Source organism: Taudactylus pleione, unplaced genomic scaffold (assembly GCF_031769625.1).
Source record: "Taudactylus pleione unplaced genomic scaffold, aTauple2 ptg000114l, whole genome shotgun sequence".
NCBI classification, from domain to species: domain Eukaryota; kingdom Metazoa; phylum Chordata; class Amphibia; order Anura; family Myobatrachidae; genus Taudactylus; species Taudactylus pleione.
Genome location: NW_028284516.1, coordinates 4,618,855 through 4,754,731, shown reverse-complemented (window position 1 = coordinate 4,754,731; position 135,877 = coordinate 4,618,855). Strand labels below are relative to the sequence as shown.

The 135,877-nt window shown below is 45.4% G+C and overlaps 1 protein-coding gene across 1 annotated transcript; it reads left to right on the top strand.

Annotated features, from left to right (window-relative positions):
* Window positions 1-36,407: 36,407 nt before the first annotated feature.
* SLC26A7 (solute carrier family 26 member 7) lies at window positions 36,408-133,545 on the top strand. Its single transcript, XM_088471505.1, has 18 exons — window positions 36,408-36,603; window positions 40,074-40,184; window positions 45,023-45,192; window positions 74,642-74,806; window positions 76,967-77,119; window positions 94,274-94,356; window positions 96,044-96,191; window positions 98,468-98,581; window positions 103,160-103,237; window positions 109,767-109,862; window positions 113,930-114,036; window positions 117,236-117,302; window positions 119,475-119,600; window positions 127,352-127,400; window positions 128,629-128,726; window positions 131,910-131,964; window positions 132,041-132,141; window positions 133,484-133,545. Exons 1-18 carry the CDS (start codon window positions 36,408-36,410, stop codon window positions 133,526-133,528), a joined length of 1,962 nt encoding a protein of 653 aa, XP_088327631.1. The 3' UTR covers window positions 133,529-133,545.
* The last annotated feature ends 2,332 nt before the right edge of the window (window positions 133,546-135,877 follow it).

Sequence of the window (135,877 nt, the reverse complement as noted above, 5' to 3'; positions counted from 1 at the left end):
CGGGCCTGCCGGACCTATCATGCTGCCTGCCACTGCCGCAGTGTCCTGCACGCCCAAGTTCCAACTTCCAACAAACAGCTTCTCTTGGAACAGTGGGAGCTGAGGAGAGACGTCATGACATCTCTCCTGTCAGTGCAGACGGGTCAGGAGGCGGAGCAACCTGAGAGGGACAGGCAGGGCTGTAGCTATAGTAAAATATTCAGGTGCACCACTACTAATACATAGCAGTGGGCGCCCAGGGGCATATAGAGATTGCGTCGGGCAGCTGGTTCCACCCTCAGGACATGTTACACCCTAGTTACGGCCCTATTATGGTACATTTAAATAGAACTAGCTAAATATATTTCATAATAATCTATTCTTATCTATGACTAACACTATTTTTCATTATGTTACATTTTTTATCCATAATTCCCATTGTAACATATTATTCATGCGATATCAGCACAAAGTACGTACGTGCATCTCATAAGAACAATGTCCCTGGAACTGAGCCTGTTGTCCTTCCAGTCCGGCCCTATGGAAAAGAATACAGAAATAGTACAGTTACTATTGTGTCTGGTATATGTTGTGCATCAGTTATTCAATGGGTTATAGTTTGTAAGTATAAACCTCTATTTGTTCCTATTATTCCCAGGTCAGTCGCTTCCTTTGCCTAATCTGCATTCCAGTCCTATGTAATATACACCCCTCCATTACAGCATACCCCAATGCAGTCTTTTTTTTTTTTTTGAATATTGCACAACTGTAAAGACCAGCATATGTACACAAGTCCCAGCATGGTAACTTGCAGGGTAACTATAATTTGTATTGATGTGATGCAGAATGTTAGTCCACAACTATGATAAACAGACCCCTTAAACTTTTAATTACATGGTACAATAATACCTGGAGGACGAGTCTCAGCTGAACATTGATTGCTCTGGCGCCTTCAGGGATCTTGTGTGCCAGACTCAGATGGTGCGCCTTCACCTGCAGGAGGAAGGGTGACAGCAGAGAGTTAGTTACTGGGCACCGGCACACTCAGAAAACAGGGAGACAGGAGATTATGGATGGGTAACCTACGTGTCCTCACACAGACATGTAATACCACAGAAGTAGCTTTTTGACTGATTGAGCCTGTAGTAGATATTTTTAACATATTTTAATTGGCAGCTGAATTTCTAATAGAATTTCAGTATTTATTTATATAATACTACAATGTATGACTAGATATCTGATATATTATATATATTTGGAATATATTTGTTTTACTAGTTTTATCTTGAGGTTTTTCATGCCTCTGTTCACAATTCTTAGTTTTATATATTTAGCTTATCTTATTATCGGTGATTCAGTTCAGCGCACTGTTAAGTCGGAGAATGACGACCCCCAGGAAGGTGCGAGAAGAAATCCTTTGGTCGGGCCAAACATCAGGCTGAGTTTATTAGCTCTGGTTGCTCCCTCCCAAGGCTATTCATCATCGCTTTGATTTGAATCATGGCCACGGACTTGTTCACTACCAATTATTTTTATTTCATTTACAACATATAAGATGTAAATGTCAGTGTAATAAGCATTACATTGTATGACAAAGAGATATATAAATACTAGGACATAAAGGAAAAGGTAAGTAACCACAATGACACTGAAAGCACTTACCTCAGGTATTGCCAGGTGTTTTCTTGGCATAGGGATCACGGCCTCAGGTACTGCCAGGTGTTTTCTTGGCATAGGGATCACAGGGGACAGTTTATGCAGCAAAGCCCTAAAAAGAGAAAACAGACACATTGGCACCTATAGGACTCCATGAGAACGTAACAATAGCTAAGATTAGTACAATATAATAATGTACCCATAGCTACATATTATGGTGTATTATGATTAGCATTTATAAAGTTAATAGCTAAAAAAATATTTCATCACAATCTATTCTTATGTATAAATTACAGTAATTTTCATCATTTTACATTTCTATCCATAAATCATATCGTTACTTATTGTTCATGTAATATCTGCACAAAGTACTTACTCAGAGCGTCTCTTAAGACCAGTGTTACTGGAACTGGAGGCTTTGTCCTTATGGGCTGGCTCTATAGAAAAGAATATTGAAATAGTACAGTTACTACTATGTCTGGTATATGTTTTGCTTCAGTTAGACAATGGATTATAGTTTGGAAGTGTAAACCTCTATTTGTTGCTATTGAAACTGGGTCAGTCGCTTCCTTTGCCTAACCTGCAACTGTAAAGACCAACATATGTACATATCTCCCAACCATCCCAACACTGTAACGTGTGACACAACTACAATATGTATTGCTAAGATAAGAGGCGATGCAGATTGTTACCGCACAACTATGATAAATAGACCCCTTGATCTTTTAATGAAAAAAAAAAGAATACCTGGAGGACGAGGGTCCTTCAGCTGCACTTTGTCTTCTCTTGCAGCCTCAGGGATTTTATAGGGCGCACAAACACGGTTCCTCTCCACCTGCAGGAGGAAGGGTAAACAGCAGAGAGTTAGTTACTGGGCACCGGCACACTCAGAGAAAACAGGTAGACAAGAGATTATGGATGGGTAACCTACGTGTCCTCACACTGGGGCCTATTCATCAACCGATAAATGGCCCGGTAACCATGCGGATATGTTAGTTTCTATATATTTAAGTTACCGGGCTATTCATCATCAGGGGTCTTAAATGGACCACCTGATATTCAGCAAACTCTGGAAACTAAAAGTTTTTAGAGTTTGCTTTCGAGAACAAGTGCCGTCTTTCAGTTTTCAGAGTTTGCTGAATACCAAAGGGGTCCTATCAGACCCCTGATGATGAGTGGCCTGGTAGCTTAAATATGCAAAAACTAGCATTTAAGCATGGTTACTGGGACATGTATTGTTTGATGAATAGATCCCTTAAACTTTTAATTATATGGTACAAGATTACCTGGGATACGAGTCTCAGCTGAACATTGATTTTTCTGGCACCCTCAGGGATCTTGTGGGCCAGACTCAGATGGTGCGCCTTCACCTGCAGGAGGAAGGGTGACAGCAGAGAGTTAGTTACTGGGCACCTGCATACTCAGAGAAAACGGAGAAAGGAGCATCGCTTTGAATTGAATCGCAGCCATGGAATTGTCCACTACCAATTATTTTTATTTAATTTACAATTATAATGGACTAGATTTTTGTAAAATCATTTGTATTACAAGAAATCTATTTTTCCTTTCTCATACTGTGTATAAATTATGACACTTGTGGAATAATATAAGATGTAAATGTCAGTGTAATAAGCATTACATTGTATAACAAAGATATACAAATACTAGGACATAAAGGAAAAGGTAAGTAACCACAATGACACTGAAAGCCCTTACCTCAGGTATTGCCAGGTGTTTTCTTGGCATAGGGACCACGGGTTCAGGTACTGCCAGGTGTTTTATTGGCATGGGATCCACGGCCTCAGGTACTACCAGGTGTTTTCTTGGCATAGGGACAACAGCCTCAAGTACTGCCAGGTTTTTTTTGGGCATAGGGACCACAGCCTCAGGTACTGCCAGGTGTTTTATTGACATAGGGACCACGGCCTCAGTTATTGCCAGGTGTGTTTTTGGCATGAGGACCACGGCCTCAGTTATTGCCAGGTGTTTTTTTGACATAGGGACCACGGCCTCAGGTACTGCCAGGTCTTTTCTTGGCATAGGGACCACGGATGACAATTTAGGCAGCAAAGCCCTAAAAAGAGAAAACAGACACATTTGCACCTAAAGTACTCCAAGAGAATGTAACAATAGCTAAGGTTAGTATAATATAATAATGTACCCATAGCTACATATTATGGTGTATTATGATTAACATTTATATAGTAATAGCTTAAAAAATACTTCATAACAATTTATTCTTATTTATAAATGACACTGATTTTCATAATTTTATATTTCTATACATAAATCACATTGTTACTTATTGTTCATGTGATATCTGCACAAAGTACTTACTCGGAGTGTCTCATAGGACCAGTGTTTCTGGAACTGGGGGCTTTGTCCTTATGGGCTGGTTCTATGGAAAAGAATACAGAAATAGTACAGTTACTAAAATGTCTGGTATATGTTTTGCTTCAGTTAGTCAATGGATTATACTTTGGAAGTGTAAACCCCTATTTGTTCCTATTGTTTCTGGGTCAGTTGCTTCCTTTGCCTAATTTGTAACTGTAAAGACCAGCATATGTACATACCTCCCAACCACCCAGCATGGTAACTTGTGGGGTAACTACAATATGTATTGCTGTGATAAGTGGTGATGCAGATAGTGAATGCACAACTATGATAACCCAACGCCCCAATCTTTTCATTATAAGATACAAAAATACCTGGAGGATGAGGGTCTTTCTGCTGCACTTTGTCTTCTCTTGCAGCCTCAGGGATTTTGTGGGGGGCACAAACATGGTTCCTCTCCACCTGCAGGAGGAAGGTAAACAGCAGAGAGTTAGTTACTGGGCACTGTCACACTCAGAGAAAACAGGTAGACAAGAGATTATGGATGGGTAACCTACGTGTCCTCACACTGGGGCCTATTCATCAACCGATAAATGGCCCGGTAACCATGCGGATATGCTAGTTTCTATATATTTAAGTTACCGGGCTATTCATCATCAGGGGTCCTAAAATGGACCACCTGATATTCAGCAAACTCTGAAAACTGAAAGTTTTTAGAGTTTGCTTTCGAGAACAAGTGCCGTCTTTCAGTTTTCAGAGTTTGCTGAATACCAAAGGGGTCCTATCAGACCCCTGATGATGAGTGGCCTGGTAGCTTAAATATGCAAAAACTAGCATTTAAGCATGGTTACTGGGACATGTATCGTTTGATGAATAGGTCCCTTAAACTTTTAATTATATGGTACAAGATTACCTGGGATACGAGTCTCAGCTGAACATTGATTTTTCTGGCACCCTCAGGGATCTTGTGGGCCAGACTCAGATGGTGCGCCTTCACCTGCAGGAGGAAGGGTGACAGCAGAGAGTTAGTTACTGGGCACCTGCATACTCAGAGAAAACAGAGAAAGGAGCATCGCTTTGAATTGAATCGCAGCCATGGAATTGTCCACTAGCAATTATTTTTACTTAATTTACAATTATAATGGACTAGATTTTTGTAAAATCATTTGTATTACAAGAAATCTATTTTTCCTTTCTCATACTGTGTATAAATTATGACACTTGTGGAATAATATAAGATGTAAATGTCAGTGTAATAAGCATTACATTGTATAACAAAGATATACAAATACTAGGACATAAAGGAAAAGGTAAGTAACCACAATGACACTGAAAGCCCTTACCTCAGGTATTGCCAGGTGTTTTCTTGGCATAGGGACCACGGGTTCAGGTACTGCCAGGTGTTTTATTGGCATGGGATCCACGGCCTCAGGTACTACCAGGTGTTTTCTTGGCATAGGGACAACAGCCTCAAGTACTGCCAGGTTTTTTTTGGGCATAGGGACCACAGCCTCAGGTACTGCCAGGTGTTTTATTGACATAGGGACCACGGCCTCAGTTATTGCCAGGTGTGTTTTTGGCATGAGGACCACGGCCTCAGTTATTGCCAGGTGTTTTTTTGACATAGGGACCACGGCCTCAGGTACTGCCAGGTCTTTTCTTGGCATAGGGACCACGGATGACAATTTAGGCAGCAAAGCCCTAAAAAGAGAAAACAGACACATTTGCACCTAAAGTACTCCAAGAGTATGTAACAATAGCTAAGGTTAGTATAATATAATAATGTACCCATAGCTACATATTATGGTGTATTATGATTAACATTTATATAGTAATAGCTTAAAAAATACTTCATAACAATTTATTCTTATTTATAAATGACACTGATTTTCATAATTTTATATTTCTATACATAAATCACATTGTTACTTATTGTTCATGTGATATCTGCACAAAGTACTTACTCGGAGTGTCTCATAGGACCAGTGTTTCTGGAACTGGGGGCTTTGTCCTTATGGGCTGGTTCTATGGAAAAGAATACAGAAATAGTACAGTTACTAAAATGTCTGGTATATGTTTTGCTTCAGTTAGTCAATGGATTATACTTTGGAAGTGTAAACCCCTATTTGTTCCTATTGTTTCTGGGTCAGTTGCTTCCTTTGCCTAATTTGTAACTGTAAAGACCAGCATATGTACATACCTCCCAACCACCCAGCATGGTAACTTGTGGGGTAACTACAATATGTATTGCTGTGATAAGTGGTGATGCAGATAGTGAATGCACAACTATGATAACCCAACGCCCCAATCTTTTCATTATAAGATACAAAAATACCTGGAGGATGAGGGTCTTTCTGCTGCACTTTGTCTTCTCTTGCAGCCTCAGGGATTTTGTGGGGGGCACAAACATGGTTCCTCTCCACCTGCAGGAGGAAGGTAAACAGCAGAGAGTTAGTTACTGGGCACTGTCACACTCAGAGAAAACAGGTAGACAAGAGATTATGGATGGGTAACCTACGTGTCCTCACACTGGGGCCTATTCATCAACCGATAAATGGCCCGGTAACCATGCGGATATGCTAGTTTCTATATATTTAAGTTACCGGGCTATTCATCATCAGGGGTCCTAAAATGGACCACCTGATATTCAGCAAACTCTGAAAACTGAAAGTTTTTAGAGTTTGCTTTCGAGAACAAGTGCCGTCTTTCAGTTTTCAGAGTTTGCTGAATACCAAAGGGGTCCTATCAGACCCCTGATGATGAGTGGCCTGGTAGCTTAAATATGCAAAAACTAGCATTTAAGCATGGTTACTGGGACATGTATCGTTTGATGAATAGGTCCCTTAAACTTTTAATTATATGGTACAAGATTACCTGGGATACGAGTCTCAGCTGAACATTGATTTTTCTGGCACCCTCAGGGATCTTGTGGGCCAGACTCAGATGGTGCGCCTTCACCTGCAGGAGGAAGGGTGACAGCAGAGAGTTAGTTACTGGGCACCTGCATACTCAGAGAAAACAGAGAAAGGAGCATCGCTTTGAATTGAATCGCAGCCATGGAATTGTCCACTAGCAATTATTTTTACTTAATTTACAATTATAATGGACTAGATTTTTGTAAAATCATTTGTATTACAAGAAATCTATTTTTCCTTTCTCATACTGTGTATAAATTATGACACTTGTGGAGTAATATAAGATGTAAATGTCAGTGTAATAAGCATTACATTGTATAACAAAAAATACTAGGACATAAAGGAAAAGGTAAGTAACCACAATGACACTGAAAGCCCTTACCTCAGGTATTGCCAGGTGTTTTCTTGGCATAGGGACCACCGGTTCAGGTACTGCCAGGTGTTTTTTTGGCATGGGATCCACAGCCTCAGGTACTGCCAGGTGTTTTCTTGGCATAGGGACAACAGCCTCAAGTACTGCCAAGTTTTTTTTTGGCATAGGGACCACAGCCTCAGGTACTGCCAGTTGTTTTATTGACATAGGGACTATGGCCTCAGTTATTGCCAGGTGTGTTTTTGGCATGAGGACCACGGCCTCAGTTATTGCCAGGTGTTTTTTTGGCATAGGGACCATGGCCTCAGGTACTGCCAGGTCTTTTCTTGGCATAGGGGCCACGGATGACAATTTAGGCAGCAAAGCCCTAAAAAGAGAAAACAGACACATTTGCACCTAAAGTACTCCAAGAGAATATAACAATAGCTAAGGTTAGTATAATATAATAATGTACCCATAGCTACATATTATGGTGTATTATGATTAACATTTATATAGTAATAGCTTAAAAAATACTTCATAACAATTTATTCTTATTTATAAATGACACTAATTTTCATAATTTTACATTTCTATACATAAATCACATTGTTACTTATTGTTCATGTGATATCTGCACAAAGTACTTACTCGGAGCTTCTCATAGGACCAGTGTTACTGGAACTGGGGGCTTTGTCCTTATGGGCTGGTTCTATGGAAAAGAATACAGAAATAGTACAGTTACTAAATTGTCTGGTATATGTTTGCTTCAGTTAGTCAATGGATTATACTTTGGAAGTGTAAACCCCTATTTGTTCCTATTGTTTCTGGGTCAGTTGCTTCCTTTGCCTAATTTGTAACTGTAAAGACCAGCATATGTACATACCTCCCAACCACCCAACATGGTAACTTGTGGGGTAACTACAATATGTATTGCTGTGATAAGTGGTGATGCAGATAGTGAATGCACAACTATGATAACCCAACGCCCCAATATTTTCATTATAAGATACAAAAATACCTGGAGGATGAGGGTCTTTCTGCTGTACTTTGTCTTCTCTTGCAGCCTCAGGGATTTTGTGGAAGGGGCACAAACATGGTTCCTCTCCACCTGCAGGAGGAAGGTAAACAGCAGAGAGTTAGTTACTGGGCACTGTCACACTCAGAGAAAACAGGTAGACAAGAGATTATGGATGGGTAACCTACGTGTCCTCACACTGGGGCCTATTCATCAACCGATAAATGGCCCGGTAACCATGCGGATATGCTAGTTTCGATATATTTAAGTTACCGGGCTATTTATCATCAGGGGTCCTAAATGGACCACCTGATATTAAGCAAACTCAGAAAACTGAAAGTTTTTAGAATTTGCTTTCGAGAACAAGTGCCGTCTTTCAGTTTTCAGAGTTTGCTGAATACCAAAGGGGTCCTATCAGACCCCTGATGATGAGTGGCCTGGTAGCTTAAATATGCAAAAACTAGCATTTAAGCATGGTTACGAGGACATGTATTGTTTGATGAATAGGTCCCTTAAACTTTTAATTATATGGTACAAGAATACCTGGGGTACGAGTCTCAGCTGAACATTGATTTTTCTGGCATCCTCAGGGATCTTGTGGGCCAGACTCAGATGGTGCACCTTCACCTGCAGGAGGAAGGGTGACAGCAGAGAGTTAGTTACTGGGCACCTGCATACTCAGAGAAAACGGAGAAAGGAGCATCACTTTGAATTGAATCGCGGCCATGGAATTGTCCACTACCAATTATTTATAATAAGCATTACATTGTATAACAAAGATATATAAATACTAGGACATAAAGGAAAAAGGTAAATAACCACAATGACACTGAAAGCCCTTACCTCAGGTATTGCCAGGTGTTTTCTTGGCATAGGGACCACGGGTTCAGGTACTGCCAGGTGTTTTTTTGGCATGGGATCCACAGCCTCAAGTACTGCCAGGTGTTTTCTTGGCATAGGGACCACGGCCTCAAGTACTGCCAGGTGTTTTCTTTGCATAGCGGCCACGGCCTCAGGTACTGCCAGGTGTTTTATTGACATAGGGACCACGGCTTCAGTTATTGCCAGTTGTGTTTTGGGCATGAGGACCACGGCCTCTGTTATTGCCAGGTGTTTTTTTGGCATAGGGTCCACGGCCTTAGGTACTGCCAGGTCTTTTCTTGGCATAGGGACCATGGATGACAATTTAGGCAGCAAAGCCCTAAAAAGAGAAAACAGACACATTTGCACCTAAAGTACTCCAAGAGAATGTAACAATAACTAAGGTTAGTATAATATAATAATGTACCCATGCCTACATATTACGGTGTATTATGATTAACATTTATATAGTAGTAGCTTAAAAAATGCTTCATAACAATTTATTCTTATCTATAAATGACATTCATTTTCATAATTTTACATTTCTATACATAAATCACATTGTTACTTATTGTTCATGTGATATCTGCACAAAGTACTTACTCAGAGCGTCCCATAGGACCAGTGTTACTGGAACTGGGCGCTTTGTCCTTATGGTTCTTATGGGCTGGTTCTATGGAAAAGACTACAGAAATAGTACAGTTACTAAAATGTCTGGTATATGGTTTGCTTCAGTTAGTCAATGAAGTGTAAACCCCTATTTGTTCCTATTGTTTCTGGGTCAGTTGCTTCCTTTGCCTAATTTGTAACTGTAAAGACCAGCATATGTACATACCTCCCAACCACCCAGCATGGTAACTTGTGGTGTAACTACAATTTGTATTGTTGCGAAAAGTGGTGATGCAGATTGTTAGTGCACAACTATGATATACAGACCTCTCAATCTTTTCATTACAAGAAAAAAGAATACCTGGTGGCTGAGGGTCTTCCAGCTGCACTTTGCTTTCTCTTGCAGCCTCAGAGATTTTGTGGGGGGCACAAACACGGTTCCTCTCCACCTGCAGGAGGAAGGGTAAACAGCTGAGAGTTATGCTGGGTACACACTAGCCGATCAATTGATCGACCAATATATCTGCTGGCCATTGGCCAGTATGTACAGATGATATGTCTGTGAACTGTGTCGTTCACAGACATATTGCATTGGTTGTGCTGCACATCCGATGGATAGATATTTCTGCAGACATATCTGTCCATCGGCAAGCGTCTACAGACCGCTTGTACACACACAGCAGCAGCCATGGGGAGGGGGGCGGCCCCGATCCACCTCCCTGCCAGCGGGACCAGCGGCTGCCAGATAGATGATGGCTGTTTAGTGTGGATGAATGACCATCATCTAAATATATATTTGCAGATAACTCGATCTGCAGATATATCTTTTAGGTGTGTACCCACCTTTAGTTACTGGGCACCGCCACACTCAGAGAAAACAGGGAGACAGGAGATTATGGATGGGTAACCTACGTGTCCTCACACAGACATGTAATACCACAGATGTAGCTTTTATCACTGATTGAGCCTGTAGTAGATATTTTTAACATATTTTATTTGGCAGCTGAATTTTCAATAGAAAGTAAAAGGACACATTCCAACAAATCTTCTAATAAAACTGATTTTGAATGTTCCTAATGTTGTTTTATTTAATAAAAAATCCCTTGTTCCACCACAGTTATACCCAGTAACATAGATAAATATGCCGTTACCCCTTGGCGGCTGCTCACCAGTGTTTTGATGTGCTTGGCCTTGCTCCCGTAGGTGAGTGTGCTGCGAGAGTCTTCATAGGCAGCATCCGCAGGGCTGATGTGTGTGATCATCACCATTCTGCTCCTGCCACTCAGTGCTCCCTGTGATAGATAAAGCTCTGGTTATAGGGGAGATCACTGAGGAATCCTTACACAGTGTAATGAGGAGTTTAAAGCTCTACTACTATTGTTTTATACTATGTTTGTGAGAAACAAATGATTGCACAAATTACTAATATCATGGTTCATTGCAGCTGAGATAACAATAGAACATTGTGATAGGAACAAAATTCCTGATGATTGGGGTTCAGGCATAGATGCTGTGGCCACATCCCCTGTACACAGGACCTCAGCATTTGCAATGGGGGTTGGCCATACCCCCATACACTAGAACACACACCCCTTTAGTACCAGGGCATAATAAAGTCTCTTAATGGCCCTGTTTGATAACTCACATTCATATTCCTACATGCTTATATCCCAAAAAGCTATCTAAGAAGTGACTAATGCTACTTATACATCAGCCATGGGGAGAGAGGAGGGTGAGTGAACATGAGCCCCATCCTCTCTCCCCGGCCCCCTCCTCTCTCCCAGGCTGCCGTCAGCGAACTGACAGCAGCAGTAGACTCTGGGCACTAGAGTGTGCCCGGAGTCTACTGCGCATGCGTAAATCACCAGGAAAATGGTGCGTTAGCCATTTTCCTGGTGACTTCCTACTGCACATGTGCAAAACACCGGGAAAATGGCGCTACTCCATGGGACTTAGGAGTGGTGAGTATGAAAAAAAAAAAAGGGTGCATGGTGTTCGGTGCATGCCCCCCTACACCGCACCCTGCACCCATTATAAATAAGCCCCTGGGTGTATCTATAATGGGTGCAGGGTATATGGGTTACATGTCCAGTGGTCTCACACTGCACCCTGCACCCATAACTTATACTTAACACTCTGCCAATGCTGCTGTAATCACCAATGTAGTCACTGGGAAAATGACATGGGTGCCATTCTTCCGAAGTCCTGCACATGCCCAGTAGAGAAAGTGCAGTGTCAGAGTATAATTAGTGCATGTGCCTGTAAGAGAAGGGGGAGGTCTGCATGGAGACTGCACACGGGGCCCTTCTCTCTTATTACTGTCCCTGACATCAGGTACAGTTGTATGGTCATATGTGTGTAGGAAATCTCATAGTAATAACATACCTTTAGCAGCCAGGTCAATTTGCTATCCCGATAATTGATATGGCTGCCTGGTCTCTTGCGTAGCGCCGTAATGCAGTTCCTTAGGGCCAGAAGGGAGCGGTTTATGTAGCCACTTTCTCTCAGGGTTTGGCCAGTGTTTTTAGTCTGATATAGAAACAGAAAAGATACTGAAGACACATCTGACTTCAGTCACAGTGTGGTTGTGGTACAAACACATAAACTATGATTAAACTAATTACACAATTTACTCCATTTGTGTCCTAAGACAGTGACTCCCATTCTCCTTAGATTTAGGGAATCGGTATGAAATCCCGCCGGCCGCATGGCCGGCAGTTCAATTCCCGGCAGCGGCAGCCGACAGATGAACAGATCCCAGCAGCGGCAGCCCGACAGCGCTGGAAACCCAATCGTCCTCAGGTAAGTAATAACTAACCTAACCTAACCCCCCTAACCCTAACCCTCCTTAGGGGTGCCTAACCCTAGCCTCCCCCCCAAGTGCCTAACCCTAATCCCCCCTGTAAGTGCCTTACCCTAACCCCCCTTCCTGCTGCCTAAACCTAAGTCCCCTGGGGGTGCCTAACCCTAAGTCCCCCCTTGGGGTGCCTAACCCTAACGCTCCCTCCCCCTAGCCTAACCCTAACACTCCCGAGGGGGTGACTAACCCTAAGTCCCACCCAGGTGCGCTAAACCTAACCCTCCCCACCGCAGCTATCCGCTCGCGGCGCCCGGCATCCCTTCGATAGGGAAGCCGGGCACCTGTCTCCCGGCGTAGAGAAAATGACAGGCGTCTAGAAATAGACGCCTGTCATTTAACCCATGCCGGGATAAAGCAGTCGGGAAGCCGGCTGTCGGGATCACGTCAGCCGGTTTCCCGATTGCATCCCAGTTTTAGTTAGTGATATTGGTAGAAATGCTTTTCTTACTACATGTAATTTAACCTAAGCTACTAAAGAAAACAAAATGTAATTCAATTATTAGTATCATTAAATTTATACTGGGTTATGTTATTATATAAAAAATAACTTTAATCTAAATTTTATATAATTTGTTATGAGTGAGGTCTCAGTGGGTGGGGGGGGTCCACAGAAATAAATATATGTAACCAAGGGGGAGATGGGAATCACAGCTCTAAGGGGAGAAAGGCCACGCTTAGGGAATACTACAAACACAAGAAAAAAGAGCTATAAACATGAAAGGCTCTGCTATAGCCCTCTAAAAAGAGCTATTTTTACTACAAAAAGATCCAAAAGCAAACTACAATGTTCTTAAGAGCTTTAATCAAAGAAAAGAGCTTACATTACATGCCACCTCAGAAAACAGAATAATGACTACCCTAGGACTACTTAGCTCTCTTATAATTATACATATAATGGATGACATTTATGTTACACAGTGCAAGAACAGGTTTGGTCTCGCCATACACCTCAAGTTGTGCGAGCAGGGCCGTAACTAGCTATGGGCCACCGGTGCCGCGTGGACTATGTGCTCACTGGTGCAAAACCAAAGCATTTAGCATAGTGCAGTTTTAGTAACCTGCTACATATGTGTCCTCATACCTCTAGCCTGCTTGCGCGTTTAACAGCCCTTATAGTCGCGCCATGCCATGGAGTGTCTCGGTAGTGCCAAGCATCTTTTTGTGCGACTTTGTACCTTCATAGTGATGTGAATAGGAGGCACAAGCAGCCTCTGCCAGATTAAAATGCTATGCAGCATGCCTATATTCTGTGTGCGACTGCGGGTGTATCTGCATGTGAAACGCTATGTTACAGTGGGTCTATTTACTAAGCAGTGTTAGGAGACAGAGTGAAAAGTGATAAGAAAGTGATAAGGTGCCAGCCAATCAGCACCCAACTGTCATTTTTCAAACACAGCCTGGGAGATGACAGTTGGGAGCTGATTGGCTGGTACCTTATCACTTTCTTATTACTTTTCACTCTGTCTCCTAACACTGCTTAGTAAATAGACCCCAGTGTCACAGCCGCTGACACTGTAACGTAGCATTTTGCATGCAGATACACCCACAGTCACACACAGAATATAGGCATGCTGCATATAATTTTAATTGGAAGAAGCTGCTTGTGCCTCCTATTCGTATCACTGAAGGTAAAAAGTCGCATGAAAAGATGCTTAGAGCTACCGAGTCACATGGAGCTCCCGTGTTATGTGTAGCGCACAGAGGATAGATGTATGTGGACACATCTGTATATTCTTGAAAATACATTGTTTGTTCCTCTTTGTGATTGCCTGGGTTCTTTCTAGGTGCTCTGGTTTCCTGCAATATCATAGTGGCAGGTGAATTGGCTGCTGGCCCAAAAAAATTGACCCCTGTATGTGAGTGTGATAGTGTGTGTGTATGTGAGTATGCTAGTGTGTGTATGTGAGTGTGCTAGTGTGTGTATGTGAGTATGCTAGTGTGTGTATGTGAGTATGCTAGTGTGTGTATGTGAGTGTGCTAGTGTGTGTATGTGAGTGTGCTAGTATGTGTGTATGTGAGTGTGCTAGTGTGTGTACTGTATGTGAGTGTGTGTATGTGTATATGTTTGTTTAGACTGTAAGGGGTAAATATACTAATGTGAGAGTTTTTAGAAGTGGAGATGTTGCCCATAGCAACCAATCAGATTCTACTTAACATTTAACTAGCACCTTCTAGAAGATATTAGCTAGAATCTGATTGGTTGCTATGGGCAACATCTCCACTTCTAAAAACTCTCACTTAAGTAAATTTACCCCTAAGCTACAATAGGACTGATGTGATTGACAAATATTCTCTCTATAGAGTAGACAGCGGGCCTGATTCAGCAAGGATCACAATTACGAATGTAATAGCGATTAGGCACGCAGTCTGACTGTGAAGATGTGCTAATCCTCTGCGATCGCTATGCTGTCGCAGCACAACATAAGAATGCCCACTTTACCTTACACACATCCATAATACTTAGCAAGACTGCGAACCCAGCGGTAACATCCAGTACCATTGCAGCCTCACGCACACTTGCACAAGCTCTGACCTTACTCAGGAATTGCTAACCTCATGGCATGCCTAGTCACTGAGATCGCAGTCCCGATCGCAGTATAGTGTTTGCTCCCTCACACTACGATGCATACGCATGCGCAGAACGCAACAATCGGCCGATTGTGTGCGTAGTCATAGTTGTGAACCTTGCTGAATCAGGTCCAGTGACAACTAGTGGTGAAGCATGAACACTGCAGAAGGATAGCAAACTCTTACGATATTTACCTCTTTGGCATTGCAGGGGAAATACAAAGAAATGATAATGATATATAAAACACAAGTGATACCTGGCATGCTCGCTCTGATCCTGCCAGGTCTACCATGTACAGCCGGCCAGTGCACACTCCATCCGTGCTCATCTGCTTTACGGTGACTTGTAACACAGCATGGGAGCGGGATGAGTTCTTATTGGCAGCTGTGGCTGCCTTAGAGCGGCGCTTGTTCCCTTTAGTCAGTAATGCGATGGCCTGAAAAAGAAAGTAATATAGATGCAGCAACACTCTTGTGGTTACACAAAACAACTCATAAAGTTACACCCATGTGTTATAGCTACAGCAGGGTCACTACACCAGCGATCACACAGTCATGGGCTCTGCTTATTCATTCACAGATTAATAGGTTCTTTTCAGACAGCAAAACTGTTTATATTAGTCTGTACTTATATAACTTATTATCATTTGTATCCCCCTTGTTCAGTGCTGCAGAACCCTTGTGGTGCCTTGTGTTGCCTTATAAACAAAAGATAACTATAATAATAATAATAATACAGATAGGGATGACTAGTGGTGAAGCATGGACGCTGCATAAGGGTAGCACAGACTAATGATAGTCACCTCTTCAGGACTGCTGGGGAAGAACTCAGCGATCCCTTCTATCCTGGTGTTTCCGTAGGGATCCTCTCTAAGTTTCAAACATCCAGAGGACGGTCTTAGTAGATCCCGAACAGATTCATTGTAGACCTACAAATGTAATGAAGGAATAATCACTCTCTGCAATACAAGTACGACAAGTGTGTAATCCACATTTACCCTCTGGAAAGGGCTTGTGTCACTTGTGGTTCTCCAGATGCTGTTTTTTCGGGGCCAATAAATACATGGCAGGGGCTCATCTTCGCTTTCAGTTCTGCATCAGTCCCCATACATTCTCAAAAAAGCAGATTAGGGGGTCTCAGTTGCCCCCTGAAACTTGTTACGGGGCCTGGTGATTGCTAGTTATGACCAATTGCATGTAATTATATGTAGGGGGATTATTTACAGTTGGCTGCATATGTGCGTAGAATGTACATAAGGAGGACACATAAAAAACTTATTTCATGCATTTGTTGGGCAGACTCATCTCAAGATGCATCCAGCTGAAATACAGCATTTGCTGCAGGTGTATGTCAGGTGTAATAAGTGTGTATAGCGCACAATAACACAGAGATGGTGTAGAGATGTGGATTGATAGTATTATTAGTATATTATAAAGTTGCATTACCCTATTTTTTACACAATTAAAAAATGCTTAAGTGGCATGTCCCATATAGTGTACACAGATACAGTGATTGCAGATAAAATTATTTTAAATACTCTCTCCTTCTGCCTGTTCCCATCTTGCCCACTCCTCAATCTCTCCCTCTCATCTGGCACTGTCCACTCTACACTCAAGCATGCCCTTATTACCCCCATTATTAAACAACCTACCTTTGATCCTAGCACTCTCTTCAACCACCGACCCATCTATCTCCTCCCTTTTTGCCCACAGAATCCTTGAGTGTATTGTTTACAACCATATTACCGGCTTCATTTCCTCCCACTCCCTGCGTGACCCATTTCAGTCTGGCTTCCATACTTTCCCGTCCACTGAAACTGCCCTGACAAAAATCAGTAATGACCTCCTTGCTGCCAAGTCCACGGGCCATTACTCTCTGCTCATGCTCCTCGACTTCTCTGCTGCTTTTGACAAATCCTCAATTCCCCTCAATTCCACTAACAGTAGGTGTCCCCAAGGTTCTGTTCTTGGACCTCTCCTATTCTCCCTCTATAAATTATCTTTAGGTGATCTCATCAGCTCTTTTGGCCTCCAATATAGGCTCTATGCTGATGATACTCAGATCTACCTCTCCCCCTCTCTTCTCACTCGTATCTGTAACTGTCTCTATGCTATTTGTCCATAAAATGCTAAATCCATACAAATAAAGGTTAATAATACAGTAATAATGTTAATACGGTAATAATAATAACATATGTCACATATTCCTCACATGTTTACCTCAGCATAGGACAATGAAACAAAGAATTTATTCTGCCCTCTCTGCACCTCGATGGTCTTATATAGATCTTTCAGAGAGCGAAATATCACTCCGGGCTCATGACCATTGCCCATCATAGTAAAGGTCTTCCCGGTGCCTGTGATAAATATAAAGGTATTAAGCATACACTCACTGACGTTACAGGAAAGAATGGCAGATATGTAATTATACAATGTGTCATGTCAGTAATGAACAGTGACAGACATCATATGACTAAACCAATATTCATCAGGATGCTGCTCATCAGTTCACTCTCTCAGGGATGTCACCGCTTGTTAGTGAATGGGTAGACTGTGCACTATTGTATGTTTGTACAGCCCATACAACACTGCCTCCACTTTTGGTGATGGGTGCACCTATTCCCTGATCAGTGAGAGTTAGAAGCAGCGGTAACCACAGCCTATCACAAGCTGACAATGTAACTATTAAAATGTAAACATCAATTAAGATGCTATATATAAATCTAATATATGCACATTTGGGAGCTTTTTATTCAACACAAAACAACATTGTGACATAGTTATGTGATCCAATGCAATTTTACCAGCACTACCACACTTGTTACCTCATGCTATTACCATGCCCCAAATAGAAGAGTTATCCTTAAGAACTATGAGTTCTGCCCTTATTGGATGTTTTCAGTTCAAATGTTCATCTATTATCCTGTATCTGTCATCACTAGACTGGGGATTCAGGGCCTGATTCAGAGCCGGACGCTATTTGCGGACGCTCGTTCAGAAAAAGGGGCTGGCTATTTAAATTGAGCGCTCACTCTTTGCGGTCTGTTGACGCCTCTATGTCTGAGCGAGCGAACGAAACATGCGCTCGCTATTTTGTAAAGACGCCCCTTGGCCGCTCGCATCATACGTCATCTCCGCTATTTATTAGATTAATCGAGTACATCGAAAGGCGTATGAACTGCTCGCTATTCTTGTGGTAGCATTTTCCTACCGCAATCATGCGAGCAGTTCAGGCTAAGAGACAACCAAGTGACGTGGTCACTGACGCTGCTTTGTTAATTATGCACACCCTTAAAACGCCCGTTTTGACCGTTTGGCACGCCTGCGTTCGGATCTCCACTCCCCATTTTCAAGCACCTTCCCCTGTTACCACCCACAAACGCCTCATCCTGTCACTCAAATTAGCAGGCATTCGTTATTTTGCGAGCACACGATTTCCGACCGCACTGACTGGTTGGCGCATGCGCATTATGACCCATACGCATGCGCAGATGTGCGAACATCGCTCGGAGCGAACGAGCGGCCGCTTACGAGCGGCTTTGAATCAGGCCCTCAGTGCTCAGACCCGGATTGTGCAATGTACCTAACACCTCACTTTCTGGAACCACCTGGATAATTGCACAGCCCATAATTATTGCCGCCATCAGGGGGGGACTGCTGGGACTGGAGTCCTGGGCCCAGCCTCTGGCTGAATGTGTGGGGGGGGGCCCACCTGCTACTACCACCTCTGCAGAGCCTGCAGCCTGCTGAACTACACCCTTGTAGAGAGGATAGGGGGCCCGGCCGCTGCTGTTGCCGCCCGCCGTCCCGGTCCCTGCGGCTGCCGTTAGTAAATCATAGAGCTGGAGGAGGCAGCCAGCCTCCTCCACCAGCTGGGACGAGGGGGGTTTACACGTGCGCTCCTATATGTGAATATATGCTGCGAGGAAAAAAATTGGTTATTTGGAGAAAATGTATGTATATATGATGGTGGGGTGAGGGTTGAGGGGAACGGGGTGGGGGGAGGTGCGAGGGGAGGGGAGGTGGGAAAGCGGAATTGGGGTGGTTATGTAGTAGCAATGGATGGCGTGTATTGGTGTTTGTTTGCTGTGTAGGTGTTTGCGGTGTGTAATGAAAAGCCAGACACTTGAGATCGAATCCACCCCATTTCCGCTTTCCCACCTCCCCTCCCCTGCCACCTCCCTCCCCCCCCTTTTTCTTTTCACCCCCCCACCCCGTTCCCCTCACCCCTCACCCCACCATCATATATACATACATTTTCTCCAAATAACCCATTGTTTTCCTCGCAGCATATATTCACATACAGGAGCGCACGTGTAAACCCCCATCGTCCAACTTGCAACTAACAGGATCCGGTACTCCTGTTCCACGTGCAGCACCACCATAGCCCCACCTTTTCTTGTTTCCCCCTATCTTGCTCCCCAATCTCCCTTCCTCATACATCTTTATAGAAATACCCTCTAAGACCTGGAGCGCGGACCACTCTTCATGAAATTACAATCCTCCACCAGCTTACAGTGACAGTCTTATGGAGTCAACGCGCATGACATCACAGCGTGCCACTGTAGGGCGAGGTCGACATCTGAGGAGTCACGGATGAAGAGGAGCGTGTCTGCAGTGCTGGCCTGGCTGGACCATGGAGGAAGTAGCCACCGCATAATGTAAGTGGGAAAATGGCTGGTCAGCAGGGGAGGGGGAGGGGGGGGATGGTTGGAGGTAATAAAAATGCAGGGCCTGGCTCAGGCTGCACAGACTACATTCAATAATGGGGGTGGGGGGGAGTGAGGTAATAACAATGCAGGGCCTGACTGCACAGACTACATTTAATAACGGGGGGGGGGGGGTTGTTGGGTAATAACAATGCAGGGCCTGGCTGCACAGACTACATTCAATAACGGGGGGGGGGATGTGAGGTAATAAAAATGCAGGGCCTGGCTGCACAGACTACATTCAATAACAAGGCGAGGGTGTGTGGGGGGGGTGAGGTAATAAAAATGCAGGGCCAGCATCCTGTTAGGATCTGATCCTTGAACACCATGAACACTTTGTTTAAAGGGTTAATTTAATGAGGATGGTTAGGGACCTGCCTAAAGAGTCTACCTTGATGTGGGGACAGGCTTAATCATTTTTGCACAAAATATTTGACAACATTTTTTCGTGTGTGTATCAATAAGGTAGCGGGGGGGTTCCAGGCCCCACAATTTCTGATAGCAGCCCTGCCCGTAAGGGAACTACTAGCTCACAATTACTAACAGTACAGATGGTCAGATGTTTTACCGCCACTCATTTCACCAGCTCACTACTTTTACATATACAATATAAACAATTAGACTTATGTATTAATAACATTAATATTACCTGTAGGGCCGTATGCAAATATAGCAGCACTGTACCCCGAGATGATATCATCCACTAGGTTCTTCATTGTGGACTGATAGACATGCTCCTGAAATGAGATATACTTATTGATGATACAGAAGCAATCATGAAAATGTTGTAAAAAATATGCCCTATACTGAATAAGGAGAAATGACAGCTGTACAAGCATTAATGGTTGATGCTACAGTCACATATGATGATAAATTGTTCTTATGCGCTATTTTACACCCTTACAAGATGCAGTATGAGCAGCGCTGCCATATGTATAATGGGTGTAGGTTATGTGGTGCACATGGGCACCTGAGTCCAGGGGGGACCACACTGCACTCCATACACCCATTGTATGTACTTACCATGCAGCTGCCTCAAAAAAAATCTACATTGTTGAACCATTTTCCCAGAGGTATACAGTATGTCTGCACAATAGGCTCTGGCACAGTACCAGAGACTACACCTTGCGTACAATGATTTGGAGGGGACCCGTTCAGAGACTGCACACAGGAACCATCAATTGTCCCTGAGTACTGTATTATATAATATATAATATTAACTTTTGTTATTCTTTGTAAATATCTCAGGATTATAATCACCTGGGTAGCTGCTTGATCAAACACCTCATTAAAGGTGAACGTCCTCTCCCTGGTCCTGCAGCAGCGCAGGACGTCATTAGGATCCTCGCCAGGGTCCTGTAGTAGTACTGTCTGTAAGGAAAGAGAGGACACATGTTCAGTAGATGTCACCAGGTTCTACAAGCATCTCTGCAGCTGGAGCAGAAGATCTTAAGTCCCGTTTATATAGTAATGGATAAAAGCAAAGTCACACATGGGAACGTGATCTGGGAGTATAGAGCCATATTTATCAGCATCTCAGCACAGTTTCCAGGAACATTTTGCTGATATCTTTATAAACTCTTCTAGTCACTGGTACTTAGGCCCTTAAGACACAGAATGGTCTAACAAACTCATAAGCCTGGGGTCTGACCAACTGTGAGACATATTATAATTATAATAACTTATTGGATTGTGCCTCAAGTAGGTTGCCGCCTATCAGGGGCTGGCTGGCAACTTTTAGCCTGGGGGGCAAATACATGCAGGTGGCCCTGGCAGAGGAGTAGCGTGTAGCCAGGGTGCCCGGAGCACGTGCGTGCTATTCCCCACCCCCCTCAAGTGTTCCAGGGAGGAGGCGGCTCCATATGGAATTAATGTAAAATAAAAATAAAGATATGCAGTAGCCCCCTGTAGTGGTGCCCATATGCAGTGCCCCCTGTGACCCAGGAGAGGACCTCCTTATGCAGGCCACCAGTAGTGCCCCTAGTAGTGATCCTCCTATGCAGTGCCCCCAGTAGTGGTCCCCCCTGTGCAATGCCCCTTGTGCCCCCAGTAGTAAGCCCCTTATATAGTGCCCCCAATAGTGGTCCCCCCTGTGCAGTGCCCCCAGTAGCAGTCCCCCCCTTGTAGCTTGTAGTGCCCCCAGTAGTAGTCCCCCCCTTGTAGTGCCCCCAGTAGTAGTCCCCCCCTTGTAGTGCCCCCAGTAGTAGCCCCCCCTTGTAGTGCCCCCAGTAGTAGTCCTGCCTTGTAGTTCCCCCAGTAGTAGCCCCCATTGTTGTGCCACCAGTAGTAGTCCCCCCTTGCAGTGCCCCCAGTAGTGCTCTCCCCCTTGTAGTCCCCCCCTTGTAGTGCCCCCAGTAGTGCTCTCCCCCTTGTAGTACCCCCAGTAGCAGTCCCCCCCTTGTAATGCCCCAGTAGTAGTCCCCCTCTTGTAATGCCCCCAGTAGTAAACCCCCCCTTGTTGTGCCCCCAGTAGTAAACCCCCCTTGTTGTGCCCCCAGTAGTAGTCCTCCCCCTTGTAATGCCCCCAGTAGTAATCCCCCCTTGTAATGCCCCCAGTAGTAATCCCCCTTGTAGTGCCCCCAGTAGTAGTCACTCCCTTGTAATGCCCCCAGTAGTAGTCCTCCCCCTTGTAATGCCCCCAGTAGTAATCCCCCCTTGTAATGCCCAAGTAGTCCTCCCCCTTTGTAATGCCCCAGTAGTAGTCTTCCCCCTTGTAATGCTCCCAGTGGTTATCCCCCCTTGTAATGCCCCCAGTAGTCCTCCCCCTTGTAATGCCCCAGTAGTAGCCCCCCTTGTAATGCCCCCAGTAGTAGTCCCCCTCTTGTAATGCCCCCAGTAGTAGCCCCCCTTGTAGTGCCCCCAGTAGTAGTCCCCCCCTTGTAATAATCCCCCTTGTTGTGCCCCCAGTAGTAATCCCCCTTGTAGTGCCCCCAGTAGTAATCCAACTTGTAGTGCCCCCAGTAGTAGCACCCCCCCCCCAGTAGAGAGACAAGTAATAAAAAAAAAAATAAAAAAAAAATAAAAAACACTTACCTGAAATCCCGCTCCTGGTCCCGCCGCTGCTATCAGCTCCTCTGTCCGTCCTCCCGGGCCGCTTTGCATTATGGGAGAAACGTCATGACGTCATGTCGTCTCTCCCATTACCCACTGCGGGAGCCGGAAGATGGCTCCCGCAGTGGGAGCAGCAGCGGCCGATGAGAGTCTGACAGACTTTCAGCAGCTGCTGAAACAAACACACAGCTGCTGGAAGCGGCGTGTGTTTGTCACTATGTAGCGCTGACCGAACTCCGACACAGACTGCCCGCGGCCTGCGGGGCACATGGCACCCTGCCCCCCGGCCCAGCCCGCCACTGCCCCCTATTGTGTAACTACAAGTCTCAGCATACCATCTTTATTAAAGGGAAATGCCATAAGTTACTGTCTATAAAATATGTGCATGACAAATATCCCTACTGAACCGAGAGCCCTGGATTGGGCAGATAGGGTGAGATGGAAGATGTTATCCGGCCTCTCTGCAGTATACACATAGACACATCTTCTCCTCACACTAGCTTCATAGGATATAGCAAAAAAGCAGGTGCTGCATGACCACGCAGACCAATAGGAAGCCATAATGAAAGTATCACCACTTCCTACTGGTCTGTGGGGTCACATCCCTATATGACAAACATATTCAACTGGTAAGTAAGAGGGAGGAGCAGTAGGGATGGCCATCTATATGATTACCATCGATGACAAATTATAAAGTGGCCATCGATGGTAATCAACTATGCAATGGATGACCATCAATTGCTTCACCAAATGATGGTCATCCCTATTCCATGACTGACTGGACCGTGGGCCAATCAGAACCGGGGGGCATGGCTTTGTGGGTGTCAGGGGGCGGAGCTATGCTCAGTGTCCAGTCACCTTGAAAAAAAAAAAATGATGACTATTCGGTTATATTCTTCCATCAGTGGAGAGAGACCATCTGGTTCTCCCCCTTCGATGGGAAAAACATTCAACATCGGCCATAAACCATCGATGATTATGAATCTTGAATGGTCGATGGCCATCAATAAAGATTGCACAGTCCATGATTTCCCCATTTCTTGTGCACACAGAAGTAACACCTGGCATTGGTTATTATTCTAAACTGCTTATGGGTATATGGGGACTATGGATAGCGTTCCACCTCTGATTCACAAAGCAAAACATATACTTTTTTATCATATTTCTAAACATAGATATATATACAAACTACAAAGTGAAAAATTAATTAAACAAAATAAATTTAAGAATAATGTATTGGTAATAAAATCTATTTTATAATTAACTGTGTTAAATGATAAACTAATTCAGTTGTTTAAACTAAAATAATGTTATTAGCATTTTCTTACCTGCGGCCCGAGCTGGTGTATAATGCATCGGGCGCTGCTCTTAGCCTCTGTCCTATTAAATGGACGGATGCGCAGAGCGACCTGTGAAATAATGAAACAGACATAAGAACAATGAAGGATTTTTAATGCGAAGGTAATCTCCCAAACCAGCCTATTCTGTTCCGAAAGAAAAGACAATTGTCTTGGTCTGACTTGGTTATGTGTAATAAATAAAGGAGTATTTTACCGTTGGAGCCAGTTGTACAATTCCAAACAGTGAAGGAGGGTGTCCCAGTGGTACTGAACCAAGGGCCTGATTCAGACCCGCTCGCGAGCACTGAGCACTTGCAAGCGGGTCGATGGTGGCCCAGTGTGCATGCGCACGATGGAGACTGCTCCGTCGTGCGCATGCGTGAGACCCGGATAGCGACAGGCAAGTCGTCGCTCCGGGTCTCGTACCAAAGGGGGCGTGCTGTCGATGTTGAGTGACAGGACGTCCCCTTTGGTGTGCGGGCCGGGGGCGTGGCTGGCCAGACGGATGCATTCCCACCGGTCCCGCCTACCGTCTGCGGCCGGCCCCACTGGTAGAGCCGAAAGCACTCTAGGGCTTGTGGCAACGAGACCCTACCACAAGGGTCTCGTCGCAAGCCCGATGGTCGCGATGGTCTTGACCACCGCGAACATCTTCCTGGCCACTCACTATAGCTGTGGGTGGTCACCCACAGCTTTGCGAGTGGCCAGGAGGCCGCTCTAATAAAACAGAAGACTGGCCCTGATTCAGAGCGAGCGCTCTATCAGAGCGTCCGGCTCTGAATCAGGGCCCAAGTCCCAACATTTTAACCTTAAATTATGGGTGTTTTCCCCAACTTTTCACCTACTCAAGGGGTCCCGAAAAAATGCTTGCGTTAACACCTATACAGAATTAGTGATCAATAACTGGATGGCTAATCAATAGGCCATTTTTTTTTTTAACACTCAAATTTGACTTTTACGCTCGAAAATGGGTTTTCAGACCTAATGGAATTTTCCCCATAGTGGCAAAAACAAAAACCACTAATATAAAGCAAAGCAAAACAGTGATATAGATGTACTTCCCCTTGTATAACAGCATTTCACAATATTTTTGCTTTTATTTTACATAATTTTAAATCAGAACCTTAACATTAATATTAGAAAGTCTGGAAAGCTACTAAGCAAAACACATTAATACTCCATAGTAAATAGTATAAATACAGAGAAAATTGATTTATAAGTAATGTATCTATCTCTACCCTGACTTATATTAAATCATATAACAGTGACCTATTATCATTACCCATCAGTAATACAGCGAGCCCATGGCTCTATAAGAGATACTTACAGTCATATGATGGTCCTTAGGATGGTTATTTCCTGTCTTCTTCATCATAAAATCATTTTATCCACTCAGAAATGAGAAGAAAAATATCTGTACTGTCACTGGTCCAGCAATATCAGATATGACACAGGAAGCATCCAGCTGCCTTATTATACCCATCACACCTCCAATAGTGACATCATCAGCTGCCACTATGACATCACTAAGTGCCCTGGCAGGGGGCCACTGCTATGTATCTCAGGCAGGGCATTGGGGGTTAATAGTAAATACAATGTGATGACTACATGTCAGTATATGAAAACACCTTATTGGGATGAGCAGAAATGTAATCATTACACACAGCAGTGATGTGTATTATCTGTACGCTGTGTGTGTCTGTGATACATTTAGGCCCATACTATGCATCTGCATACCTCCCAACATGACCCTCTCCAGGAGGGACACAATGCTCTGGTCCCGGACTTCCCTGGTAATGTATGATTGGTGGAGGCTCCAGAGGTGGGGCTGCAGCACAGTCCAAAATTCAAATAGGGGAGTCACACCAACTGCCAGTGAGTCCCAGCCAGTGATGTTTGGCAGCGTGTGAAATGACAGTTGGTGTGACTCCCCTATTTGACTTTTGAACTGCGCTGCAGCACAACCTCTTACCAGGGAAGTCCAGGACCAGAGCATTGTGTCCCTCCTGGAGAGGGTCATGTTGGGAGGTATGCATTTACCATGCTTTAAGAATACACGTTGAACATCTGACATTAATGCCTGTGTGCATGAGCCAGATGTGTCTGTGAAGCCTGTCCTGACATACTGTTGTTTTACAAATAGGACTGTGACCTAATGTTCTGCTCACGATGGCTTTTGTAACACCGTAAAGGTGTCCGCTTTTCTGTACAAAAATGTGGTGTTGTTCTGTCTCTTACCCACTTGTATACGTGTCTCATGACGAAGCACCATGGTTTTGGGTGAGATGTTACTTAATAGGCCACAGTTGGATTCTCATGTGAGTACCGAAGCAAGCGTCCAGCCTTGTGATGTAACTGTTCTACTTCACTGAAATCACAAAGGATCCTTGATTTCTGTAGTTATCTCAGGTAACCCTGTGTTTATATCCTGGTGTTTTCCTTAAGGGACCTATCCATTAGCAGATGTATTTCTGAGCGATGAAAGACAAAAGATATCCCTTGAAAATTCCGGTGGCTGTGCTGAACGATATCTGTCATGTACATGACGAACGATCACTGATATCGCATGACATCATTCAGGGAGTGGATTTTTTTCCTCTGCAGCGCTCTGTAGCTGCTGCTAATATCTTTCGTCGTTCGTTATTTACCGCATATAAACTGCATGATATTGCTAATATCGTACAGCTATATGCGATACTTGACCAACATGTTGGAGAGATGATAGATGCGATATATCGGGCCGCATCTGTCATCGTTCAGGGCCTATCCATTAGCAGATATAATGAACGATTGAATGATATATCATTCAATCATTCATTTTATCTGCTAATGGATAGGCCCCTTTAGAGTGCACGCGTTTTGTGGGTGGAGCCAGTGTCCATGAGAATGCAGCCTGCCTACCTAATCAGAGCATAATGACATCATAAAAGTACTTCCTGACCAGATAATCAGTCACTTTTTCTAAGTAAATTGAGGCAGTCTCATGAATATTTGTTCAGCCACTAAAAGGTCGCTTCCATTAGATGTAGGCGGTTTGAGCACTTTATACTGGTAAGTTAATTTCTAATATCAAGTTCTTATACCTTTGTAAGAAAGGTTACATATAATACAATGGGTGTTAGTCATTGCAGATATGTGCTATAGGGACACGAGTCCCCAGTGTTTTATTTCTGTAATGTGCATGAAGGAAAATGGGAAAGTATTGTCAGTTTTTAATCTTTGGGATACAGATCAGGGCAGTAACTACCAGTAGCCCAGGGTGGCACTCACCATGTGCGTTGGTCAACGAGAGGGTGACTCCCAGCTCAGCCACCCACAAATTTTAACCCATGGGGGGGCTGTGGCAATCCGTCGCAGGGGGGAGCTCTCCACTAATTACCCCAATCTTGCCTTTTGGTCTGAGCTCCTGGCTCTGGCTCCATCACTGATCTGCCATTATATTGTAGTCCAGAACTGCAGCGATATCATGATGACATAAGGCAGCTGAGCAGTCCTTCACTTTGCCAGGGGCACCTGGAACCCTAGATACCGCCTACTAATACACATAGGGCCCGATCCAGAGATGGACGTAATGCAATTTTCACGCAGATCGAGCGATTATTTGCCTATTGCGCATGCGTATAAGGTGCACTGCGATCACAAACACACAGAGGATACCATGGCAAAGTGAGTGACAGATTGTCAGCATTTGGGGGCGGTCTGAGAAACGCAGGCGTGTCTGTCCGTTTAAACGCCGTTACATGGGTGTGCATAAATTAGCTACTGCCAGTGCTTACGCAGCTCTGCGTGTCTGAAGAACTTCCTAGGCTGACCTGCCGCTAAGCCAAGATGGCCGCTGATGCTAAGGCGATGTTACCGATATGCATCATTGCACGCAGGGAAGAAGGCAGCAGTGGACGTCCTTATGCTCAGGTGATCTTTGCAGACAGCATATTTTCGCTGTTGCATTGCGTATGAAATCGCAGCTATGATCGCTTTTGCGTCCAATCTCAATAAGGTCCGTAGCCATTATTGCTCAGAGGTCCCAACTGTCATATAGCAGGGAGAGGTCATATAGCAGGGAGAGGTCCCATCTGTCATATAGCAGGGAGAGGTCCCAACTGTCATATAGCAGGGAGAGGTCCCATCTGTCATATAGCAGGCACTATCACCAAATATATAGAGAAGTATTCAGTGCAAATGTTTACATAAATGTGTCTTTGTATGGGAAATCTTTAATGTGCTTTGAAATTAGTTTGTAATCTTGTAATGCAAACGTGGAGTGAAAGCAGATACTGATGGTAAGGTGCAGGGTCGCACAAGCTCAGATTTCCCAGGTCGATTTGAACGATAATGATATCGATCATATAGTTATCGTTCAAATCAACCAGATTGTGGCCGCTTCAATGCACGGGCACGGATGGTCGATATCGATGTCGACCATCGCCCATGCATGCAGGCCAACCTGGTCGATATGGGGACCCGCGATCGTTAATCGCGGGTTGTTATAGTCGATGGGGGGTTGGTGCATGTGCTGGATGTTATATATCGAACATCCAGCACATGCAAATTGATTAGACAATGATCGTTATCGTTATCTGATCGACCAGAATTCTGACCGTGTGTATGCTCCTTAAGAGTGCAGGACATCTTGTAAGTCATCATCTGGTGGGAAAACACACATTAGTACAGATTACATTAATTAGTACACTAGTAGCATCTACCAGATCAGGGGTAGGCATCCTGTGGCACTCCAGCTGCTGTGGAACCACACATCCCAGCATGCCATGTCACATTTTTGCAGATACTGTAAGGCCTCCTGAGATGTGTTATTCCACAGCAGCTGTAGTGCCACACGTTGCCTTCCCCTGTACCAGATGCTGTTACCATTTGATTTTAGTACTTATTTACAACAATCAAACACTTATGTTTTCAAAGCTAAATCATGACATGCTGGGCGATGTACACTCCTTCCATTTTACAACAATTCAGCACACAAGTAAGTAAGATAAGTTGGAACTAAAAACAACTGTAGAACTACAGGTCTCAGCATGGTAGCACCTATTATCATGTTTAATATTAGGATGTGCAGCCCAGCCCCTCCTTTTTCCTGTGTGTGTATTTAATGCTGGGCATACACTATACAATTATCTGTAAAGGCCCCCATACATCAGACATTGATTGCAGCAATCGTGCAATTTGCAATCGATTGTGTATAAAAATCTTTCCCTTTTTCAATCGATTGTGGCAATTCTGCAATCTGCAATCGATTGTAAAAGGAAAAGATTTTTATACACAATCGATTGCAAATTGCACGATTGCTGCAATCAATCTCTGATGTATGGGGGCCTTCAGATATCTGTCCAATCTGGCTGGTTGGAATGAAAATCTGGTAATGTATGGGAGCAAATCATTTGCTCACAAACACTGGAAAACAGACAGAAATGGTTGTTCTGACAAATTGGTTAAAACACACAGATTTAACCAATTTGAACAATTGTTTTCCAGTGTTTAAGACCATATGATCGACTGTCATTTGCTCCCATACCAGGTTTTGATTCCAACCAGCCAGATTGGACAGATATCTGACAGATAATTGTGTAGTGTATGCCCAGCAGAAGGTAAATTTTGAAGGTGAGACCCCTTCTCCTGGACTAGCACACCTCCTACTTTCCCCAGGTGATTTTAATTGGTATGGGTCCTTGTATTGCAGTACACACATCTAAAGGCCCCCATACATCAGAGATTGATTGCAGCAATCATGCAATTTGCAATCGATTGTGTATAAAAATCTTTCCCTTTTTCAATCGATTGTGGCAATTCTGCAATCTGCAAATTGCACGATTGCTGCAATCAATCTCTGATGTATGGGGGCCTTTAGATGTGTGTACTGCAATACAAGGACCCATACCAATTAAAATACATCAGCAATTGATTGTGGCAATTCTGCAATTTGCAATCGATTGTGTATAAAAATCTGCAATGTATCGGCTTGACAGATTGCAATTTCAATCACTTTTTGGTTGCAATCTGCGATCTGTCAAGCCGATACATTGCAGATTTTTAAACACAATCGATTGCAAATGGCAGAATTGCCACAATCGATTGCTGATGTATGGGGGCCTCAATGGGCGCTATGATAGGTAAGTCCTAGATAAATTAATTAGTGTGTCAGTATTAGAGATGTTAGGGACCCACCTTTATAAGGTTCGCCGTGACGTGGTAGGTGGGCAAACATCTTTGGCCAAACATGTACTAAGAAACCTTACATTTAAAACCATGTTAATTATAGCAGTTCATTATAGATTTTTTGATCATTGGAACTCTTGGGGGCCTATTCATTAAACATAAAAATTCAATGGAGATAATTAGCTTTAGAACTCTCATGGAGTTCTAGCTAATTATAGGTGGAATTCATCATTCCACCTCTCCATAAGTATCTATTCCGAAAAGCTGTCATTTTTGCGATGACAGCTTTTCGGGAAATAGATACTTTTCCCTCTCTACACTACCTTATCGCGTCTGGAAACAGTGCTGCGCATGCGCTGTTACATCTGTAAAACCAGCGCATGCGCAGCACTGCCTACAGATGCGGTAAGTTTCGTACCCCCCTCCGCTCACCTTCCCCCCCCCGACTTACCTGTCCGCGCAGCAGCCTCCGGCTCCGTCCTGCTGGTCTATCATGTGGTTTCCCAGCAGACCACATGACAGATTAGAAAAAAAAATTTTTTTTTTTCTTTTTCTAAACTTTCTTGTGCTCTGCTGGGGAGCACACATGAGAGACCAGCCTCCGGAGCCTGAGGACGGAGCAGAGCGCCGGAGGGACTCGTTGGGGGACCTGCACACGCTGATACAGGTAAGTGGATTCTGCTATTCGCCACCTCACAGTGGCGAATAGTAACTGCATCAAATTCCGAAAATTGATAATTTTCGGAATTTGATGAATACCATAATTTCCACATCCCCATACTAATGTATTGGGAGTGGGGAAATTAACGCAGGGGAACTTAGCAAGGAGATATCTGTGATATCTCCTGTGTTAAATCTGTTCATGAATACCAAAATAACGTTATTTAAGGAAAATGTCCTTAAAAACTTTATTTTAGTGTTGATGAATAGGCCCCTTAGTGCTTATAGTGAACACTGTTCCTCCGCCCTTCTTTTTTGCTGTAGAACTAAAAACTAAAAAGGATTTGCAACAAATTATTAAAAAGTGAAAGTTAGATTTAGGATTGTTTAGTTTGTCCCATTACTTTTGGCCCCTTAAAAAGTGGGAGGCACATATAGAAACCGTTGTAATTCCTACACCGTTCACCTGATTTGGATGTAATTACCCTCAAATTAAATCTGAAAGTCTGCAGTTAAAGCACTTCTTGTTTGTTTCATTTCAAAGCCATTGTGGTGGTGAATAGAGGCCAAAATATGAAAATTCTGTCAATGTCCCAATATTTATGCACCTGACTGTATATCACACACACACATACATATGTCACATACATTACAAAAAACTTTCCTTGCAGCAGGTCTGATAGGGACAGGATCTAGCAGTCTGGCACCATGTTCTTAAGCCCCGCCCCCTCACGGCAATTTGCCGCGATTCGTGGGTCAATCGGGAGGGGGGCTGGGCCAAATGACTTGAATCTAATAAAATCGCGTCATATTGGCTCCACCTCCATCATATCGACCCACGGGTGGCGCGGCTTAAGAACACGTTGCCTGCACTCCAGTCTGTCAGGGGGGTTTCCGGAAACCCCCCTGCATGCGCTACTGGTATTTGAAATTTTAGATTCTGAGAAACATCTGCATGCACATCCCATACAATGTAATTTTGCTTTTTATACACTTGATTGCCCTGTCTAAATTTACTTCTTACCAGTTTATTATTTACTACTCTTCATTTGACTTTTATTCTTTTAACACTATTTACCTACTCTCTTCCACTACTTCATCGCCGTATTACACTGCCTCATTGTCTGCCTCCCCTTTAAATATTTGCATCCTCTGCCGTGCTCTCCTGCCCACCTCCTATTTGCTCACTTGTCATCCTTTGCTCTCGCCTTTCTACACCCTCTCTCACTGCCCCGTGTCGTCCACTATGCCTCCGCGACCCTGTCCCATACCAACTATTTCCACCAGCTAACACCTTTCCCTTAGATCTAGCCCACCCCTACCTCACCCAAAACCCAGCCAATCTCATCCACATATCCCGCGTCCCCTCCCATTATCCTGTGCCCTCTGGAATACCAGATACGTCTGCAAAAAACTGCCTGCTATCCAAGACCTCTTTATTTCCCACTCCCTAAATCTTCTCGCCATCACCAAAACCTGGCTCTCCTCCTCTGACACCGACTCCCCTGCTGCCCTCTCGAATAGGGGCCTCTCCACCCACTCTGTCAGACCTGACAACCGCCAAGATGGCGGCGTGGGCATCCTCTTATCCCCCAACTGCACCTCAGACACATTATCCCTCCTGAACCCTCCCTTTCTTTCTCCACCATTGAGGTCCACTCTATGCGTCTCTTCTAAACCATTCATATCTGGGTTGCAGTCATCTACCGTCCCCCAGGCTCCCCCACCCAATTCCTTGACAACTTGCTGCCTGGCTTCCCCACTTCCTCTCTGCTGACCTCCCCTCTATAATCCTTGGTGACTTTAACATTCCTATTAACATCACGAATCCTGCATCCACCAATCTTCTTGCCCCCTCCTCCTCCTTTGGACTTTCTCATTGGACCTTCACGGCCACCCTCTGTCTTGGCCACTCCCTTGACCTTGTCTTCACCCATCTGTGTGCTTTCTCTGACTACCATCTACTCTCTCAACTCCTCCACTCCTCTCCTCATCCAAAGTGTTATGCCACGGGGGTGACTTTGAGGGTGTAATCTGACTACCGCCTTGAGGGTGGGTAACTTTTGGCTGGATGCGGCCATGCTTCAGCTTTGAGAGCTGGAAGATGTCCTGGCAGGATGGGCCTGTAGGCCGTGAAGAGGAGGCGGCCTTTGTGCCGTGCAGCAGCCTTGGGGGCTGTGATAACCTTGGTTTGTGGCGACCTGAGGGCCGGAGGTGAGATGCAGTCTTTGGGCTGAGGAAGCAGCCTTGAGGGCTGGTCGGCTTTGGCTAGTTGCAGCCTGAGGGCCGGAGGTGAGATGCAGCCTTTGGGCTGTGGAGGCAACCTTGAGGGCTGGTAAGTCTCTGACCAGGTGAGTACAAGGAGGTAACGTGTCGCCGGGTTGACACTGGCACAGGCACGCTGAATTGCGCAACAAGGACGCTGGAGTGCGGCCAATATCGCCGGGTTGACACTGGTGTAACAATACTGGATTGCACCCTTGGGACGCTAAACTGCAGCCAATGTCACCGTGTTGACACTGGCGTTGGTTATTAAATAACGTTCTGAGAACGCTGGAGTGCAACCAACGTCGCTGGGTTGACACTGGCGAAGATGTGCAGTATAGCGCTCTGAGGACGATAAAGTGTGGCTAATGTCGCCTGGTTGACACAAGCCGATGGATGCTAACATGCGCCCAGGGGTGCCCTCTGTACCGCTAGGATGACACATGCGGCTGAGCGCAGAGATGCACGCTGTGCTGCCTGGATGACTCGTGCAGCACACAGCAGGTGGAATGCAGATCGTGCCGCCTGGATGGAACACAGCGGCAGGAGAAATATCAAACAACTGGAACAATGGAGAGACTGGAACAATGGAACTCTACTGGTGTACAGGAGACACAGTTACAAACTGGAAACACGAAACTCTATCACTGGCATGGAGTGCATGGCTGGCTGGAATTTAACAAAGACAGAGCCCAATCAGAGCAAGTCTCCCTTGATGACAGACTACTGTGCACCTGGGCTTTGCACAGACTGGAGAATCAATGTGTGCACCTGATACTGTACACAGCAGGTAGTAATTAGTGCAGAGCCTCAGCAGCAATCAAGACTGGAACTGCAAACAATATGCTGCTACCACAGATCCTAACAGGAGGGAGGAGACTTCAGCGAACGTTTGTCCGGCATTCACCCCGCACAGCATTGGCAGCGCGGCGACTTGTGACACAAAGCCAACCTCACCAGGCACAATCTTGTGACTCTCGACCCTGCTGTCCTGTCCTCTTCACTTGACACTCTCCTCTATCAACCCTGGCCCACCTCAACCAGGCGGCCTCCTTTCTACAACATCACCCTCACTTTTGCACTTGACTCTGTGGCTCCCATCTCCACTGTCCCCCACCCTCTGTTAGGTATCCAGCTGACTCTCCACCATCTCTTCCTGGATGTCCGAGCGCTCTCTGAAGCTCAACATGGACAAAACCGAACTCCTCATCTTTCCCCCTAACAACAGAGTCTTCACTCCAACCAATCTCGCTATCACTGTTGACAACACCATCATCGCCTCTGTCACCCAACTTCGCTGCTTGGGTGTCACCCTTCACTCCACTCTCTCCTTCGCCCCACATTCAATCTCTGGTTCGATCCTGTAGGTTCCAGCTATGCAACATAGCTCGCATTAGGCCTTTCCTCTATCAGAATGCTACCAAACTGATTATTCATTCACTAATCATTTCTCGGCTTGACTACTGCAAATTTCTCCTTACATTGCCATCTTGCTCCCCTCCAGTCTGTTCTCAATGCTGCAGCTAGACTTATCTTCCTCTCTCGCCGTTCCACTTCCACCGCTCCCCTCTGCCAAAACCTGCACTGGCTCCCATTCCCCTACAGAATCCTCTTCAAACTGCTCACCTACACAGGCCCTCTCTAACTCTACTGCTCCCTACATCTCCAACCTCATCTCCTTACATATTCCCTCCTGCTCACTCTGGTCTGCCAATGACTGTTACCTCTCCTCCACCCTGGTTACTTCATCTCATGCTCGTATCTAAGATTTTGCCCAGGCAGCGCCCCTTCACTGGAATGAGCTCCCTCACTCCATCAGGCTCTCTCCAACCATGCAGAGATTCAAACGTGCACTGAAAGCTCACCTGTTCATCAAAGCATACCCCTCCACCCCATAACCGTCACCAGGTCGCTCTCCCTCCTGCCTCAGCCATCTCCACCTTGCCTACTTTCTGCACTCAGGTCCCCATCTACACACTCATGCCTCATGTCATCTGTCTGTCTCCCCTCTCCTCTAGGAGCAAGGACCTCCTCCCCAGGGGCGTTTCTAGAGAGTAGGGGGCCGGTGTGCAGTCTCCGTCACAGGCCCCCTCTTCTCTGTCCGGCAGCGCACTGAGCGATGCGCGGCCAGCACCGCACTAATAGACTCTGGGCACTAGAGTGTGCTCAGAGTCTATAGCGATGCGCAGGTCACTGGGAAAATGGACGTGGCGGCCATTTTCCCTGTACTGCACACGGACATTTTCCAGCTGGTTTTTATAGCGCTGACACCTGCGCCGAAGTGGGACTCCTGAGAGGCAAGTATAATATGGGTGCAGGGTGTGCGGTGTGGGCCCCCCTGGACCCAACCACCCATTATAAATATGCCCCTGCTCCTCCCTACAGTCTCACAGCCCTCTTCTCTAGCACTTCAATGACAGCCTTCACCTTCCCAGCTGTATTGTGTATGGAGAATTGTGGTGCTAACTGTTACTTGTGCTCTGTATATTTTGGTTACTGTATTGTAATATAATGTTTTGTGTACCCTGTACTGTCCTACTGTTGATGTATGTACGGCGCTGCGGACCACTTGTGGCGCCCTATAAATAAAATGTAATAATAATAATAATACTGTATATGGCAGTGATTCCTGGATAACATTGGTACAAAGAGATAGGTAACCCTTCATCATCATATGTGACAAATCAGATTTGTCATGGCCCTTACCCATGAAGCCACGCCCTTTTTCAGATGTGCCTCTTATGTCCCTATTTGAAACTGGTGGGAGGGGGAGCCAATGCTCTTTCTGGCCCAGGGCACCAAAAAGTCTAGTTACGGCTCTGGTGCTGTGTTCCAGTTATTACACAACTCGTCCTGCCTACTTCTCACTGAGCACAGAATACAGGTAAGCCACTTGTACAATACAGGGGAGAGAGCCAAGTGAAGTCAGAAGTAACACACTCGCTGTACTGCAAAGAGTTCAGCAGCAAGGTGCCTCCAGAAGCAGGATGTAATCTGTCTTACACCAGCAGCAGTTCCACAGTCGATATATTTCCCTTTATCAATCTTTGTAAAGAGAACAAATGTCTGGATCCTGCAAAAAAACTTATTTTAGTTTGGCTTGGGAGCGGATCTCCAGTATTGGCTGCTTAGAGGTGAGAGGATGGTGGCTGAGAAGAGTACCCCTATTGGACTGGGCTCCCAGATACAGCATCCGAGAGAACCTGATTCCAGATAGTATTTCGGGGATGATGCTGACAGTCCAGCAGGTGGCACAAGGTACTGTAACTAACACATGTCTAATGGATATGTTTATTTTATGCTTTTACTGAGTAGAGAGAGACCTGTTAGAAATAATTGTAGTCTGTGGCCGGTGCTGCTTCTGTGACTGCAAATACCACTACTAGCCCTACGCTGGTGTACAGCCAGCCGTGCCTCTGAATGTGCAAGGACTAAAACACTCACTGTGAACAGCTTTAGACGTTCAAATACCACTTGGTGCATCTTTAGATACAACCACCGGTCGCACTATTGAAAATGAACACGCCCATAAGATGGACCATCTCAGTGCCATAGCCATCTCCCAGTCACCGACCAGGGGCGCACAATATGTTTTCAATACACTTCTGAGACCGCGCGTCACTCTCAACTGCGCACGGACTCTGGGCCTAGACGTATCCGCAGTAGAAAAAGAATCGCTCAACTGCATCTGACATCGACATTTCATCCACCACTCAATCGGGCTCTTAGTGAGGTTGCAACCGATTGGAATCCAAATGGCTTCTAATAAAATATTGTCATTGTTTTACATTAGTCTTATTGTTTTTAGTGTATGCCAGGTGCCTCTTTATCCAGTCATATCTATTAGTTATGGACTGTTGATCAGTACAGCATGGGTTCTGTGCAGTTATTAAAGTATATGTATTCCCTTGTTTCTGTGTCAGCATAAGCATTAAATACTCCCTGACTGCGTGTATCTGAAAATGATGTATAGTTTGAAAAAAAAATGTTGTTATAATTATTTTTTTAAATTATTATAGTCAATTATTTATAAGGAGCCTCAGGAATGTGCAGCGCCTTGGGGCATATATAACAAAGACATACCAACAGGCAAAGTGATGGCCATCCAGGAAGCATGATAATTTGCATAAGAAGCCTACAGAGGGGTATATTTACTAAGCGTCTGAAAGCGGCTGATCTACATCTCCAGCGTTTTTTCTGGTCGTTTTGGCAGATTTACTAAAGCCCAAACCAACGGGAAGTGTTAAAACACTTTTAGAATAAAATTGAATGGACATAATTTCTATTACAGCAATTTACTTAGTGGCAGATTTTGTCTCCGCCGTCAAACCCGCCCAAACAAATGACCTGCTTCTGGCAGGCAAGTTTGTAGAAGGCACTGCACAGATCACTAAGATCTGTGCAGGCTATTATGTTAAAAAAATTTTAAATCAATATTTTTTTAAATGTTGAGGCACCCCACCTGCAAATTGATAACCAACCATAGGCCTCTTAGCCTAGGCTGGTAGGGAAAAACCAGGGTTGGTGACACTATAGCAGTGAGACTCGCAGTATGGGGTCCCCCTGCCACAATGTCAACCAGCCCTAGACTGTTCAGCCCAGGGCTAGAATCTATAGGGAAGTGGGGAACCCCCTCAATAAGGACAACCACCCCTGTTGCGTTGGGTGTATACTGTAGGTAATTAGGGGGAGATTTAATAAAGCTTGGAGAGAGATAAAATTGTGAGTGATAAACTACCAACCAATCAGTTCCTAACTAATTTTTCAAACACAGCCTGTAAAGTGACAGTTAAGGTGCCCATACACGGTGCTATTGGCACCTTGCGCTGCGTCGGCCGATCAGACGGCCGACATATCGGGCGGTCCCCACACACGGACAATCCGCTGCCTGACCGGCCGATATGCCGGCACCCCCTCCCCCACTCGCATAGCGCTGCATGGGTTTGTACATTGCATCCCCAGATCAAGTGAACATGCAGTAAAACCTGGAGGTACGATGTACGACCCCACGGGAGCGCAAATTGTCCGATACCATGCCCACACATGGTACGATATAGCAGCGATATCGTACCAATGCATCGGATCAGCTGCTATATCGCACCGTGTATGGGCACCTTTAGGAGCTGTTGGTGCTTTATCTCCCCCTTGTAAATGTAATAATAATAATATTGTTCTTTACAGGTGGACTAGTGGCACCAGCAAGGCTGCCAGGGCATGATGGCACCTGGAGAACCACAAAAGCCAGCATGCTTGGGCATCAACGGCCCGCTGGCACCTGTAGTCCACCTGTAAAAAAATAAATATTAAACCAACACAAACACATTGAGGACCTCATTCAGAGTCGGTCGTTGCGGCCGCACGGTCGTACGGAAAAAGGGGCCAGGTATGCAAATGATTCCCTCGCATGTTGCGTCTCTAAGATCGGATCGGCACCTGGCCGACCAAGGGGAGGAAGCGGCCGGAAGACAAAAAAATACGCCCCCTTCTCGTACGCATTACACGTCAGTGGGGCCGGACCCAGACGGTAGGCGTTCCCATGGGAACGCCTCCGTCTGGGCAGCCACGCCCCCGGCACGCCCACCAAAGGGGGCGTGCTGTCAATCACCATCGACAGCACACCCCTTTTGGTGCGAGACCCATAACGACGGCTACCCCGTCGTTATTCGGGTCTCGCGGATGCGCACGGCGGGGGCGCCTCCGTCGTGCGCATGCGCATTTGGGAAACATCGACCCGCTTGTGAGCGCTCAGCGCTTGCGAGCAGGTCTGAATGTGACCCTGATTCCCACTTGTGGATCCTGCGAGTTTCACTAAATTGCCCAACCCATGCCCCAGTAATCTGTCCTTCCCAGTCTGCTGTAATGTTAATGTTTGGCACTTATGCTGTAGCATTCTTTTGTGTATTGTATTTACGATCTAGGACCTGATTCAGATCCGCTCGCTAGGATGCGATCGCTCGTAACTGCGATTTTCGCATTCTGCGCATGCGTATCCATCGCAGTGCGCGAACCAGTGCGAGAGATCGGGAAGCGATCGCTCGCTGTGCATAGACAGCCCAGCAGAGTGAGTGACAGGAGAAGCCGTTTGTGGGTGGTAACAGGGGCTATCCATTAAAAACGGGGGAGAGGAGGTGCGAACGCAGGTGTGCCTGAGTGTCTCAACGCTGTTTCAGAGGCGTGCATAATTAAGAGACAGCGTCATTGTACACGTCACCTGGCTGGATTTTACACTGAAGTGCTTGCGGTAGGGTATGGTCTGCCTCAAGCGCTGCGATCGCATCGATGGTACCCGATGTACCGATGGTTGCATACACTTCTTGGAGATGACGTGCGCAAGTGGGCGTCTTAAGACAGACTGGTGGGCGTCTGCATGCACAAAGCAATCACACGCCAAGACATAGTGGGCATGCTAATGCCTTGCTATGCGATCGCCTGCCTTGCTGTGGGTTGGCCGGATTTGCATACGCTGGGTTCGTGCGAACGCATCTAGCAAGCAGGTCTGAATCGAGCCCCTAATGCCCTGTTAGTGTGAAATGTTTTGTAAGTAAACTCTGTAGAGCCCTTTGATACATTTTGTGTCACCTTATAAATAAAATATAAATATAATAATACACGCATAAGAGTCACATCAATTTTATTTTAGGTTGTGGGGTTATCAGTTAGGTTGGTATAGTATTATCAAACACAATTGTTGCTACAGTACTTATTGCATGGTTTGTATTTGCTTGCAGGTCTAGCATTTGCTGTGATGTCTTCAGTCCACCCAGTGTTCGGGTTATATGGATCTGTGTTTCCCACATTGATTTATGCCATATTTGGAATGAGCCGTCATGTAGCAACAGGTGAGAATGGAATTTTGTTATAAATATGTATTCTAAAAAGTGGGTGAATCAAGATTTTTAATACATTAGAATGTACATTCACTAATGATTTTCCTGTAATTTTTACATATCTTTTTGCAGTTTTATGGTTGCAATTAATCATTTAAATTTAGTAGTTTGCTGAAAATAGGCAAACAGCTCTGGCAAAAGTCCCATTGTCAGGATCTATAATGGAGTTTGTCCGAAAGTACTGCAGTGATTGCCCAACTACTTTTCAAACTCATTTGATAAAAGTTCACTGGATTCTCCTGCAGACATAGCTGTGTTATAAGTAAGTTATTTTTCCATCACAAAGTAGCAAAAACAGCAACTTCAACTAGTAACATGGCGCATAATAGTATTATCAAGTAATGGAGCATACACACGGTCAGATTTGTCAGACTTGTCAGATTTGTCAGATGAATGATTGAACGATTAAACGATTTGACCGATTTGAACGATTTTACCAAAGTTTTGAACGATTTGAACGATTGAACGATTTTTGACTGCATTAAAATGAATGGAATCGTCCAAGTCTGACTGCAAACACATCAGATGTCAGAAATCGTTATCTGACCATCGGGAACGCGCATCGTTGATCGTCCATCGTTCAGGCATGTCAGATATGAACGATTTTCCTTCAGATATGAACGACTGAACGATTTTTAAATCGTTATCGTTCATATCTGGAGGAAAAATCTGACCGTGTGTATGCACCATAAGTGTGAGAATAGATATATAGGGCCTGATTCAGAGCCACTCGTAAGCGGCAGCTCGTTCGCTCTGAGCGATGTTTGCCCAACTGCGCATGCGTACGGATCGTTATACGCATGCGCGAACCAGTCAGTGCGGCCGAAATTCATGTGCTCGCAAAATAGCGAATGCCTGCTAATTTGAGTGACAGAAAGAGGCGTATGTGGGTGGTAACAGGGGAAGGTGCTTGAAAACGGGGAGTGGAGATCCGATCGCAGGCGTGCTTAAAGGTCAAAACGGGCGTTTTATGGGTGTGCATATTTAAAACAGCAGCGTCATTGACCACGTCACTGGGTTATTTTATAGCGAGAACTGCTCGCAAAATTGTGGTAGCAAAAACCAACCACAAGAATAGCGAGCAGTTCATACGCTGGTCGATGTACTCGATTAATCTAATAAATAGCGGACATGACGTAGGATGCGAGCGGCCAGGGGGCGTAGTTTCCCAAAAAACGACCGCAAGTTTTGTACGCTCGTTCAGACCTAGAGGCGTGAACAGACCGCAAACAGCGAACGGTTCATTTGAATAGCCACCCCTATTTTCTGGACGAACGAGCGCTAATTGCGTCCGGCTCTTATTGCAAATAATATAAAAGCAAAGGTGCCTATATCTGGTCATATTCATTTGTTTTGCCTAGCATCTAGATCAGGGGTGGCCAGACTTTTAAAACTAAAAACCTACTGAGCTCAAAAAAGGGGGCGTGACCTTGCAGCAAGGGACGAGGGGTCTGTCCTGCCAAAAATCACACATATCCCCAATTCAAATTACTACACACAGCAGCACAATTCACATTACACCATATAGTAGTGTCCCTTATTCACGATACGACACACAGTAGTGCCCCTTATATACAATGCCTACATTAGTGCCCCTTATACAATGACCACTGTAGTAGTGCCCCTTATGCAATGCCTCTCTAGTAGTGCCCCTTATGCAATGCCCCCAGTAGTAGTGCCCCCTGTAGTTGTGCCCATTATGCAATGCCCCTGTACTAGCACCCATTGTGCAATGCCCCCTGTATAAGAGCCCATTATGCAATGCCCCCTGTATTAGAGCCCATTATACAATGCCCCCTGTTTTAGACCCCCTATGCAATGCCCCTAGTAGTAGTGCCCCCTGTAATTGTGCCCATTATGCAGGTCCCCCTGTAGTTGTGCCCATTATGCAATGCCTCCTGTATTAGAGCCCATTATGCAATGCCCCTTGTATTAGAGCCCCTTATGCAATGCCCCCAGTAGTGCCCCTTATACAGTGCCCCCAGTAGTACCCCATATGCAATGTCCCCAGTTGTAGTGCCCCCTGTAGTTGTACCCATTATGCAATGCCCACAGTAGTGCCCCTTATACAGTGCCCCCAGTAGTGCCCCTTTCTACAGTGCCCCCGGTAATGCCCCTTATGCTGTGCCCCTGGTAATGCCCTTTATACTGAGCCCCTTGTAATGCCTCCTCTGCCGAGGCCCTGGTAACGCCCCCCTTATGCTGTGTCTCCAGTAATGCTCCTTTTGCTGTGCCCCCCGGTAATGCCCCTTATGCTGAGCCTGCGCGCCTGCTGTCAGCGGCAGGCAGAGGCAGCGTCTATGCCAGATTGAAGCTGGAGTGCTGACCAGCGTGAAGACAAGTAAATACTGCTCAGGGGAGGGGGCCTCTGAGCAGTATTAACCTGTCTTCACACTGGTCAGCGCACCAGCTTCAATCCGGTGTAGACTCTGCCTCTGCCTGCCGCTGACAGCAGGCGTGCAGGCTCCTCACATGTCGGGTGACGCGGGTGACATCATGACGTCACCCGCACACTGCATCACTGGAAACGCTGGCCTCTGCAGCGATCAGAGGCTTCATTAGTCTCTGATCGGTTCCGAGACCAATGTTCCCAGTTACTGCAGCAAGTTGGTCGCGACCTACCGGCAGGAGCTCCGGGAGCTACCGGTAGATCGCGATCGACCTTTTGGCTGGCCCTGATCTAGATGCATGGCATAATAGGGAAAAATTAAATTAGGGGTGGTCTATAACACCAAATTATTTTGTCACACTAAAAAATTGTCCAAACTTGCCACTTGCTGTATAATAACCGTATCGGTAAAGGTCGGTTAACCTATGACGCTCCCCATTGTTATGTTTAGCAGTAATTGTAGGAGTTGACACTCGGTTATAAAGTCTGTAATCACAGGGCAACAGCAATAATGGTCTTTTTTATTTTTTTCTCAACGTATTCCTGAGAAAAGATCCCATACCTATATACTGTTGTGTGATGCCAACACCAGGTGCTGGTGCTCTAATGGTAGCGTTGGCCCTGAATGAGACCTGTCCATGCTGAATGTCATAGACCCTAGGGGCGAGATTACTAAAGGGTGAAATTTGGACAAAACTCAGAAAAAACCTGTTTTCTGAGTTTTGGCTGCAATTTTTATATGTACCAAGCTCCAGAATGTGATACATTCCGGAGCTTAAACCCATGGGTAACGCCATCTTCAGTTGGCGTTACCCAATAGAAGCCTATGAGCTACTTTCTGCTATTCCTCCTGAGAAGGATCCAATCAGATCCCTCGCAACACCCGCAGCGGTGTGCGCGCGGTCTCCTGTGCATGTGCAGAGGGACGACTGGGTCATAAACCCGAAAGTCCGTCTATCACAAAGGACAGCTCTAATTGGGAGAGCTGTCCCGTGCGATTTTCTATGTACATACCGGTATATACCCAATAGTTGGCAGAATGCATGATATCGCGATGTGATGCTTAGTATATCCCGCCTGAGTTGTTTTGGGTAGCTGGGTAGCTGGGGACTGTTCTACCAATACTCAAAAATATATAAAAAATAGTATAAAAGCAGGGTTAGAAACTGGATAAACTGCTATTTTCAGTAGCAGTTTACCACAGCAGCCAGATCGGCATGCATACCGATCTGGCTGCATTTGAAAAAGCTCCTATGAAAGAAATGTGAGCTATTCCGCTTGCCAATGAAGGATACCGGCGGTGGCAATGGTTTCTTACCTACTAATGCGGTCTCTACATTGGTATGCAGTTGGTGCTGACAGTCAGTGGCTTGGCTAAGTGCCACCAGTAGGAACAGTCAAAGACTAGTTTCTAAAAACCAAAGAAACCCCAATAAAGGGTTGGATGGTGAGCCCATTTCAGCACAATTTGGTAATGTGGTCATTTAATTGATCATACAATGTTGGACTAATTTGGTATCTACATCAGCCAACATGGAATACAAAGTTTGGTTTGGGGGCTAATTCTTGATTATATCAACAATCTACTAATATATTTTATTTCTTTCAATGATGAACAATGAGCCAACAAAAAACGTTTCACTTTCAATTTAGAGAATTCTAATCAGATGTTGATCGGGATCTGTGGTCTTTTTGTCCTGTAAACACTGCAGTAGATTGGATGCTAAAATTGGAGCATGTGTAATTCAGGTATGCAATCGGGAAGCTGACTGCCTAAATACCGGCAGCCGGCTTCCCGACTGTCATATCCCGGCAAGGGTGAAATGCCGGGCGTCTAGATGTAGACGCCCGGCATTTCCCCGACGCCGGGAGACCGGCACCCGGCATCCTGATCGTAGTGATGCCGGGCGCCGGGAGCGGACAGCCGCGCGGGGGGGGAGGGTTAGGTTTAGGGCTCCCGGGGGGGACTTAGGGTTAGGCACCCCCCCGGGAGGGTTAGGGTTAGGCTAGGGGGAGGGAGGGTTAGGGTTAGGCACCCCGGGGGGGGACTTAGGGTTAGGCACCCCCCCGGGGGACTTAGGTTTAGGCAGCGGGGAAGGGGGTGGTTAGGGTTAGGCACTAAGAGGGGGGATTAGGGTTAGGCACTTGGGGGGGAGGTTAGGGTTAGGCACCCCTAAGGAGGGTTAGGGTTAGGGGGGTTAGGTTAGACAATACTTACCTATCCACGATCGGGATTTCCAGCGCTGTCGGGCTTCCGCTGCTCGGAACTCTGCTGATGTCGGGCTGCCGCGTGTGGCCGGTGGTATTTCATACCGATTCCGTAATTCATACGGCCCTTCTCAAGGTGAAAATGATCTGTAACAAACTGCAGCCAATTCAGTCTGTTCTGTTTGCATTGCAGGGACCTTTGCTATCACATCCCTGATATCTGCTGGTGCAGTTGAGCGGCTTGTTCCTTCACACGATGGCAATGTCACACATGGCTCACCGGGTGATCTCGGTTTGTCCGATTTTGAAATGCAAAGAATAGGAGTTGCTGCAGCTGTGACATTTTTAGGGGGAGTCATTCAAGTAAGTGTCTCTTTTGTTACATTATTGTTCTGTGGGATTACTATTTAGTATTAATGATAATTTATTCATTTAATTTTCCCTTAACTACAAGTGAAATACAATGGCAAGTAGAAGTGAGTTATACAGGTGACTATCTTTTACACAGTACAGTTTCACACTATAGATCCATGATGCAGAGTAGACTGATGAACTCTGCTCCTGCTGTGAACTTCCTACAGCAAGTGGGCAGACCGGGCTAATCAATTTGTCACTTTTTGAGCAAAATATCAACTTTTTTTTTTTTTTTAAATGCATTTGATCCGATACAGTGGAAAATCTAGCCAGGGAGAACCCCCAAGAGTTTTGTCATCAGGGGGTGAATTTACTAAACATCTGTTTTTCAGCACTGGGTTTGAGCACTGGTTTTAAAAGGACAACAGTAAGACGTGCAAACAAGCCTCAGTTGCTGACTTTGAGAGACCCATGTTTCACCCCTAAGTGCGATATGGCCCCCTGGTCCAGCTGGATATGAGCAAATTGGCAACCGATATAAAAAAAGTTAATAAGCAAATATGGTTATTCACTAATCAGGCCACACAACCATATCTGCTTGTCTGAGCAGCTCTACCCCTTATTAGTACTGCTGGCATTAGTGCTTAGCGATTTACAGCATGCAAAAACATAAGTGCCACATATACAAAATCGTGGCCTGTACACAGGGCTGTTGAGACATCCACTGGGTCTGGGTACTGGAGAGGGGGCATGGGCAAATGTAAAATGCTACACGCGTCGAGCTGCATATGCAGATATTTTTCCCCCTCAGCAGCTGGTCCGGGCCCCAGCCAGGCCCCTCCTACAGGCTTGGGCCCAGGTAATTTGTACTCGCTCTCCACCCTCCCCTCTCAGTGCCCCTGCTTGTACAAGGCCGGTATGCATTCTATGGATAATACACATAATACTTTTACTGTACCAAATGCAAGTTACACAGTAATACAATTTGTACTAGGGACAGCTTATCCTGCTCTATCTTTTCCTATGCTGAGATACCAAGGAGTATATTTAGCAAAGTGCTGTTTTTTAGAAGTGGAGATGTTGCCCATAGCAACCAATCAGATTCTAGCTATTGTCTTCTAGAAGGTGCTAGATAAATGTTAAGTAGAATCTGATTGGTTGCTATGGGCAACAACCCGCACTTTACTAAATATACTCCAACTATCAATAATAACCAACAAGCTTGCAAAAAGAAAGAATGAACAGTACCAAAAGAGATGTTCTCTTTACTGATATGTAATGTGTAAAATATCTCCTGTTCAGTGGCACCCGGCTCCTGTCAGTGAGGGGGAGTCTGCACCTTGGTGTCACACCTCAGCGCAGGGCCGGCTTCAGGGGTCGGACCGCTCCGTGCCGACTCTATTAATAGTGCCCAATAGTTGCGCCCGAATGAAAATGGGGGTGTGGCCTAATTACCATAGACCATGCTTCCTAAGTGAAATCATTTGGAGGCATGCCCGCATGGCACACCTCCAAATAACGTCAGGCTATGGGAGAGCCCAGCACTCTGTCATTAGCTGGACCTTCCCCAGCCCTCTCCCGGCACTGAATGGATGCCGTGCGCATGCGTGCAGCATCCATTCAGCTACTCCGGGGTCCGGCACCGCCGCACAGCTGCGGTGGTGGGGGGTCCCCAACCTCCCGATTTGACCACCCACGGGCCACTTCAGGCCATGGGTGGAACAGTGGAAAATGGAGATGTTGGGGAGGGGTGCGCCCTGTTGGAATGCACTGGCTGAACACCCCAAGAGCCAGCCCTGCCTCAGTGGTTGACACCCGGGTGCGGACAGCACCAGCCACACCCTCCTTGTGACACTACTACTCCTGTTGCACTCAGATGTGCTGGAGTTCTTGTAAGTAAAAAGTTGCAAGAATGTTTTTTTTTTTTTTTATCACTACAGACATTCAGGCAGGAGCATAGCCTTGCAGTTAACTCTGTAGAACTTTGCTATAGTCTGTCTTTTACCCGAAAATTAAAGCACTAGCGAGGACATAAGAAAAAAAAGACGAAGTTTGCTCTTCCACTTTCTCCACAACACAGTATCCAGGGAGGACAATGAAGGTGGCCAATTAGTGGAGGGGAAGCTCACTGGGTCGGGTATTGTTATGTTTGAGACTTTGGGGTAAATCATACTTGCCTACCCTCCCGGTTCGGCCGAGAGCCTCCCAAAATCGGGTGCCGCTCCCGGTCACCCGGAAGGGCAGGCAAGCCACCCGGCAGCTGCCGACCCCTCCGGCCACCCCAGTGGTAACGAGAAACTCCCGCAGCGGGGGGAGCCGGTGATGCAATTCACGCAGAATTGCATCATTTTGGCCCTGCCCCCTGCTTTACAATGCCAGTAATATTGGTATTGTGTAGTGGGGGAAGCCAAAAGGATGTGATCACTTGGCCACACCCCCGCTCCCTTTTACCGGTCACGCCCCCTGCTATGCCGATCTGGCTGCTCCCTCTCGGAAAGGGGCAGCCAGAATGTCGGCAACCCTGGGGTAAATGTACTAAGCCCTTGGATAGAGATAAAGTGGAGAGCGATAAAGTACCAACCAATCAGCTCCTAACTGTCAATTTTCAAAAACAGCCTGTAACATGTCAGTTATGACTAGGATGTGATTGGTTGGTACTTTATTTCTATCCACTTTATCTCTTTCCAAGGCATAGTACATCTACCCCTTTGTAAGGAAGAAATGGAACATGGTGGTGATGTGGAACTGGGACTTGGGGCACCTCTTTTTTCAACTTTACGCCTCAAAAGCTTGCTATGTATCTGCATTCAGGTGGTAAATTAGTACCGCAACAGGGCTTCCGATGTCGTGCAGAAGGGGCTGGGGCGCAAGCCAGGGACGTACAGTCAGGGTAGGCAGATCCTCCCCTGTCATACTGCTGAGATTGATGTAAAAATTATTAGAATAATACAGGGAATATATTTATAACTTATAAACATCTTTGCTTATTGTAATCATTTTTATGGTCAACACTCACCAGCTTTGTGGAGCTCCCTGGGACTGCAGGGAGATGAGAGATGAGGCAGCAACTGCTCAGCCTCGCTTCTGAATAGTCAGACACTGCTTGCAGAGCTGGGGGTGGGGCCACACCACGGGCAGTACGCTCCACAGTAAGAGAGCTAATAGAGGCATGCCTCTAATTATGGGGGGCGTGCCTTGAGCACTGATGGACACCTTGGATGTGTCATGTGACCAGAACTCAGACCCATCTCCATGTGTTCCTCGCCAGCCATTGACCTCACTGCACGTCACTGGCGCAAGCACTGGGAAAGATGTACTTACAAGCGGCAGGGTGCATGGCATTGCCACAGTGATACTGGCTGCAGGGTGTCGTTCCAAGCACTCTGCTAGCCGAAAGTCAGTGCCACGGGGCAGCAACAGTACCACCCACACAGCCCTAAATCTAGTGTGAGAACCATTCCTGGTTTTATACATAATATACAATATGTAATAAAGTTTTTTTGTTTTGCTGTGGGAACTGGCATTGACGCGTTCCACCCTGGTTGCACACCTGTAACTGTAGCTGCATCTCTGTAGGACAAGCAAATAACAATGTGACAGTTCATTGTCAATTAACTGATCTAACAGTGGACTGGTGATAAAAGGCTGATGCAGTAGTGTGCCCTGTTGCTCGCAGTTGTTCCCTCTATGTGTAGCATACAAGGCGGCCATGTGGGGTAAATCGCATCTTCGTGACTCTTCTCCCCATGACATAATAGCACTAATCACTGCATCCCACAAAGGGGGCTGGGCCACAATAACTCAATATGCTGAGAGTTTCATCATCCCAATCCCCCACCCCCTGTTCCATCCTGCCCATGTCATGCAGGAGGGTGACCTGCTTTTCTGGGAGTCCAAAGGCAATTATGCAGTGTAGCCATAGGGAACAGAGGACTGTAATACAAATATTTACACTGTGTGAGAAACGTGTTTTACAATGTTTAAACACATGATCCAATGAACAGAACGTGACTCTTTATTGAGTCTTCTGAATGTACTTAACAATTAATACGGTAATATAAGTGCCAAATGCAAACATGTTCATCTTTGCTATTGCACAATGCAGAAGTAGCAGTGTTAGGTGTGTTTGTTAAATATCGCCAGCGCATGTATCCTGTTTGAATATCAATGTCTACTTTGTGTGTTTATGTTTTTACACTGTCAGTGCTTATTTGTAATATAATTCTACTACTTACTAACTATACTGTGACTGATAGTAGTTTATTATAATATTTGCATATTCTATATTAACCGCTATTTGCAATCCACCAGCACAGGCACCTTGTACACAGAGCGCATGATTCAGACTTGCGCGTACAGCGATCACAGCTGAGATAAGTGCAGCTCTCCGCCTGTATGCAAAGGCACCGCCCCATTCATCTGCTTGTTAAACTAACCGACATCGGAAAACAGCGCGTATTTGCATCTGCTCTATCCTTAGTGCAAGGTCAGACGGATAGCGAATACGCCAGTCCAGAGGATTTATTCACAAATGATTGACAGACAGAAGCCATATTGTGGGAGGTAGCAGTGAGTGGGGAAAAAAACGCTGGGGTGTCGCAACCGTTTTTTGTGCGTGTACCAGCCGCCGACTGCGATCCTGTACACAAGAAATTGGGCTCCGGCCTCTCCGTTACGGCGGCCATTCTGAGTGACTATAGACTCACTCAGGGAGTCGATGTTTTCCTTACCTGCATCCGATGCTGCGTAGGTGTACACAGTTGCAGACAGCTGCGATGGCTCCAGTGGGTGCCTCAGTACAAGGCCTGGACGCTGGGGCATTAGCACATTTTTTTGCACATTCACAGCTGTGGCAGAATTAGCGCACAACTATGAATCAGGTACTTTATATGCTCCCCTCTGAGTAGCTGGCAGCTCCGTCTTCACGCCCATAGAACTTAGCCTACGTGCAAATGCCCATTTGTTGCCCAGTTACACCTACTGGGTGTACGACTCTGAGTTTGCCCATAATTACTCTTAGGGGTAAATTTACTAAGATGGGAGTTCTGTTAAGAAGTGATGTTGCCCATAGCAACCCATCAGATTCTACTTCTCATTTATCTAGCACCTTCTAGAAGATAATACCTGGAATCTGATTGGTTGCTATGGGCAACATCACTTCATAATAGAACTCCCATCTTAGTAAATTTACCCCAGGACTGGCTCTAGTAGTGTTCGACCTGAGTGGTCGAACAGGGCGCCACCCAGAGAGGGCGCACCCTTCCCCAGCATCCTGATTTCAGCGAGACAGTACTGTCCAGCTGTTCCACCCATGGGCTGGATTGGCCTGCAGGTGGTCAAATCTGGGGGTTGGGGACCCTGGAGTCTGATGGATGCTGCGCGCTGCATCCATTCAGTGACGTGAGAGGGCAGGGGGAAGCCTAGCTAGTGAGGCTCCCCCCAGCCTGATGTTATTTGGAGGCGTGCCATGTGGGCACGCCCCTCAGATAACGTCACGTAAGGAGGCATGGCCTATGGTAGTGAGGCCACACCCCCAATTTCGGTCACGCGTAAGGAGCGCACAGCACTCGGCCGGCAGAGGGCGCTATTAGCCCTGGAGTCGGCCCTCATTTACCCCCTAGTTGTGTATGCAGGCTCCGACACATGCTCAGTCTGCTAAAAATCTGAGATCTGTCCGCAGACTTAATTATATGCGACTCTGAAACAGCCCCACATTGTTCTTTACACATAAATGTTACTGAATATTAGCAGCAGAAATACAAAGCACTGTTTGTCTCCCTACAAAAATGTTCAGGGAAGTTTGTATAGGCAGAGTTTGATTAGATAACAGGGAATAGGGTCAGACCTGCAGTCTCAAATGAAGGGCAAACAGGCTTACAGGTGTGAGACCTGGAGGCAGTGTCGGACTGGGGCATGAAGGGCCCACCAGGGAATGCAATACTAGGGGCCCAAGCTTAAGGGGTGTGACTATCTACCAGAAGGGGTGTGGCCAGCCAAAACAGATGGACTTGGCCAACCATTAGAGAGGACATGCAAAGAACAGAGCCCATTTATAAAAGAGGGGACGTGTGGGTGTGTCAGCAACACTCACTTTGATTGGCAGGAGGGCTAATCTTAATGTAGTTTCCATAGAAACAAATCAAGCACCCAAATTCATCCATGACCCTGCTCCACCCCTAGAGGAGAGGGTGGGCCCCTCAGGCTATGGGGCCCCGGCGGATTTCCCATGTACCCTTCTGGGCCAGTCTGACCCTGCCTGGAGGGAATATACAGTATACTGTTACATAAGTAAACCTGATCAGGTAAAGGAGGGAATTCTCAGAGAATTATAACATCTCAGCAAGAGGAAGACAAATAAACTCTGATTTCTTACACAAACACATCGGGCCTTCTGTACAGTTAGAAGTGAATAGAATTAGAAGGTGAGTTTTTCAGGTTTGGTATGTAATGTCGACATTCATTATGTCGACACCATAATATTGACATAGGGCCTGATTCAGAGATTCCGATGTTTTCACAGTTGAGCGATAATCGCCAATCTGCGTGTGTCTGAGTCATACAGCGCATGCCTCAAGGTGCATTACTTTATTTACGTACAGTGTCATTGACAGTCAGGGCGTGTTTGTGCGAGGTAACGGGGGAGTGGCGGCAAGGAACGCAGGCGTGTTCTGACCATTTCGGGGGCGTGTCACATCCTGCATCTGCAATCTCGTACATGAGAAAAATGTCTCCGACATCTCAGTTCCCACGACCATCTGCATAATCCTAGGATTACTCAGGACAGGATATAGTTATGAGACCGGCGGGCTAAATACCGACTCCTATATTAATCCCGACGCCAGAATACAAGAGGGAGCCAGCTCCAACGATGTGAGTCCGGGGCATCCTTACTGTTAGCCTGTTATGGGGAAAAGGGGGGAGGGTAAGTATACTTAACCGACCCCTATCGGGATACCAATCATTGGGATGCTGCTGTCTAATACAGACAGGAGACATCTCGACAAAACCGGCATTACATACCCATTCCCTCTGGACACCGATGCTGGAAAGCTGCAGGTGGGCGTCTCAATACATTCCTCTGTGCCGGTGACATTTGTATATTTACGTACAGCAGCTGCGTACGGGATAGCAGCTGCAAGTGGCATTAGTGTACAACATGGACCAGGCCATAGTCAGAATATCAACATTCGACATGTCAACATTCAGAATGTGGACACTGACAAAATGTCTGCCTGTATGTTGTCACTTATGTTTTAGTCTAACCCTATCCCAGAGGTTCCCAAACTCAGTCCTCAAGGCACCTTAACGGTCCAGGTTTAAAGGATGACCATGCTTGGGCACAGGTGACTTAATTAGTACCTCAGTCTTATGAAATAATCATCTGTGGATATCCTTAAAACCTGGACTGCTAGGGTGCCTTGCGGACCAGTTCCTAACTGCAGCCTAACTCTAACCACAATTGCAGCTTAACCCTAACAGTAACCAGGTAATCCCATTTGCTGCCTAACACTAGTCCCAATTGCAGCCTAAACCTAACTTTAGGTGTCAATTCATAATTTGAGTGTCGCCATATTAAATGTTGACATTGTGAAAATATCGATATTGTGGTGTCGACATTTTGAATATTAACATTCTGGCTATATCCCAAATTTTGTACTTTGGCAAACGATATAGGAGGGCACATATTAATTGTGAAGATAGCTTACGAGTTGGGAGCAGGAACATCATGGTTCAATTTTAAATTGTAGTGTAAAAATAATCTGCCTAATATATATGTGACATGACATTTTTAGCAATAATTCCTATTGCCATTTTAAAACCATTGGTCAAACCTGCCAATGATCAGAGGATTTGACAAACTGGCAGAAAGTAAATATACCCCCAACCCTCATGAGATGTTATTTAGACTCCCAAATAAAGGGGGAAATATTCAGGACTTCTGAGAAAGGAGGCATTTCACCAGATGTGCTCGTCTGATATCATCAGTCACATCCACCTCTCTATAAACTTCCTAACAGTTGAAGTCTGTAGTTTGGCCTTGTTTAATAAATCTATATATAAAATAAAAGTGCCTGGTTTAGGGGTCTGTGTTCATTTGGGCTAATCTCTTGAACCACTGGATGGATTTTGATGGGGTTTCAATAGTCTATACAGATATGGTCAAAGTAGGTTTAGGTGTAGGAACCATTCATCTGTGAAAAAAGAGAGCTGAGCAGTGACTACTTTTGTGAAGCAAGTGACAGAAAAAAAAATCTTGCATCAAGCTGCTGTATAGGAACTGGCCAGGGTGCTGAAACAGCATGACAGCATCTGAAACTGAGGCTTGGAATGAAGCAAGTCACAGAAAAACTGTTGTGCTATATGAGTGACTGCTGCTAATTCTGCAGGGCTGAGGTCTGCACTCTGATTGGCTCAGTGCAACAGTGAGAGCCAATCAGAGACAGCGGTTTGCCCTGTTGCTTAGCAGCAGCCTAGAGAGGGGAGGGAGTCAGGGACTGAGCAGGGTCACGTCTGAGGCAGACAGAAAGTGAGAAACGGCTTCCAATGAACCATTGAAGATGCCCTGATGCAGACACTGTAGCCCGGAAGGAGCCAGCTGAGACATACAGTAGCTATCAGGAATTTAAAAAACAAAACAAAAAAAAACTACTATCAAAACATCATCAAATGATTTGGTGGCAAACATCGGACTGCCACTATCAAATGGTTAAAAACACTACCATCGGAATAAAAACATCGATAGTTAGTAAACATCGAATTGTGATATCCATCCCTACGCTGAACCTGCAGGCGGACTCTGGCGACCACTCCTCCACAGTGATGTGTGTCCTCTTCAGCATGATGTTCCTGCTCAGTCACACGCCCTCGGTGAACAGGAGGCACCACCCATGTAAGTCAGCGCTGTTCTCGGACAGTGAAAGCTCAACAGGAAGCCCAGGAAATTCAGGGTACATTGTGCAAAGAGGAAATTGCTCATCATCATGTTCGGGAGCCAGGAAGGAGTGCGCATGGAGGCTGTGGAAATATGCACAGGTGCCCCAGCCCTGGGGACATGCTGGTAATGATTATGGTAGCTGCAATACAAATCTCTCCTCCATGATCCTCCTGTTCTTCCCAGCACATCCCAGTGGCTGCGCCCCAGCCAGCTGTAGGGCATCAGCAGGGGAGGTTGTGGTAACACTTGTGAGATGTTAGAAGCAGGTAGTTGTGGTGAGATGCAGAGGCCTGTGGTGAGATACAGGGGGCTGTGGTAAGAACCAGTGGCAGGAGTGAGAAGCAGGGTCCTGTTGTGAGATGCAGAGGTCTGTGGTGAATTATAGAATGCTGTGGTGAAATGCAGGAGGCAATAGTGAGAAGCAGGAGGCTGTGGTGAGATGTAGGGGACTGTGTTGACATGGCATAGGTTGTTATGAGATGCAGGGGGCTATGGCGAGATGAAATTGCTCCCGTGCGAAGCTGGGGTGGGTCCAGGGCCAGTGCAACCATTAGGCAGCCGCATAAGGGCACTAGCCACTGGACGGTGCAGTCGAGTCCACAAAAAAGAAAAAATAATGGCATAATTCACAGCTGAATGGCGTATAATGAATTTGTGGCTCAGCTGTGTGGCATATTATAAATTTGCACCAGAGTTATGAGGTACATTAAGGGCCTCATTCAGACCTGCTCGCAAGCGCTGAGCGCTCGCAAGCGGGTCGATGTTGAGGCCCTGTGCGTGCGCAGCGGCCGCACAAGCCCCGGAGCGAGAGAGAAATTTTCTCGCTTCGGGGCTCACTACAAAAGGGGCGTCTGTCGATGGTGATCGACAGCTCGCACCATTTTGTAGGCGGGGTGGGGGGGGTGGCTGGCCAAACGGAGGAGCTCCCGAAGGAACGCCTGTCGTTTAGGGGTGGCCCCACAGACAATACTTGTGATGTAAGTGGTGAGCTTCCGGCTCTATTAGAGCCGAAAGCTCACTGGGGCTTGCGGCAGACGAGACCCTACCACAAGGGTTTTGTCGCAAGCCCCAATGGTCGCGATGGTCATTAACCTGGCCGCTCGCTAAAGCTGTGGGAATAAGGCATCAGCCATCTAAGCATATAAATGGACTGCACCATCCTCTCAGTCCACACTGCTTTCAGGTTCTGATATATCATCTGAGGAGACTGAGGATACACAGGTTTCTCACTCTGGGCCTATCTTGGAGAGGAGGAGCGTCATTCATCAGTGGATGTTCCTCTCTAGCAGGGGCGGTTAATTCAATCCTCATTATAGAAGATGAAGTACCGGCTCCTAAAGCCTAATAAACCTGGTGTTCAGACACCAGAAGGTGATTTAGGCTGGATTACCTCAAGCTGAACAGCTCACTGAGTTTATGGGGGGAAGCATGGACCACTCCAGATAAACTGTTCCAGATTCCAAATGACTGCTGTCTTTTTACCCTCTCCCACAGGGAGAGTGCATTAGGTGGGAAATCTCCCTCCCTACTGGGGATTCTTACGGGACCCCTTCCTAAAGGGTTACTCCCCAGAAGGTTGTTTGCACTCCCCCATCAGATTCTATCTAGGCCCTTGCCCTCTAGTAGACCATTCATGCCCTGCTAAATTCACGGGTGATAATCCTGGTTCATTTGGCTAACAAGGAAGGCGTTATTACTCATTATTCATCCATGCGGCAAGTTCTGTATGGAGACCCTACGGTCAAATATGCTGGCAATGGAACCTGGGGATTTTATGGTTACTTGTACCTATTGCACTATTCCACCAAGGGTTTCTGAGTTTTGCTGTTCGTCAGCAACATTTCCATTGCCCTTCAGTCTGTCCACAGCCCCTTGCGTGTTTACCAAGATAATGGCAGTCATGACTGCTCATCTCAGACGACAAGGATTCAGGATACTGCCATACTTGGATGACCTCCTGATATTGGTGCGGTCTCCAGAGATTTTACAACGTCATCTGTAGCTGACCATTGTCTGTCTACAAGAGCACGGCTGTATAGTCAATTGGAAAAAGTATTTTTTTTCTCCAACACAACAGATGGTACATATGGGGGAGCTACTGGATTCTCTGGCACAAATGATTTTTGTGCCGGGGGACAGGATTTCTGCTCTACAGTTATGGGTGTGCAAGTTTCTCCACAATCAAAGAGTATCAGTTCACTTAGAAATGAAAGTCCTGGGGTCCATGGTATCCACCTTCGACATGGTGGCATATGCCCAGTTCCATTTCAGGCTCCTGCAGCGATGGATTCTGTCTCAGTGGGATGGTCAGTATCATCTGATAAGGTCTCAAACGATCCTCATCTCGCTGGAGGTTAGGTTCACCCTCTCATGGTGGCTGCAGACGCCCATTATGGATCCCAGATTGGGTTCTCCTCACCACAGATGCAAGTCTTCAAGGATGGGGTGCGATGACAGGTCATCACACCTTTCAGGGAAGATGTACAGCTCAGGAAAGTCACCTGGCCATAAACATTTTGGAGCTTCGTGCAGTGCACAAGGTGCTCATTCTGGCACAGGACCCCTTTCAGGGCAGGCCTGTCCATATTCAGTCCAACAATGCGACCACAGTGGCCTACATCAACCCATTACGGAGGCACACAAAGTCCAGTAGCCATGAGGGAAGTCGCGAACATTCTGGTTTGGGCAGAACGCCATCTTCCAGCAACCTCTGCAATATTCATCTCAGGAGTCCTCAAATGGGAAGCGGACTTCCTAAATCATCAGGACATACATGACGGAGAATGGGCTCTCCACTTGGATGTCTTTCAGCTCCTGGTGGACAAGTGGGGACTACCGGACATAGACCTCATGGCATCACATCACAATCACAAGGTCCCCAGGACGGGTCCAGGACAAGAGACCCCTCAGCCGCCTTTGTGGATGCTCTGGCAGTGAGGTGGGAATTCAAGTTCTGTTTCCTCCAATCTCACTCCTACCAAGGGTCCTCAGAAGATTCAAGCAAGAAGGCGGCAGGGTGATAATAATAGCTCCGGATTGGCCCAGGCGACATTGGTTTGCCGATCTGACATGTCTATCTATAGACAATCCACTTTGACTTCCTCTATGGCCGGATTTGTTAGAGCAGGGTCCCTGCCTACATCTGAACATGCCTCGTCTGGCTTTGACGACATGGCTCTTGAGTCTTCTGTCTTAAAAGCAAAAGGTTTTTCTGCTTCTGTGATTCAGACGATGCTCAGAGCAAGAAAGCCCTCCTCTACCCGCTTCTATTACAGGATTTGGCATTCTTTTTTCAACGGTGTTCCCACAGAGAGTATGACCTAAAGTTTTCCGAGTCTCCTGAATTCTTGCTCTTCTCCAGGCTGGACTAGACCTTGGTCTTTGCCTGGCTACCTTGAGAGTTCAGGTTTCTGCATTGTCAGTTTGATTCCAATGCAGAATCGCTCCCCTGATGAATATTAGAACATTTTTGCAGGGTGTTCTCCACCTTCAACCACCTTTTGTTCCTCCGGGGGCACCATGGGTTTTATCCTTGGTTCTCGGGGTGCTGCACCCTTTGAGCTCTTGGACACAGTGGACCTCAAATGTTTGACAGCAAAGACACTTTTCTTCCGCGATATCTCATCAGCTTACAGAGTTTCTGATTTGGCAGCACTTTCGTGTCGATCCCCATTTTTGTGGCATCCTGTTTTCATATGAATGAAGAAATCGTAGTTCCGGCCTTTCAGTCTTCAGACCTTTCTGTAGGTGAAGCTTCCATGGATGTGGTTCGAGCCCTTCGTATCTACGTCGATCGTACCAACTCCATCAGGAAATCAGATGTGCTTTTTGTGTTATATGGTTTTCACAAGCGAGGCTGGCCAGCTAACAAGCAGACTCTGGCTCGGTATATCTCAGGGTTATGCACAGGCTGATATACCTGTGCCTTACAGCACATTCGACTCGGTCTGTGGGACCATCGTGGGCGTTTAGACATGGTGCCTCTGCGGAACAGTTGTGCAAGATGGCCACCTGGTCTTCTGTCTACACTTTCATCAAGTTTTATGCATTTGATACGTTTTGCTCCCAGGATGCTTCCATTGTGTGGCGGATTCTCCTCTATGCTCAGTAGCATCCCCACCCTTAAGGGAACTGCTTTAGGACATCCAAAAGCTAGTTCCTGAGGGCCATATGGAACCTGAATAAAAAAATAAGAGTTATGGTAAACTTACCTTTGTTAACTCTTTTTCTTTGAACTCCATAGGGTCCACAGGATGCCCACCCTGATGCACCTGGCCTCGGTTGGGATCTGTTCCTTCTTGTCACTGATTCCCACATCTTTGTGAGAGTATTTCTAATGTAATTTGTACTTCCTTCTCCACTTTACTTCTCCTGCCATTAAGCTTGTTTACAAACTGAATGCCTGTGGCTGGGTATATATGGAGGAGGACCGGGGCATTCTGGAAGCTAAAGCTTTGACTTTTTGGTGCCTGGATCACTCCAACCACATACCCCAAGGTAGTTCCTGTGGACCCTATGGACCTCAAATAAAAAGAGTTAACAAAGGATAGTCTATTATAACTCATATTTTTTGGTGCTCTGTTGTTTGGCATATTCTGTATAGTATATTATGAATTTAGGTCACTGCTGTGTGGCATATTATAAACTGGGGAGACTGATGCGTGGCATATTATGAATTGGAGGGAGCAGGGGCGGTTGGTGATATGTTGACTAGGGCGCTCGGAAACCCTGGGCTGGTCTCTAATTTATAACATTTAGGGCCTGATTCAGACCCACTCGCGAGCGGCTGTCCGCTCGCAAGTGGGTCGATGGTCTGCACTGAGCATGCGCACGACGGAGGGAGCTCCGTCGTGCGCATGCGCCAGACACGACGAGCGAAGGACTTTCCTTCGCTCGTTGTGTCCGATCAAAGGGGGCGTGCTGTCAATGTTGATTGACAGCACGCCCCCTTTGGTGGGCGTGCCGGGGGCGTGCCTCCCTGACGGGGGCGTTCCCACGGGAACGCCTCCCGTCAGAAGCCGGCCCACTGACATCACTACTGATGTCAGTGGGAGTGATTTTGGCTCTGATAGAGCCAAAATCACTCCGGAGCTTGCGGTTGAAAACCTCAACCGCAGGCTCCGGCTCGCAATTTCGATGGTCGCGATGGTCACGACCATCGCGGCCATCAAAATGCACGCTCGTATAGCCTGTGGGTGGTGACCCACAGCTATACGAGCGTCCAGGAGGACGCTCCATGAAAATGGAGCCCGGCCCTCATTCAGAGCGTGCGCTCTGCTCAGAGCGTACGGCTCTGAATGAGGGCCTTAGATCCTTAACATAATATATAAACACCTGTAAGGTAAGTGTGCCTAAGCAGGGAGGGGGGGAGGTCGCGGTATCTGGCGACGGGTGCATGCGCAGACACATGCTCCCTGAATTTTTTGGAAAAAAAGAAGAGTGCGGATGGGATTCGCAGGGACAGAGTTTTATTGCAAGCTCTATCCCTGCAAGGAAATTTTGATACTGTAAATCCCTGTGATATTTCAGTGTTGGCAATAAATCGTCTGTCTTTACCAGCAAAATTAGCCGATTTTTGCCAAAAAACAGGCAAATATGGGAGATGCGAAAACAAAACCAGAAAAATATGCGAAAAAGTCAGGAAATTGTGTTTGTACCCCAAAAAATGGGTACATCAGAAAATAATTTCTAGTGTATTATTGGCCGTAATAAAAGTATTTACGGTACTTAAATTGCGTCGTTGGTGGTATTTTGCGTATATGACATAACTTTAAATGATAGCTATTTTTTTTCCAGGAAATTACTGTTCAACGTAAATTTGGGTACGTTAAAATGGCTGCAAGTATATTTATGTGTCGTAAGAGCGCACTTTTAAAAACTGTTAAAAAAGTGCCTGCTGCAACTACGTGCGATGTTTAAAACACTTGACGCATCCATACCGCGCCACAAAATACCAGACCCAATACGTTAAACCCATTTTCAACGGTTTTCTTTTTTCTCAAAAAATTTGACCAGTCTTTTTTTGGAAAATTACGCAACTTTCAAATAAATTTAAGGGTAATTATCATTATCGGGTGTCTACAGGGTTCTGAAAGATAGGGATTTTGCTTTTTTTTTCCTCCTCGTCTGAGATGGTGGCCTGTTTTTTGGCTAAAACCGTTTTTGCCGGGGGGTTTTTGGCGAAAATCAGACGGTTTCGCTGGTGAAATCGCTGCTAATCGAATCCTGCCCTTAGTTGGAAATATCACACTACAACCCCATTTTAATGTAGTAAATGGGGCCCTTAGAAAGAAAAAATTATAATATTAATAATTAATAAAAACATACAGCGTTCCTTAACACTATCTTGGAGGTGCCATCCTCAGATTTTATCCTCCTTTGGGCAGAATTTGCCCTTTGTCTTTATAAAAATAAGTGGGACTGTGAGTCACTGTTAGCTTTGGGTCTTTCTTTTATCAATCAAAGTGAATAGAATACATGTGACCAATGGAGTGAATACAAATCAACTTTATTATAAGATACAACCAACAAATAAAGTATATACTCAACTTTTTTCTATGTATTTAGACAACACAGGTTAATCATCTTCCTGTCATAAGATGTAGTTCATCCAGGGACATGCTTCATCTGTTGATACCTGGATCAAGTCAATTTACAAGCAGGCGTCATGTACTGCAGTTCCCAGTTCTTGACACAAGGCTGAGGGCTATTGTGTAGGGACCCTGTATCTGGAATCTGGGCGTTGCAGACTCTCCAGCATGACTACTTCCAACAGGTACAAAATGCTCCTGGACTTCTCACCTAATTTAGGATTGCAGTCACCTGTGTTGAAGAGGTATCTGATGAGAAAGGTGTTTCTACACAGGTGGCTGCAATCATAAATTAGGTGGGAAGCACAGGAGCGGAGCTTTTGTACCTGATGGATCGGGTCATGTTGGAGGGTCTGGCGTTGCCTGCCGGATTTGAATTCCATATTAGTTACTGTACATTCTGGGTACCAGTGCTCGGCTGGTACAACACAACATGAACCATTGTTCTCTTCTCTCAAGAGGAACATTATTGTATTATAAATTATAATTAGGCCATGATGCTTAGCTTCTCTACACATCTTACAATGCTCATTATTATGGAATCACAGGATAGTAGGACTCTCAACTAATGTCCTGTTTGACCCTAAAGGTTATGTTGACCATTCCCTGAAAATATGTATAGTAGAACTGCTTGCATACAATTTAGTTTTCATTCCTCAATGGGGACCAACACAGGTTCTAAACTTGTATGTTATGCAGAAGTGAAATCATTAACCTATGGTGAAAGTCTTAAAATCCCTTCACCCTGTGATACCCCTTTCACACTTGCAGTAATAACCTGGGTGACTGTGCAGTGTGAAAGGGCCAGGTTGAAATAAGCGAAGTCGAGTGACCCGGCATTTCAACCCTGCTAATGAGCAGGGTTGAACACGGATTGAACTCGGCTCGCGATGCAGTGTGAATGGGTAATTCGGGTCGATGCGACCCAGGTCCCGTTCACAGCATAGGAAGAGCCGGAGTTTGGAGATAATCTCATCTACAAAGAACAGGCCCAGCACGTGATGGAGGTGACGTCATCGACCCGGCAATAAGCTGGATCGGGCCACCAGTCAGAAAGGGGTCTCAGCGGTGTTGCACCCGAGATGGACACGTAAACCAAATCCCGGGTGCAACCCGGCATTCTGATGTGAAAGAGGTATCAGCAATTTCTCACAATCCCTCTGCACTGTAGTCCTTTTTTTGCACCGTATTTCATTTCCCCAACATACCTGCAAATCATTTCTAATGCTCTGTCTGGCTGCGGGCCAAAGCCTCTTTGTTCCAGCCTTCCTGCCCTCCCTCCCTTTATAGTTTTCTTGGTCGGTGATTGATTGTTGGCTTTTCTGCGGTGGGAAAGACTGGCATCTCAACAGTCCGGCCGCAATCATTTATCTTGGGTGCGCTCCCTTCGTTGACTAATTATTGGCTGTACCACCCTAACAGGGGGAAGTGTCATCACCCAAATGGGTGGGTAGTGAAGTTAGAAGGTGGAGAGGATACTCTCTGAAGTGTTATACAGTAGTTGTGCAACTTGGATGGTATCCGCCTACAATGCAGGTTGTTGGTTGTTATTGTGCATTGTGGATAACACTATATTTTTATTCCTGATTTATACTCCTTACATTATTTGTCATTTTTCCTCCTTATGTTCAACTTTTTAAGACTTTAAATATTACTGTCATTACAAGCATTAAAAAAGAATATAAAAAGGCAGTGTAAATACAAAATAATTTATTAAATCTGTAGGTCACACACAAATAAAGGAAGGCATTTTCCCAAATGACCAAGCCCTAGCTTAGCAGTTGTAAAGGATTAGATAGTGATTAGGACAGGGGTGGAGGACACATCTAACACACCAAAGCAGAGCCATAGCTACACATTTTGATGCCCTGTGTACATAAAGAGCATTGGTGCTCCTATCCAGCAGGGAGAGCGTGGGCCAAAAAAAACAGGTGTGGTCTCGCTGGGAAAGGGTGTGACCACACAATAGTACCCCCAATTCAAATTATGCCACACAGTAGTGCCCCTTAGCCACATTATACAGCACAGTAGTGCCCCTGCAACACATTACACCACACAGTAGTGTCCCTTAGTCACATTACACTACTCAGTAGTACTCCTTATTGATGTTACACCACACAGTAGTGCCCATTCAGGTAATGCCACACAGTAGTGCCCATTCAGGGTACACCACACAGTAGTGCCCATTCAGATTATGTCACACAGAGTCCATTCAAGTTGAGCCACACAGTAGTGCTCCTAATGCACATTATGCTATGCAGCAGTAGTACCCCTTTTACATAATGCCACACAATAATGCCCTTTACACATTATACCACACAGTAATGCCCCTTTACACATTATGCCACACAGTAATGCCCTTACACATTATGCAACACTCAGTAATGTCCCTTATAGCATTGTGCCACACAGTAATGTCCCTTACACATTATGCTCTACCCCCAGCAACACAACTCCCCTACCCTCGCCTCTCACCCTGCTACTCGTGTGCCTCCAGCAGCCACTCGCCTGGATTTGATGACGCTCCAGCAGGCAGCGCAGCCCTTGAGTTTATGAGAAGCGGATGTCGGTCCTCACACTGTGAATCCTTGATCCTTAAAGGCACATTTATAAGTTGGAATGGAGTGCAGCTCCTTCACATTTGTTCATTGCTATTTATATAGTGCACACTTTACATCACCCCCCCAAATACACACTGAAGCCGTCCATAGCCGGTGTGTGCTGGTAACACAAAACACCCCCCCTCCTATGGCCAGATCTGCTACCTAATGATCCCCCTAGAAAGAAACTATTCCCCCCCCCCCTGCGGCCTGCACCTCTCCCAGGGACTACAGAAGAAAGTGTGCTGCTGAAAACAACCAAACCCTCCCCCCACATCCCCCCCCCCTTCCCCCTCAGTAAGTGAAACAGGTGAGTGCTGCTGAAAACAACCACTACATCCCTCCCCCCCGCGGCCACCGTACCCCTCTCACTTTAGCTACTGAGGCAGGTGAAAATCAGTGCTGGCGCGACACTCACCTTCTTTTCTTATTGTAGTACTCTCCCTGGATGGCATTGCAGCTGTGAAATCTGCTACTGCCTCATCCGGTAGAATGTTGAGTACACTTCTTGAGATGTGTCTGGATTTGCATCGGAGGCATATGCACCTAGTTTAGGACAAGTCATCATCAGTGTGTACTTCCTTTTTTCCCTGTAGCAGATGCAAAAGATACAACACCTAATTGCTTAGCCACGTTTACCTTGCCCTTACTGGACTTTGCCTAAGTGAGAAAGCCCCTTATCATTTCCATCCCCTTATCAGCCCCATTTCCCTTACCATCTCCACCCCCCTTATCACGCCCATCCCAGTGACATCACAAGGGGGGTGCAGGCTGCATCCGGGTGTCACCCGCCGAGGGGTGACACCAAGGTGCAGGCTCCCCTTCAGTGACATGAGCCGGGTGCTGCACTGTAGCATTAAGTGCAGCACTCTGCTCCTGTCACTGTGAGGGAGTCTGCACTGCCCACACACCCCAACATCCCATAGATAACCACGGCCAGGGACCGGGTTCGGGCCGCGAGGCCACGCCTCTTTCCCAGAGACCACAGCCCTTTTTGGCGGTGCGCGCGGCTCCGCCGTGCACAAGGCTTCCCTCCCCGCATTGGGTGTCACTGCGGGGAGGGACGCCACTGCCCCATCCCTCTTAAGGTGCCTACACAGTAGGCGATGTGGTTATGATGCGATATCGTGTCCAATTTCTCCCTCGGCAGCTCCCCGGCAGTCGTGGGCACGATTTGGTATTAAAAACTGTCCAAATTGGCCCACGATCTATCGTGCATCCTAACTATTCCAGTGCATCGTGACTGAGATTGTCAGATCTTGCCTGCTGTAGGCAAAATATGAAGATGCGTTGTACGACCAGCGGGTACGAGCATCGGCATCGTGATCGCGAGCGGACACTCATGATTTGGACATATTTTACACGATCTCTCGTTCCGATGCGTCGGAATCGGGCAGATTATGTAAAATATCGCCTAGTGTGTAGGCACCTTTAGCAGCCTTGTTATGCCAATCCAGTCGTACCTTTCAATATGTGCAAATTAGGCGAACTTGCACATGCGTGCACTCACTCTGAGCATGTTCAGAACATTCCGCAAGATACGAAACACACATTGGCGTCATGCTCACTCTGCATCAACCCCTGTACAGTAAGTGGTTTTAGATTTGAGAGTTGTGAGCTGTGCAAATAGGATATGTTTTTGTTTAAAAAATTATATTGGTTATAAACGTTCATGAAATGAGACATTTGTTTCTTCTATAGAAAAGTGTACAAAGTGGACAGAAAAGGTATTTGTCAGCACCAGCAGTCTGTTCTCAGCGAGCAGGGTGCTACTCCCGGACACTGCATTCACGTTTTGCTGCCGCTGGTGCACTTCTGATTAATAAAGGTTGGGCGCCTGCGCATGGTTTACAGCTGTTAAAATGCATTAGCCGGAAATGTGGGTGCCTGCACAGTAGAGGACGCGCAGGCCTGTGCCTAGATTTAAGCTGCCGGTCAGTGTTTAAGGCTATCTCACCTAACAGTAATTGTTAGATTATAGTCTTCTCACGGACGCTTGTCTCCAACGCCTTGCATATTACGATACTCTATTACCACACCTTGGACTTGACCAGTCTTTGCCTTTGCCCTGCATTCTTGATTTCCCCGTTACAAGACCTTGGACCTACCTCTGCCTCTGCCCTGCACACTTGGATATTCTGTTACCAAACCTCGGTCTGGACCTGATCTGCCTCTGCCTTTATCCCTAACACTAATGCCGGGTAGGTACACACTAGACGATATGTCGCCCCATCCGGAAGATTGGACGACATATTGGCACATCGGCCAGTGTGTTGCCGCTATGTCGCTGACGATGCGCGCTCCCACGCGTCATCAGCGACATCGCCTGTTGGACCTGAATGCAATTATTCAGATATCCACTGGTCACGCAGTTGATCTGGTTCTGTCCTTGGTCCAATTCTAAGTCTCTGTAATAGGCCCAGAGGGGTATATTTACTAAAGTGCAGGTTTTTAGAAGTGGACTTGTTGCCCATACCAATCAGATTCTAGCTATTATCTTGTAGAAGGTGATTGGTTGCTATGGGCAACAATTCCACTTCTAAAAACTCTCACTTTAGTAAATATACCCCCGGGTCTCTCTACATCATACTTGCCCTCTTTCAGGGAGATTGTGAAAGCAGCACCTATGAGCGCGGCGGTAAAGTGGGCGTGTACTGCTACATCTGAGAGGCATGTCATAACATTGATTTACATCCACATGTAAATAAGTCCCAAAGCAGTTAGTAAGATCTACTTGTTGATGAAAACACACTGATACTTCTCAGAAAATACATGTATCCATAGGGATCATTGTGTGTTATAATAAATGCAGGGAAACGATACTAATGATCCCATTTGAATGTATATATCTCTGTTTTTTCTTTTATATAACAGTGTCATAATGGGGGTAAGGTGAAATGAGGGAGATTGGTAGACTTTTCAGGGAGACAGGGAGATTGCTGCTATTTCAGGGAGTCTCCCTGACATTGAGGGAGAGTTGGTAAGTATGCTCTACATGCTTCTGTAGATCAGCTTATCCTAAAAATTATAGGCCTGATTCAGATGTGGACGCAATTGCCGATGTTGTTTACGCAGATTGAGCGATTGTTAGCCATTGCGCATACACAATAGGCGCACGGAGCAATGCAACGATTGAATTGCGATTACGCATGCACAGAGGATTCACTCGCAAAGTGAGTGACAGACAGTCAGCATTTGGGAAGGTAATGGGCATGACTAGAGAAATGCAGGCGTGTCAGGACCGTTTAAACACTGTTTTCTGGGCGTCCATAAGTTAGTCACAGCATCCTTGCTCGCAGCAGAAAAGAGCCCTCTGCGTGTCTGGAGACCCGCTATATTTCTCAGAAGCCTGATGGTCGCCTGGTCTGCGTTCGATGTTTTCGGTTTTGTGCGTGAGCGGCAGATGTGAGACGCTTTCCGTGGAGGTCTCTAAGCATTGGATGGCGAGTGAGTTAGCAGCATATCTTTGCAACTGAGATCCGTGAAAGATCGCAGCTGCGATGGCATGTGTGTGCGGATCATAATCAGGCCCTATGTGAGCAGGTGAGAGAATTGTTTACTTGCATGAATACTTGAGTATTTAGGCTTTAACCGTATTAAGGAATCCTGTGCTTGTACAAAATAATTATTTCTAGTATGCAGGTGACCGTAGTTGCATAACTGTTATCAGACTACAGCCCTGAGGCTTTCTCCTTGGCAGAAGGGAGGGGCTGGCTGCAGCGAGCGGTCACGGTTTTCTCAATTTCCAAGAAGTATATATCAGTAAAACTACCTGTGAGATTACCTTCAGCTCTGCCAGTTTCTCTGTTTTCCTTTCGACCTGCAAATACTTGATGAACTTGTTTCGGTCTGTTAAAAATCATTGAGACTCGAGTAAGGGAATTAGGTGTCTACTTAAGAACGAAAATGCAGAAAAGCAGCAATACATTTTTTTTTTACGGCACGCTATAACTTTGCTGCTGCTGTATTTATATATAATTTGTCATGCCAGGACAGAAGTCACGGTAAAGGTCTTTACTTCCCATAGCTATGTAGGCGTGGCGTGGGGGTGGCTTCACAAACGGAGGAGTTCCCATGTGAACGCCTGCCGTTTGTGGGCGGCCCCACTGACATCACCAGGGGGTTCTGGCTCTATTAGAGCCGGAAGCTCTCTGGGGCTTGCGGCCACGAGACCCTACCACAAGGGTCTCGTCGCAAGCCCCGATGGTTGCAATGGTCTTGACCATTGCGACCATCATCCTGGCCGCTCGCAATAGCTGTGGGTGGTCACCCACAGCTATGTGAGCGGCCAGAAGGCCGCACAAAAAAAACCAAAACGCCCTGATTCAGAGCGAGCGCTCTTTCAGAGCGTCCATCTCAGAATCAGGCCCTGTGTGTGCATAGGCCCCATTGAACCCTACATGGGCTGCGGGACTGTACCCAGACGAATAAAAAGCCGGAGAAATCAGTGATTTTGCTGCGCTTTTCACTTTACTAAGTAAAGAGAAATTATATATTTTATGCTTTCTTCAGCTAAAATGCTGGAAAAGAGAATTTTTTTTATTAAATAGACCCCATAATTAATCACATCACTCCATATACTTGTTTAATTTATTTAATCTCCCCTCTAGGAGAACCTGGAAGGGAAATCCAAGAGGCCTGGTGCTACGAAAATGCATTGTCATCAGTGGTGGGCTGGGCCGGGGGGCAGGGTGCCATGTGCCCCGTGGACCGCAGCGCCTAGCGGGCCGCGGGCAGTCTGTGTCTCTGTGACACAAGCTGCACTGCGTGTGTAGCGCTGACTAACACACAGCCGCCGGCTCCGGCAGCTGTGTGTTTTGTTATGATCAGCAGCCAATGAGAGTCTGACAGACTCTCATCAGCTGCTGCTGCGCCCACTGCAGGAGCCGCTCCATCTTCCAGCTCCTGCAGTGGGCAATGGGAGAGGCGTCATGACGTCATATGACTTCTCTCCCATAATGCAGAGTGGCCCGGCCCGGGAGGACAGACGGAGGAGCGGATGGCGGCGGCGGGAGTGGGGATTTATGTAAGTGTTTTTTTTATCTTTTTTATTACGTGTGTCTACTGGGGGGGGGGTTGCTGGCACTACAAGGGAGAGACCACTACTGCGGGCACTACAAAGGGGGGGACTACTACTACTGGGGACACTACAAGGGGGGGGACTACTACTACTGGGGACTACTGCTACTGGGGGCACTACAAGGGGGGGACTACTGCTACTGGGGGCACTACAAGGGGGGGACTACTACTACTGGGGGCACTACAAGGGGGGGACTACTACTACTGGGGACACTACAAGGGGGGACTACTACTACTGGGGGCACTACAAGGGGGGGACTACTACTAGGGGCACTACAAGGGGGGACTACTACTACTGGGGACTACTATTGGGGGCACTACAAGGGGGGGACTACTAGGGGCACTACAAGGGGAGGACTACTACTAGGGGCACTACAAGGGGGGGACTACTACTGGGGGCACTACAAGGGGAGCTACTACTACTAGGGGCACTACAAGGGGGGACTACTACTAGGGGCACTAAAAGGGGAGGGGACTACTACTAGGGGGGAGGGGACTACCACTTGGGGCACTGCATCGAGGGACCACTGCTGGGGGCTCTATATAAAGGGCAATACTGGGGGTACTGCATAGGGGGGAGACTACAACTGGGGCCATTATTTAAGGGGCACTGCATAAGGGTTACCACTATTGGGGACACTGCATGGGGGGTGGACTGCTACTGGGGGCACTATATAAGGGGCATTGCATAGGGGGTATCACTATTGGGGGCACTATATAAGGGGCTTAATACTGGGGCAAAAAGGGGCACTGCACAGGGGGGACCACTACTGGGGGCACTATACAAGGGGCTTTCTACTCGGGGCACTGCACAGGGGGGACCACTACTGGGGGCACTGTATAAGGGGCACTGCATAGGCGGATCACTACTGGGGGCACTACTGGAGGCCTGCATAAGGGGGTCCTCTCCTGGGGCACAGGGGGGCACTGCATATGGGAACTACGACAGGGGGCTGCCCCTAATCTTTATTTTTACTTTACATTAATCTCATATGGACCCGCCTCCTCCCTGGAACACTTGAGGAAGGGGGGAAGTGCCGTAGCACGAACGTTCTCCGGGCACCCTGGCTACACGCTACTCCTCTGCCAGGGCCGCCTGCATGCATTTGCCCCCCAGGATAAAAGTTGCCAGACAGCCCCTGATCATCATGGTCTCACCCTTTGTAAGTTCTGCCATGATGCAGAACGATTAGAGACAGTAGGCTCGTGTCACTCCATACAGCATGGAAACTGCTTCTACAACAAGGCTGGAGAGTTAATATTGACTGAACAATGCTGAGCAGTGAATGAGCCAAGCATACATCATATTGGAAAAGACCACAGCTCCTCACCCAGCCAAAGCTTGTTCCGACAGTGTAAAGTACAATGGTGTAGCTGTAATAGTTACACCCTGCACCCAAGAAAGATTCAGCACTATGTCCATCTGGCGGCCCACCTATACTTACTGCTAGCGTCACCAACTTTCCAATGACATTACTAGAAACTTAAGTTGGCATTGCCGCCAAAATGTATGGGTGAGCCCATGTGCAATGGACCCCAATCCTTTAAAATGTTTGTGGTAAGTGGTCAGTGCATCCATGGCAGCCATTCTGCTCATGAGATCTCTCGATAAGAGAGGAAGCAGGAAGATAGTGTAATATAGTGTCACTCTAAGTGCCACTATATTACATTTCCCGGACTGAAACATCTGCCCATAGTGTAGTAGACCTCACTAAAAGCAGTGGGACATAATAATGTCCCTTTCTTATGGTGCATACACACGGTCAGATTTGTTGTCAGATATGAACGATAACGATTGTAAAAATCGTTCATTCGTTCATATCTGAAAGAAAATCTGACATGTGGGCCTTCTGCTCCACGGGAGGTTTCTGTCCTCCCTGAGCTCGCCTTAGGACACCTGCGTTATGGTTTGACAGGTGTACCGCCCCAGTCAAACTCCCAACGATGAACGGTGCGCATTCCCGCATGTCAGATAACGATATCTGACATCGTCTGTGTTTTCAGTCAGATCTCTCTCTCTCTCTCTCTCTCTCTCTCTTTCGCTTTGAATGGTGTATTTTTACACACTACACATCCACATTTACGCATTAAGATACTTTGTTGCTGTAGAGGTGTTAGCAACTTTGTTACATATAGTTTGTTGAATAACAATCAACTGTATCCAGTTCAAAGTCCTCACTTTATAATTTAAGCAAACCGGTTAGTGTTCAGTGGTCTTTAAATGTGCTGGCATAAATAAGCAGGCAGTGCAGTTCATGAACACTGGTGTGTATACAAATGCAGGGTATTTATCAAAGCTGGGAGAGAGATAAAATTGTGAAAAATGAATCACCAACCAATCGGCTCCTAATTATAATTTTTTAAACACAGTCTCCAAAATGTAAATTAGAAGCTGATTGGTTAGTGCTTTATCTCTCACAATTTTATCTCTCTCCCAGCTTTGATAAATAGCCCCCCAAGTGTGATTGCGCAGCTGTTATTAAAATTCGTAAACACTGGCGTCCCAGTGTTATTATTATTTTAATAAAGTTACCTCGGTCTCTTCTGTCAAATGTCCCGCTGCACCCAGGTCACAATGTGGTCGGACCCCTTATCAGCGTGGTCACACCAGGGTCCGTTTCAATGGGCGCTTCTCTCACCACGGCTGGAGGTGTGAAACAAGCCCGCCGAGCACTGTAGTGTTGGGATGTGACGGCTGATGTCAGCAGCATATACTGTACTGTACTGTTCCTAAGGAAACGCCTGCATTTGTGCAGCCACCCCCTTTCCCGCCTACAAAACGGGGCGAGCTGTCAATCAACATCAACAGCCGCCCTGACTTGTAGTGAGCGACGGAGCTGCCGTCGCTTGCTGGGGCTCGCACATGCGCACGCCGGAGGCGGTGCATGCGCAGTGAGGAAATATTGACCCGCTTGCGAGCGATGTACGCTCGCGAGTGGGTCTGAATCAGGCCCTAGGTCACACCTGTCCCTGCTGTGCAGGTGTTACGTCAGTTCTGTTGAATTTGTTAATAAACCTTTTAATACATTCCTGCCTATAAACCTCTAAGATTCACCTGCCTAGAACCTCTAAGATTCACCTGCCTAGAACCTCTAAGACAAAACCTGCCTATACCTTCTGAAACCACAAGATGTCGCTAATTAGCGCTGTGTTTGATTATACCATTAATGGAATACTGAGACAGTTGAATAGCGGTCCAAAGCGCTAAAGATTATTATTCAGGTAAAAGTACAGATGTTACAACGCTATGATCTAATAATGAGCACAAATAAATTGTACAAACATTTGGTCATAAGGTACAGTTAAAATACATGAAACGGTTATTAAAGATCAAAATACAATGAGCAATATGAGACAGAGAGACAGAGAGAGAGAGAGAGAGAGAGAGAGAGAGAGAGAGAGAAAAAGAGACACATCAAAATACAATAAGAGAGATATCAATGTCTGCTGGGAGCACATGTTCAAGATGGCTGGTGATGGTGTGTGTGTGTGTGTTTGTGTTTGTGTGTGAGGGGGGGTTTAGGAATGCTTCCTGCCCTATTGTCCAAACCGCATGGTCTACAAACAAACTCCATTATGAAGCTACCTCATTGAAATCTCCCATAATGCCATAGTTAATTAAATATGCAAGCTGGATATCATATGCCAACACATCAGGCAAACACTGCACCATTTAATATTCCAACATGTACAACACAAGCTGATTCCAATATACAACAATACCATCCTAGAACAGACCTCATCCAGTACCCACTAGACCGTGGGGAGGGGGAAGGGCTGAAACACATGCTCTTCCTTTGTTTGCAAGCCTCATGATCCCTAGGCAAACTCCAATTTGAAAACTCACATTAAGTTGTAACTCTGTAAATCATCCATCCATCAATGATCACAATTATAATAAAGACAATATACCTATCTGACCCATACAACACCATAACTGGGTAGAATTATAATTTCCTTTGTTCACCCCACATGGAAGTAGCCATCTCTAATAAACTGCAGACAATATACCTATCTGACCCACACGGCAATTACTTATGACCATTCAAAGCTGTTATTAATTCAACTTCCATAATATATAACTGATACCACCCTATGATTACATTCATGAGTATACAACATATACCAAGCCTATCTCTCCCAAGCAGAGATATTGTTCAAGCACATGGGAAGGCCCTAACACAGAACACATGGGAAGGCCCTAACACAGAACACATGGGAAGGCCCTAACACAGAACACATGGGAAGGCCCTAACACAGAACACATGGGAAGGCCCTAACACAGAACACATGGGAAGGCCCTAACACAGAGCACATGGGATCTCAATCAACCAGCATCAATCATTTACAAATATTACAAAAACTCCATAATCAATCCCTTTCCTGCATGCTGATAACAGACTATTGTACCCTACAGTGTAGATGAAGAGTACAGATTAGATAACATATCATCCACTGTATGCTAACACAGACTCATGAATATCCTTAGAAAACTACAAACCACACACCATGCTAAGCTAATAACAGATTAACACCAAACATAGCTACAGACACCCAAATAGGCTAAATATTGCACATTTTATACTTAGCTATAACCCAGAGGAACTGAGACCCATTTTTCCGTTGTCTTGTGAGAGAGGGAACCTCTCTTCCTTCCAAAATCTGCAAGTGTGTCTGCTGGCTGTGTGTTCTCAGGATGTGCATTCTATGTTCCCGCCCACTTTTACCTGTGAGGTCATCAGAAAGGGAGTATCCTTTTGGTTACCTGAACTACTGCTAATTAAATCCTAGTCCCAGTTATTAGACTGGAATAACCAGTCCTTTGGACAAAAATGTAAACAAGCCTACACCATGTTATTGTCTTTTGGTAAAGGTTAGAAATCTGTTACAGGGCATTTATTGGACAATTCCAAATGGATACAAAAGGTCTCCAACCTCCTTTTGTATCCCCCACATGCAAATCTAAGCTGCTATGGCAAACAACATTTCAAATAGTTATTCTCTCTAACATTCATATTTCATAGCCGCATGTGCTGATCTTCATATTGATGTCACCGTAACGCTGTGGAAATAGAGTAGATTAGTACGGCTCCACACACAGTCCAATTGTCATTTACTAAGCCATAGTTACAGAAAACATTAATTTCTTTATATACTGACATTGCGTTTAAACCAAGTAATAATTATCCTTTTTGCGTTACGGGACCATTGCTTTTAAATGTATGTATGCGGGGAAAACAGCTCTGAATTGCGTTGTGCGTCTGAGGGTCGGTGGGGCACTCAGCGAGCAGCACTAAGCTGGAAGGGCATCTATGTGTGTGTGTGGCCATGCCAGTATGATTTTGGGAAGGATCACTAAAAAACTGACTGTGTCCTGTTTAACATTGTGTGTATGAGTTGCAGGGAATTTTGCTACTATTCAAATATAAGTCTGTGTGTGATATTATACACATAAGTCCATGCATGATGGGCCACATGTATACATATATATATATATATATATATATATATACACACATATACACACATATACACACACACATATTTATATATATATATATATATATATATATATATATATACACACATATACACACATATACACACACACATATTTATATATATATATATATATATACACACATATACACACATATACACACACACAAGCAAACATGTATTTTTCTGATGTTTTTAAACTGCAATTGCAAAATGTGTTTATACAGTGAATTTAATCCTCATACAGGAAGGAGGCTTCCAGCTGTGCTGTCGGAGCCTCCCTGTTTATTCTGCCTGTTTTGGGTTGAAGATGGGCTTTGTATAGGGTTCCAAATGCTAATAAGTTAGTGTTTGTGTTAAACACTGTCTGTCTGTGTTTGAGGAAGGCTGACTATGTACCTTTTTTTTACAAAATAGTGCTGTGAGATTTTATTTCTAAGATGGAGTCTTGACGCCCTTTACAAGATAGCATTGCGCAGATTCCAATTGCAAACAGATTCTGTCTTCGCCAATTATCCGGTTTTGACAGTTCATTTGTGACTGCAGTGCAAGTAAAAATGGCTGCCCCACTCATGATTTGCACGAAAGAAGAGCAACGTGCAGTGATTTGTTTTTTGTGGTCTGATTGTTATTGCAGGATAAAGCTTGCAATGTATTGTGAATATGTGTAACATTTATGTAAAGAAATGTTCTTTTTCTGTATACACATACACAATGTTGTTCTAATATCTTTGTTCTCTTTCTTTCTTTACTAGATGTCCATGTTTATGTTGCACTTGGGTTGCACAACCGTCCTATTATCAGAACCTGTAGTCAGCGCGATGACAACCGGGGCAGCTACTCATGTGGTGACATCACAAGTAAAGTTCCTCATAGGAATGCAGATGCCTTATGTATCAGGACCATTAGGGATGTTTTATGTAAGTTTACATTCTGCAATGTGTTTTAGGTCCATTTATGTGATTCTTGCTGCAGGTAGTTTGACCATGTAACTTACATAGATGGAACCATCTCTGGCCCTCTTCCTGATGCAAAAGTTAAGTCTTAAAACAGATGTAATTATGCATACGCAGAACTCGGCATACATTGCAAGTCCATCTACATGCCCCAATAAGCTTTTGCCAATCTTGCCTACAAAACCCATCTACCCTTAATTAGCCACAATCAGAGATGCATATGACTTGGTATTGCTCATTATTGCTTACACTCGCCTCCAAAGCCTGCACAGTGTGAAAACACGCAAAATATGTCTATAACTTTGACTTACGTTCAACTTAACAGTGGCCCCTGTATATGTACATGGAATTAATAAGGTGGGCGATAGAGCCTGTAATGTCATAGTATTGTTAGGGGAAAATGGGTATGAAGTCCCGGCGGCTGAATATCCCGACGCCAGAAGCCCGAAGGGAGAAGATGCTGACAGGGTAGGTAAGTAGTACCCTATCCCTACCACTCTCCCCCCCCAACCATAAACCTCCCTTATTGGTGCCTAACCCTAACCTCCCACCGGCGGTGCCTAAACCTAACCCTCCCTTTCCGTACCCTAACCTTAGCCTCCCGGGTGGGTACCTAACTCTAACCCCCACTTCCCCTAGCCTAACCCTCCTGGGGGGGTGCTTAACCTTAAGTCCCCCCGTGGGTGCCTAAAACTAACCACCCCTCCACGGTTAACTGCTAGAAAGCCCCGCTTACCTTCGGTCGGGATGCCGGCTGTCGGGATTTCATCGTCGGGCTAAAGATAGGCGTCGGTATTTCGACGCCTATCTTTATTCCCGGGTTGGGATTCTAACGTCGGGATTCCGACGGCCGGCATCCCGCCCGCCGTTATATTAACTACATTCCGTTAGGGGGCCAGGCTGCTTCTCATAGGTCATAGACCACTTACTTATGTTTGCTCCTAACCAGTCATCAGGATCAGTATATTTGGTAATATTTGGATATTCTGGGGTAGATGCAGAGAAGGGTGTATACACGTTTGTGGCGCGTATCTTGCATGATTTTGCTTTGCGCTTGCTCCAGAACCAAGCTTACTTTTATGTGAAGGGTAGTCATATGCATTTCACTTGTATCTCCACTTGCGGCTGAATGGGCATAATCAGGCTATAAGCCCCGCTTACCTTCGGTCGGGATGCCGGGATCAGCCTTGCTGAACTCACATAGGTTAAGTTCAGCAAGGCTGTGTCAGCGTCATTGTGGGCTATGCAGATTTGATCATGAGCATAAATACACCTGTTTTCAAATGGATCTTTTGCACCAAGTGTGGGTTTTTGCAAGTGCGCCCTGATGACGATGATGTCAGCCGACTAATCACGTGGGAGTTTCAGAGGGCGCGTCCAGTCACCTGGAACGCTGAGGAGGAAAGACACGCCAACAGGGCCACATGTGCAGTAGCACATGTCGGAGGTCAGGCCTGAGCCACATCATGAAATACAGCTGTCCCCGCAATCCCTAACACTAATACTCTGGTATCAGAAAAAATGACCACGCATGGGTCTGCCCGGTGTGCATGCGTGACCTGTGTTCACACATGTGCACTGCCTCAGGGGACACGATGGCAAAGGGAACCCATAGGTAGGAGCAGGGCCGTAACTAGGGTAGTGCGAGCAGAGAAAAATAGAGGGGGGGGGGGCACCAATGCTTGTTCTGGCACAGGGCACCAAAAAGTCTAGTTACGGCTCTGGGTAGGAGCAGGGCTCAGGTAACCAATGCGTACGTTCCCGCAGGTAAACTCCATTTTCTGAGTTTGCTGAATACGCGGCAGCTCCATCGGGCCCCTAATAATGAATGGGCCCATTACTAATAACCTGCAGAAGCTAGCAATTCCGCATGTGTAACAGGCCCATTAGTGATCAGGAATAGGCCGCTGTGGAAAGTCTGTACATGAACTTGGGGCACTTAAAGACAAGCCTAGCCCCTAGCAATGTTTTGTTAAAAAAGCTCCAGACCTGTGAATGTATCCCAAACCTAGGTTATTACATCTCACAACACAAATAAATCATGTTGCTCAGGTCTAACACACTTCTATTTCCCACCATCATTTATAGGTTCTTTGCTATTTATTTATTTATTTATTTATACAGATTTATATCTACATTTTTAAACACATCAACAATGTGAACATAGGAGCATTGCTGTTATCTATTCTCTCCCTCGCTGTCCTCATTGTGACCAAAGAGCTGAATGAGAAATTCAAAAATAAAGTCAGATTTGTGATTCCCATTGACCTGACATTGGTGAGTACTAACAAAGCTTCGCACCATTCTGCCTTATACATTGTAAAAGTTTGTTAATGCTTCTCTATCACAATAATAATTACATTACATTGTAGAGCAGGAAACACTAAGCAATAGAGCGGAGCGCAGGGTTTGGGTTACAGCAGTGATGTGTGGTCAGGTGAGGCAGAGCCTCTCCTGTCATACTTGGGTATACAGTACTCCAGAGTTTTGACTATAAAATTATAAGAACAATTTAAAGAAAATATTATAAATATCTTCTTTGTATTATTCTAATCATATTTATAGTCAAAACTCTGGAGTAATAAATGTATGGCAGGTGAGGCACTGCCTCCCCTGTCTACCTTTTCCACACATCCCTTATCAAAACTCACCAAATTACCAGCACTATATACTGCTGTACCTTTGTATAATGCCCACATGAACCCTCGGGTTCATATATGTATGTGTAAATCTGGCTCTGATACTAGCCAGTATCTTCCCAGCCATTTACCTCACTGCACGTCACTGGGTTAGAGACTGCAGCGAAGAGTTAGGGTTAGGCTGTGGGAGTGGAGGGTTAGGCTGCTGGAGGGAAGGGGTTAGGTTGCGAGAGCGGAGGGTTAGGGTTAGGCTGTAGAAAAGGGTTAGGCTGCGGGAGCGGATGGTCAGGTTTAAGCTACTGGATGGGAGGGTTATGGTTACGTTGCTAGAGGGGAGGGTTATGGTTAGGTTGCTAGAGGGGAGGGTTAGGGTTTGGCTGCTGGAGGGGAGGGTTATGGTTAGGTTGCTAGAGGGGAGGGTTATGGTTAGGTTGCTAGAGGGGAGGGTTAGGGTTTGGCTGCTGGACAGGAGGGTTAAGGTTAGGCTGCAAGAGGGGAGGGTTAGGCAATAGGGAGAGGATTACAGTTAGGGGTGTTACTCACTGCTGGTTGCCGGAAGATACCATTGGACCCGCCGGACCAGCTAAACAAAGCAAGTTGCTGCTGGACCACTGGGACTGCTTGGTCGACATTCTAATCATGTTGACATTTCATCAGTGTCAACTTGCTGCATGTTGACATTAGAACCATATGAATGTCGACAAAATATACCCAACCCTGCACATCTCTGTGGGCACACACTGAACAATGGAATAAAGTGGTTCACGTATAAAATTGCTACCTGTAATAAAGACACTCTCTCAGGGTTAAAATATGCCATGTCTGAGGCTAAACCAAGCCCTATATTAGGAGAAAATGTGAAAGTTTACTTTATTGGAAGAGGTGGTATTAAAGGGATATAAGGTTGGACTCTGACATAATATTTACACTTTTACATACTGTAGCTCTCAAGTTTACTAATTTGCAGTCCTCTAAATGGGCAATATGTAGTTAGAAGTGGGCCCTATTTAGCATGCAAATGTGTTGGGAGGTACTGTATGCTTTTGCATAATTCTCTGCACATCAAGATATGCTTCTACTTTCTGGGAGGGGGGCTTCCAAGAGTGAAGAGTATATTTGCCAAATCTTCTGGAATGTACAGGAGGCTTCGGAATATTAGGAAGATCCAATGCCACCGCAGGGTGCTTCTCCAACACACCCCAACCCCTGTGCATGTGACATCATGACGTCACACAACAACAACTGGGGGAGCTCTTGGAGCAGGAAGATGGGTGATGGGCCTCCCTAAGGACATGCCCTGTGGCTTTCTATGCAGCGGAGTGCTTCTCCAGGCACCTCCTGCAAGGTGGAAAATGGTGGAAGGGTTCTCTCCAGGGTGCCAACGTGGCAGCAAGCATGCAGTCCCCTCTGCCTTGTGCCCTAGGTGGCGACAAAGGTCGCACAACCCTACTTACAGCCCTGGGGAGTTCTCCCAGAGTCCAGGAAGAGCAGATCACCCTCCTGCATCCTAACCACTCCCCTCACTAAGTGGATGGGGCTTGATGATGCGATTGTCAGGCAATGTTCAACAACATGACCCTGCTCCCACTACAGGAAGCCGCAGAACATGGCACTGCTCCAAGGTGGGTAGAGCTATGATGACACAAAGCATGCAACTATGCCCCGTGCGCTTGCCCTCTGGATTAACCTTCTAGAATTTGGAGAGGATGTTGCATACCTTGATGCGCACTAGGAGAACCATCGTATATGCAAAACCAAGGTGTTTGGCAGTGCAAATGATCTCCACCATGTTTATTGCTGCTATTTGGTGGCTGTTGGGAGTTGTAGTTATGCCCCAACCATTGCACACAGAACAGTGATGTCTCTGCAGGCTGCCCTTACCCTACTACTGTATGACTGCATATCGAAAAGATTAAATGCCAGAAACCCTTAGAACTCACAAAAGCTCCTAACAAAATGTATTTCTGGGGTCACAAAAGTAAAACAAAACCACAGTCTATTCATGGGCCAATATTGGCTTTATTACAGATATTATTTCATGAAGGAATTATCCTTTTCGACAAGATGCCTATAATGTAGGGGTGAGCGGGTTCGGATTTCTGAAATCCGAACCCCCCCGAGCCCCCCCGATCCGAGTCCGATCCGAATCAGGCTCGACTTTTCCCACCTGACTCGGATCTGAAATCGAGGCAAAACGTCATCATCCCGCCTTCCGAGTCTCGCGGGTTTTGGACCCTATATAAGGTACCCACGTCGGCGCCATTTTCTCACTCGGCTGTGGACAGTGAAGAGGGAGGGTGGGAGTTAGGGCTGTGTAGTGTAGTGTAGTGTACTGCTGCTGTTGTCCACTACTTCAAAGTCCATAGGGGCTGGCTGTGTTGTGCTGTGCTGCTGTTGTTAATAGGGGCTGTGTCCACTACTTCAAAGTCCATAGGGGCTGGCTGGACTGTGTTGTGCAGTCAGTTCTCCATAGGGGCTGTGTCCACTCCAAAGTCCTGTGCAGTGTCCCAGTCCTAAAGGAGTGCTGCAGTGTTGTCCAGGGGGTGCTCTGTCCATCAGGGGTGCTCCCCCCAAGTGCTAAAAAAATAATATATTTTCTGTGTTTGTGAATTGTGTGCGCAGTAGCCGCACGTGCATCAACAAAGTAGTGCCAAGCGTGCGCCTGTGTCATAAGTAAAGGGCCGGCTGGCTTGACCGTTAAAGGGTGCTGTAACCCCCGAAAGTACACTCCAGTCCAAACCAAAAAAAAATTATTTTCTGTGTTTGTGAATTGTGTGCGCGGTAGCCGCACGTGCATCAACAAAGTAGTGCCAAGCGTGCGCCTGTGTCATAAGTAAATGGCCGGCTGGCTTGACCGTTAAGGGTGCTGTAACCCCCGAAAGTACACTCCAGTCCAAACCAAAAAAAAAATAATTTTCTGTGTTTGTGAATTGTGTGCGCAGTAGCCGCACGTGCATCAACAAAGTAGTGCCAAGCGTGCGCCTGTGTCATAAGTAAAGGGCCGGCTGGCTTGACCGTTAAGGGTGCTGTAACCCCCGAAAGTACACTCCAGTCCAAACCAAAAAAAAAATTATTTTCTGTGTTTGTGAATTGTGTGCGCAGTAGCCGCACGTGCATCAACAAAGTAGTGCCAAGCGTGCGCCTGTGTCATAAGTAAAGGGCCGGCTGGCTTGACCGTTAAGGGTGCTGTAACCCCTGAAAGTACACTCCAGTCCAAACTAAAAAAAAAATTATTTTCTGTGTTTGTGAATTGTGTGCGCAGTAGCCGCACGTGCATCAACAAAGTAGTGCCAAGCGTGCGCCTGTGTCATAAGTAAAGGGCCGGCTGGCTTGACCGTTAAGGGTGCTGTAACCCCCGAAAGTACACTCCAGTCCAAACCAAAAAAAAAATTATTTTCTGTGTTTGTGAATTGTGTGCGCAGTAGCCGCACGTGCATCAACAAAGTAGTGCCAAGCGTGCGCCTGTGTCATAAGTAAAGGGCCGGCTGGCTTGACCGTTAAGGGTGCTGTAACCCCCGAAAGTACACTCCAGTCCAAACCAAAAAAAAAATAATTTTCTGTGTTTGTGAATTGTGTGCGCAGTAGCCGCACGTGCATCAACAAAGTAGTGCCAAGCGTGCGCCTGTGTCATAAGTAAAGGGCCGGCTGGCTTGACCGTTAAGGGTGCTGTAACCCCCGAAAGTACACTCCAGTCCAAACCAAAAAAAAAATTATTTTCTGTGTTTGTGAATTGTGTGCGCAGTAGCCGCACGTGCATCAACAAAGTAGTGCCAAGCGTGCGCCTGTGTCATAAGTAAAGGGCCGGCTGGCTTGACCGTTAAGGGTGCTGTAACCCCCGAAAGTACACTACAGTCCAAACCAAAAAAAAAATAATTTTCTGTGTTTGTGAATTGTGTGCGCAGTAGCCGCACGTGCATCAACAAAGTAGTGCCAAGCGTGCGCCTGTGTCATAAGTAAAGGGCCGGCTGGCTTGACCGTTAAGGGTGCTGTAACCCCCGAAAGTACACTCCAGTCCAAACCAAAAAAAAAATTATTTTCTGTGTTTGTGAATTGTGTGCGCAGTAGCCGCACGTGCATCAACAAAGTAGTGCCAAGCGTGCGCCTGTGTCATAAGTAAAGGGCCGGCTGGCTTGACCGTTAAGGGTGCTGTAACCCCCGAAAGTACACTCCAGTCCAAACCAAAAAAAAAATAATTTTCTGTGTTTGTGAATTGTGTGCGCAGTAGCCGCATGTGCATCAACAAAGTAGTGCCAAGCGTGCGCCTGTGTCATAAGTAAAGGGCCGGCTGGCTTGACCGTTAAGGGTGCTGTAACCCCCGAAAGTACACTCCAGTCCAAACCAAAAAAAAAATTATTTTCTGTGTTTGTGAATTGTGTGCGCAGTAGCCGCACGTGCATCAACAAAGTAGTGCCAAGCGTGCGCCTGTGTCATAAGTAAAGGGCCGGCTGGCTTGACCGTTAAGGGTGCTGTAACCCCCGAAAGTACACTCCAGTCCAAACCAAAAAAAAAATTATTTTCTGTGTTTGTGAATTGTGTGCGCAGTAGCCGCACGTGCATCAACAAAGTAGTGCCAAGCGTGCGCCTGTGTCATAAGTAAAGGGCCGGCTGGCTTGACCGTTAAGGGTGCTGTAACCCCCGAAAGTACACTACAGTCCAAACCAAAAAAAAAATAATTTTCTGTGTTTGTGAATTGTGTGCGCAGTAGCCGCACGTGCATCAACAAAGTAGTGCCAAGCGTGCGCCTGTGTCATAAGTAAAGGGCCGGCTGGCTTGACCGTTAAGGGTGCTGTAACCCCCGAAAGTACACTCCAGTCCAAACCAAAAAAAAAATTATTTTCTGTGTTTGTGAATTGTGTGCGCAGTAGCCGCACGTGCATCAACAAAGTAGTGCCAAGCGTGCGCCTGTGTCATAAGTAAAGGGCCGGCTGGCTTGACCGTTAAGGGTGCTGTAACCCCCGAAAGTACACTCCAGTCCAAACCAAAAAAAAAATAATTTTCTGTGTTTGTGAATTGTGTGCGCAGTAGCCGCACGTGCATCAACAAAGTAGTGCCAAGCGTGCGCCTGTGTCATAAGTAAAGGGCCGGCTGGCTTGACCGTTAAGGGTGCTGTAACCCCCGAAAGTACACTCCAGTCCAAACCAAAAAAAAAATTATTTTCTGTGTTTGTGAATTGTGTGCGCAGTAGCCGCACGTGCATCAACAAAGTAGTGCCAAGCGTGCGCCTGTGTCATAAGTAAAGGGCCGGCTGGCTTGACCGTTAAGGGTGCTGTAACCCCCGAAAGTACACTCCAGTCCAAACCAAAAAAAAAATTATTTTCTGTGTTTGTGAATTGTGTGCGCAGTAGCCGCACGTGCATCAACAAAGTAGTGCCAAGCGTGCGCCTGTGTCATAAGTAAAGGGCCGGCTGGCTTGACCGTTAAGGGTGCTGTAACCCCCGAAAGTACACTACAGTCCAAACCAAAAAAAAAATTATTTTCTGTGTTTGTGAATTGTGTGCGCAGTAGCCGCACGTGCATCAACAAAGTAGTGCCAAGCGTGCGCCTGTGTCATAAGTAAAGGGCCGGCTGGCTTGACCGTTAAGGGTGCTGTAACCCCCGAAAGTACACTCCAGTCCAAACCAAAAAAAAAATTATTTTCTGTGTTTGTGAATTGTGTGCGCAGTAGCCGCACGTGCATCAACAAAGTAGTGCCAAGCGTGCGCCTGTGTCATAAGTAAAGGGCCGGCTGGCTTGACCGTTAAGGGTGCTGTAACCCCCGAAAGTACACTCCAGTCCAAACCAAAAAAAAAATAATTTTCTGTGTTTGTGAATTGTGTGCGCAGTAGCCGCACGTGCATCAACAAAGTAGTGCCAAGCGTGCGCCTGTGTCATAAGTAAAGGGCCGGCTGGCTTGACCGTTAAGGGTGCTGTAACCCCCGAAAGTACACTCCAGTCCAAACCAAAAAAAAAATTATTTTCTGTGTTTGTGAATTGTGTGCGCAGTAGCCGCACGTGCATCAACAAAGTAGTGCCAAGCGTGCGCCTGTGTCATAAGTAAAGGGCCGGCTGGCTTGACCGTTAAGGGTGCTGTAACCCCCGAAAGTACACTCCAGTCCAAACCAAAAAAAAAATTATTTTCTGTGTTTGTGAATTGTGTGTGCAGTAGCCGCACGTGCATCAACAAAGTAGTGCCAAGCGTGCGCCTGTGTCATAAGTAAAGGGCCGGCTGGCTTGACCATTAAGGGTGCTGTAACCCCCGATAGTACACTCCAGTCCAAACCAAAAAAAAAATTATTTTCTGTGTTTGTGAATTGTGTGCGCAGTAGCCGCACGTGCATCAACAAAGTAGTGCCAAGCGTGCGCCTGTGTCATAAGTAAAGGGCCGGCTGGCTTGACCGTTAAGGGTGCTGTAACCCCCGAAAGTACACTCCAGTCCAAACCAAAAAAAAAATTATTTTCTGTGTTTGTGAATTGTGTGCGCAGTAGCCGCACGTGCATCAACAAAGTAGTGCCAAGCGTGCGCCTGTGTCATAAGTAAAGGGCCGGCTGGCTTGACCGTTAAGGGTGCTGTAACCCCCGAAAGTACACTCCAGTCCAAACCAAAAAAAAAATTATTTTCTGTGTTTGTGAATTGTGTGCGCAGTAGCCGCACGTGCATCAACAAAGTAGTGCCAAGCGTGCGCCTGTGTCATAAGTAAAGAGCCGGCTGGCTTGACCGTTAAGGGTGCTGTAACCCCCGAAAGTACACTCCAGTCCAAACCAAAAAAAAAATAATTTTCTGTGTTTGTGAATTGTGTGCGCAGTAGCCGCACGTGCATCAACAAAGTAGTGCCAAGCGTGCGCCTGTGTCATAAGTAAAGGGCCGGCTGGCTTGACCGTTAAGGGTGCTGTAACCCCCGAAAGTACACTCCAGTCCAAACCAAAAAAAAAATAATTTTCTGTGTTTGTGAATTGTGTGCGCAGTAGCCGCACGTGCATCAACAAAGTAGTGCCAAGCGTGCGCCTGTGTCATAAGTAAAGGGCCGGCTGGCTTGACCGTTAAGGGTGCTGTAACCCCCGAAAGTACACTACAGTCCAAACCAAAAAAAAAATAATTTTCTGTGTTTGTGAATTGTGTGCGCAGTAGCCGCACGTGCATCAACAAAGTAGTGCCAAGCGTGCGCCTGTGTCATAAGTAAAGGGCCGGCTGGCTTGACCGTTAAGGGTGCTGTAACCCCCGAAAGTACACTCCAGTCCAAACCAAAAAAAAAATTATTTTCTGTGTTTGTGAATTGTGTGCGCAGTAGCCGCACGTGCATCAACAAAGTAGTGCCAAGCGTGCGCCTGTGTCATAAGTAAAGGGCCGGCTGGCTTGACCGTTAAGGGTGCTGTAACCCCCGAAAGTACACTCCAGTCCAAACCAAAAAAAAAATAATTTTCTGTGTTTGTGAATTGTGTGCGCAGTAGCCGCACGTGCATCAACAAAGTAGTGCCAAGCGTGCGCCTGTGTCATAAGTAAAGGGCCGGCTGGCTTGACCGTTAAGGGTGCTGTAACCCCCGAAAGTACACTCCAGTCCAAACCAAAAAAAAAATTATTTTCTGTGTTTGTGAATTGTGTGCACTGTGGCTGCACGTGCATCAACAAAGGAGCAGCGCCAAGCGTGCGCCTGTGTCCCATAAGTAAAGAGCCGGCTGGCTCATTTCTTAAAGGGTGGTGTAACCCACAAAGTGCACTACTCTCCAGCAAAAATAAAATAATATTTTCTGTGTTTGTGTGCGCTTTAGCCGCACGTATATATATCAATATAACATAAATGGAGGACCAAACTTTCTCCGATAAAAATAAAATAGGGAAAGATCAAGAACCACTTCCTCCTAGTGCTGTTGCTGCTGCTGGGAGTTGTTCATCATCCCAGAGAGGAAGTAGGAACATCACTACTTTTACTAAACAATTGACCCTCCAACAGTCCCTAGCGATGAGGATGAAGTACGACAGCAGTCATCCTGAAGCAAAACGTATAACTGAGGCCTTGACTGCTATGTTGGTGTTAGACGTGCGTCCGGTATCCGACATTAGTGCAGTGGGATTTAGACAATTGATGGAGGTAGTGTGTCCTCGGTTCCAAATCCCGTCTAGATTCCACCTGCATCCTCAAAGCAGCAGCGACAAGCGTGCGTCTGTCTGTTAAAGGGTGGTGACACCCTCAAAGTGTGCTACACAAACAATTAAAATATTGTTCTTTTTTTTTCTGTCTTTGTGAATTGTGTGGGCTGTAGCCGCACCTGCATCCTTAAAGCAGCAGCGACAAGCGTGCGTCTGTCTGTTAAAGGGTGGTGACACCCTCAAAGTGTGCTACACAAACAATTAAAATATTGTTCTTTTTTTTTTGGTCTTTGTGAAATGTGTGGGCTGTAGCCGCACCTGCATCCTTAAAGCAGCAGCGACAAGCGTGCGTCTGTCTGTTAAAGGGTGGTGACACCCTCAAAGTGTGCTACACAAACAATTAAAATATTGTTCTTTTTTTTTCTGTCTTTGTGAATTGTGTGCGCAGTAGCCGCACGTGCATCAACAAAGTAGTGCCAAGCGTGCGCCTGTGTCATAAGTAAAGGGCCGGCTGGCTTGACCGTTAAGGGTGCTGTAACCCCCGAAAGTACACTACAGTCCAAACCAAAAAAAAAATAATTTTCTGTGTTTGTGAATTGTGTGCGCAGTAGCCGCACGTGCATCAACAAAGTAGTGCCAAGCGTGCGCCTGTGTCATAAGTAAAGGGCCGGCTGGCTTGACCGTTAAGGGTGCTGTAACCCCCGAAAGTACACTCCAGTCCAAACCAAAAAAAAATTATTTTCTGTGTTTGTGAATTGTGTGCGCGGTAGCCGCACGTGCATCAACAAAGTAGTGCCAAGCGTGCGCCTGTGTCATAAGTAAATGGCCGGCTGGCTTGACCGTTAAGGGTGCTGTAACCCCCGAAAGTACACTCCAGTCCAAACCAAAAAAAAAATTATTTTCTGTGTTTGTGAATTGTGTGCGCAGTAGCCGCACGTGCATCAACAAAGTAGTGCCAAGCGTGCGCCTGTGTCATAAGTAAAGGGCCGGCTGGCTTGACCGTTAAGGGTGCTGTAACCCCCGAAAGTACACTCCAGTCCAAACCAAAAAAAAAATTATTTTCTGTGTTTGTGAATTGTGTGCGCAGTAGCCGCACGTGCATCAACAAAGTAGTGCCAAGCGTGCGCCTGTGTCATAAGTAAAGGGCCGGCTGGCTTGACCGTTAAGGGTGCTGTAACCCCCGAAAGTACACTCCAGTCCAAACCAAAAAAAAAATTATTTTCTGTGTTTGTGAATTGTGTGCGCAGTAGCCGCACGTGCATCAACAAAGTAGTGCCAAGCGTGCGCCTGTGTCATAAGTAAAGGGCCGGCTGGCTTGACCGTTAAGGGTGCTGTAACCCCCGAAAGTACACTCCAGTCCAAACCAAAAAAAAAATTATTTTCTGTGTTTGTGAATTGTGTGCGCAGTAGCCGCGCGTGCATCAACAAAGTAGTGCCAAGCGTGCGCCTGTGTCATAAGTAAAGGGCCGGCTGGCTTGACCGTTAAGGGTGCTGTAACCCCCGAAAGTACACTCCAGTCCAAACCAAAAAAAAAATTATTTTCTGTGTTTGTGAATTGTGTGCGCAGTAGCCGCACGTGCATCAACAAAGTAGTGCCAAGCGTGCGCCTGTGTCATAAGTAAAGGGCCGGCTGGCTTGACCGTTAAGGGTGCTGTAACCCCCGAAAGTACACTCCAGTCCAAACCAAAAAAAAAATTATTTTCTGTGTTTGTGAATTGTGTGCGCAGTAGCCGCACGTGCATCAACAAAGTAGTGCCAAGCGTGCGCCTGTGTCATAAGTAAAGGGCCGGCTGGCTTGACCGTTAAGGGTGCTGTAACCCCCAAAAGTACACTCCAGTCCAAACCAAAAAAAAAATAATTTTCTGTGTTTGTGAATTGTGTGCGCAGTAGCCGCACGTGCATCAACAAAGTAGTGCCAAGCGTGCGCCTGTGTCATAAGTAAAGGGCCGGCTGGCTTGACCGTTAAGGGTGCTGTAACCCCCGAAAGTACACTCCAGTCCAAACCAAAAAAAAAATAATTTTCTGTGTTTGTGAATTGTGTGCGCAGTAGCCGCACGTGCATCAACAAAGTAGTGCCAAGCGTGCGCCTGTGTCATAAGTAAAGGGCCGGCTGGCTTGACCGTTAAGGGTGCTGTAACCCCCGAAAGTACACTCCAGTCCAAACCAAAAAAAAAATTATTTTCTGTGTTTGTGAATTGTGTGCGCAGTAGCCGCACGTGCATCAACAAAGTAGTGCCAAGCGTGCGCCTGTGTCATAAGTAAAGGGCCGGCTGGCTTGACCGTTAAGGGTGCTGTAACCCCCGAAAGTACACTACAGTCCAAACCAAAAAAAAAATAATTTTCTGTGTTTGTGAATTGTGTGCGCAGTAGCCGCACGTGCATCAACAAAGTAGTGCCAAGCGTGCGCCTGTGTCATAAGTAAAGGGCCGGCTGGCTTGACCGTTAAGGGTGCTGTAACCCCCGAAAGTACACTCCAGTCCAAACCAAAAAAAAAATTATTTTCTGTGTTTGTGAATTGTGTGCGCAGTAGCCGCACGTGCATCAACAAAGTAGTGCCAAGCGTGCGCCTGTGTCATAAGTAAAGGGCCGGCTGGCTTGACCGTTAAGGGTGCTGTAACCCCCGAAAGTACACTCCAGTCCAAACCAAAAAAAAAATAATTTTCTGTGTTTGTGAATTGTGTGCGCAGTAGCCGCACGTGCATCAACAAAGTAGTGCCAAGCGTGCGCCTGTGTCATAAGTAAAGGGCCGGCTGGCTTGACCGTTAAGGGTGCTGTAACCCCCGAAAGTACACTCCAGTCCAAACCAAAAAAAAAATTATTTTCTGTGTTTGTGAATTGTGTGCGCAGTAGCCGCACGTGCATCAACAAAGTAGTGCCAAGCGTGCGCCTGTGTCATAAGTAAAGGGCCGGCTGGCTTGACCGTTAAGGGTGCTGTAACCCCCGAAAGTACACTCCAGTCCAAACCAAAAAAAAAATTATTTTCTGTGTTTGTGAATTGTGTGCGCAGTAGCCGCACGTGCATCAACAAAGTAGTGCCAAGCGTGCGCCTGTGTCATAAGTAAAGGGCCGGCTGGCTTGACCGTTAAGGGTGCTGTAACCCCCGAAAGTACACTCCAGTCCAAACCAAAAAAATAATAATTTTCTGTGTTTGTGAATTGTGTGCGCAGTAGCCGCACGTGCATCAACAAAGTAGTGCCAAGCGTGCGCCTGTGTCATAAGTAAAGGGCCGGCTGGCTTGACCGTTAAGGGTGCTGTAACCCCCGAAAGTACACTCCAGTCCAAACCAAAAAAAAAATTATTTTCTGTGTTTGTGAATTGTGTGCGCAGTAGCCGCACGTGCATCAACAAAGTAGTGCCAAGCGTGCGCCTGTGTCATAAGTAAAGGGCCGGCTGGCTTGACCGTTAAGGGTGCTGTAACCCCGAAAGTACACTCCAGTCCAAACCAAAAAAAAAATTATTTTCTGTGTTTGTGAATTGTGTGCGCAGTAGCCGCACGTGCATCAACAAAGTAGTGCCAAGCGTGCGCCTGTGTCATAAGTAAAGGGCCGGCTGGCTTGACCGTTAAGGGTGCTGTAACCCCCGAAAGTACACTCCAGTCCAAACCAAAAAAAAAATAATTTTCTGTGTTTGTGAATTGTGTGCGCAGTAGCCGCACGTGCATCAACAAAGTAGTGCCAAGCGTGCGCCTGTGTCATAAGTAAAGGGCCGGCTGGCTTGACCGTTAAGGGTGCTGTAACCCCCGAAAGTACACTCCAGTCCAAACCAAAAAAAAAATTATTTTCTGTGTTTGTGAATTGTGTGCGCAGTAGCCGCACGTGCATCAACAAAGTAGTGCCAAGCGTGCGCCTGTGTCATAAGTAAAGGGCCGGCTGGCTTGACCGTTAAGGGTGCTGTAACCCCCAAAGTACACTCCAGTCCAAACCAAAAAAAAAATAATTTTCTGTGTTTGTGAATTGTGTGCGCAGTAGCCGCACGTGCATCAACAAAGTAGTGCCAAGCGTGCGCCTGTGTCATAAGTAAAGGGCCGGCTGGCTTGACCGTTAAGGGTGCTGTAACCCCCGAAAGTACACTCCAGTCCAAACCAAAAAAAAAATTATTTTCTGTGTTTGTGAATTGTGTGCGCAGTAGCCGCACGTGCATCAACAAAGTAGTGCCAAGCGTGCGCCTGTGTCATAAGTAAAGGGCCGGCTGGCTTGACCGTTAAGGGTGCTGTAACCCCCGAAAGTACACTCCAGTCCAAACCAAAAAAAAAATTATTTTCTGTGTTTGTGAATTGTGTGCGCAGTAGCCGCACGTGCATCAACAAAGTAGTGCCAAGCGTGTGCCTGTGTCATAAGTAAAGGGCCGGCTGGCTTGACCGTTAAGGGTGCTGTAACCCCCAAAGTACACTCCAGTCCAAACCAAAAAAAAAATTATTTTCTGTGTTTGTGAATTGTGTGCGCAGTAGCCGCACGTGCATCAACAAAGTAGTGCCAAGCGTGCGCCTGTGTCATAAGTAAAGGGCCGGCTGGCTTGACCGTTAAGGGTGCTGTAACCCCCGAAAGTACACTCCAGTCCAAACCAAAAAAAAAATTATTTTCTGTGTTTGTGAATTGTGTGCGCAGTAGCCGCACGTGCATCAACAAAGTAGTGCCAAGCGTGCGCCTGTGTCATAAGTAAAGGGCCGGCTGGCTTGACCGTTAAGGGTGCTGTAACCCCCGAAAGTACACTCCAGTCCAAACCAAAAAAAAAATAATTTTCTGTGTTTGTGAATTGTGTGCGCAGTAGCCGCACGTGCATCAACAAAGTAGTGCCAAGCGTGCGCCTGTGTCATAAGTAAAGGGCCGGCTGGCTTGACCGTTAAGGGTGCTGTAACCCCCGAAAGTACACTCCAGTCCAAACCAAAAAAAAAATTATTTTCTGTGTTTGTGAATTGTGTGCGCAGTAGCCGCACGTGCATCAACAAAGTAGTGCCAAGCGTGCGCCTGTGTCATAAGTAAAGGGCCGGCTGGCTTGACCGTTAAGGGTGCTGTAACCCCCGAAAGTACACTCCAGTCCAAACCAAAAAAAAAATAATTTTCTGTGTTTGTGAATTGTGTGCGCAGTAGCCGCACGTGCATCAACAAAGTAGTGCCAAGCGTGCGCCTGTGTCATAAGTAAAGGGCCGGCTGGCTTGACCGTTAAGGGTGCTGTAACCCCCGAAAGTACACTCCAGTCCAAACCAAAAAAAAAATTATTTTCTGTGTTTGTGAATTGTGTGCGCAGTAGCCGCACGTGCATCAACAAAGTAGTGCCAAGCGTGCGCCTGTGTCATAAGTAAAGGGCCGGCTGGCTTGACCGTTAAGGGTGCTGTAACCCCCGAAAGTACACTCCAGTCCAAACCAAAAAAAAAATAATTTTCTGTGTTTGTGAATTGTGTGCGCAGTAGCCGCACGTGCATCAACAAAGTAGTGCCAAGCGTGCGCCTGTGTCATAAGTAAAGGGCCGGCTGGCTTGACCGTTAAGGGTGCTGTAACCCCCGAAAGTACACTCCAGTCCAAACCAAAAAAAAAATTATTTTCTGTGTTTGTGAATTGTGTGCACTGTGGCTGCACGTGCATCAACAAAGGAGCAGCGCCAAGCGTGCGCCTGTGTCCCATAAGTAAAGAGCCGGCTGGCTCATTTCTTAAAGGGTGGTGTAACCCACAAAGTGCACTACTCTCCAGCAAAAATAAAATAATATTTTCTGTGTTTGTGTGCGCTTTAGCCGCACGTATATATATCAATATAACATAAATGGAGGACCAAACTTTCTCCGATAAAAATAAAATAGGGAAAGATCAAGAACCACTTCCTCCTAGTGCTGTTGCTGCTGCTGGGAGTTGTTCATCATCCCAGAGAGGAAGTAGGAACATCACTACTTTTACTAAACAATTGACCCTCCAACAGTCCCTAGCGATGAGGATGAAGTACGACAGCAGTCATCCTGAAGCAAAACGTATAACTGAGGCCTTGACTGCTATGTTGGTGTTAGACGTGCGTCCGGTATCCGACATTAGTGCAGTGGGATTTAGACAATTGATGGAGGTAGTGTGTCCTCGGTTCCAAATCCCGTCTAGATTCCACCTGCATCCTCAAAGCAGCAGCGACAAGCGTGCGTCTGTCTGTTAAAGGGTGGTGACACCCTCAAAGTGTGCTACACAAACAATTAAAATATTGTTCTTTTTTTTTCTGTCTTTGTGAATTGTGTGGGCTGTAGCCGTACCTGCATCCTTAAAGCAGCAGCGACAAGCGTGCGTCTGTCTGTTAAAGGGTGGTGACACCCTCAAAGTGTGCTACACAAACAATTAAAATATTGTTCTTTTTTTTTTGGTCTTTGTGAAATGTGTGGGCTGTAGCCGCACCTGCATCCTTAAAGCAGCAGCGACAAGCGTGCGTCTGTCTGTTAAAGGGTGGTGACACCCTCAAAGTGTGCTACACAAACAATTAAAATATTGTTCTTTTTTTTTCTGTCTTTGTGAATTGTGTGAGCTGTAGCCGCACCTGCATCCTTAAAGCAGCAGCGACAAGCGTGCGTCTGTCTGTTAAAGGGTGGTGACACCCTCAAAGTGTGCTACACAAACAATTAAAATATTGTTCTTTTTTTTTTGGTCTTTGTGAAATGTGTGGGCTGTAGCCGCACCTGCATCCTTAAAGCAGCAGCGACAAGCGTGCATCTGTCTGTTAAAGGGTGGTGACACCCTCAAAGTGTTCTACACAAACAATTAAAATATTGTTCTTTTTTTTTCGGTCTTTGTGAAATGTGTGGGCTGTAGCCGCCCCTGCATCCTTAAAGCAGCAGCGACAAGCGTGCGTCTGTCTGTTAAAGGGTGGTGACACCCTCAAAGTGTTCTACACAAACAATTAAAATATTGTTCTTTTTTTTTCGGTCTTTGTGAAATGTGTGGGCTGTAGCCGCACCTGCATCCTTAAAGCAGCAGCGACAAGCGTGCGTCTGTCTGTTAAAGGGTGGTGTAACTCTCAAAGTGCTCCAAAAAATAAAAAACTATTTTTTTAATGTGTTTGTGACTTGTGTGCGATGTAGCCGCACCTGCATCCTTAAAGCAGCAGCGACAAGCGTGCGTCTGTCTGTTAAAGGGTGGTGACACCCTCAAAGTGTGCTACACAAACAATTAAAATATTGTTCTTTTTTTTTCTGTCTATGTGAATTGTGTGGGCTGTAGCCGCACCTGCATCCTTAAAGCAGCAGCGACAAGCGTGCGTCTGTCTGTTAAAGGGTGGTGACACCTCAAAGTGTTCTACACAAACAATTAAAATATTGTTCTTTTTTTTTTGGTCTTTGTGAAATGTGTGGGCTGTAGCCGCACCTGCATCCTTAAAGCAGCAGCGACAAGCGTGCGTCTGTCTGTTAAAGGGTGGTGACACCTCAAAGTGTTCTACACAAACAATTAAAATATTCTTCTTCTTTTTTCTGTCTTTGTGAATTGTGTGGGCTGTAGCCGCACTTGCATCCTCAAAGCAGCAGCGACAAGCGTGCGTCTGTCTGTTAAAGGGTGGTGTAACCCTCAAAGTGTGCTCCACAAACAATAAAAATATTCTTTTTTTTTTCTGTCTTTGTGAATTGTGTGGGCTGTAGCCGCACTTGAATCCTCAAAGCAGCAGCGACAAGCGTGCGTCTGTCTGTTAAAGGATTACATCGGTGACAGCATCCAAGTAGGCATGTCAGACAGTCCGTACCTGTACTGGCAGGAAAAAGAAGCAATTTGGAGGTCCCTGTACAAACTGGCTCTATTTTACCTGAGTTGCCCCCCCTCCAGTGTGTACTCCGAAAGAGTGTTTAGTGCAGCCGGGAACCTTGTCAGCGAAAGGCGTAGGATGTTGCTTCCACAAAATGTGGAGAAGATGATGTTCATAAAATGAATTATCAACTCTTCCAGGGAGACCAGCCTCCAGAACGTACAGAGGGACCTGTGGTTCCAGCAGGGACGAATTAATACTCTGTGAGGATGAGGATGTACACACTGAAGAGGGTGAGGAATCGGTGGATGAGGAGGATGAGGATGACATCTTGCCTCCGTAGAGCCAGTTTGTGCAGGGACAGATAAATTGCCAGCTTGTTTTGTGGGGGCCCAAACGAACCAATCATTTCAGCCACAGTTGTGTGGCAGACCCTGGCGCTGAAATGATTGGTTTGTTAAAGTGTGCATGTCCTGTTTATACAACATAAGGGTGGTTGGGAGGGCCCAAGGACAATTCCATCTTGCACCTCTTTTTTTTCTTTGCATTATGTACAGTTTGGGGCCTAGTTTTTCAATGCCATCCTGTCTGCCACTGCAGTTTCACGCCTAGATGGGTCACGTGTTTGTGCCGCCCACTTGTGTCGCTTAGCATAGTCATCCAGCTACCTCGGTGCAACCTTTTGGACATAAAAACACTATTGTGAGGTGTGAGGTATTCAGAATAGACTGGAAATGAGTGGAAATTAAGGTTATTGAGGTTAATAATAGCATAGGAGCAGAAAAACCTACAAATTCTGTGATTTTAGCTGTTTTTATGCTTTTTTTCAAAAAAATACAGATCCAAAACACAAAACCCAGAACCCAAAACACGCAAGGGTGGTTTTGGCAAAACCAATCCAGATCCAAAACACGAAGAAAGATCCAGATCCAAAACCAAAACACAAAACACGAAAAGTGGCCGGTGCACACCCCTACTATAATGTTTCATTACCACTAAGCTTACTAATAGTGACATGTTCTGTTTCTCCCATAGATAATTGCAGCCTCCCTGGCGTGTTATTTTACCAACATGCAGGAAGCGTATGATATGGAAGTTGTTGGACATATTCCAAAAGGGTAAATACTTTTTACAGTTATAATAATTTTATTTGACGTTAATCAAAGAGATCACTTTATTTATTTATTTATTTTTATTTGATAAGAATTTATTTGAGTTTTGGGCCTCAACTCAAATGTTAAAATTAGATCAATTTATATATAGTTTGGAAGGACAAGGAGGGAAAGAACATGCAGTTTTGTGACATCGTGCAATTGTTTGTGGGCAAATGTGTCCCCTAGTTCTACGCTTTAAGATGGAGGTTTCCATAGGAGGTCAAACTTTAGCAGCTTCCAGTATAATCCGTTCATCATTACCTCACATTTGCCTACTTTTATTTTCTCCTCCCCGGGAGAAGCCTGGGGAGGAGAAGCAGGTGGGTTGCGACGGGGGCAGGGCCTGACGGTTCGCATCATTCAGCTCTGCCCCCTTCACGGTAAATTGCTGCGATTGGTACAAATCTAACTAGGGGGTGGGGCTAAATGACACAATTCATGAAGAATCATGTCATTAAGCCCCGCCTGCTACACGGGGACCCATGATCACCGCGGAAATTCTCCCCACTTCACTAGGAAGTGAACAGAGGGCCTGATTCAGAGCCGGGCGCTCTGACCAGAGCGCTCGCTCTGAATCAGGGCCCTCCTACCTCAACTTGGAGCGGCCTCTTGGACGCTCGCATAGCTGTGGGTTACCACCCACAGCTTATGCGAGCGTCCATGATGATGGTCGCGATGGTCAAGACCATCGCGACCATCGGGCTTGCGACGAGACCCTGTGGTAGGGTCTCGCTGCCGCAAGCCCTGGAGTGATTTTGGCTCTATCAGAGCCAAAATCACTCCCTCTGACATCACTTGTGATGTCAGTGGGGCCGGACCCAGACGGTATGGGAACGCCTCATCTGGCAGCCACGCCCCCGGCACGCCCACCAAAGGGGGCGTGCTGTCACTCGCCATCGACAGCACGCCCCCATTGGTGCGAGACCCCGAGCGACGGCTTCCCAAAGCGACGCATGCGCATTTGGGTACCATCGACCCGCTTGCGAGCGTCCTGCGCTCACGAGCGGGTCTGAATGAAACCCAGAATGCGGTAGAAATGCCTACTCTCCCGGGGTGTGCGGGGGGTTCCCCGCGACTTCCGGGAGAGTAGGCATGTATGCATTATCTGCCGCTCTTATTAGATAGTAGAGAAATACTGTGGAAATACAGATGACAGTTGTATACCTTGGTTCATATTCATCTTTTCATCACGCTATCAGACTCTCCACCTCTCTACAAATCTTCAAACGGGCTCTCAAGATCCACTTCTACATCAAAGCCTTCCAGCTCTCATCTTAACCCACTGCTCCATGCTCCTTCCTCCCTGTCTGCCCCATCTGTGTTACTCCTGTTTTTCTGCCCTTCCCCTTTAGAATGTAAGCTCACACGAGCAGGGCCCTCTTCCCTCATGTGTTTCTCCTTCCCTTGCTTATACTTTCATTTACTCCTAACTCTTTGTCGCTGCCGTCCTGTTGCTTATGTGAGTGTTATGATCGCTAATACAGCAATGTTTATAAACCATGTCCCTGTCCTGCACTGTACTGTATTGTACTGTTCGTCACGGTTTTCTTGTTCATTCATTTGTTTATGTACTGTGTAAGGCACTGTGAAACCCTCGTGGTGCCATATAAATCAAGGATAATAATATGAATAATAATAATTATCATTTCAGAATACCACTTCCTCGGGCCCCACCAATGGATATTATCCCATATGTTGTGGTAGAAGCACTCAGTGTGGCATTGGTTGGATACAGCGTGTCTATATTTCTTGCTTACAATTCAGCAAAAAAATTCAAATATTCTGTTTGTGAAAACCAGGTAGAATCATCGTAATATTTTGCTTATATAATGTTATGTGATATTACAAAGTCTATATACATTTTTTCCTATATAAAGGAAGCAGATCTTTATAAGCTCTGTACATTCAATATACAGAGACCATGTACAAAATGTGGGACTACAAGTAGGGAAAAAGGACAACTCACCTATAAAATAATGGTGGGCTTGCATTCTCGACCAAAGATATTTGTTTCAGTGTATATATATAAATAAAAGCCTCTTGCAATATTATGAATGCACAGGACAGGAGGAAAAGCTATTGCTTTAACTTTTCCATGCAGTGATCTTAAGCATACTGGACCTCATTCAGAGTCGGTCGTTGCGGCCGCACGGTCGTACGCCACCGATGTTCGCTGAACTACGCATGCGTAAAGTTCGCAATGCGCGTGCGCAAACTTGCTGCTACGATCAGAAATTTCTCTCTCCTTGAACACAGCCAGGTCGTTAGTTTGAGTGACAGAATGAACTATTTGTGGGTGGTAACAGGGGAAGTTGCTTGAAAACTGGGGAGTGGAGATCCGAACGCAGGCGTGCCTAATTATGCGAACGGCGTTTTATGGGAGTGCATAATTAACAAAGTAGTGTCATGGCACACGTGACATGGGAGGTTTTTACACTGACATGATCGTAGAGCTTAAGAGAGGGTATGGTCAACCTTAAGCTCTACGACCAGTTCCGATGGTTCCCGATGGTCTCGATTAATCCTTATATGGCCGGAGATGACGTGTAATGCGTACGAGAAGGGGGCGTATTTTTTGTCTTACGACCGCTTCCTCCCCTTGGTCTGCCAGCTAACGATCCGAACTTAGGGACACAACATGCGAGTGCATCATTTGCATATCCGGCCCCTTTTCCTGTACGACCGTGCGGCTGCAACGACCAACTCTGAATGAGGTCCACTGTATCTCCCGACATCTGTGCTGTATAATTTGGGTCTACATTCATGCCTGTGGTGCGCATGTCTGAAAAGGGGGTGTGGCCTTGCAAGGAGGGGGTGTAGTCTCACAACGCGCCATGTTCTCATCACTCTGGGGGGGTGTACCCCCAGAGACTCCCCCCCGCATTGTGAAGATGCTGTGCGTGTGTGTACGACATCTATTCCCCCGCTGCTCTGCTATGCAGAGAAGCGTTGTGTTCTGCCCTCAAATATCCCTCCCACCCACAGAACACTGCAACCCACGGGTGGGACAGCGGGACAGTCCCTGAAACACAGGACTGTCCCGCCCAAAGTGTTGGGTGGTATATCTTCAGTAAGGTTACAAATAAATGCAATGCCTTTTACAGTGATCAGCATTTTATCGGACATACAGTATATACAGTTTCAGTTGCTATTATTATTTGTTTATATAGCGCCAGCAATTTACATTATACAGAGAATGTATGTCATTCCTATCAGTCCCTACCCCATTGGAGCTTACAGTCTAAATTCCCTAGCATACAATCACACACTAGTGTTCATCTTGCCAATTAGCCTACCAATCTGTTGGGAAGAAACCTGAGCATCCGGCGGAAACCCATGACAACGCGGCGAGAACATAAAAACGCCCCATGATCGGGAATTAAACTCATGACCTCAGTGTTGTGAGGCAGTAATGGTAACCACTACGGTTACATGAAAGAATCATGATACCACAATCATAGGCTAACAGAGGTGAGCTGAGGTCCAATATTGTAAATGTATATATTGAGGCTGGGAGCAGAACCTTAATATTTATGCTTGGTAATTTGGGTGATAGATAGATATCAGCTGATAAGAGGAACTGACATCAGCTTGCATGGAGATATTAGTAATACTCACATAAAATTATTTAGAAAGTGCCTATTTGTATTGTTTTGTATGTAATAAGCGTTGATTAGAGGAGCAGATAGTGTGAATAGCTGATGGCATCACACACATGTTAACTGTGGTCACTGACAAAAGACAACATTGTTAACTTGGAAATATCAATTCTTTGAGACCACACACTAAGATCTGTGTATCAAAATGAGGTGGAAAAATACCAAATTGGCCTACCAGAGTGTTTCATGTAAGGTAACTTAAGCATTGATTATTAGAACCACCCATATCAGAGTATCTGAAGTTCATGACAATGTGACTAAGGACATAAAAAGTAAAAAAAAAAAAAAAAACCTGGGTAAAAATAACCTTTTACATAAATCGTTTTTTTAAAATAAATAAATAAAGATTGTTTAAGATACTAGAACTATTTCCTGCTGATAACATACCATTTCTATGTTTCTTATATATGTTACAGGAACTCTTCGCACATGGGCTCAGCAATATCATTCCATCATTTTTCTTTTGTATACCAAATTCAGGAGCCCCTGCCCGTTCATTTCTACTGTACAACAATGGATCAAAGACACAGGTCTGTCAGCATCTTGTGTTTTGTGAATGTGGATGTAAATGTGATACTCTTTAAGCACATAGGTAGGTAGAAGAGGCAGCTGTGTTGTGCTCATGGAAGCCTGGCTTTACTCAGGTAAGCAGAAGAGGATCCGAGACCCTTGGTGCCACACGAGTAGGTAGCAGAGGATCAGAGACCCTTGATGTCACACGAGTAGGTAGCAGAGGATCAGAGACCCTTGGTGCCACACGAGTAGGTAGCAGAGGATCAGAGACCCTTGATGTCACACGAGTAGTTAGCAGAGGTTCAGAGACCCTTGGTGCCTCATGAGTAGGTAGCAGAGGATCAGAGACCCTTGGCGTAAAATTAGTAAGTAGAAGAGGATCAGAGACCCTTGATGTCACACGAGTAGGTAGCAGAGGTTCAGAGACCCTTGGCACCTCATGAGTAGGTAGCATAGGATCAGAGACCCTTGATGTCACACGGGTAGGTAGCAGAGGTTCAGAGACCCTTGGCGTCACACGAGTAGGTAGCAGAGGATCAGAGGCCTCCTTGGCATCACATGAGTAGGAAGAGGAGGATCACAGACCCTTGACATCATATGGGTAGATAGAAGAAGATTAGAGACCCTTGGCATCACATGAGTAGGTCCAAGAGGCTCATGGAGACTTGTTTGCACAGTGGTAGGCAGAAAAAGCTCAGGGAGACTCCATCAAGAATATTTAAAAAAAAATTTCCCAACCAAATATCCCTTGACATTATGCCAGGTTCTAGAGATCTCCCATGATACTCATGTAACACCAACCCTATTGTTAGCTGCTGAGATTGTGCATGCAGGTTTCAACCACAAATCCACCTCTCTGAAACTGCTAATAACAAAATAAATTTAACACTTTAAGTTTTTCTCCCCAACAAAAAGAGGGTCTGCACCACGTCCTGTTTAATATATCAATGCCCATATCAAACAGGATTAATTTATTTTATTTATAAAGAGCCGACATATTAAATGGTGCTGTACATTGAGTGAATCATAATACAAATAAATCATGCTACACATAAGTAAAATTAATTGAAACTGAAAATGGACCTGCCCATATGACTTACAACATAAAACATAAGGTAGCGGAATAACAATTGGAGCAGAATCGGCGAATCACAATTGTCCATTATGTTAAATTTGCACATCCCCAAACCAGGCATCTGCAGAACAGGGAATTCCCCCAATAGATGTCTGATGTACAGTATAGGCCCTTTAAGCTCTCAAGTAATTGACTGTCTGATGTCCATGGTAGTATTCAGCTTTCCTTCAGCCTGATATGAACCAAAGCAAGTCAATTGTCTGGTAATGTTCTGCAAAACTTAAGACTGCAGAATGAAAGAAATACCTGACAACTCTCTCTCTCTCTCTGCAGAGCTATCTGCATATACTATAACCTATAAATCTAGTGAAAATTGTGCAAAAGCATTGACCTGAGAAAACAATTAAGACCACAAATCACAAGTTAGTTAGACAAATTCACAAGAAACCCAATCTCTGCAGTAGGTCCAATGTGCAGGCGAGGACTACAGTAGATGTACAGCACAATGTGCCACTGAGGACTGCAGTAGATATACACAGACTTTTTGGTGCCCTGTGCCAGAGAGAGCATTGGTGCCACCCCCATTTTTTAAATAGAGACATAAGATAATGCACCTGAAAAAGGGCCATGGCCTCATGTGGGAGGGCCAAGGAAGAGATAGGGGAGGCCAGGAGATGCTGGGGATAAAAGAAGAGGAAGCCACAAATGAGAATGATAATAAACAGGAAAATTGAGAGGCCCAAACAGCGCCCCCTGCCCTGCAGTGCCCTGTGCCAAGGCACTGGTCGCACTACCCTAGTTACGGCCCTGGATGTACAATACAATGTGCCACTGCAAACTGCAGTACATGTACAATGTGCCACTGAGGACTGCAGTAGATGTACAGTGTGCCACTCCAGACTCTAGAGAATGTACAATGTGCCACCAGGACTACGTAGATGTTAAATTTGCCACAGAGGACTGCAGTAGATGTACAATGTGCAGCAGAGGACTACAGTAGATGTATAGATGTGCAATGTGCCACCGATGTCTGCAGTAGACGTACAATGTGCCACTGAGGACTGCAGGAGACATAGAGTACAATGTGCCACCGAGGACTGCAGTATATTTACAATGTGCCACCGAGGACTGCAGTAGATGTACAATGTGTCACCAGGACTGCAGTAGATGTACAGTGTGCCACTCCAGACTCTAGAGGCTGTACAATGTGCCACCAGGACTCAGTAGATGTCAAATTTGCCCAGAGGACAGCAGTAGACGTACAATGTGCCACCAATTAATGCAGTAGATGTACAATGTGCCACCAAGGACTGTAGTAGAGGTACAATGTGCCACTGAGGACTAAAGTAGATGTACAGTACAATGTGACAGTGTCACTGAGGACGGCAGTAGATGTACAATGTGTAACCGAGGACTGCAGTAGATGTACAGTACAATGTGCCACTGAGGACTACAGTAGATGTACAATGTGCAGCCGAGGACTACAGTAGATGTACAGTACAATGTGCCACTGAGGACTGCAGTAGATGTACAATGTGCCACCGAGGACTGCAGTAGATGTATAGATGTGCAATGTGCCACCGGGGTCTGCAGTAGACATACAATGTGCCACAGAGGACTGCAGCAGACGTACAATGTGCCACCAATGAATGCAGTAGATGTACAATGTGCCACCAGGACTGCAGTAGATGTACAGTCTGCCACTTTGGACTCTAGAGGATGTGCAATGTGCCACCAGGACTAAGTAGATGTCAAATTTGCCACAGAGAACTGCAGTAGATGTACAATGTGCCACCAAGGACTGTAGTAGAGGTACAATGTGCCACTGAGGACTACAGTAGATGTACAGTACAATGTGCCACTGAGGACTACAGTAGATGTACAATGTGCAGCCGAGGACTACAGTAGATGTACAGTACAATGTGCCACTGAGGACTGCAGTAGATGTACAATGTGCCACCGAGGACTGCAGTAGATATATAGATGTGCAATGTGCCACCGGGGTCTGCAGTAGACATACAATGTGCCCCCGAGGACTGCAGTAGACATACAATGTGCCACAGAGGACTGCAGTAGACGTACAATGTGCAAATAATGAATGCAGTAGATGTACAATGTGCCACCAGGACTGCAGTAGATGTATAGTACAATGTATCACTGAGGACTGCAGTAGATGTACAATGTGCAACCGAGGACTGCAGTAGCTGTACAATGTGCCACCGAGGACTGCAGTAGATGTACAGTACAATGTGCCACTCTGCACTCCAGTAGATGTACAATGTGCAGCCAGGACTAAGTAGATGTCAAATGTGCCATCTCTTGAGATTGGCAACTCTCAAAAGTTCAAAAAGACATTTGGCAAAGGACAGCTTCCATATGTGGAGACAAAATGAGAAACGGTACAACATCACAACTGAACATTGCACCTGTCACATAATTGTAAAACTCTGGTACATATCAGGGCTTATGGCAGTGCTGACATCAAAACAGGGAACAACTCCAGAGAGGCAATATTAGACATCACACCAACGCTGACAGTCTACTGGCGCCATCTCCTACACCGCCCACCAGAATAAAACACACCACAACCTATACTCTCTAACACATCTCACATCTGAGCTGCGGTTCAGAATGGAAAATGCTATCCTGACTGGAACCAGTAGGCGCTTCCGTTATATATGGCTCCAGGAAATGCACCTGCATCATCTTTTTCAATGTTCCTGTGAGCTGTAAAACATGGTGTAGCCTAAACTCGCACCTACAAAAGACGGCCCAGGGGCATTACTTTCCCAACAAACATTAAGTGCCCTAAGTGTGACTGAAATTGTCAGAGGGTAAATTTCATAACTGATGCCTTCAAATACAGCATCCTTCTACCAATGACAGTGCTTTAATAGGTGAAAACAGTTTTGCAGCCCAGAAGTTTGTTTTGTGCACTAAAAACAAATACAACAAGTCCATATGGTGAAGGCAGATGGGGACTTGCATATTATTGCTATAAGTAGCATTTTTGGGGGGTAATCTATATACCAGCAATTTTATTAAAGTCAAACCTTTTAAATATGGCAAAAAACTATATTCTCAGTTACCGCCCTGTAGGGTTGTGCCTTTAATAAAATTGATGAAAATTTGGTGAAATAGAAAATTGCTACTTGCTGCTACTTAGTCCTTCATATCCAACTTGCAGATGAGACTTCTTTACCGTGTAGCCAAGGGCAGCGTTAGGACCTGGGGACAGGGTGCTTGGTGTTGTCACTTCCTAGGTGACTCATGCATCATAGACATTTGTATTCCTAATTTAAAACAAGCTAGCCACTAATGAATACACATACATGCATTGCTGTAGATATCTGAGAGAAATTTCAGAATCACTGGAGTAGATTATTTTAATTTGTACTGAACTTTATTCTCAATGTGGGATTTACAAAATAAAACACATATTGCACTGATGATTATACGTGACCAGCTTAACTATTAAATACCCACTACAAATAATATGATATGTTTGTCCATTCTTTAGGTAGCCTGTGTGATATCTTGCGTCCTGGTCCTCCTGGTCATTTATTTTGTAACACCGTTCTTGTGCTGGTTGCCTATGGTAAGCAAATTGAATAGTCCAAATTGATATAATTAATTATATTATTAAAGTGCACCTGCAGACTACACATAGTAGAGGTAGTCATTTTGTGGCAGACAGGCTACTGCTCTTCCAGCTTGGATATTGTTACTGAACAGAGTAATGCTCATTATATGAAGAGGGAATATGTGGTGTATTACCAATGTAAGAACTAGGTGGCAAGGTAGTAAAAGATGCTGAGCACTTGTGAAGGAATTTATGTCTATACCAGTGGTTCCCAAAGTGTGTGCCTAGGCACCCTGGGGTGCTTCGGGACACTTGCAGGGGTGCCTCAGGTTGTTGGTCCAGCTCCAAGTCAAATTATTTATGGTCAATGTCATGTAAATACAGTGGTGGCCAAAATTGCGGAAACTTTTTGAAATTTTTATGTTTTTCAACTTCGAATGCTTATAAAAACTGTTACACTTCAATGATCATATATCAAATGAAAGGAAATGTAATGCTGAATTCAACACAATAAACAGAGGTCAAATATTTGCATTACAAGGGAAGTTATGCAGTGAAAACAACACTTAGGGTGAAAATCCCTGTGTATACTTATGATGTTACTGTCCTATCAGTATTTCATTGGGTATCTTTTATTTTTCAAGACCGCAGCACAGCGACGTGGCATTGAGTCAACCAATGTTTGGAGCTCTTCCTTTATTATGTGGTACCATGAGACAATTATGGCCTCAATTAATTGTCTTTTATTGGATGGACGCCTCATATGTACCAGTTTTTTCAAACAAAACCACAAATGTTCTATGGGGTTCAGGTCTGGGCTGTTTCCTGGCCATCCCAGCACCTGTATGTCATTCTCCGTGAACCACTGTTTGCATATCCGTGCAGTGTGGCAGGGAGCTGAATCCTGCTGGAAAAAAAATGGGGCATTATCTGGGACAAGATCCTTGATAGAAGGTAGAAGTTTTGGTTGTAGGATGGTATCAATGTACTTTCTGCTGTTCAGTGTGCTATCTATGACATAACGGCGGCCTACAGCATCTGCTGTCATACATGTCAAGATCATAACACTTGTAGGATTCTTTGTTGTCGCTTGAATGCGATCTGGATTCAGATTTTCCCGATGTTACGTCTCACATATTTTCTCCCATCACTACCAAATATCGATATCTTCGTTTCGTCACTCTATGGGCTCTATTTATTATCATTATTTTTACTAAAATAAAGTGAAAAAGGGTGTTTTCACACCCGTATCACATTATTTTAGAATCACCTATAGTTATTACAGGGCAATTGGAGTGCAATTCGTAAAATTGTACTCCAACCCCTAAGTATCACTTATTTTTAGTAATCAAATCGCATTTCCCATAATTGTAATGGGAAATGTGATCTGCCTGGTAGTTACTGAAAATAAATAATGAAAAAAATACCTAGGGAGGCCCTGTGATAAGGTGGTGTTATCCAGGGTCTCCCCCGGTTACCGGGCTCCTACTCTGCTCTAAAAAGCAGAGTAGAGCCCGGAGCCGGTCCCAGTGATCAGCTGTGTGGTCTAAACAGACCGCAAGCTGATCTCTGCTAAAAATTATTATTTTTTTTTTAAATTTACTTACCTGACTCCAGGGACCAGTGATCGGGGCTCCGGTGATGTTCTCCCTCCGGTCAGCTGGTCTCCCATAGTGCACTGCTGCCTGGTCATCAGGTGACCGTGTCCCAGTGCAGTATGGGATGTCAGCTGACTGGAGGCATGGAAGACATCACCGGAGCACCGATAACAGCAGGTAAGTGCTATTGAGGGGGGGTCGCGGGGGGGAGTTGTGGGGGGGGGGCAGGCGATCATGGGGGGCGGGGCTTAGCGCTGGGGGGTGGGGCTTAGCGCCGGGGGGTTGCAGCGATGGTCGGTCGGCGCATGCATCGGCACTTTGTCACGGTATTTTTTACGAAAATACCGTGAATAGTGTGCGGAGGGGATTTGCAGGGACAGCGCTTCATGGCAGGCTCTGTCCCTGCAACGGATTTGTAGTAAATCCCTGTGATATTGCCTGAATTCGCAATGCGAATTCAGTTGATAATATCACACTACAATCTGCATTACAAATGTATTCGTTTCTGCCACTGTTTTTATTCAACAATGGCTTTTTTCGGGGAATCCTACCTTTTAGGCCAACCTCCGTTAGTCTTCTCCGTTCCGTTCTTGCACTGACAAAAACACCAGTTGCATTCAGTTCACTGCTACTGGCCGCAGATAACATCCATCTGTCCCTGACGCAAATTCGTTTTATTCTCCTGTCATCAACAGCTGTTGTGCACTTTTTCCGGCCTTTTCCTTCTTTGTTTTGTATCGATTGTGTTTCTTGATAGCGTAAACAAAACTTTCATATTCCTGATGTCACATTCCCACCAACTTCTCTCGCAATTGCTGCATACGAAAGACCATTTTCACGTAACACCACAATCCTGGATCTCTTCCTGGGTGACCAGTCACCACTTTGCCTGGACGACATTGTTGTATTTATTTTTTACACCGTCAATAGCACTAAACAATACACACAAACATCCAACCGTAATTGCACATCAGTAACCAACTTTATTCTGCAAAATGAAACAGCCAAACTGGCCTTTCCCAACTTGGACCATGACCTCGCAACTGCTCATAAACGACAGCTGATTGGTCCTCAGAACAACGATTCAGATTGGCTGATAGTAGCTGTTACTACAATCTGCTTATTGAATCTCACGCATCTGTGCTTCTTTGACTGAAAGTAGCATAACTTCCCTTGTTGTAATGCAAATATTTGACCTCCTTTTTATTGTGTTGAATTCAGCATTAAATTTCCTCTCATTTGATATATGAATCATTGCACTGCTTGAAGTGAAACAGTTTTTATAAGCATTCAAAGTTGAAAAACATTGAAATTTCTAAATGTGTCCGCAATTTTGGCCACCAGTGTATGTGAACAAGAAGAAGCGCAAACCTGTCCACAACCACGTAACTGACCCTAAGGATAACAGGTAATCACAATTTACTTCACTTTACTACTTCACTACATTTTTTTCTGAATTTCTCAATAACAAACTTTTGGCTTAGGGGTGCCGTGAAGACAATGCCGATACTCTAGGGTGCCGTGATTTTAAAAAGTTTGGGAACCACTGGTCTATACTATAGTCTGCGTCTTTTGCGTGTCTGCATCTTTTGCCAGTATTGCTTCTGCGACTTTATGTAAATACCTCTACAAGCCCTTCCCTGGTGTGCAAGCGTACGTCTGAATGTGCAAGTACTGAGACGCCCACTTTGAGGGGTATATTTACTAAAGTGCGGATTTTTAGAAATGGAGATGTTGCCCATAGCAACCAATCACGTTCTTGCTATTATCTTCTTGAAGGTGCTAGAGAAGTGTTAAGTAGAATCTGGTTGCTATGGGCAACATCTCCATTTCTAAAAACCCGCACTTTAGTAAATATACCTCTGAGTGTCTTTAGACACTCAAATATTGCTTGGTGTGTCTTTTTAGATGCAGCCATTTGTCACAATATCGATACTTGCTCCAGCCCCATGCTAGGTGCAGAGTATGGCCTCCAATGTAAACGATTATGTAACCACTTCAACGACACTCCCATAACACGCCCATAAGACGGACAAATTCTGTGCATCTGCTAAGCCAGCTCCCAGTCACCGCCCTGGAACGCCCAATACATTTTCAAGACATTTCAGAGACCGTGTGTCTAAATGACAATTGCGACTCAGTGCGCACGGGCTCTTGACACACATGCACAGTGCCACTAAGATTCATGCGTAGTAGAAAAAAAATCGCTCAACTGCACGCGACATCGGGAGTGCGTCCAACTTAGAATCAGGCCCAATGTGTGGTCTTGTTTATTGCTGTACGCTAGGGATGGCCACCAGTAGGCCGGCACTGTTTTGTTGTATTTTGCCTCCATTGTTGCATTCCTTGTGATGGCACGTAATCATCACTTGTTAACTAGTGGATGGTTTAATCATCGATGTATGCTAGTGTGCATGGGCAATGGGCAGATATGGGGTCTGCATGGGCAATGGAGCTCTGCTATGGACACAAAGTTAAACTCCTTAATGGTCTATGACTCACCATCAGACATTTACATGACATACATATAATAATAAAACCTTATATACGTAAACATCATACTACTAAATAATAACCAACTAGCGACCCGCTCTGGCTTGGCAAGGGAGCAATTTTCAATTTACGACAATAGACTTTTTTTTAACTGAGGTAGGTGACATTAGTCGCTTTTCCTCCTGACGTCAACACAGAAAGATTTAGTTTTGACGTGACACGCAAAAGGGCCACGTAAAGTTGTCCATGAGCAAAAGAGTCTCCACTTAGGTCAACTCCAGCCACGGTAAGTGTCTGTCCCTGTGCTTTATTTATTATCATGCTGAAGCAGACTCCTACCGGGCATTTTTTTTCACATAAATGAAATAGGAACGTTAAAAAAAGGGAAAAACTGAAATTTCGCCACAATAAACAGGGCTTACATCAATTTTCTGGAGAAACCAGATTATACGTATCAGTCTCTACATGGAATGAAAAAAAAGTCCATGGCTGTGATATATCTTTATCGGTTTAAGAGAAGAAAGCACTCGGACAGCCGCTTTTTCATTGACTTGCTTCACTAAAATAGTCACTGCTCAGATCCTTTTTGTCATACATTAATGTTTTATAGACCTAATCCTTCCTCTATAGAATAGATAAAACTGCACCAATATCTGACCAGTGGTTCTGGAGATTACACCAAACACACAGACAGATGCCTACCAGGGACTTTACTTTATACCATGAATAGATAAAGAGACAGAGACAGTAATTGCGAACATTTTAAAAATGTATTTAACAAATTATTGAAAAATGGACGTAGGGGGGGAAGGGAAGTATGTTGGCAATGAAGAACGGCTGCTACAAAACTTAGCAAAATGTACAATAACTCAAACAACCAAACACATTCGTGAACCACCCTCCCTTAGAACCACTTATTGTGGACCCACACAGATGGGTGGTTCAGCCGAAACCGCAGGGAGTCATCAGCAACCACCAAACTAAAGGAGGGCGCACTCATCTAAAACATAACAAAAACAACCACCTTACCACACAGCCATTCGAACCACCTTAAAGCAAAAAAACATCCAAACCACCTAAATAAACAAGAAAACATCAATAAAGTAATAAAGGGCTGGTGTCAGGACACAGAGGCATCCCAGGTTACACACACAGATAACTGCCCCAACAGCACACTACCAACCCTTAACACTCTGTCAAATACTCCACACCATTCTATCTACCCAACAACACAATTATAAACCCTAACCTAACCGTCCTCACTGGAAGGAAAACATATATGACCATGTCCCCTGATAAGCCAATGGCATCGGGTTTAACGACTCTCAGGTTTATTTAAAAAACCTTCAATTGCCCTTCTCCTTCATGGTGTATGCAGCAGGAGTGGCATCGTCCACCATCGAACAGCAGCTATCAGAACAAAGCCATCAGAATGAAAACATTGATGGTTAGTAACCATGGTATCCAATGGCCATCCATACTATCTGTACTGTTCCCTGATTACGGTACAAAAGATCTACTAACATCACTGATATATTTTGGGAGTCACACAGAGGAAGGAGCCATTTTGTGATAGTGCAGCCAGTCAATTCACTAGCGACTAGTGGCATCACTGGGGCACTCGTTGAAGCAGTGACTGGATTCAACCATTTTGCAGATTGAGTGCATATTAATGAAAACACTAACTATGCTGCCCATATGAATTGCAAATTGATAGGTGTTAGAAGAGCCGGGCACTAGGATCCAGCGGCTCTCCACGGAGGCCAGACCTCCGACTTGCGTCTTTTGCGCATTTGTGGTCACACTTTGGAGTATATTTGCTAAAGCTTCTAAAACAGACAAGTGTTGGTGTTGCCTATAGCAACCAATCAGATTCTTTATCATTTTCTAAAATGCAATAGAGGAAATAATAGCTAGAGTTTGGTTGGTTGCTATGGGCAACACCACCACCACTTCTCTGTTTTAGAAGCCCTAGTAAATATACCCCAGGTGTTTTTCCTCCTTAGCATTTTGTCACATCAGGCGTTCCCCTGAGTTACTCTATCTACAAGGAGCCCTAGGAAGCCCTACAGAGACCCTATTGCCTTGTGCCAACACACTACAGTACAGTAGTCCTCCCGCTGTCAACTTACAGTGTGTGTGTGCATATACACGTGGCGCACCTCAATGCCTAGCATACCCTATATGATCCTGGCTTTATCTGGCATACCATCTAGAGCCTGTACCTGTATTAACCCTGTGCCCTATGCTACCTATTTCTACCTGGTTAAGTTGTCTGTTGTGTGGGCTAACTTCCATTTGCACACCACTGCGCACCAAGCACCCCCCTATACTCTGCCAATTATAGGTTGCATTCCCATATAAATATTGATTAAACGCACAAAATTGCTGCCTCTTGTGTAGGTTATAGGTGAACTTTTATTAAAAATAACTTTGTCATGTTTCCATTGCAGCCTGTTTTGGCAAGTATGATAGTTGTGGGATTGAAGGGAATGCTCATACAGTTCCGAGACTTGAAGAAATATTGGAACGTTGATAAATATGATTGGGTAAGTACTGTAACCTGGTTTATTTTCCAACATATCGGACTCCTAATTCTAAATAAATCAAACATCTGCATTCAGACACACACTACTTATGAAGCATTAATGTAGCCCTAAAATGATTGAAATACTGTTAAAAAAAGACATATCGTGAAAAACAACTTTTATTTAAATAAAGACTCCTTCAAACTCTCCCTCATCAATTTGTTATTACTGTTATTATTAATCACCTAAATTCACAGGGAACATCTTCTGTCCTCCAGCCAGTCAGCTACTATCTTACATAGAGCAGCTTCCATCTGGTCAGAGTTTGAGAAAGTGGAGTTAGTTGTGGTTCAATAATTTTAAGATTTTAATGCCATGCTTAAGTGGCAAGAACAGGTATTACCACTGTAGTACATGACAACATGCTTCTCCATGTAAAGCATGGTGACCATATTGACATTCATTATGTTTACATGGATGAATTGTCAACCTAGCTTCCCTGGTGGCCCAGCGGTCACTTACCTGGTCCCGGCATCTGCAGTGGCTTCAGCGCCAGGGGCGTTTCTATAACGGGTGCAGGGTGTGTGGTGCACACAGGCCCCTGGGTCCAGGGGGACCCCGCACCGCACACCCTGCACCCATAGTATTAATTACCTCTCCGGAGTCCCACCAGCGCAGGGGTCTGGCGCTGTAAAAACTACTGGAAAATGGCTGCCGTGACCATTTTCACGGTGACCTGCGCATACTCTATAGACTCTGGGTGCACTCTAGTGCCCAGAGTCTATAACTTCGGCGCTGGCCGCGCACAGCTCAGCCCCTGTCCAGCGCTGACGGTCACTTCCAGCGCAGACACCTGATGGAGCGGCGTTTTTGGGTGAGTATTCCACCCTGTCTCCTTAGCCCTAATCCCTAACCCTCCCCGTAGTGACTACCCCTAACGCTCCCAGTAGCACCTAACTCTAAACGTCGGCATTCTAGAGTCCACATTGTGGTGTTGACATTATAAATATTGACAATGTCACTGGATCTCTTTTCCCTTTTTAATAAACATGCCTATAAAACTGATGTTGCCATGGAAACAACTTATATACTGCACATATTCACTGAGGTTTATATGAACATCTTTGCCCTATACCTCCAATTATAGAAGCCTTTAGAAAACACAAACTGAGTATATGTACACTATATGGCCACACCTGTTAATTATTGAATTGAGGTGTTTCAATCAGACCCATTGCCACAGGTGTATAAAATCAAGCACCTAGCCATGTAGTCTCCATTTGCAAACATTTGTGATACAAAATGGGTCGGTTTGAAGAGCTCATTTCAAGCGTGGTACTGTGATAGGATGCCACCTTTGCAATAAGACGGTTCATGAAATTTCATCCCTGCGGGATATTCCACGATCAACTGTAAGTGACCGTGGAATATCCATAGAAGCCTCACATCACCAATTCCAATGCCAAGCGTTGGATGGAGTGATGTAAAGCACACCGACACTGGACTGTGGAGCAGTGGGAACGTGTTCTGTGGAGTGACGTATCACGCTTCTCCGTTTGGCAATCAGATGGGCGAGTCTGGGTTTGGCGGATGCCGGGAGAACGTTACCTACCTAACTGCATTGTGCCAACTGTGAGGTTTGGTGGAGGAGGGATAATGATATGGGGGTGTTTTTCAGAGTTTGGGCTAGGCCACTTATCTCCACTGAAGGGCAATCTTAATGATTCAGCATACCAAGACATTTTGGACAATGCTATGCTTCCAACTTTGTAGCAACAGTTAAGGGAAGGCCATTTTCTATTCCAACATGACTGAGTCCCACAACACAAAGGAAGGACTTATATGGACATGGTTTGATGAGTATTTTGTGGAAGAACTTGACTGGTCTGCACAGAGTCCTGATTTCAACCGATTTCACCTTTGGTATGAACTGGAACGGAGATTTCGAGCCAGGCCTTCTCGTCCAACATTAGTGCCTGACCTCATAAATGCTCTACAGATTGAATGGGCAAAAATTCTCACAAAAACCATATAAAATCTTGTGGAAAGCCTTCCAAGAAGATTGGTAGCTGTTATAGCTGCAAAAGGGAGACCAACTCCATATTAAAGTAAATGTATTTGAAAACAACGTCATTAAAGTCTCTGTTGGGGTAATGGTCAGGTGTCTGAATACTTTTGTCCGTATAGTGTATAACATTATATATTATTTTCAATACTGAGTATGCGTACCTATCCAGCTTTATTCAACCACCTCCTGGTTAATAGTTTATAACCCATTTTTGAATGCCCTTTGTGTATTTTGTATTTTCTTGGAACAAAAAAATACTTTTAGTGTCAAATGGATCATTCCCAGTGGAGCATAGGTGCTTCTACTGTGCTTGCAGGTAACCCTATTATTGCTAAAGGCCATTATTGTAAAGATTTGAGCACTGGTTGTCTCCAATTATTTGGAGTTCCTACAGGATACCCCACTTGTATGTACACCATTTGTACATCATATTGCATTGAGGAAGAGGCTATTGTCATGCACAGGAATGTTTGCTTATTTCTATGATGTTTACCTGTCTGGTTGCACTAATAAAAAAAAGCTCCAATGAACTGGTTTGTTTTCTTTTGGAAGTATTAAATATGTTGGAGTGTTGCATTGTCTTTTTTATATGGGACAGTATGATGGTGAGAGGAGACCGTGATTGACAAGAGCACAGCCACTCCACAAAGGACTCTATAGTGAGGCTCACTATTACACCAATAGAGAGTAGCGACACATGTACAGTACAATGGTTTAGCCCAATGACTTCCAACCCGTAGCTCGCGGCCATAATTTGGGTAGCTCTCCTAGCTGTAGTACTGCTGAGTCAACTAAGAGGAAGTGACCTCTGACAAAGGCGTGGGTGGAGCGTCAGGGAAGCGCATCAGGTGATTACCATAGGGCGACACCAACTGGACATCACAGGAGTCCTCTGCATTTTTGGCGAGTGACTCCTGCCCAGCCCTGCCAAAAAATCACACAGCAGCCCTGCCTACATCTTTTGCTGCTCTACTGTACTTACCTCCTTGGAGCCAGTAACTAAGAGTGAAATGTGCAACAATATCACTGTATTAATTGAATGCATTGTTGTTTTCTATTAAACATTTTATTCATTTTCATTAAATGATCTTTTTTTTTCAAAAATGTTAGCAGCTCTTTAGGAGGTTTCATTTTTCTTGAGTAACTCACATCCCAATTAAGGTTGGCGACCACTGGTTTAGCCGGTCAAAATATCTGTGATGATGGCGTGTCTTTGCACTACCGGGAACAGGAGAGCAGTTTCTTTTTTCTTCAAAGTATTGCTCCAGAGCCACAACTAAGCTCTTTGGTGCCCTGTGCCAGAGAGAGCATTGGCGCCCCCTCCCCCATTAACTAAACTTTTTGATGCCCTGTGCCAGAGAGAATATTGGCGACCCCCAATAACTAAACGTTTTGATGCCCTGTGCCAGAGAGAGTATTGGCGCCCCCTATTAACTAAACTTTTTGGTGCCCTGTGCCAGAGAGAGCATTGGCGCCCCCCCATTTTTTAAATAGGGACACAAGATAGCGCACCTGAAAAAGGGCCATGGCCTCATGGGGAAGGACCAGGGAAGAGATAGGGGAGGCCAGGAGATGCTGGGGATGAAATAAGAGGAAGCTATAAGTGATAATGATAATAAACAGGAAAAGTGACAGGCCCCGTACAGCGCCCCCTGCCCTGTGGTGCCCTGTGCCATGGCACTGGTCGCACTACCCTAGTTACAGCCTTGTATTGCTCAACAGATTTCAGTGTATAGAACTCCAAATATTTGTGCTGCCACTAACCATGTCTGTACAGGTCGTTTTTCAGGTACAGTATATATGAGGGTGACAGAGGGGGAGATGTATCAGACCTTCTGTCATTTTATAGACTGTGCTAGATAAATGACAGTTAGAAGCTGATTGGTTGCTATAGGCAACTTCTCAATTTTATCTCTCACAGGTTTGATATATCTCCCCAAAGTGTATACAGTATATTTATCTTTTAGCACTTCTGTGATGGTTATGCTGACTCTTTATTTTAAGTTTTATTTACACCTAGGTAATATGGGTCTGCACCTATTTGTTTACAATCTGCTTTGCTGCAAATATCGGTCTGTTGTTTGGAGTTGTATTTAGTATAGCAGTGGGAGTGCTCCGTTTAACAAGGTAATTTACTTTTATATTAATATATTTCGCTGTGTTATCTCTGTTTTGGCCTTTTTTCATTGCTGTGAATGAGCTACATTGTTAAACTAATTATTGTACTTATTATACAACTTATTATGCAAGTCAGTGAGGAGCTGCCATGATCAGTATGACCTTTATAGATTACAGTGCATTTCATTCCACGCCAGGGCCGGATTAAGGGCCACATGGGCCTGGAGCTGAAAATTATCAAGGGCCTATTATGAAAACCAGAGGAGGTGTGACCATTGCTGCATGGGTGTGGCCAGTGCCATGTGGGAGTGTACATACCCTACACTTTCATCACCTATGTCTCCCTAAATATGTAAAAGTTAAAAAAAGCTTCATTTTGTGAGGTAATTAGAAATATAATTTTACTACTTATGATTTATGGCTGACCATGTGGACAGCAGTTGGCCAGTTAACATCATGCTGTCATGATGATGGGCCTATTTTTATGTGGATGCCTGGAGCTGTAGCTCCACCCGCCCCATTGTTAATCTGGCCCTGTTCCACGCAAGTGCACCTAATGTTCATGCTCAAACCACATTCTGGTTTTTAGAAATGTGCCCATAAATTCACTCTGCCTCAACTTTTAGAGGATATTGGGTTCGGATGTAGTATAAAATGTTGACACCAGATTGTCAACATGGTCAGAATGTTGACACTGACATGTAAACATGTCCAAAGTGTTGACTTTATTAATGGTGACAGTCCTATTTTTGCAGACAAACCATAATTTCATGTGTCGACTTTCTGACTGTCGACATTGTGATTGCATACAGTGGGTTCAACTGGAAATGCACAAGTTGGAACAATAAAACCATTAGAACAACATTTAGGGGGAGATGTACTAAGCCTTGAAAAGTGATGAAGTACCAACCAATCAGCTCCTAACTAATTTTTCAAACATAGCCTGTAAAGTGACAGTTAGGAGCTGATTGGTTGGTACTTTATTACTTCACTTTATCACTTTTCAAGGCTTAGTACATCTCCCCATCAGCCTGCTACCACTTTAGGACCGCCCTTGCCCCCTTATATATACTGCCTGATGTAGCAATATTTATATCTTAGCATTTCTGACTTAATTAGTCAAAGACTATCGAAATTGTTTTTATTACATTTTACATATGAAAGTTTAACATTTTATTACATTGGTAGAATTGGTAGAACTAAGGGCCCCATTTACAGCAAACCTAACTACCAGCAGCATATTTAGGGCCGAATTCAATTACCCGCGAAAAGTGCAGTTTTTTTGACGCATATAGACAGGTGAATTGGAAGTGAAAAATCGCTATTTTGGGGTGCAAATGTGGGGATTTGATCCAGAACACTTTGGACACCCCCTTAATGACTAATCAGGCAAAAAATGTTTTTATTTTTTTAGAACTCCCCAAAAATGACATGTAATTTTTGGGGCAAAAATGGAAAAGTGTTGGAAAATGTGTAAAAAGTGAGGGGCCTGGTACTTTGGGGGGCTATATAGATGGGACAGTTTTGGGGATTACAGGAGGCTGCAGCAGGTGTATTTTTAAGATTTTTTAAATCTTCACTTTGGAGATATCAAAATATGCTAGTACCCATTTTAATGTACCCCAAATTTAACGGCGGTACTTATTTTTTTTTTTTTTTTTAATTGCTTTCTATCATTTTTCAGCACTTCTGCATATATGCATATAACAGCCAATTCTGATACTTTAAGAACAAATCACTTTTATTAGGGCTTTTAGGACACTTCTATATTGATTTCCAGTGTTAGTGCAGCTTTTTCTGGGGTACAGACTGATTTCACCAAAATCTTACCTACTTTTCGCCAGTTTCGCTATTCGCCGTTTCGCCTGTCTGCGTTTTTACATCTTTTGGAATTGAATACGGAGATAAGCGGGAGCGCGCATGGAAAAAGTATCGCCTAAAAACAGCTGAAGGCGGCAAAAACAACGCGGCTCGACTTTTTGACGCTAATTGAATACCCCCCTTAGTTTAGGATCGTAGTGATACAAGCGAATATGCCACTATTATACATTATTACCTACATTGCTTACCTTGTTGGTGAGGTCCAGCGACGTCCTCCTCGTCATCGGCGTGACTGCAGGCAGCCTAATGCTGCGTATGACTGTTTCACTCCCCCAATATACCCAGTTCCTTCCATCTGAACATGCAACCCAGGCATATGCCATAATTTAGATGTGCAAACTGCACATGTAAAATCAAGCTTATTCACCAAAGTAAGATTGCTATCACAAATCATCACAGCATATAAATATATATACATATTTTTTTTAAATGATCATCCAAAGCGATATCTTTAGATTCAGATTGGAGGCAGAAGTCTCACCAGACCGCTGGCTCCTTTGTAGGACATGACATATGGAGCCGTCATTGTAACAAATAGTGAATTTGCACCATAGGCAGCAACAAGAAATTGCAAATCCACAGCTTTTATCATACCATTTATAGCCTGTTTTGTGTGGTCTGGAGTCTGCATACACTCATTTCATAGGCCATACACGTTTTGTCACGGTACAATGGAGCCCAGGTCTGGAGTGCCTGTTTTCATGCTGCAATCTGATTGGCCAGTTGCTTTGATTTGCAGAGTACTGTGGCCATTGGCTGACACCTGGCCCCATATCATCCAAGGCTGGCATCTAATTTGGTCACCAACATGAGTAACCAAAGTGAAGAAGACTGTATATAGGTATTTTAACTCTAATATTGGGTACATACTTGTCACTATATTGTTAATTTGATCGACGAATGATATATTGGTAGCAGATCACAGACATATCAGGTCGGCCCTGCAGTACAGCCGATGCCGATATATCATGCAGATAGATCGGTACATCTGCCTGTGTGTACAGACGATCCATCACCCGCCCGTTCACTGGCCAGGCGGGCGATGGACATCACCACTGGGTGGACATTTAAATGCCCGTCCAATTGTGATGTCAGCCCAGACTTATCCAGTGGCCGATTGGTAAGTGTGTATACTGTTGCTTTCCAATCGGCCACTCTGACTGTGGATCGGTGTGTACCCAGCATAACAGAGAGATATAGTGTTGATGGAAGATTGCATATCGATGAATGGACCCATTGGTCAAGTTGCTTTTCAACAACATGTATTAAATGCTGAAATGCGCTTTACAGGGAACTAATGTTAATTAATGTCTCCTCCGTTTAAAAGGGCAAAGACACTCAGTGTGGTACATCTGCATGACGACTATAGCACAGCGATTGAGGAGGATTATTCAGTAAGGGATTATTTACTATACAGTATATTTTATATATTTTTTAAATTGTGTTTCATGCTAAATTCATTTTGCTGTCAGTAGCATGTGAAATAATAATATGCTTTGTTTCTATACACATAAATTAAAATAATAATAAGCATGATGAGATGTCAATTTCTTAATTAACTCAGCACTACACGTATGTTGAATGCTTTCTGTGTACTTTGTATCAGTCATTAGCATAAGCGTGTCCTCTAGTTACCAGTATGACATGTTTATTTGGTATACAATATATGTCCTGTTAGAAGTTTGGTAAGGAAACAAATGTGCAAAAGTAGATGTACACAAATAATGTACATGTTCTGGTATAGTTATACTGTATGTTATGAATGTCAAGTGCTAAAGCTGCTGCCTACCTGGTAATGTGTATAACCATCTACAGAAAGAGAGAACAGTGCTCCCTAGTGGTTACATTATTTATTGTTTTTAACCAAGCTATATCTGACTAAAATGTTCTGATAAAATAATAAGAATCATGAGGAGAGATGCATGATGCGGCCTGTTCTGGGCTTTACTTGTGTGGACCCGCTTCACCACCAGATTACGGTGAAGCATGTGGAGCTACCGGCTGCATGTATTATACCTATGTTTGCCGAAGGGGTAGAGTGTTAACTCATCTGTCTGACGACATCCACTTTCCCTCTTGTGGGGGTAGTGACCCTCTCTTGCATCAATCGTTAGCTGCTGCTGTCGGAACAGTCAGTGCCACTGACCGTTCATACATTGCCTGCCCACCACTGCACCCTATCTTGAAGATAGGATCGCTGATAATGAAAAGCGTCCCTGTCATTCTGCTCGCTTCCCTGCATTACTACATGCAGGGAAGTGGTAACTGCAGCACTTAATGTACACAGTTACCGTTTCCCCACCATTGCCCCTTCATACATTTCCCCCATGGTTCTATACAGCAAACATGATTCTGCAAATTATACAATAAAGTGTAACAGTTGTTCTATTACATCAAGAATGATATAGATACAATAATTGAACAAAAATTTTTATCTATTAGACAATAACACACCAAACACCACCTATTTTCGATCACGTTATTTATTGCATTTGAATAAGTAAATGACAGGAGCAGATGTGAGTGCATAGCATCATTTAATCACTTGTTTCACATTCTATACACATTTTCTAATATCTATCCATTTTGGGTTCCAGTCAATAGATCTACATTAAAAGGTTGACAATGTCTAGATAGACACCACAGGGTAGACAGTCAATAGTAGACAGGGACAAAAGGCAGACACACAGAAGGACGACATGGATGAAGATAGACAGGTAAAAAAGTTTCACAGGGTCAAAACGTTGACACGAAAATGGTCCACACAAAAATCATCAACACTTTTTTTGTTTTTTTAGAGTTTGACATTTACTGGAGGATTAGGGTTAGACTCTAGGAGGGACTATTAGGGTTGGGCACTTACCCCGACGGTTAGGCTTTATGAGGGACGGCTAGGCTTAGGCACTTACCTGAGTGATAGGTTTGGGCACTCGGAGGGATGATTAGAGTTAGGCACTTACCCTGACATTTATGGTTAGGCACTAAGAGGGAGGGTTAGGGTGAAGATTAGGGTTTGAAAACAGAAAAAATAATATAGACCATTTTAAGCAATGTTGGTGCACTTGTATATGGCACAGTGACAGATATTTTTCCTATTTTCGAGTATGAAAGACTGCTGGAGTGTCCTAGATACCTGAACACACATGTACACAGAAAACATTGGATTGTCTCTTACTCATAGCTCAGCAATATTTCAGTTCTGATGAACTCCTGACACTTCTACATATATATCTTCTTGCATTGACTGTGGGGTCTATGTTTTAAGCCTTGGAGAGAGATAAAGTGGACAGAGATAAAGTACCAACCAATCAGCATCTAACGGTCACTTTACAGGCTGGGTTTGAAAAATGACAGTTAGGAGCTGATTGGTTGGCACTTCATCTCCGTCCACTTGATCTCTCTCCAAGGCTTAGTACATAGACTATGTCACTTTTATATTAAACTTTGCTTTTTTTATTGTTCTTTATTTTTTGCATTGTATGCAGCTAGCTTACACTTACCCACAGGTAATATGTCAGTGCCTTATTGATATAAAGTAACTCCCATTACATTTGTTTTCTACAAAGGAATTGTTCCAGGAACTGAAAGTCATTGCTATTAGTGCACCATTATTCTTTCTCAGTGCCAAGAGATTCCACACTGATCTCCTGGAAATGAACCGGAAACTAGTATTAAGGAAGGATTCCTGTAAGGTGAGGATTCCATTATTCAGCCTTGTTCCGCACGTCACATTACTTTAATTTAAATTGATTGTTAATATTCTTGGTATCAGTGTAATTAAACATTGTTGCAGTATTGATTAGCTACAGATGATTAATAACAGTCCATTATCGACAACTTAAACAGGCTGGATTTTTAATTTCTTGCAATGCCATTATTTCTATTTCGCCTTACAAGATAACCTCCCCACTGCAGTAGCGCAGCACAGCCCCACACCTCTACTGCAGCGCTGCATGAGCTGGTGGCACTACAACAATAAATAAGAATAATAATCCTTATGATTGTGTAACAGAAATAAACTAAAATACTTCCTCCCTTTTAGCAACTCGCCCTGGCTTTGCATCTTGCCAAAGCCCCCTGCATCTCATAACAACCTAAGCCATGTCACCACAGTCCCCTGCATCTCACCACAGCCTCCTGCATTTCACCAGTGTCACCACAACCCCCACTGCTGGTGCCCTGCAGCTGGCTGGGGCCCGGCCACTGGTATGTGTTGGGAAGGGCAGGAGGATCATGGATGAGAGATTTGTATTGCAGCTACCGTAAGCATCATCGTCACCATGTCCCCGGCGCTGGGGCATCTGTGCATATCCCTGCAGCTTCCATGCGTACCCCTCCCCAGCTGCCGGACATGGTGATGAGCTATATCCTTTTGCACAGTGTGTCCTGTATTTCCTGGGCTTCCTATTGAGCCTCCTCGCCATTGTGCCCCTGTCCGAGAACATCGCTGACCTCCAACGGGAACATCACACTGGAGAGGGAGCACTTCACGGTGGAGGAGTGGTGGGTGGAGTCTACCTGCAGGTTCAGCCTAGGGATGGACATCAGAATCCGATGGTTACTAACCATCAATGTTTTTGTTCCGATGGTAGTGTTTTAACCATTTGAGGGTGGCGGTCTAATGTTTGCCACGATCAATGGAAATCATTCAATGGTGTTTCGATGGTTGTTTGTTTTGTATTAAATTCCTGATAGCTATGCCTCCCTTGGCTACTTCCTAACTACTGTATCTCCATCAGGGCATCTTCATGGGTTCATTGGAGACTGTCTCTCACTCTGTCTGCCTCAGATGTGACCCTGCTCAGTCCTTGACTCCTTCCCCTCTCTAGGCTGCTGCCAAGCAACAGAGCACATTGCTACTTCTGATTGTCTCTGTCTCTTGCAGTTTTAGCACCCTGGCCAGCTCCTATACAGCAGCTTGGTGCAAGATTTTTCTGTGATTTTTCTTTGCTAAAGTTGTCACTGCTCTGTTCCATTTTGTCACAGATGAATGGTTCATACACCTAAACCTTCCTCGACCAATGCTGTATAGAATAGTATATATATATATATATATATATGTGTATATATATATATATATATATATATATATATATATATGTGTATATATATTTAATGAAGACAGCGGCACTCACAGGACTTCCAGTCAGGTTTCATACTTAGACCTTATACAGCCGATGTTTCAATCTCTTTTATTAGAGATTTTCCTCAGGGATCAACACAGTACATAAACACAATACATTTATATAGAAAAAGGAAGATAACTACTCACCCATGTGTAGCACGATCAGAGGCTGATGCCGGGGGAGATGATGTCATCAGGCTGTGTCTCACTAATGAGACGTGCGACGTCCGCACGCACCGGGTAGCGTCTGGTTATCATAGTGACAAAAACCCATCACCTACCCAGTTACTGTACGGGACAAAGTGAAAACGAACAGACATGGGCATATGCAAAAGGAACAGTAAAATAATGAAACAGAAACACAGCCCCGCATCAGACATAGGGCTCCTTACAAATATGATGAACAGGTTTGCAGACGGGAAGCCGGCGGACCCAATCCCGACAGCCGGCTTCCCGACTGCTTAATCCTTGCGAGGGTTAAATGACAGGTGGCTAAATCTAGACGCCTGTCATTTTACTGATGCCGGGAGACCGGCGCACGGCATCCTGATCGAAGGGACACCGAGCGCGGATAGCTGCGGGGGGGGGGGGGGGGATGGTTAGGTATAGGGTTCCCGGGGGGGATTTAGGGTTAGGCACCCCCCTGGGAGGTTATGTTTAGGCTAGGGGAAGGGGGGGTTAAGGTTAGGCACCCCCAGGGGGGATTTAGGGTTAGGCACCCCCCCGGGGGACTTAGGTTTAGGCGGCGGGGAAGGTGGTGTTAGGTTTAGGCACTTAGAGGGGGGATTAGGGTTAGGCACTGGGGGGGAGATTAGGGTTAGGCACCCCTAAGGGAGGGTTAGGGTAAGGAGAGTCAATTAGGTTAGTCAATACCTACCTTAGGGACGATCAGGATTTTCACCCATGTTGGGCAGCCGCTGTCGGAAATTCATACCGATTCCGATGAGCAGAGGTGTCTGCGCAAGCAAGATAATAATTATATAAATGTATTGTGTTTATGGGGGGGGAGGGATTGAAAAAAAAAATAATAATAATAATGTGATATGCCAAGTGGACAGATTACAGCCCTGCCTCCGTAGCCCTCAGTGGCCATTTCACAAACCTAGACGAGTACTTATCTGTGCTTTTCTCTAATCCCTGCGCTTTTATTGGCTCCACTCTTTCACTAGATGTCACTCTTATTTGGTGCCAGTCTTAAATTGTACTCTATTTAGTCTACATATCTGCAATAAAAATAAAATATAATCTGAATTTGATTTGACAACATAGGCCCTGATTCAGAGCCGGACGCTCTGACCAGAGCGCTCGCTCTGAATCAGGGCCCACCTCCATTAATATGGAGCGTCCTCCTGGACGCTCGTATAGCTGTGGGTCACCATCGAAACTGCGAGCAAAAGCCTGTGGTTGGGTTTTTCAACCGCAAGAGCCAAAATCACTCCCACTGACATCACTAGTGATGTCAGTGGGGCCGGCTTCAGACGGTAGGCGTTCCCTTGGGAACGCCTCCGTCTGGCAGGCACGCCCCCCGGCACGCCCACCAAAGGGGGCGTGCTGTCAGTCACCATCGACAGCACGCCCCCTTTGATGAGACACTCCAAGCGAAGGAAAGTCCTTCGCTGGTCGGGTCTCGGGCATGCGCACGACGGAGCTCCCTCCGTCGTGTGCATGTGCAGTGGGGACCATCGACCCACTTGCGAGCGGACAGCCGCTTGCGAGTGGGTCTGAATGAGGGCCATAGATCTTTAAATACAGGCCCATGTACTGTAAGTGCTACCTACACTCCTCATAAAATGGCATATGCAAATAATGATTTGCTAGATGTCCTTTGATGGTATTGAGCATTAAGATAGATCATGGTTGCAGGTTCTCTAAAAGTTTATCATACCAGAAGGTGTAACCCCCAAAATATTGTTACTGTAGTGAGATGTTTTGAATACCTGATGATAGCCTAGGAGTACATCGGGGATAGCCTAGGAGCAGGAGCGTAGGAAACGGGGTGGGGGGGGGGGGGAATTAATGAAATGAAAATGGGGATAAAGTGATAATAACTTTATTTGAACTCGACAACTGTTGTCATTTCTGTTTACCAAAAATAAAGTTATCTTCATGTTTGTTCTGCGCACATTTTCTTCTTGCAAACACTTTTTCTTTCTTTCTTATCACAATTTGCTCTATTCATAAGCAGACACACGAGTCCAGGAAGCTGGACTTCCCATTGGCTATTCCTGTAAGTTGTACAACAATGGAACAGAGAGCGCGAATGATTGCGGCAGTGACTATAGATTAAAAAATACCATACAAATGAGATTAGGCTATAACTGAAATCTGAATAAAAACTAGATTAATGACTATGAAAAATTCAAATTTTTAAGATGAACAATTGAATTTCTCTATCTCTCTAACAGCTATTGTACTAATTCGTAGTTAATAATAATATTTATTTAATAATATATAAATACATTTTTATAGGAAAATAAACATGAAACTGGGGTTAGCCAACCCCAGAAACACTGACGAAAATTAACATAGGATTGGGAGTCTTTGTATATCTACAGTCACTGTTTACTGTCGTAAAATGAGATGCCAAATGCGAGAAAAAGGGGCTCCAGGCCCTATAGTAGTCCTTGGCATTTTGCCCCACCATGAATATTTATGTTCCTATGCCTCTGCCTAGGAATACACCATGGATAGCCTGGGAGTACACCGAGAAAAGCCTAGGAGTACACTGGGTATAGCCTAGGAATACACCGGGGATAGCCTAGGAGTACACCGGGGATAGCCTAGGAGTACACTGGGGATAGCCTAGGAGTACACCGGGGATAGCCTGGGAGTACACCGAGAAAAGCCTAGGAGTACACCGAGAAAAGCCTAGGAGTACACCGAGAAAAGCCTAGGAGTACACCGAGAAAAGCCTAGGAGTACACCGGGGATAGCCTAGGAGTACACCGGGGATAGCCTAGGAGTACACCGGAGATAGCCTAGGAGTGCACTGGGGATAGCCTAGGAGTGCACTGGGGATAGCCTAGGAGTACAAAAGCCTAGGAGTACACTGGGGATAGCCTTGGATGTACACAGAGGATAGCCTCGGAAGTACACCGGGGATAGCCTCGGATGTACACAGAGGATAGCCTAAGAGTACACAGAGGATAGACTCGGAAGTACACAGAGGATAGACGCGGAAGTACACAGAGGATAGCTTTGGAGTACACTGAGGATAGCCTAGGAGTACACAGAGGATAGCCTAGGAGTACACAGAGGATAACCTAGGAGTACACAGAGGATAGCCTAGGAGTACACAGAGGATAGCTTTGGAGTACACCAAGGATAGCCTGGGAGTAGTACATCAGGGATAGCCTAGGAGTACACAGAGGATAGCCTTGGAAGTACACAGAGGATAGCCTCGGAAGTACACCGGGGATAGCCTCGGAAGTACACAGAGGATAGCCTAGGAGTACATGGAGGATAGCCTCGGAAGTACACCGGGGATAGCCTAGGAGTACCCTGGGGATAGCCTAGGAGTACACCGAGGATAGCCTAGGAGTACACCGGGGATAGCCTAGGAGTACACCGAGGATAGCCTAGGAGTACATGGAGGATAGCCTCGGAAGTACACCGGGGATAGCCTAGGAGTACCCTGGGGATAGCCTAGGAGTACACCGAGGATAGCCTAGGAGTACACCGGGGATAGCCTAGGAGTACACTGGGGATAGCCTAGGAGTACACCGGGGATAGCCTAGGAGTACACCGGGGATAACCTAGGGGTGCAATGGGGGTAGCCTAGGAGTACAATAGCTTAGGAGTACACTGGGGATAGCCTCGGATGTACACAGAGGATAGCCTCGGAAGTACACCGGGGATAGCCTTGGAAGTACACAGAGGATAGCCTAGGAGTACACTGAGGATAGACTCGGAAGTACACAGAGGATAGACTCGGAAGTACACAGAGGATAGCTTTGGAGTACACCGAGGATAACCTAGGAGTACACAGAGGATAGCCTAGGAGTACACAGAGGATAGCTTTGGAGTACACAGAGGATAGCCTGGGAGTAGTACATCAGGGGTAGCCTAGGAGTACACAGAGGATAGCCTCGGAAGTACACAGAGGATAGCCTAGGAATACACAGAGGATAGCCTCGGAAGTACACAGAGGATAGCCTCGGAAGTACACAGAGGATAGCCTAGGAGTACACAGAGGATAGCCTCAGAAGTACACAGAGGATAGCCTCAGAAGTACACAGAGGATAGCCTCGGAAGCACACAGAAGATAGCCTTGGAAGTACACAGAGGATAGCCTTGGAAGTACACAGAGGATAGCCTAGGAGTACACAGAGGATAGACTCGGAAGTATACAGAGGATAGACTCGGAAGTACACCGGGGATAGCTTTGGAGTACACCGAGGATAGCCTTTGAGTAGTACATCAGGGATAGCCTGGGAGTACACTGGGTATAGCCTAGGAATACACCGGGGATAGCCTAGGAGTACACCGGGGATAGCCTAGGAGTACACTGGGGATAGCCTAGGAGTACACCGGGGATAGCCTGGGAGTACACCGAGAAAAGCCTAGGAGTACACCGAGAAAAGCCTAGGAGTACACCGAGAAAAGCCTAGGAGTACACCGGGGATAGCCTAGGAGTACACCGGGGATAGCCTAGGAGTACACCGGAGATAGCCTAGGAGTGCACTGGGGATAGCCTAGGAGTGCACTGGGGATAGCCTAGGAGTGCACTGGGGATAGCCTGGGAGTACAAAAGCCTAGGAGTACACTGGGGATAGCCTCGGATGTACACCGGGGATAGCCTCGGATGTACACAGAGGATAGCCTAAGAGTACACAGAGGATAGACTCGGAAGTACACAGAGGATAGACTCGGAAGTACACAGAGGATAGCTTTGGAGTACACTGAGGATAGCCTAGGAGTATACAGAGGATAGCCTAGGAGTACACAGAGGATAACCTAGGAGTACACAGAGGATAGCCTAGGAGTACACAGAGGATAGCTTTGGAGTACACCAAGGATAGCCTGGGAGTAGTACATCAGGGATAGCCTAGGAGTACACAGAGGATAGCCTTGGAAGTACACAGAGGATAGCCTCGGAAGTACACCGGGGATAGCCTCGGAAGTACACAGAGGATAGCCTAGGAGTACATGGAGGATAGCCTCGGAAGAATACCGGGGATAGCCTAGGAGTACCCTGGGGATAGCCTAGGAGTACACCGAGGATAGCCTAGGAGTACACTGGGGATAGCCTAGGAGTACACCGGGGATAGCCTAGGAGTACACCGAGGATAGCCTAGGAGTACATGGAGGATAGCCTCGGAAGTACACCGGGGATAGCCTAGGAGTACCCTGGGGATAGCCTAGGAGTACACCGAGGATAGCCTAGGAGTACACCGAGGATAGCCTAGGAGTACACCGGGGATAGCCTAGGAGTACACTGGGGATAGCCCAGGAGTACACCGGGGATAGCCTAGGAGTACACCGGGGATAACCTAGGGGTGCAATGGGGATAGCCTAGGAGTACAATAGGCTAGGAGTACACTGGGGATAGCCTCGGATGTACACAGAGGATAGCCTCGGAAGTACACCGGGGATAGCCTCGGAAGTACACAGAGGATAGCCTAGGAGTACACAGAGGATAGACTCGGAAGTACACAGAGGATAGACTCGGAAGTACACAGAGGATAGCTTTGGAGTACACCGAGGATAACCTAGGAGTACACAGAGGATAGCCTAGGAGTACACAGAGGATAGCTTTGGAGTACACAGAGGATAGCCTGGGAGTAGTACATCAGGGGTAGCCTAGGAGTACACAGGATAGCCTCGGAAGTAAACAGAGGATAGCCTAGGAATACACAGAGGATAGCCTCGGAAGTACACAGAGGATAGCCTCGGAAGTACACAGAGGATAGCCTAGGAGTACACAGAAGATAGCCTCAGAAGTACACAGAGGATAGCCTCAGAAGTACACAGAGGATAGCCTCGGAAGTACACAGAAGATAGCCTTGGAAGTACACAGAGGATAGCCTTGGAAGTACACAGAGGATAGCCTAGGAGTACACAGAGGATAGACTCGGAAGTATACAGAGGATAGACTCGGAATTACACCGGGGATAGCTTTGGAGTACAACGAGGATAGCCTTTGAGTAGTACATCAGGGATAGCCTGGGAGTACACTGGGTATAGCCTAGGAGTAAACTGTTTCAAATGCTTTTTTGGTAAAAGTGTGGTTGTGATTTTGTTACTGTATGTAATCATATAATACATACAATAATATAATCTGCCGTGGTATAGTTATTGACCTAATCTGTATTTTAGCATAATACAGGAGCTTTGCTGATTCCAATGTCCAATGGAGACTACGGTGGTAAGTAGACGTTTTCAATCACCTATAATAAAACAACAGGTAAGAATAAAATTGAATGGTAGATTGTGAAATAAAAATCATCATTGCTGTTTGATAAATATCGTCTATAAATGATGGCGTACAGGCATTTTATGATGCTCTGGTAACAGAATATTGTTATAAAAAACATCAAACATGTTCTGCATTCATATTTTGAAACATATTTTTACCATTAGATTGCCGAAGGATTTTTGTAACAGGTGTGGTATGGGAAGCCGCCATTCAGAATGTAGACATTCATTATGTCGACACCATAATGCAGTGCTGTAAAAGGGACCTACTGTCAGGGGCGCCCCGAGAGGGGGGGGGAGCAGGTAGAGACTACCAGGGCCCGGGCTTCCTGAGGGGCCTGGCGCCGCCCCTCCCTCCCTCACAGCAGCCCAGCACATAGCGTGTGTTGAGCTGCAGTGGGAGACTGCTCCTATGCCTGTGGGGGGGAGTGATCACACTGATCGCGCCCCCCCCTGGCTTTGAGCAGGGCTGAGGGGGCTCAGAGCACCCCCCCTCCCCAGCGCGCAGCGCAGCTTATTTTTTTCGGGTAGGGGGCGTGGCCACGACCCCCTCGATTACGCCATGCCCCCTGTTACCCAGGCCCGCTGCGGCTCTTGGCGGGCCTGCCTACTGTATGCACCGCTCTCTGCCGCCCCCGCCCCATAAAGCCGTTACATCATGATGTCACACCTAAGGATGCTCTGGGCAGCTCCACAGGCTCCCGGCAGATCTGCAGTAGCGCTAGCGGCTGATGTCCCAGACTCCTTGCAAGCTTTAATGCAGGTGCTGTGTGGCATCAATGGTGCTGCCCACAGTGCCCTGAGCACTGTGTGGTCATACCGCTCACACACCTCTAGTCACGGCTCTGCCATAATGTCAACATGGTCTGAATGTCACAATTATAATGTTGACACTCTTTTTTTAGCCTAACCCTAATTGCAGTCTAACTCTAATCTTATTCCATACTGTATATCGACTTTCATAAATTAGTCTTGACATGCACTACATCTCATATAATATGCGTGATCCAGCTGGCCCCACGTCCAAGCTCTGACACTTTTACAAGACAGGCTAACACTACCTAACTGCTTCATTTTGAAAACAGAACATTAAAGTTTGATAAAAATATTATTATTTGTATAATGATGTATATTATTTAGCTCACTAGTACAAATTGTACTTGTTCTCTATTCTTCAGGATTATCCCAGTGCCAAAGAAGTGGCAGAATGACTTTGATCCTAAACTGCAGTGGGATTCCATTTTTTGACTTTACAGGAGTTGCTACACTTACTCAGGTAGTCACATATATGATGTACAGGAGCTTGTTGGGCCAGTTGTTACAATTACTGTAGAGCTAATTTAATTGTAAAACACAGGACACACAGATGGAGAACTGTGCTGTACCCGCACTAGATAAAGATGGTGAAAGCCAAGATTTGTGATGCTACGCGTTTTACATGAATCACACTTGCTTCCTTTTTTCTTTCAAATTTCTGATTTAAACTCTTAATGCAAGTAGAAGAATGTGATAGCCCAAACATGACTATCATTTTTAAACTAGACCACCTACTGCATTAAATGAGGGACCACCTTTTTTATTTGACACAGTCAAATAACTGACGTTACAGGGATTTATGCGAGTCTACCCGTTTTTTTTTAAGCTGGTTTAACCTTTAAAAAGTATTGCCACTTTAAAAAAATGGGGAGACTTGCATAAATCCCCGCAGTGTCGGAAACTTGTAGGCTATTACCCTGTTCTGTGGAAAACACAGTTCATCCGATCGATCCATTTTGCCTATCGTTGTAATAACAATTTTTCCCTATTGTTCCCTCCTCTAAGCAGTGGGGGAATATGGTCCACAATTTTATAGCTCAAGGTAGCCAGAGTATGCTGGCGAGCCACAGGCTGGTCGCTCTCTCTACCGTTAAGCGCCAGTCTGATGGCTGAACGTTGTTGTGCCATACGTTCACAAAACTGGCAGACTGTTTTGCCAATATAAATCAAACTGCATGGGCAGCGTATGGCATTAATGACGAATGTACTGGTACATGAGAGAACATGTCTGATGTCAATTTTCTTCCCGGAATGTGGATGTGAAAAGTAATCACCAACCTCCATATAACCACAATAAAAGTAAGTAACCTGTATTTAGGCACTAATCAATTCAAATTATATTACTAGTAGCAGCAGCCAACTAGTGAGTTGTGTAGACTCACTATGGTCTCATAAAAAGAGAAAAAGAACTAAAAAACAGAAATTTGGTTGTAATGGCAGAAAATAACCTCAGAATGCCATGAATATATTAAAGATACTTTATATCAGACAAATAAATAAAACACTATGACATACTGTATATATAGAATTAACAATGAAATTAACAATATAGAACAGTATAATTGACAACACCTATGTGGTCAAAGCTATTAATATGTGTCGACACAGACATTAAAAAATATAGGTTGACCACATAGGTGTTGTCAGTTATACTGTTCTATATTGTTAATTTCATTGTTAATTCTATATATATATGTCATAGTGTTTTATTTATGTCTGATATAAAGTATCTTTAATATATTCATGGCGTTCTGAGGTTATTTTCTGCCATTACAAGGATTGATGAGTGCAACCAAATTTCTGTTTTTTAACCTCTATATAACGACATGTCATACATCCAAGACATTTATATATATATATCCTCGGACCCGGAAGCCGCCTGACGTCAACCACTCAGCGGAAGTGATGCAGGCAGCCGGTACCCTTTGCTAAGGTGATGAGTAAACATAAACCGTCACCATAACAATACAAATAAGATTAAAAGACTGCAAAGGATACAGGAAAATTGCACATGGGCTACATACACAAAGATAAGTAGAACATCACATATAATGTATATATATTAGACATCAAAAAATCTTATTATAACTGGGTTTGAACCCATTCCTATAATGACAACAAATCACTAATACATAAGGAGCTAATTTGCGTATAGAAAGCATGAAAAGGAGAGATTCTCATTGAGACCATGAGGTTGGACCGTATTGAGCCTATAGATCCAATGTGCTTCGGCTTTAAGTAAAGCCTGGGCTCGGTCATTTCCGATAGGATCCTCTGGGATAAAATCAATCATTTTATAATGAATGGTGGCCAGGGTATGTTTATGTTCTCGAAAATGCCTGGCCCCCAGCTGCTCATTGTCCTTACCCTCCAAAGCCTGCCTGATGGCAGAACGATGGAGTGCCATCCGCTCTTTAAATTGGCTTATGGTCTTCCCTACTGTATATAAAGGAGACCACAGGGGCAATGAATGTAATAAACCACAAAGCGACTATTACAGGAAAGAGCTTACCTAATCTCTGCCCAGAGTATCACCAATTTCTACATAACTGCATGTGATGCAGCCAAGACATGTAAAATTGCCTGGTTTTCTTGAAAGAAAGTGTGGGACAGGTACTGTAGAATATTTAGACATGTCAGCATGGACCAATTGGTCTCACAAATTCCATCCTCGCTTATAGCAAGGAATTCATTTGGCATCATGTAAAAATTGTAATTCATTATCCGAATTAATTAGAGGCCAAAATTTCTTAGCAGTACTGGTGATACATTGGCTGGCAGTGGTGAACCCTCAGCAGCGAAAAGGGGTTACACATGCTCCTGTCTTCTCCCACCTTCTGGTGTCCTTGCATCAATGCCTCTTGCATGTTCTGTACAATGCTTGCTTGTTATAACTTCCCTATCATTATGTATTCTGCCCAATTGTCCCACTGATCCTGCATTTATGCTTCTGAATTTCCTCTTGGTTCTGTTGCTTCTGAATTTTTACTGTTGGTTCTTTTTCATACACTGCTCTGCTTCTCCACTGTATGTTGCTGCAGATATTTGTGGCTCCTTACAAATAAAGGATGATAATAATATTATCCGGATGCACCATCTACATGGGTGCCAGACTATAGACAGTGCAAAGGTAGACAATGTCTAGATAGACACCAGATGTTAGACAGTCAATAGGTAGACTGGGACATAAGGTCGACATGGACAAAAGGTCAACAAACTAAATGTCGACATGTAAGAAGGCCAACAGTAAGATGGTCGACACAAAAAAATAGTCGCCACTTTTTTTTTTGTTGGTTTGGGTTAGGCATTTGCCGGAGGGTTAGGGTTAGGCACTAGAAGGGACGGTTAGGGTCAGGCACCTACCCCGATGGTTAGGGTTAGGCACCAAGGGGAGGGTTAGGGTGAAGATTAGGGCTAAAAAATCGTGTGTCGACCATTTTTCATGCCGACCTTTTGCACCTGTCGACCATTTGCACATGGCGACATTCTTACATGTCGTCCTTTAGTGTGTTGACCTTTTATCCCAGTCGACCTATTGCCTGTCTAAAATCTGGTGTCTATCTAGACATTGTCTACCTTTTTACTGTCACCTGTTAATCCACACCCCACCTACATACTGTATGCTTTTATATGTATTTTATAGATTGTCACAGATCTCCGAGAACATGGAAGTGATGTGATATTCTCAGGCTGCAGCGGTAAGTAATGTCCATTACATAATAGAAGAGAGGGGGTAATTGTTCTAATATAATGCTGGCATTGTTTCTGTTGTAGCATCTCTAATACAAGCCCTTCACTATTGTGACTCTGGCGCAAAACATCAACATTTCTTCACCGATGTAAAAACCGCGCTTGATGCCATGAAGGTAACAATGGTGAGTTTATGTTTCTCTGTTTGTACATTCATCACTGTAATATTATGTCATCATACAAATGTCTGCCTACATTGTATCACTGCATTGTTTTTCTTTTATGGTGAAAGTGTTACAGTTATGTATTGCTGTCTTTATTTCCTTTGCAAATACACTGGTAGCGGTTTCTGTTGATAGCAACGTGCTGCCGCCCTCTCTTACTGACCGCTATAGGGTCACTTCAGTTAGGCTCCACCTGCTACCGGTTATGGTGGTTACTACATTGGCGATTTTCCTGTGCACCTCTGTGGATACGATTGGCAACATAGAGGTCCAGCGATATCAATTCCATGGTATAAATCCCTCTTTACAATGCTTTTATCTGTCCAAAAGAGGATAACAATGTTTAATGAACATCAAACTTGATCTGTGTAAGAAAACGCTGTATGATATAGTATTATATTATACCTGTCATTGGGCCCTAGTACTGAGCAACAGGAGAATTTTTTAAGATACTGTAGTCAGTGGGTGGTATGAGACCGGGACATCCACAGACCATTTATTCTGGCCAACAGGCAGAGGGTGTACTACAACACCAGATTAGTGCTTACCAGGCTGCCTTCAACCCACTCACTCCCCTCAGCATCATGCACATTGGAACATACAGTATGTACACACGTAGGCAAATACTGAGGGGTCTATTTACTAACAGTGTTAGGAGAAGTGAAAAGTGAAGAGTGAAAAGTGATAAGGTGCCAGCCAATCAGCTCCTAACTGTCATCTCACAGGCTGTGTTTGAAAAGTGACAGTTAGGAGCTGATTGGCTGGCACCTTATCACTTTTCACTCTTCACTTTTCACTTCTCCTAACACTGCTTAGTAAATAGACCCCTGAATCTGAAAGCCATACATTAGGTTTCACTTCAAGGAAAGGGTTAAACAGTTACACTACAGCATGCAGCATCACATACAAGGAATCAAGACCACCATAATAGGACCTGTGCTGGTGGAATGGGGGGCATGTCCACTGTAGGGTACGTAGCTACGTCCCCTTATCGTGTACATACCAATGGGGGAGGAACGTGGTCTTGTCATTGCGAAGGGCCGTGGTTACGCTTCCCCTGCACTCTTGGGGAGAAGACTTACTAATCCTCACCTTCCTGCACTAGCGCTCCGATTCCACAGTCAGTCCAGGCAGAGACGTAAACGAGCCCTAATTGTACAACACAAATGAATGGCGACTGTACTGTATGTGAAAGTAAATGGCAGAATTGCAACCCTATGCTATATATTTTTTATATGTTTAACTGTGATACTTATTTAGATACTGTTTATTTTATATAAATGGCTGTTTTTCCTTATTTTAGTGCAGTGGATCAAGCCTGGATGCTCTGGACTCATCGGATGTGTAGAACCAATGATAGTGTTACTGGTATAAGTGAAAATATTTCATTTTTAAATTATTTTAGTGTTGATAACAGCAACAATTGCATGGAAATGGTATATTATCAGCATTCAATACTCAATAATAAACAATATTGTTCTGCAAATTTTGGTGTTTTAATTTTACATAATGCTGGGTTTGGATCCTCTGCACCCCCCTCCTCGCCAACCTGGGTACTCAAAACCCCTGACCCTGCTGCCAGTGTCCCCAGTTTGGGAATTTATTTTCATCTACCTGGAGACAGTGGTGAGCACTTCTCTTGTTCACTTTCGGTTGGTTAACCTATCTAAAGCTAGGTACATACTAGGTCAACTTGACGGCTGGCCGAGAGGCCGATCAGGTATACACACTTACCGATTGGTCGCTCGACATGTTGTCCTGACGTCACAGCTGGCTAGGCATTTGAATTTGCCCACCCAGCTGTGACGTCAGTCCCTGCAGTAAGTGTTCGGACGGTTAGACGGACCGCCCGTACATACAGCCAGATATGCCGATATATTGTTATTATTATCATCCTTTATTTATATGGCGCCACAAGTGTTCCGCAGCGCCTTACAAAGTACATAAACAAATAATTTGACAACTAACTTACTGTACAATATAGGACAAGGACATGGATAATATACATTGCTACATTAGTGACCATAACACATAGATATGCAACAGAGCGTAAGCAACCAAGTGTTAGGTGCCCTGGTGGGGATGAAAGTAAAGTAAGGAGAAGCACAAGAGGGTAGAGGCCCTGCTCGTAAGAGCTTACATTCTAAAGGGGAGGGGCAGACAAACAGGTGTGACACAGATGGTGTAAAGGGAGGAAGGAGCATGTTGCAGCAAGTTAGGATGGGAGCTGGAAGGCTTTGATGAAGTAGTGGTCTTGAGACCCCGTCTGAAGGAAATATCTGCAGATGTATCGGCCAACGGCTGTGCTGCACAGCCGACGCAACGTCGTTCACAGACATATCAGGGGTACACACCCACCGACGCACTCACAATATAACGGTCGTTCAGTTGAATGGACGATATATTGCATTGCATTTTGCACTTATTAGAGTACCCATACTAGGTCATATATTTTATGTTTTACAGTAAATTTAGAGCACAAGCTCACTGTTTATGGTTTGAGACCAGCCTATTATTAGAAGCGCTGTAGACTGCTTATACTGTATTTGCAAATGTGTATAATTAGTACTTGAGTATTTTTATTTACAAATAGGAGGTAAACATATGACAGTGTTGAGGAAGCAACTTTATAACGATTCTCTGGGCACTTTCGATTTTACATGTTTAATCTTGCAACCCTCAAGAGTCTCGCGTTGATGTGACTGCTTAGCTGTCCTGCGGGTCAGCAGATGTACCCTGACTTGCTGGAGATGAGCAGATGCCTGTGGTGTGTGCAGCCTTTCAAGAGTGTTTTAAGGGAGGCGATAGGAGGGAGTCTCAGAGTACTAAACCATACTTGCCTACTTTTATTTTCTCCTTCCCGGGAGAAGCCCGGGAGGAGACACAGGTGGGATGCGACGGGGACGGGGCCTGATGGGGCGTGTCATTAAGCCCCGTCCCTTCATGGGAAATTGCTGCGATTGGCGCAAATTTAAATAGGGGGAGGGGTTAAATGGCGCATTTCATGAAGAATCTCCCTACACCGGGACCCGCGATCGCCGCGGAATTTCTCCCCATTCTGCCCACTTCGCTAGGAAGTGGCCAGAATGCGGGAGAAGTGCCTACCCTTCCGGGGGTGCGGGACTTTACCAGAAAAATTGGGAGCCTACCGCGAATTCCGGGAGGGTAGGCATGTATGTACTAAACCAGTGGTCTCCAACCGGTAGCCCGCGGTTTTAAATTTGGTAGCTCATCTAGCTGCAGTACTGTCGAGTAAACTAGGAGGAAGGGACCTCTGATGCGTGCTTCCCCGTGGTGCCGACGCCATGGGTGGAGCCACAGGGAAACACGTCAGGTGATTGCTGCAGCTGTGCTTCCCTGTAATTCCACACACGGCGTCTACGCTAGGGCAGAGCGAGTGACTCTCGCCTAGCACCAGGGGCGGATTGGGCCGCCGGGACGCCGGGCTAGTTCCCGCTGGGCCGGTGCCTTTGGTGGCCGGCGGCCACTCAGCCCTTCCTTCACTGACTGACTGACTGTCCTGCCTCCCCCTTGCCTCCGCAGCCCCGTCCCCGCGATCGCGGCAGCTGCACAGTGCACATTATTGATAAAGTAAATTGAAAAAAAAAAATGGCCGACGGGGGAGCTGCTCAGCTTCAGCAGCTCCTCCCAGAAACCTTTGCGGAGCCTGGGGCCGTCAATCACTACTGACGGCTCC

Bases quoted from the DNA above. Each gene is read 5' to 3' on its own strand.
- SLC26A7 (XM_088471505.1), top strand. From the start codon at position 36,408: ATGTCTGGATCCTGCAAAAAAACTTATTTTAGTTTGGCTTGGGAGCGG. The intron at 109,863-113,929 runs GTAAGTACTGTA...ATTTACACCTAG, and splicing joins ACGTTGATAAATATGATTGG to GTAATATGGGTCTGCACCTA. The intron at 128,727-131,909 runs GTAGTCACATAT...TGTATTTTATAG, and splicing joins GAGTTGCTACACTTACTCAG to ATTGTCACAGATCTCCGAGA.